Source organism: Saccopteryx bilineata, chromosome 2, assembly GCF_036850765.1.
Source record: "Saccopteryx bilineata isolate mSacBil1 chromosome 2, mSacBil1_pri_phased_curated, whole genome shotgun sequence".
Classification (NCBI taxonomy): domain Eukaryota; kingdom Metazoa; phylum Chordata; class Mammalia; order Chiroptera; family Emballonuridae; genus Saccopteryx; species Saccopteryx bilineata.
The window spans coordinates 313,143,574-313,286,447 of record NC_089491.1 but is presented as its reverse complement, the minus strand read 5'-3'; the positions used below and the strand labels follow the sequence as shown (position 1 = coordinate 313,286,447).

Genomic DNA, 142,874 nt, shown 5'->3' with positions numbered 1-142,874 from the left:
GAGTTTTGCTGTTATTTTATGGTTACATAGGATAATATTCTTATTTCTAGAAAAACACTCAGAAATATTTAGGGGTAATGTGGCATCAAATTGACAATTTAGGCCCTGGCCGGTTGGCTCAGTGGTAGAGCGTCGGCCTGGAGTGCAGAAGTCCCGGGTTCGATTCCCGGCCAGGGCACACAGGAGAAGCGCCCATCTGCTTCTCCACCCCTCCCCCTCTCCTTCCTCTCTGTCTCTCTCTTCCCCTCCCACAGCCAAGGCTCCATTGGAGCAAAGATGGCCTGGGCGCTGGGGATGGCTCCTTGGCCTCTACCCCAGGCGCTAGAGTGGCTCTGGTCGCAACAGAGCATCGCCCCCTGGTGGGCAGAGCATCGCCCCTGGTGGGCGTGCCCGGTGGATCCCGGTCGGGCGCATGTGGGAGTCTGTCTGACTGTCTCTCCTCATTTCCAGCTTCAGAAAAATACAAAAAAAAAAGAAAAAAAAAGTGAGTTTAGCCTGACCAGGCGGTGGCGCAGTGCATAGAGCGTTGGACTGGGATGCGGAGGACCCAGGTTAGAGACCCCGAGGTCGCCAGCTTGAGCGCGAGCTCATCTGGTTTGAGTAAAAGCTTACCAGCTTGGACCCAAGGTCGCTGGCTTGAGCAAGGGGTCACTGGCTCAGCTGGAGCCCTACCACCCCCCACTGCCCAGTCAAGGCATGTAATGAGAAAGCAATCAATGAATAACTAAAGTGCTACAACAAATTGATACTTCTCATCTCTCTTCCTTCCTGTCTGTCTGTCCCTATCTGTTCCTATTTCTCTTTGTTTTGATAAAAAAAAAATAATAAAAAAAAATTATTTGACAAAAGAAGCAATACTCTTATACAATGGAGTAAAGTCTCTTTAATAAATGATGTTGGAAAAATTGAACAGGTACATTTATTTTTTTTTGATTTTTTTTTTTCATTTTTCTGAAGCTGGAAACAGGGAGAGACAGTCAGACAGACTCCTGCATGCGCCCGACCGGGATCCACCCGGCACGCCCACCAGGGGCGATGCTCTGCCCACCAGGGGGCGATGCTCTGCCCATCCTGGGCATCGCCATGTTGCGACCAGAGCCACTCTAGCGCCTGAGGCAGAGGCCAAGGAGCCATCCCCAGCGCCCGGGCCATTTTTGCTCCAATGGAGCCTTGGCTGTGGGAGGAGAAGAGAGAGACAGAGAGGAAAGCGCGGCGGAGGGGTGGAGAAGCAAATGGGCGCTTCTCCTGTGTGCCCTGGCCAGGAATCGAACCTGGGTCCTCCGCATGCTAGGCCAACGCTCTACCGCTGAGCCAACCAGCCAGGGCCTGAACAGGTACATTTAAGAAAATGGAACTAGACCACCAACTTATACCAGTTACAAAAATAAACTCAAAATGAATAAAAGACTTAAATGTAAGTGTTGAAACCATAAAAATCCTGGAAGTAAACCTAATAGACTCTCAGACATGTCTTATAGCAATATTTTTACCACTATATCTCTTTGAACAACTGAAATAAAGTTACAGAATAAACAAATGGGACAACAGCAAACTGAAAAGGTTTTGCAAAGCAAAAGACACCATTAACAAAATAAAAAGACAATCCATTCTATAGAAGAACATATTCGCCAATACATCTGCTAAGGAGTTAATAACCAAAATTTATAAAGAACTTATAAAACTCAAAACCAGAGAGATAAACAATCTAATTAAAAAATGGGCAAAGGACCTGAATAGACACTTCTCCAAAGAGGACATACAGGTGGCCAATAGGCATATTAAAAAATTTCAAAATCACTAATCATCAGAGAAATGCAAATTAAAACCACAATGAGATACCACCTCACACCTGTTAGAATGGCGCTTATTAACAAATTAGCAAACAACTAGTGCTAGTGTGGGTGTGGAGAAAAGGGAACCCTCCTGCACTGCTGGTAGGAATGCAGACTGGAGCAGCCACTGTGGAAAACAGTATGGAGATTCCTCAAAAAATTAAAAATAGATCTGCCTTATGACCTAGCTATCTCACTTCTAGGAATATATTCTAAGAATCCCAAAACACTAATTCAAAGGAAAAAATGTACCCCCATGTTCATTGCAGCGTTGTTTGCAATAGCCAAGATCTGGAAACAGCCCAGGTGTCCATCAGTGGACAAGTGGATAAAAAAGCTGTGATCCATTTACACAATGCGACCATAAAAAGAAGGAAGTCTTACTTTTTGTGACAGCATGGATGATTATGCTAAGTGAAATAAGCCAGGCAGAGAAAGACAAATACCATATGACCTCACTTACATATGGAATCTAATGAAACCAATAAACTGAGAAACAAAGTAGAAACAGAGACAAGGTCACAGGAACAGATGGACAGCTGTCAGAGGGAAGGGGGAAGAGAAGGTAAAGGGATAGTCAAAGTCATATATACATAACACATATATACAGACAACAGGGTAGCAATAGCCAGAGGGAAACTAGAGGTGGCATGGGGGTTGGGGGAGGAAGAGTAAAGAGAGGGAAATGGGAATAGAAAGAGACTTTGTATGGGGCATGGGGGGTAGCACAATGCATTGTGTAGAGGGTATCATATTGAATGGGACACTTGAGACCATATCAACACAATAAATTTAAAAAATAAAAATAAAATAAAATAAATACATGGTCTAAAAAATAGCAGTTTTGTTTTTGTTTTTAGGTGGGAGGAGGGGAGATTGTGAGGCAGACTCCTGCATGTGCCCCAACCAGTATCTACCTAGCAACCCCGTCTGGGGCCAATGCTCCAGTACCAAGCTATTTTTAGTGTCTGAGGCTGATGTGCTTGGACCAACAGACATCCAGGGCCACGCTCAAACCAATTGAGCCACTGGCTGTGAAAGGGGAAGAGAGAGAGAAGGGGGAGAGGATGGGGAAGAAAAGCAGATGGTTGCTTTTCCTGTGTACCATGACCAGGAATCAAACCAGGGAAGTCCATACACTGAGCCAACATTCTATCCACTAGACCCCTGGCCAGGGCCTAAAGAATATCAGTTTTTAATATGGCACAAATGTTTCACAGAAAAAAGTAATCTTGTTTTATTTTATTTTGTTTCATTTATTTATTTATTCAGCACGAGGGCATGCATGCATGAGAGAGACAGACAGGAAGGGAGAGAGATTAAAAGCATCTACTGGCCCTGGCCGGTTGGCTCAGCGGTAGAGCGTCGGCCTAGCGTGCGGAGGACCCGGGTTTGATTCCCGGCCAGGGCACACAGGAGAAGCACCCATTTGCTTCTCCACCCCTCCGCCGCGCTTTCCTCTCTGTCTCTCTCTTCCCCTCCCGCAGCCAAGGCTCCATTGGAGCAAAGATGGCCCGGGCGCTGGGGATGGCTCTGTGGCCTCTGCCTCAGGCGCTAGAGTGGCTCTGGTCGCAACATGGCGACGCCCAGGATGGGCAGAGCATCGCCCCCTGGTGGGCAGAGCATCGCCCCTGGTGGGCGTGCCGGGTGGATCCCGGTCGGGCGCATGCGGGAGTCTGACTGTCTCTCCCTGTTTCCAGCTTCAGAAAAATGAAAAAAAAAAAAAAAAAAAAAAAAGCATCTACTGGCAGTTTTGACGCCTTAGTGGCTCATTGATTGCTTCTCATATGGCCAGTGACCTTGCTCCAGCTGAGCCAGTGACCTTGGGCTCAAGCTAGGCATCTTGGGGTTTCAAACTTGGGGTCCTCAGCATCCTAGGCCAGTGCTCTATCCACTGTACCACCACCTGGTCAGGCAAAGTAATCCTGTTTTAAATAATTCTACAGATTTGTTTTAAAAAAGGAAATTAGATTTTAACATTTGAAAAGGAAAGTGATGAAATGAAATAAATGGGGACAGGTCTGACTGGGCCCTTCATTAACAATAACTATGGCGAAGACTCATCTGATCCTGGCTACCGCAAACCAATGTAGAAGTAAAGTTAACTTCAGTAGCACGCTCCTCCCATTTTCTTTTTGTCCCTCTCTGTCTCTCTGGCACTTATCTCCCATCACTTCTCTTCTGCCCTACCTCTGGACTAACTCCCTTTCCCAAATCAGACCCTACCTTTGCGTTGAAAAGTGTAAAATTATTCATAGGGCTGGAAGGCCATCCTTATCATTGGTATTGTTTTCTGACAATCAGAATTGACTGAGCAGTCAGTGTGCCTGAGGCTGTGTCAGTGGCACTGTGGGGATTCATGTTCCATTGGCTAGGATTCTTGGGAAGCAAGTCCCCCTCCTCATTAGCCTGAGTCAGCCCAGTGGAGGGAAAGACCAGCAGTTTGGGCTCAGGTAGGAGTACTGAAATGGGGATTCTGCTCTGCAGTTCACTGTGTGTGAGATCCTGTATCTAAGCCTAACTTTCCTACTGATAAAATAGTTGTAAGAGCAGTTCCAGCTTTGTAAGCATGTTGTGGATATTTTTTATTTTTATTTTATTTATTTATTATTTTTTAATTTTTATTAATTTTAATTTATTGTGTTTACATAGATTCAAGTGTCCCACAGAATATATCCCCCCACACACCCCAGTGTTCCCCTTGACACCCCCTTGGCCCCTCCCTCCAACGCCTTCCCTTCTTCCCTCCAGGATTTGCTGTCCTGCTCTCTATAATGCTGTGTTATGTATCATATATATAACACTGGGGAACAAAATTTTTATTGCATCCACAAAAACACTTGTCCTTACCTAATTCGAGTGTGCTGATCTCAAATCTGACATTAGTTTTTCTCTGTAAGCTACAGTTTTTTTTTCAATTCAAGATTTTAGGTTTTCATCTTAATGTAAATTTTTCAACATTTAGTTTAACATAATGAAGCAGAATGTCTTCTTAGGCATCATCTTTGTGAAAATATAATAATTTATATAATGCAGTAAATACACTAGTACACTAAAAGATATGATTGCATCAGAATTTGTCTACAATTTCAAAATAGAACATATTAAAACACTTATTTTAATCATAAAATTTGTGCAAAACTTATTTAAATTCTATTCAGGCAAAAATTTGCATTTGTAGCTCTTGAGTTTGTGTACTTGTTGAGGACAATCTTGTTTGATGCTCCAGCAGTAACAGCTCCAAGATTTTCAGGAAACTTATCAAGATGACTGTTCAGAAAGTGAATCTTTTTTTTTTTTTTTTTGTATTTTTCTGAAGCTGGAAACGGGGAGAGACAGTCAGACAGACTCCCGCATGCGCCCGACCGGGATCCACCCGGCACGCCCACCAGGGGCGACGCTCTGCCCACCAGGGGGCGATGCTCTGCCCCTCCGGGGCGTCGCTTTGCCGCAACCAGAGCCACTCTAGCGCCTGGGGCAGAGGCCAAGGAGCCATCCCCAGCGCCCGGGCTATCTTTGCTCCAATGGAGTCTCGGCTGCAGGAGGGGAAGAGAGAGACAGAGAGGAAGGAGAGGGGGAGGGGTGGAGAAGCAGATGGGCGCTTCTCCTGTGTGCCCTGGCCCCGAATCGAACCCGGGACTTCTGCACGCCAGGCCGACGCTCTACCACTGAGCCATCCGGCCAGGGCCAGGAAGTGAATCTTAACGCTCATGTTATATCCAATGTCGCAGAAAGCCAACAGCATCCTTTGAACCAGAAGTTCATAGTTTTCTGCTTTTTTTTGCCAAGAAAATTCTTTGTGACTGCCATGCTGCTTTCTCCTCCTATTCATCTTCCTGGAAAATTCTTTGTCATGTATGATGGTTAGAATTTGAGGTCCATCGAATATACCTGCTTTTTTTTTTTTTTTTTAATTTTTTTTTTTTTTTTTAATTTTTATTTATTTATTTATTTTTTACAGAGACAGAGAGTGAGTCAGAGAGAGGGATAGACAGGGACAGACAGGAACAGAGAGAGATGAGAAGCATCAATCATTAGTTTTTCATTGCACATTGCAACACCTTAGTTGTTCATTGATTGCTTTCTCATATGTGCCTTGACCTTGGGCCTTCAGCAGACCGAGTAACCCCTTGCTGGAGCCAGCAATGCAACCCTGGGTTCAAGCTGGTGGGCCCTTCCTCAAACCAGATGAGCCCGCACTCAAGCTGGCAACCTCGGGGTCTTGAACCCGGGTCCTCTGCATCGCAGTCCAATGCTCTATCCACTGCGCCACCGCCTGGTCAGGCCGAATATACCTGCTTTTATCTTCTCGAAAGACAAGGCATGAAAAGCAGAAATAATATGTTGAAAGCATTCACTTTCTCTATTCAAGGCCTGAACAAACTGCTTCATTAAGCCAAGTTTGATGTGAAGTGGGGGGAGGGGCAGGGAAATGATCCTGTCTCGATTAACTACAGGTTCATTCACAATATTTTGCATCCCTACTTCCAGAGCTTCACGTTTTGGCCACTCCTTCTGTGTCCAGTGTTTCTCCCAAGGTTGGCTGTCCCACAAACACAGAAAGCAAGAATACTTTGTGAAACCTCTCTGTTGTCTTAGCAGGAAATTTACCATTTTAAGATCCACACAAATGATCCAGTTATGCTCCTCATACTTCAGAAAGTTGAGGACAATTTTTATGTCATTATAATCTTCTCACAGATGAGTTGAATAACCAATTGGAACCGCTGAAAATAGGCAATATATGCACGTGTCACAAATGATGAAATATTGCGCCTTTGACATTAAAGTGTGTAACAGCCATATATATAACAGAAGGTGTCAGGACTATTCTTACATTTATGCCTACTCGAAGAAGCCATGATTTAATCTTAAAACAAAATAAGAGGGTGTTTTTTATCAGATAACAATTTTTTACATTTAAAAACAACTACAATTATGTAAAAGTGATGTTTGTAAAACATTAATTGCCTTGTGGTTATGTTCAATCCAAGAGTCGTTGCCCTTTAACTCCAATTTAAAAACCAATGCATGCCATTAACTGTAACAAAAAGAAATTAAAATTGCATAAAAACTAGAGCATGCACCAAAAAATGGATTTCAGATTTGGAATCAGCGATGCAGAAATATATAGAAACAGTTCAAAAACCTCATGCAACATAAAATGAAAAAAAAATTGTTCCCCAGTGTATAATTTCACCAATCTCTTCCCTTCTCTGATCTCATCCTCTCATCCCTTTTCCCTCTGACCACTGTCCCTCTGGTCCCTTTGATCCAGTCTCTGCCTCTATTCCGTTCCTCAGTTTACATTGTTCATTAGCTTCCTCAGATGAGTGAGGTCATATAATATTTTTCTTTCCCTGCCTCGCTTATTTCACTTAACATAATGGTCACTAGGTCTATCCATGTTGTTGCAAAAGGTAAGATTTTCTTATTTTTCATGGCTGCATAGTATTCCATTGCATATATGTACCACAGCTTTTTAATCCACTCGTCCACTGATGAACACTTAGGCTGTTTCCAGATCTTAACTATTGCAAACAATGCTGCAATAAACATGGGGGTGCATTTCTTCTTTTGAATCAGTAATTTGGTATTCTTAGGGTATATTCCTAAAAGTGAGATAGCTGAGTCAAAAGGCAGTTCTATTTTTAGTTTTTTGAGGAATCTCCATACTGTTTTCCACAGTGGCTGCACCAGTCTGCATTCCCACCAGCAATGCAGGAGGTTTCCTTTTTCTCCACGTCCTCGCCTGCACCTATTACGTGTTGTTTTGTTAATAAGTGCCACTCTGACAGGTGTGAGGTGGTATCTCATTGTGGTTTTAATTTGCATATGATTAGTGATGTTGAACATTTTTTCATATACCTATTGGCCATTTGTATTCCTCTTTGAAGAAGTGTCTATTCATTTCTTTTGTCCATTTTTTGATTGGATTGTTTACCTTCCTGGTGTGGAGTTTTACAAGTTCTTTATAAATTTTGGTTATTAACCCCTTATTAGACATATTGTCAAATATGTTCTCCCATTGTGTGGTTTGTCTTTTTATTTAGTTCATATTGTCTTTAGCTGTGCAAAAGCTTTTTAGTTTGATATAGTCCCATTTGTTCATCCTGTCTTTTATTTCACTTGCCTGTGAGATAAATCAGCAAATATATTGCTGCGAGAGATGTCAGAGAGCTTACTGCTTATGTTTGTTTTTTCCTTGATTTCTTTTATCAATGTTTCCTAATTTTCTGAGTATAAGTCTTTAACCTCCTTGGTTAAGTTTATTCCTAGATACTGTATTTTTTTGTTGTAATAGTGAAGGGGATTGTTTTCTTAAATTTCTCTTTTATACAGTTTATTGTTGGTGTATAAAAATGCCTCTGATTTCTGAATATTAATTTTATATCCTGCCACCTTGTGAATTCATTTATCAGGTCCAGTAGTTTTTTGACTGAGACTTTAGGGAATTAAAGTAGATTTAAAGAAAAAAATGGCAATAAACAACTACATATCAATAATAACCTTATGTAAATGGATTAAATGCTCCAATCAAAAGACATAGGATAGCTGAATGGATAGGAAAACTGGACCGGTACATTTGCTGGCTACAGGAGACACATCTCAAAACAAAAGATACACATAGATTGAAAGTAAAATGATGAAAAAAATATTTTTGCAAATAGATATGAAAAAAAATCTGGGGTAGCAATACTTATATCTGTCAAAATAGACTTTAAAACAAAGACTGTAGTAAGGGATAAAGAAGGTCACTACATAATGATAAAGGGAGCAATCCAACACGAAGAGATAACCATTATAAATATCTATGCACCTAATATAGGAGCACCTAAATATATAAAGCAGATTTTGATGGATTTAAAGGGAGAGATCAATAGCAATACTATAATAGTAGGGATTTCAATACCCCACTAACGTCACTAGATAGATCCTCAAGAAAGAAAATTAACAAAAAAACAGCAGAATTAAGGACACACTAGATCAACTGAATTTAATAGATATTTTCAGAACCTTTCACTCTAAAGCAGTAGAATATACATTCTTTTCAAGTGCACATGGTACATTTTCTAGGATAGACCACATATTAGGGCATAAAATGAGTCTCAACAAATTTAAGAAGATTGAAACCATATCAAGCATCTTCTCTGACCACAATGGCATAAAACTAAAAATCAAATACAATAAGAAAACTAAAAAATACTCAAATACTTGGAAACTAAACAGCATGTTATTAAATAACAAATGGGTCAACAATGAGATCAAGGAAGAAATAAAAAGTTTCCTTGAAACAAATGAAAATGAGCATACAACAACTCAAAATCTGTGGGACACAGCAATATCAGTCCTGAGAGGGAAGTTCATAGCATTACAGGCATACCTTAAGAAGGTAGAAAAAGCTCAAATAAACAACTTAATCCTGCAACTAAAAGAACTAGAAAACGAACAGCAAGTGAAACCTAGAGGAAGTAGAAGGAAGAAAATAATAAAGATCAGAACAAAAATAAATGACATAGAGACTAAAAAAAACAATACAAAGGATCAATGAAACCAAGAACTGGTTCTTTGAAAAAGTAAACAAGATCAATGAACCCTTAGCCAGGCTCACCAAGAAAAAAAGAGAAAGGACTTAAATAAATAAAACTAAAAATGAGGGTGGAGAAATAACAATGGACACAGCAGAAATACAAAGGATTGTAAGAAAATACTATGAAGAACTGTAGGCCAAAAAATTAGACAACCTAGGTGAAATGGACAGATTCCTTGAAACATATAATCTTTCAAAAATCAATCTGCCCTGGCCGGTTGGCTCAGCGGTAGAGTGTCGGCCTAGCGTGCGGAGGACCCGGGCTCGATTCCCCGCCAGGGCACACAGGAGAAGCGCCCATTTTCTTCTCCACCCCTCCGCCACGCCTTCCTCTCTGTCTCTCTCTTCCCCTCCCGCAGCCAAGGCTCCATTGGAGCAAAGATGGCCCGGGCGCTGGGGATGGCTCTGTGGCCTCTGCCTCAGGCGCTAGAGTGGCTCTGGTCGCAACATGGCGACGCCCAGGATGGGCAGAGCATCACCCCCTGGTGGGCAGAGCGTCGCCCCTGGTGGGCGTGCCGGGTGGATCCCGGTCGGGTGCATGCGGGAGTCTGTCTGACTGTCTCTCCCTGTTTCCAGCTTCAGAAAAATGCAAAAAAAAAAAAATCAATCTGGAAGAATTAGAAAACCTAAATAGATAAATTACAATAAATTAGGTTGAAACAGTTATCAAAAAACTCCCAACAAACAAAAGCCCTGAGCCAGATGGCTTCACAGGAGAATTCTACCAAACATTCAAAGAAGAACTAACTTGTATCCTTCTCAAGCTATTTCAAAAAATTCAAGAGGAGGGAAAACTTCCAAGCTCCTTTGATAAGGTGAGCATAATTTTGATTCCAAACCAGGTAAAGACAACACAAAGAAAGAAAACTATAGGCCACTATCCCTGATGAATTTAGATGCTAAAATTCTCAACAAAACCGGATCCAGCAATACACACACAAAAAATCATACATCATGATCAAGTGGGAGTTATTTTGGGGAGGCAAGGCTGGTACAATATTTGCAAATCAATCAATGTGATTCATCACATAAACAAAAGGAAGGACAAAAACCACATGATAATATCAATAGATGCAGAAAAAGCATTTGATAAAATTCAGTGCCCATTTATGATCAAAACTCTTAGCAAAGTGGGAATATATGGAACTTATCTCAACATGATAAAGGCCATCTTTGACAGGCCCACAGCCAACATCATACTCAATGGACAAAAGTTAAAAGCAATCCCCTTAACATCAGGAACAATACAGGGATGCCCCTTTTCACAACTCTTACTCAATATAATTCTGGAAGTCCTCGCCACAGCAATCAGACAAGAAAAAAAATAAAAGGCATCCAAATTGGAAAAGAAGAAGTAAAACTATCATTATTTGCTGATGATATGATACTGTACGTAGAAAACCCTAATGTCACAGTCAAAAAACTACTGGACCTGATAAATGAATTCAGCAAAGTGGCAAGATATAAAATCAATACTCAGAAATCAGAGGCATTTTTATACACCAACAATGATCTGGCTGAAAGATAAATTAAGAAAACAATCCCCTTCGCTATTGCAACAACAAAAAAAATAATAAAGTACCTAGGAGTAAATTTAACCAAGGAGGTTAAAAACTTGTACTCAGAAAATTATAAAACATTGATAAAAAAATCAAGGAAGATACAAACAAATGGAAGCATATAATGTGTTCATAGTTAGGTAGAATAAACATCATTAAAATGTCCATATTACCCAAAGCAATTTATAAATTCAATGTAATTTCTATTAAAATACCAATGATATACTTCAAAGATATAGAACAAATATTCCAAAAATTCATATGGAACCAAAAAAGAACATGAATAGCCAAAAAAGAACACGAATAGCCTCAACAATCTTGAAAAAGAAGAATAAAGTGGGTGGTATCACACTTTCGGATGTCAAGTTATACTACAAGGCCATTGTACTCAAAACAGCTTGGTACTAGCATAAGAACAGACATATAGATCAATGGAACAGAACAGAGAACTCAGAAATAAACCTACACCTTTATGGACAATTGATATTTGACAAAGGAGGTGAGAGCATACAAAGGAGTAGAGACAGTCTCTTTAACAAATGGTGTTGGGAAAATTGAATAGCTACCTGCAAAAAAATAAAACTAGACCACCATTCACAAAAATTAACTCAAATGGATAAAAGACTTAAATGTAAGTCATGAAACCATAAGCATCCTAGAAGAAAACATAGGCAGTAAGCTCTCCGACATCTCTCGTAGCCATATATTTGCTGATTTATCTCCACAGGCAAGTGAAATAAAAGACAGGATAAACAAATGGGACCGCATCAACCTAAAAAGCTTTTGCACAGCTAAAGACAATATGAATAAAATAAAAAGGCAAACCACACAATGGGAGAACATATTTGAGAATACATCTGATAAGGGGTTAATATCCAAAATGTATAAAGCACTTGCAAAACTCAACATCAGAAAGAGAAATAATCCAATCAAAAAATCGGCAAAAGAAATGAATAGACACTTCTCCAAAGAAGATATACAGATGGCCAATAGGCATATGAAAAAATGCTCAACATCACTAATCATTAGAGAAATGCAAATTAAAACCACAATGAGGTACACCTCACACCAGTCAGAATGGTGCACATTACAAAACAACACAGAATAAGTACTGGCGAGGGTGTGGAGAAAAGGGAATCCTCCTGTGCTGCTGGTGGGAATGCAGACTGGTGCAGCCACTGTGGAAAACAGTATGGAGACTCCTCATACTTTTGACCCAGCCATCCCACTTTTAGGAATATATCCCAAGAACACCACATCAATGATTCAAAAGGAGAAATGCAACCCCATGTTTGTAGCAGCATTGTTTACAATAGCCAAGATCTGGAAACAGCCCAAGTGTCCGTCAGTGGACGAGTGGATTAAAAAGCTGTTGTACATATACACAATGGAATGTTATGGGGCCATGAAAAAGAAGGAAATATTACTTTTTGTGACAATATGGATGGACCTGGAAATTATTATGTTAAGTGAAATAAGCAAGGCAGAGAAAGAAAAATATCTTACGACCTCACTCATTTGAGGAATCTGATGAATGATATGAACTGAGGAGCAGAATAGAGACAAAGGTGGGATTAAAGGATCCAGAGGGAAAGGGGATGATAGGATAACAGGATGGGATGAGAGCAGAAAAGCAAATCTTGGAGGGAAGGGGGGAGGGTGATACTGGAAGGGGGGCGGGGGGGGATGTACTGGGGAACATGCGGGAGGGGAAGATGTATTCGGGGGGATACTAGAATCTATGTAAACACAATAAGTTAAAATAAATTTAATGAAAAAAATATAAGAGAATGACAAGGAAATACAAATCCACAATCATGGTGGGAATTTTTTAACACTTTTATCAGAAACTATTAAACCAAGAAGACAAAAAATTAGAAAAGATATAGACTATTTAGAAAGTAAAACTAACAAGTTTGATCTAATAGGAATGTAGAGATTGCTCAAGTGCAAAAGCACATGAAATAATTATAAAAACTGACAACAAAAAGGTCACAAAGTAAGTCACTAAAATTTCCAAAATATCAGTATCTCGCATATTATATATATTTTTGTATTTGTAGTTTTTTCTTCTTGAAAAAATTATAAAATTCTGGCAAAATATCTGACAAAATTGGATGTAGGTTCATGAATGTTTTCTATATTATTCTCTATATGTTTGTTTATGTTTGCAAAATATGAATATTTTTTAGAAATCAAACCACTAGAAAAGTGTTTCCAACAAATAGAATAACAGATTAATATCACTTTATATAAAGAACCCACGAAAAGATAAGAAAACACTAAAATGTTAATATATAAGTGCACAGGAGACATTGAATGTCATTCAGCATGAAGGAAAAAATAACTTTTTTTTTGAGAGAAAGAGGCAGGGAGAGAGAGAGAGACAGGAACATTGAGCTGCTCCTGTATGTGCCTCGACCAGGGAACCAAATAGGCGACCTCCGTGCTCTGGAACGATGCTCAAACCAACCAAACTATCCAGCCAGGGATTAATTTTTATTAATTTTTAGAGAGACAGAAAGAAGAAAGGAGAGAAAGGAGAGGGGGAAGGGAAGCATTTGTTGTTCCACTCAGTCGTGCATTCCTTTTTTTTTTGCATTTTTCTGAAGCTGGAAACAGGGAGAGACAGTCAAACAGACTCCCGCATGCGCCCGACCGGGATCCACCCGGCACGCCCACCAGGGGGTGAAGCTCTGCCCACCAGGGGGCGATGCTCTGCCCATCCTGGGTGTTGCCATGTTGCGACCAGAGCCACTCTAGCGCCTGAGGCAGAGGCCAAGGAGCCATCCCCAGCGCCCGGGCCATCTTTGCTCCGATGGAGCCTTGGCTGCAGGAGGGGAAGAGAGAGACAGAGAGGAAGGCGCCGCGGAGGAGTGGAGAAGCAAATGGGTGCTTCTCCTGTGTGCCCTGGCGGGGAATCGAGCCCGGGTCCTCCGCACACTAGGTCGACGGTCTACCCCTGAGCCAACTGGCCAGGGCTAGTCGTGCATTCCTTGATTGCTTCCCATGTGTGCTCTGACTGGGATCAAACCTGCAACTTTGTTGTTTTGGGATGACACTCTCAACTAACTGTGCTTAACTGCCTGGTTAAAAAAAAAGTTCTTAAATGAAATATAATCCATTCTGAATAGTCTAGGACAGTGGTCCCCAACCTTTTTTGGGCCACAGACTGGTTTAATGGTCAGGAAATATTTTCACGGACCGGCCCTTAGGGTGGGACGGATAAATGTATCACGTGACTGAGACAAGCGTCAAGAGTGAGTCTTAGATGAGGGAATCTGGTCATTTAAAAAAAATAAAATATCGTTCAGACTTAAATATAAATAAAATGGAAATAATGTAAGTTATTTATTTTTCCTCTGCAGACTGGTACCAAATGGCCCACAGACTGGTACCGGTCTACAGCCCCGGGGGTTGGGGACCACTGGTCTAGGACATATAAATTAAAATTATTAAATACCATGCTAACCAATTTAAGATTTATTATTTTTAATTTTTATTTATTGATATTTAGAGAGAGAAGAAGGGAGAGAGATAGAGACAGAGAGAAAAATGTCAATTTGTTGTTCCACCCATTCATTCCGTCATTGGTTGATTCTTGTATGTGCCCTGACCAGGGACTGAATCCATAACCTTGGCATGTCAGAACAATGCTCTAACTAACTGAACTACCAGGCCAGGGCCAATTTAAGATTAAAAAAACCTGATTATACCCACTCTTGGTAAGGTGGTGACAACACAATAGTCACTGCAGTTTAAATTAATAAAAACATTTTGAGAAACAATAATATCCATGAAGAGTCATAAAAATTTTCATGTTTTATAACTTACTAATTTCAATTCTAAGAATCTGGTATATGAACATGATCCTAAATACAATATATGAAAAACTTTATGTATAATGATGTTCATAGCATGTTATTTATTCTTAAAAAATGAAAGTACAAGTATTAGGGAAATAATTCCATAAATTATGATATATCCTCTTGAAATATTTTTAGCCAATGGTGGGATTCAGCCAGTTTACACGGGTTTGGCAGAACCGATACCTAATTTTTTGTTGAGTTTGGTGAACCGGTTGTTAAAATGGCACTTGTAATCAGGGTTCTCTCTAAGGTGGGCGCAGGGGCACCTGCTCAATGTGAAAATCACAAAGTTCCATTTCTTACTCTTTTTTAATGTTCATCTGTGCAACAGCGCCATAGTAATGTTCATTCCATTCATAGGTGAAAAAAAGAAGTTTGACGGACCTATGCTTGTAATACTTATTTATCCATTTCATAAAACTCATTATTCTTTGATGAAATACTACATTTTAATTCCATCACTTTGTTCCTTCAGTAAACAAACAGATAACATGAAGAGAAAAAGTGCTAAACAAACAGGGGGTGACATACTGTCATCGGAAATATCTCAAATAACAGTCCTATTGTTTTTTGTCAGGTATTATTTCATGTTTTTTAATTAATATTTTAAAACTCTTCCTTATACTTAAAATGGTCATTAGGGCAGAGAACTGGTTGTTAAATTATTTGAATCCCACCACTGTTTTTAGCCATTATAATCTTGTCTGCAAAGGATAGGAAATAACAGGGTGAAATGCTGACAAGAGCACGGCCAGTGGAAAGACCAAAATGCAAAATTATTCACTACGATTATTAATATTTGCAAGAAAAAAGCCTGGCAGAAACTACAACAAAGTGTTAAAAACTTGATTATTTTTTGGATGATGGAACCATAGGTGATTTTTTCCCATTTTTCTTATTTTCTAGCTTTCCTCTGTGTTTATATTAATTTAATAATAACCTTTACTCAAGCTGCTTTAATGGTCCTGCAATTTTCACAAGTGTGACTGATCGGCAGATTGTTAAATGTGATATAAACTGTGGACTTTCTCTTGTTTGGGACCAGGCAAGTGCCCATTAGAACACCAAGGAAAACAAAGCCCCACTCTGGTCCCACAGTGTTCTCATGTCATGAGACAAGGTTGAAACCCTGGCTTGGATGGAAGTTCAGCTCCTCAACTGGCTACATGTGACAGTGGGGGCCTCAATTCTTGACTTGCAAAGGACAAGATTCTCCTCATTTCTGATGTGGAATGGTAGAGGGGAGGCATTTGCAGATGCAGTCACATGGAAGACGGGGCATATTTAAACTCATTATATGCCACTGAAGATAAGAATAACTACAGCCTCCCTTGGGATGTTAAATAGTTCCAATAATTTAGGACAAAGCAGCAAATCAAAAAATACTAAAAAGATTTTAAATTTTGAAAGAGCACAGAATTCCTTCATACTGACACCCTTTCTAAAAAGGCAGCAGTCCGAGTTCTGGGGATAAACTTAATACTGATTTAGACCATACAGAAGGTAAGATTGTAAAGGGGAGCTAAATAATTTAAATAAAAAATTTTCTTTAAAAAGCAACTTTAAAAAAAATAAAATATTTTCAAAATATTTTGGCCTATCCTCATTTTACAAACACATTCATACACATTTTCCTGAAGTTCTTCCTAAAGAGAGACAGCATCTTCCATTCAAAAAGAATAGTTTTGCCTGACCTGTGGTGGCGCAGTGGATAAAGCGTCGACCTGGAAATGCTGAGGTCGCCGGTTCGAAACCCTGGGCTTGCCTGGTCAAGGCACATATGGGAGTTGATGCTTCCAGCTCCTCCCCCCTTCTCTCTCTCTGTCTCTCTCTCTCCCTCTCTCTCTCCTCTCTAAAAATGAATAAAGAAAAAAAGAAAAGAATAGTTTTAACCCCTTGGCCAGATAACTCCATTGGTTAGAGCATTGTTCCAATACACAAAAGTTGTTGGTTTGATCCCTGGTCAGGGCGCATATAGGAACAGATCGATGTTTCTCTCTCTCTTTCCTCTCTCTCTAAAAGCAATAAATAAAGTTAAAAAATAGTTTGCAAACAACTGCATGAGAACAGGTCTCCAAATCAAACATTTGCTGTCTTAATGATTGAAATAGGTTCTTAACCTACAAAGGCAGATTTGCTTCTCCTAAGTAAATAGAACACATTTTGATTATTGATTATTGCTGATGTAATAATAGAAAAAAACATGTGTACTGACTGAATTTATCATCTTTCATCCCTCTTTCTCTTTCTTCCTTCTTTTCTGTCTTCCTTGAGTTACAAATTCAAATATGCACAGGGTCATGCGGGTGATATAAGTGAATGAAGGTGATGGATATAAGTGTAGGGAGTGCTGGGACCATGGTGAGCTAAAGAGCATAGACTCCATCAAAAGTGGAAAGTCATTGGCCTGCAGGAGCCTGTCAGTGCCTTGCAAGAATCCAGGTCCAGTGCTGAGATATCATCTTGGTTTTCAAATAAGCCAGAATTCTAGATATTGTTATGGAATCTCAGATTTAAATGGCTGTAATTTATTCAAATATTTGTTTTAGCTTTTCAGGCCAACAGCAAGTGGGCAGTTTGCAAATTTGCAGTCTCTGGCCTAACCAGGCGGTGGCACAGTGAATAGAACATTGGCCTGGGATGCAGAGGACCCACGTTCTAAATCTGACGTCACCAACTTGAGTGTGGGGTAACTGGCTTGAGTGTGGGATCACTGGTTTGAGCCCAAAGGTCACTGGCTTGAGCATAAGGTCACTGACTGGAGCAAGTAGTCACTGGGTCCACTGGAGCTTTCTACCCCCCTCCCATCAAGGCACATATAAGAAAGTAGTCAGTGAACAACTAAGGTGCCGCAACAAAGATTTGATGCTTCTCATCTCTCTCCCTTCCTGTCTGTCTGTCCCTCTCTCTGTCTCTGTCTGCATTCACTAAAAAAAAAAAAAGTTTGCAGTCTCTGGATAAATGTATTTAAGCTTAACCGTCTCAATGAATAATTTTTAAAGATAATAAAAGCTATATTCATTGAGCTCTTTGTGCTAGACAACTTTTGAAGTGAGAAGAGATGTGAGTTAGAGTGCCTTTCACTTCCCTTCCTTTCTCCTACTTCCTGTGGGTTGAAAGGCAAATGCAATGCTGGTGAATTAGCTTCCACCATTCACAGGAGGACTACACCACAGGAAAGGCAGAGAAACAAAGTGGAAGGAACCTGGGTACCCGGGTGACACATGGAGCAGAGCTGCTCTGTCAACCAGGGAATTTGCTGTGTGATGTGTTGGGTAACTCAGCTAGCCTCTATATTAGTCTACCTCATCAACTTGCTTCCAAAGAGATGGGGGCCATACAAGTGCCATGATGAACCATCGATTGTTGGGCAGTGATAAGAGGTTTTTATTATGAAAATCCTGAAGATGAAGATGTAGCTGCCTGCTGGCTACAGATTCCAGGTGACCAGATCTGGAGGTAGTTCAGCAATGTTTCTCCCAACAGCTGTTTTTTGTTGTTTTTTTTAAATTAACATTCAGTGACATTAAGTTTTTGTTTTGTTTTTTTTCAGAGACAGAGAGAGAATCAGAGAGAGGGACAGATAGGGACAGACAGACAGGAACGGAGAGAGATGAGAAGCATCAATCATTAGTTTTTCGTTGCGACACCTTAGTTGTTCATTGATTGCTTTCCTATATGTGTCTTGACCGTGGGCCTTCAGCAGACTGAGTAACCCCTTGCTCAAGCCAGCGACCTTGGGTCCAGGCTGGTGAGCTTTGCTCAAACCAGATGAGCCCACGCTCAAGCTGGTGACCTCCGGGTCTCGAACCTGGGTCCTCCGTATCCCAGTCCGATGCTCCACCCACTACACTTTCAGTTCTATAAATTTTAACATGTAGATTCTGGTGACCACTACCGTGATCAGAATACAGAACTGCTGGCCCTGGCCAGTTGGCTCAGCGGTGGAGCATCGGCCTGGCATGTACGGGTCCCGGGTTCGATTCCCGGCCAGGGCACACAGGAGAGGCGCCCATCTGCTTCTCCACCCCTCTCCCTCTCCTTCCTCTCTGTCTCTCTCTTCCCCTCCCGCAGCCAAGGCTCCATTGGAGCAAAGATGGCCCGGGCACTGAGGATGGCTCTGTGGCCTCTGCCTCAAGTGCTAGAATGGCTCTGGATGCAACAGAGCGATGCCCTAGAGGGGCAGAGCATCGCCCCCTGGTGGGCATGCCGGGTGGATCCCGGTCAGGCGCATGCGGGAGTCTGTCTGACTACCTCTCTGTTTCCAGCTTCGGAAAAATGAAAAGAAAAAAAAAAAAGAATACAGAACTGCTAACTCCTCTTACCTGTGCAAGGAGACACAGGGGTGGGGGCTGATCAGGGTAATGCAGTTATTAGTAGCAGAGCTGGAGAAGTAGGGCCTTTTGGGCTCAGGCTGAACTGAGGAGAAAGTTTGGGGCAGCCTCCTCTTCTCAGATCAGCTTCCTCAGTGCCCAGTTCTGCCTACTGGCCTCCATGAGGCATATGAGAAACCTACTAGGGCTCCCAATTGTCTTTGGGACCAAATCCCAGTTTCTCATCTGCCATTGAGATTGAGGCCCCTGTGACCCACCCCTGCCCCCACCAGGCGCCTGCCCTCACCCTGCCGTTTTCCTCTGTAGTGCATCTTTCCTCCTCGGCACAGACAGATCCCTCAGCTGAACTCCCATAACACTCTATTTTACCTTGATTTATCTCTGATTTCACCCACATTGCATTATTTGACAATGTATTTTCTCTCCTATAAGGTTTTAAGGTAGGTGAGACTAGTCACCTTGTGTTAATCCTCCTATAGCCCATGAGACCCACTACCTACTATGTGCTCAGGAAAGAGGGGCTCTGGATAGTGTATTAACAGGAGGACACTCTATGGCACAATACTTTTGCTTTTGCTATTACTTCACATTAAATGTTCTTACTTCCTCTCTCTGCATTCTAAATCTGACCTTTATCTTAGAACTAGGTTAAGGCCAGCACCTGCCAGGAAGCCTGCTGCAGTTACTCCAATTTTGAGTTTCCCTAGCCCTGCCTAGTCTACAATAATTCAGGGGATGGTGGAGATATGAGTAGTTTCCTCAATGGACCAGTGTGGCCCAAAGTTAGACAGAATCCCTGAATCAAACACATTGGTGAGAGGAAGGGACAGTTTTTTGAAGGGAATCCCAGGAGACCAAAGAATGGATTCTGGACTCGGTTGGGTGGGAAAGTGGGGACCTATGCTCCAAGAGCAGGGAAGGTAGCAACAGGTGCAAGGTTTGACTATGGTCCCTGGCAGTAGGCATACAGGGACCTCAAGGGAACTTGGAAGGAGTCCAAGGAAGTGTTGGCTACCAGGCTCTGTAGTGAAGGCTCTGAGATCAGCCCAATCTAGGAAGAACCAGAGTCTCCAGGATTTTGAGGATTTGATGGTGGTCAGTGTAATGCTGGTGGTCGAGGCCAGGCAAGTTCACATTGAATTCAGGCAGACAGTGGAGGAACTGCAGAGCTGGAAAGCATTGGGCCATTCCCATTTATTGGAGGCTCACAGAGACAGGCAAGTGAATAAGCAAAGTGTTTGGGAAAACAGTTGTGTTAGGCTTGCTTGCTTGTACTTTGCATGATTAATGCATGAGTACGTGGTAGAGCCACGTGTGTATAGTCTATGTAAGGCTACAGGTGCTTGCCCTCAGGGTAGATTGAGGATTGCAGATTGTGGATTTCCTACCCACTACTGTAAGGGGAAGTTTTGCTGTTCATTTGCCTGCTGCCATGAGAAGCAGTTTTCCCCTGCCAATTTGCTCATCCACCATTGTGAGAATTAAAATGGGAATAGCCCAATGCTTTCCAGGTCCTCAGTTCCTCTACCATCTGCCCAAATCCAGTGTCAACCTGCCTGACCTCAGTTACTGGCATTACATCTGGCATAGTAGGCAGAATTTGGATCAGTTCAGTATGGAGCCACTGACACCCTTGAAGGGTGGAATAAAGGAGTGGCTGTTTCCTGTGGCTCTCCTGTTGGGGGCTGTGAGCTGGGTGTGTTTTACAGATCTGCAAGAAGAAACCAAAAGCTCTGTGCAAGAGGCCGCATGAGGTCAAAAGTCCTGGATGAGATGCAGACTGAGTGCCAACAGTGGCAAGGAATGCAACAGTTGCTGGAGAAGGAGACTGACTGGGTTTGAGAGCTGCAGTTTGCCCTGGAAGCTGAATGCTGGCACCGGCGGTTGTTAGAGAAACAACTGCGGGTTCAAGAGCTCGAGTTTCAGCTTCAGGCTGAGAGCTGGCAGCCACAAGAGTTGAAGCGGTTGCTGAAGAAGCTGCATTGGTGCTGGCGGAGTGGCTCTGAGTCAGTGGTTATAGTCATTTCTGACTCCTCTGAGGAGGTTTGGGATGAAATTGCCATTGGAAGACTCAGAGCCTGGCCAGTGGTCACCCAGATGGTAAAAAACCCAGCAGTCAAGAGTGCTTCAGGGACAGGCACAACTCCCTCCTCAAGTAGTTGAGCACTCTGTAGTCTGGCCTACATGCAGACTGAGTTGATGAAATTGGGGGCAAAGTTCTGGCAGAAATCCACTGAGTCCCTGGCAGCTTGGTTGCTACAGTTGTGGGACATGGGGTGGATGGCATCATGCTCTTCAGAACAGAGATGGAGAAATTAGCCACCATTACAACACACTCCTCCTTGAGGAAGCATCTTCAGAACTGCCATGATAACACAGTAAACCACGCCCTATTAGAATGGGTGATGGCTGCCATTTGTACAGTCTGGTAGAATGCTGGAGATCTGCCAGGGGCAGTGAGTCAGTGGCAGTCATATACTAAGCTGCAGCAGGTCCTCCAGAAACTAGGTATGAAAAATACTGCTTTCAAACTGAGGTCCCAGGGGCCAGATGAGGAAGCGTTTATGGCAGGGATGAGGGACCTTATTCTCTGTAGTACCCCATCAGCCCTTTTTGGATCACTAGTGGCTATCTTGAGCCCCTATGTGGGGCAGCCCATCAACACTATTCCACAGATGGTGGCAGAGTTGGGGGGTGGAGGCTGCATGAAATCATAAGACTGTGCAGGCTGCTGCCCATGCTGCCTCCCCAGCTAAGCATTATAGGCCACGGGCCTGTGAAGGTTCCCTGAACATACATGTGGGTAGATTTGATTGTGGGCAGAGAAAATAGGGAGAAATTGAACGGCAGGTCTAATAGTTCTGTTAGAGCTTCAGCAGCAGCTTAAGCTGCAACAGAGGTTCTAGCCAGTGAAAAAGCAGGGGAAGTGGGTGGCCCTGGCAGCTGCCAAGAAAATGGCTGGCATTCAGGTTGCATGACTGCAGGGTTACTTGTTGGAGACAGCTGAGGGAGAGGCAAATTCCCAAGACCTGTTGTTCCAGTTCGAATAGGGAGAGGGTTGAGGGACCTGTCTAATGGGGACAGGCAGGGACTAGAGACTCCATGTGAAATTGGCAATCTACTGGTCCCCTTCTAATGTGCAGCAGGTGTTGGTGTTAGCAGGCATTAGGTACTTTTGCAGCAGCTAAGAGAACTATCAATGCAGCACAGGCCTTGAATGTGTTTGACCTCGCCAGGCCCTGTGAGCTTGCTGAGGGATTTGGATGGGGCTTGTGGCAATGGACAGAGTGCTTAAGGAAAGGTACTGAAGTCTGTTATCAAAGAGCTGTGTGTCTAGTTGCCTGTAATGGACTTTCACCTTGGGGGATTTGCACAGATAGCTGGTTTGTCTATTGTGGACTGATCATTGAGTATGCAATGGATCCTTGGATTACAACCAGAGAATGCCACTGACTCCCTTGCTGGATGGACATGCTGCTTGTGAACAGTACTATAAGAGACCTTGATGGGAGGAGGGGACAGGGCGGGGCACCTGTGGAGGCCCTTCTTTTTTTTTTTTTTTTTTTTTTTTTTATTTATTCATTTTAGAGAGGAGAGGGAGAGAGAGAGAGAGAGAGAGAGAGAGAAGGGGGGAGAGGAGCTGGAAGCATCAACTCCCATATGTGCCTTGACCAGGCAAGCCCAGGGTTTCGAAACGGCGTGGAGGCCCTTCTGCACCAGGAAGCTGCTCCTATCCAGTTACAGATATGCACCAACAACACTTTATCGTTTCAAAGGACATAGCCCTGGACTATACAGCCCTCCCCCCCCCCCCCACACTGTAAAGGGATGGAAGTAGATCTTCAGTTAACTGCCTGGGCAGAGTGCTCAGGGAGACACTGTGAAGGGCACCTTTGTAATTATTGTCACTTTTGGTATAGTATGTGCCTTTTAATTTGGTTGCTGTATTCTGTATGGTTTCTGTGATATAATGTACTTCACTCCTTGCACAGAGACCATCAAAAGGAAGATACCCGTCATGTAGATTGTGAGGCAAGCAATCCTAAAGGCATGGCTTGTTGGGAAACAGGTGTGTTAAGCTTGCTCACTTCGCTTTGCTTGACCAGTGCATGAGCACCTGGCAGAGCCATGTGTGTATAGTCTATGCAAGGCTACAAGTGCTTGCCCTCAGGGTGGGTTATGGATTGAGATTATGGAATGCCTGCCCGCCACTTGCGAGGGGCTGTTTTGCTGTTCATTTGCCTGCTGTTGTGAGAAGTGGTTTTGCCCTTCCTGTTTGCTCATCCACCATTGCAAGAATCTATTAAATAGGAATGGCCCAACGCTTTCTGGCTTCACAGTTCTTCTATTATCTGCCCGAATCCAATGTGAACCTACCGGACCTTGGTCACCAGCACTACACAAAGGAAAACCGCTTTCAGGAAAACCACCCCTCATGGTGGTGGCTAAGGGAATTGGGTATCTGCACCTCAAGGTGGCAGAAGAGCTTTCTGGGAGAATCGCTACCAAAGGAAAGCACCCATAGCTTTTTATAGAAACACGCATGTAGCTTTCTGCCACATGCTCACGCATTAATCGTGCAAAGTGCTTGCAGCCAGGAAACCAGTGAGCAAGCTTAACACAGCTGTTTTCCTAATAGGCTGATCCTAGAAGCTTGTCTGATAGTAGTTAGGCTGATCCGGGAGGCTGGTATGATGGCGGTCAGGCTGATCCTGGAGGCTGGTCTGATGATGGCCTGGATATGCAGGATGCCCATAGGCTGGGCCAATGACTGAAGCAGAAAATGATGGAGTTGATGAATGGAGGAGCTGCAGAGGCTGGTGCCAAGGGCTCTTTATGCAAGAGCTCATAGCCAGCCAAAGCTTGGTGCAGGGCATGCAGAATGGCTGAGGGGGTCAGACATCTCCTCTGTAAGAGTAATCAGGAAGGGTGGATCAATATGCTCACTCTGAACCACAGAACTACTCTCCCTTCTCCCTGGGGTCCTCCCAGCCCTATACACATATCTCCACATCTTGTCCTTCTCCCACTGAGGACCCTGGGGAAGGTGCTTCTAGAGCACAATTTCTGACCTCCTTCTCAATGCCAGAAATCATTCAGGACCCTGGACTTTCCTGAGCTTACCCAGTGATGCCTGGTAAGGCCAGTGACTCATCACCTGTCGTTTGCCCCATTAGCCTGTGAGGCTCTTTACGGCATGGAGATCAGCCTTGCTCATCTGATTTTACTAAGTACAACGTGGCACTGATGAAATTCTGTTGCCCTGGACTTTGTCTAAACAATGGGGTCATGTAACTTAGTGCTTAAGAGAGATACCCAAGCTTTCTAGTATGGCCAACATTTGACCAATTTGTGCCTTGGTTTCTTCATCTGTGGAATGGGTATAATACCAAAATGTCCTTGTTGGGTTATTGTAAATACTCAGGGGATTAAAAACACTTGAAGTGCCTTTCTAGCTCCTGGCCCATAGTCAGACCAGTGACTGTGGGCAAGTCTGAATTGCTGGCAGGGAACCCACATAGTTCTCTTGGGAGTTTGACCACACTCCCTTGTTTGGTGCTTCATTCTAAGTCTTTTGCTTACCTGCTCTTATCAAATAGCCCTTTTAACTTTCTATGCCCTGTTCCTGACAATACCCTTGTCAGGTAGTCAGGGAGAAATAATGATGACATTTTGCAGACAAGACACCGAGAACAGAGTTGCTGGGTCAGGACATCCTCCAGCCTCTGAAAGATGAGGGAGCTCTCCTACCATATGCAATCCCTGAAAGCATTCACTGTGTTCAGAAATATCTTCCTTAGTTCTCTTTCTGATATGTTCTTAAAAAGAAATGGACACTTGAAACCTGTATGATTTTGTGAACCAATGTCATCCCAATAAATTCAATTAATTTGAAAGAAAGGAAGGGAAGGGAAAGGAAGGGAAGGGAAGGGAAAGGAAGGGAAGGGAAGGGAAGGGAAGGGAAGGGAAGGGAAGGGAAGGGAAGGGAAGGGAAGGGAAGGGAAGGGAAGGGAAGGGAAAGGAAGGAAAGGAAGTGAGAGAGAGTTGGACCAGACCATGACTGCTGTGCTCTCATTCAGCAGGTAGGATTCAGTGGCCCCTACAGGCTTCTATGCAGCTCTCTGGGGACAAATTGAGTCCCCCACCCCCAGTTCCCTTCCTGACTGACTACCCCTAGGCTGGCCATACTTAATGGGCTTCTCAGAGACTCTTGATGCATGGATGGAATAATGTTCAGGATCTAGTCTATCAAAGATCATGTATTTATGGATTACCATCTATGTACCAAAGTAGATACTTGGGGAAATGAGCATTAGTAACAGAGCATTTTTATGCATTAGCACATTTAAGTTTTGCTATGACATATTTTATTGTGCTCATTTTAACCAGTAAAAGAGCAATGCTGAGAAAGAATGAGAAATTTCCCTAAAGCCATCCAGGTGAGATGTGGAAGAAACAGCATTCTTTCACTGCTCTGAGGAGTTAGGCTGCTACTTGGCCACTCTCCCAGGCTGTATCACATTGGGCCAGTCTTCAAAGGCCCTGTTTCCTGAGCAGCCTAATGCACAGGCAATGGCCCACTTGAAGCCCTGAAGACCTGAGTTCAAGTTCAAATCTTACTTCCACTTTAGAGTGGCTGTACAATCCTGGCTAAGTTAACTATCACTTAAGAAAAAAATTTGCCTGACCTGTGGTGGTGCAATGGGTAAAGCGTCAACCTGGAACACTGAGATCACTGGTTCAAAACCCTGGGCCTGCCCAGGGCACATATGGGAGTTGAAGCTTCCTGCTCCTTCCCTCCTTTCTCCCCCCTCTCTAAAATGAATAAATAATGTCTTTAAAAAAAATTTTTTATTCAATTTTTTTTTTTTTTAGAAAGGAGAGACAGTGACAGAGAGAGAGAGAGAGAAAGGGGGGAGGAGCAGGAAGCATCAACTCCCATATGTTCCTTGACAAGACAAGTGCAGGGTTTTGAACTGGCGACCTCAGTGTTCCAGGTCGACGCTTTATCTACTGCGCCACTACAGGTGAGGCTAAAATTTTTTTTTTAAAGAGAAAATGGCCTGACCTGTGGTGGCGCAATGGGTAATGCATTGACCTGGAACACTGAGGTCGCCAGTTCAAAACCCTGGGCTTGCCTAGTCAAGGTACATATGGGAGTTGATGCTTTCTGCTCCTCCCTCCTTCTCTCTCTCTCTCTCTCTCTTTCTCTCCCTGTATCCTCTCTCTAAAATGAATAAACAAAATCTAAAAATAATAATAATAATAACTTTAAAAAATTAAAAATAAATAAATAAAAAGAAAATTTTTTTTATTGATGCTATTTAGGAATACAATTAATTTCTGTGTCCTTATTTTTTATCAGCCACCTTGCCAAGGAATTATAATAATTTGCATCTGGTTTCTCTTGGGTATTCTATATGGATGAATATAATAAACAATTACTAATAGCTTTGTTCCTTTTTTTTCTAATCCTTAGACCCACTCTTTCTTGTCTTACTGAAGGACCAATAGCAGTACCTCTGAAAAGCTTAGAATCCAGTCCATTCTAGAACCATGAACTGAAGTGTCACATTTTTTTGACGGGGGGAAGCAGAGAATTGTCCTAACTTGTGAGGGCTTTCAAAGCAGGAAGTCTGTGTGGTAACTATGGCAGAGAAAAGGAGCTCCCAGTTACCCCCAGATATTTTATAGATGCTGAAAGAAGAGCTCCACAAGGGCAGGGTTGCCAGGACATTCCAAGTATCTCAGAGGCATTTGGATAGAAAATGCCAAATGCAGAAGTGAAGGGGCGGTGGCATCCAACAGAGTTTAACGCCTGGGAGAGACCACACCATCAGAGAAGAGACAGACCCAACAGAAGGTGGCCTGAAGTTTCCAGCAACCAATTTATCGTGTCCCCCAAAGCTCACCCCAATGTAAACACGCAGGAAAACACATACACTCACTCACAGGGCAACACCAAAAGAAAAAAACAATTGCTGACAGCACACAGTAGAGACACTCAATCTGGCCAAGGTTGCTTTTCTTTTAGAGTCCGTGGTAAGCCTTAGAAGGTGGGCAGAAGAGAACCTTACTCAGCAGAAGAGTTAAAGTGGCAAATTTGAGAGGAAGGGAAGGTTAGGAGAACCAAAGATCAGGAAAACTGTGCTAGCAGTTCAGGTTTAAGACAGCTCTCATTAAATTCCAAACAGGATAAAGCCCATACACCATAACTCACTATCACATATTACACAGTCAATTCTGCATAGAAACTTCTGCATAGGAAAATAGCAGTGGCAAGAAAATATAAAGTACAACTGAGCAATCTTATCCTGAAGAAGTACGTCCATTTTGGGGATATATGCTGTACCACAGGCGGAAAATTGTCTCCTGCCACCCAGCATAGTCTATATTTCTTATATTGTACAATCGCAGTCTCTAGGACAACCACTCCACCCCTTCTCCCCTCTCCCCCTCCAGATCCTCCACACAGAACTTATGCTCAAAGTCAGGCAACAGCCCTGGATTGGGCCCCTGTCACACTAGACGTCAACATAGTCTATGAGCAACAGATGTCAGAACAGCAGCCTCATCTACAGAAGACAGGTCCCTTGCTTGGCTTTATTACTGTTACTTATTCCAAGCCATGCCCCGCCCCTTGCCCCTCCCACCCCACCCTTCCAGCCAAGGGCCTGTAGACCAGCAGGAAGTGAGGTCCCTGTACTCCAGGTGGACTCCTTGGCCTCCCTCCTCAGGGTGACATTCCCTCAGCCAGAGACTGACTTAGAAAAAGAGATCTTGAAAATGAATACCATATCAGTAGGAATAAGAAGAAGAACAACAAAAAGATTTGTAGAATTATGCTAAGGATGTATTCTAGAAATCAGAACAAAAAAATCCAAGGGAGCCTGACCTGTGGTGGCACAGTGGTTAAAGCGTTGACCTGGAATGCTGAGGTTGCTGGTTTGAAATCCAGGGTTGCTGGATCAAGGCACAAACATAAAGCAACTGCTAGAGTTGATGCTTCCCGCTCCCTTCCCCCATCCCTATTTCTTTCTCTCCTCTCTGTCCCTAAAATCAACAAATAAAATCTTATTTTAAAAGTTTTAAGGGAATAAAAGAAAGATAAACTCAAAAGGTGTGTCTGGTAAGTCCAGCTATACGAAACAGTATTTCCAGAAAATGAAGAGCTGTTGTGACAGTCACACACTCACCAGGGTGAAGAGGTTGGGAGCAGTTTCATGCAAAGAGAGTGAACTTAGGAAGGGGCCCAGACACCAGGCAGCAAAACTGGGTAGAACAGCATTTGCCACATGATACAGAGAAATACATTCCACAACATCATACATTTAACTTTGGTAGGTAATAATATTATCTTTATTTTGACCAATCTCCTTTTTTGTGTGTGTTACAGAGACAGAGAGAGGGACAGAGAGAGGGACAGATAGGGACAGACAGGAAGGGAGAGAGATGAGAAGAATCTATTCTTCATTATGGCACCTTAGTTGTTCATTGATTGCTTTCTCATATGTGCCTTGACCGGGGGCTCCAGCAGAGCCAGTGACCCGTTGCTCAAGCCAGTGACCTTGGGCTCAAGCCAGTAACCTTGGACTTCAAGCCAGTGACCCTTGGGCTCAAGCCAGCAACCGTGGGGTCATGTCTATGATCCCATGCTCAAGCTGGGGACCCGTGCTCAAGCTAGTGATGCCACGATCAAGCTGGATGATATTTTGATCAGTCTCTTAAAGAACTGTAGCATTTCCTTCTGAATGTGGGCATATAAGACGTATTTCACCAACAGAAATGTCCTATTCTTATGATATGACATGATGGTAGCTGTAGTTCTCTCAGCACAATTCCTGAGCTCAATATCTTTGGAGTTAGTGAAGTTAGACAAGATAGGAGAGCCCAGAGTATTGCAGCTTGGGGCTGAGAAGATCTTGCTTGAAAAACCAGTGCTTACATTTTCTTGGGTCATTGATGAGTTCATCTGTTTACCGAAGCATTGGTGGTTCAAGCCCAGCTAGGATACTGGCATTTGACAGATCCTAAGCTAGGTTTGTGCTACACATTTTCTCTTAATTAGCTTCTTTCTTAACCTTAATTCTCTTAATTAGCTTCTTTCTTAACCTTATCTTCAAACTCCACTTTAAACCAAATGTGAGGAAATCCTTTCTGAACTCCAACATTCAAATTAATTACTAAAGGGATTGGTAGAAAGAAAGCTGGTGTTAATTCACTTAAGCCAAATCACCAGGAACACACCTCTCATTAAACAAGTTGTTTTTCTTTTTATTTGCAAGCAGACCCCATGGTCTAAGTATCAGTGTCTTAGTTCTTTCTAACATCTCTCTAACCTATTATAGGATCTGGGTTTTGGTTGGGTGATATAATGGAGGATGGAAGGAAACAGGATTTGTTCTATAATGAATACCACTACTCAGCATGAGCAGTTCTATCATTGGAATAAAGAAGTTAACAGTTTTTTTCTTATGAAAAGAGCAGGAAGTGGCCCTAGCCAGTTAGTTCAATTGGGGAGTGTCCTGTGGAAACACCAGCGTTGCAGATTGGATCCCTGGTCAGGGCACATATGGGAAGTGACCAATGAATGCACAGTGGAAAAACAAATGAGTGCTTCTTTCTCTGTCTCTTTCTTTCTCTCCCTGCCTCTCTAAAAAAAAAAAAAATCAATGAATAAATTAATTTTTTCTTAAAGAGCAGGAGGTTTGGGATTTTGTAGGTTCCACAGTGACCTTTTTTCTGTGCCTGGACAAAATTATGAGGTACTCTTGTTTGGTCTCATTTTATCTAGTTCTCATAATAATCTTATCTGAGGTTGATATTCTATAGCTGAGATTATTTCTAACATGAGAACAAAATGGCCAGACTGTGAGTGTCAAATAGTTCAGGCATCAGAGGCTGGTGTTTTTTCCTTCTCACAGGAAGAGAGTACCCTAGTATCACAAGTGCAGTCCTGCAGGGTAACAGTGTGTCTTTGACTAGTTTTCTTGAGTTTTCTGTGGCTCAATTCCTCCTTTAAATATGGGTCAAATTGGAGTTCTTACATGGGTTGTCCCAGATTTTAAATGATATGTGCAGGTAAAGTATTGAGCCCAGTGCCTGGCATACAGTAAGTACTCAGTACATATATTAACTCTTATCAGCAGCCCATCACCTGTTCTTTTAAATAATTGCAGACTCCTTCAGGGTCTGGATGAGACCTTATAAATAAATATTCTCCAATTGATAGGCATGAAATTGGTTCCATTGGTTATTTTTACAAACAGTGCTACAGGGGACATCTATAAATATATTCATATATCCCCATCATTGCTGTGTAAGTATTTCTCTAATATATATTCCTGTAAAGGGAATTGCTCAGTTTAGAAATACATTTATATTCCTGACTTGTGGTGGTGCAGTGGATAAAGTGTCGACCTGGAACGCTTGAGGTTGCTGGTTCAAATCCCTGGGCTTGCCTGGTCAAGGCACATGGGAATTGATGCTTCCTGCTTCTCTCCCCCTTCTCGCTTTCTCTCTATCTCTCTTCTCTCTCTAAGAATGAATAAATAAAATCTAAAAAAAAAAAGAAGTACATTTGTATATATATAATTTTGCTGATCATTGCCCTATTGCTTTGCAAAGAAGCTATACCAATTTGTATTCCCAATCACTTATTGGAAGAAATTGTTCCAATATTCTTTTCTTCAACCTCTTGCCAATACTGGATAGCATCTGTAACTACCATTTATTTTTGCCAACAATTAACCCCTATTGAGAGATTTCATCAAATGTACATTTACTGGCCTGATTTAAAATTATGAGGTTACTTCATAATTTTGACATCCTGAAAAAGCTGAAATCAATACCTTTTTTTTTCTGTTCTATTCTTTGTTCTATTCTCTTAGATAATCTGAGCTAAAAGCAGTGCAAACATATCACCCTTGTATGGTGGACGTTACTGCATTGTTCTGGAATTTGAGAGTGGGAGACTGGTGCATAGAAGAGATCTAAGTTTGGGTTTGAGTGACTTTCATTGACAGAAAGCCCAGGCTGCAGCAAATTGGGAACATATTCTGAATAGTGAGATTCTGTCACTGGGCTTGAACAGAATGAACACCAGAAAACAGAGACATTTAATTTTAATTTATTTTTAAGTGATAGGAGGAAAGATTGTGAGACAGACTCCCTCATGCACCCCAACCAGGATCTACCCGGCAACCCCTGTCTGGGGCAGATGCTCAAATCAACCGAGCTGTCCTCAGCTCCTGGAGCCAACACTTGAACCAATCGATCCACTGGCTGAGGGAGAAGAAAAAAGAGAGAAGGGGGGGAGAGGGAAGGAAGATAAGCAGATGGTTGCTTCTCTTGTGTGCCCTGACAGGAAATCAAATCCAGGATGTTGATATGCTGGGCCGACACTCTATTCACTGAGCCAGCTGGCTTGGGTCCAGAGACATTTAATCTTACACTTTCATTAGACTGAGACTAAAAATAAGATGTTTTCTTTATTTCTAGTAAAAATAAGAGGAGAGATTGCATTCAAAGAATTTTTTTGGGAGAAATTTAATATTAAATGGCTGTTCTATTGCTTTTCTTGAATTGGTTTCACTATGATGGTAATTGGTATTTGCTATAAAACCTTGCCTGGTCTGACCAGGCAGTGGTGCAGTGGATAGAGCGTCGGACTGGGATGCGGAGGACCCAGGTTCGAGACCCTGAGGTCACCAGTTTGAGCGCGGGCTCATCTGGCTTGAGCAAAAAGCTCGCCAGCTTGGACCCAAGGTCACTGGCTCGAGCAAAGGGTTACTCGGTCTGCTGAAGGCCCGCGGTCAAGGCACATATGAGAAAGCAATCAATGAACAACTAAGGTGTCGCAATGAAGAACTGATGATTGATGCTTCTCATCTCTCTCCGTTCCTGTCTGTCTGTCCCTATCTATCCCTCTCTCTGACTCTCTCTCTCTGTCCCTGTAAAAAATAAATAAATAAATAAAACCTTGTCAGGTGAATGCAGGAGAGAAATGAACTAAAGATAATCTGCCATACGAAATAGTGAAAAATAGTGAATTCACAGATAATGTTTCATGGAGTTGAGTATTGTACCCTCTTTAAATGGAGACATTCCTCCAGTACCTGAAACGCCCATCATCATGTCCTTCATGTGACTGTTCCCAAGCCCTTGTCACATGAAGGAGAGGGCAAGATTTTTATTGTGGTTCTTTATTATTTATTTATGCTCTTACAGGGATTAGCATGCATGTTTTTGAAAATTAAAATTGGGAGAGTAGAGACAAGCATATGAACTAGTAGTTCTCTATTGCTGCATATTAACAGACAGCAAAAACAGTGGTTTAAAACAACCTATATTTGGTGCCTGACCTGTGGTGGTGCAGTGGGTAAAAGCATCAACCTGGAATGCTGAGGTTGCTGGTTCGAAACCCCAGGCTTGCCTGGTCAAGGCACATATGGGAGTTGATGCTTCCTGCTCCTCCCTCTGTTCTTTCTATCTCTTTACTCTCTCTGTCTCTTTCTCTCTCTGTGTCTCCCCTCTCTAAAATAAATAAATAAATAAATAAATAAATAAATAAATAAATAAAACAACCTATATTTGTCATCTTACAGTCCTGTAGCTCAGAAGTCCGGAATGACGAGACTGGGTTCTCTGGTCACAAAATTGGTCATTATGTTTTCCCACCTGAGTAGGTCTTACATGGACCATGTCATGGTCCTCACTATCCCCCATAAGTACCTGCCCTCATGATCTCATGTTCCTCTGGGATCCTCTTTAGTGACCTGGTTTCTACTGGTAATGACCTCTTTCAGCTCACCTAGGTGACTTAGCAGAAAGCCTAGACCTGTGGAGCCCCAGAGCTGACCTTGGCCATCTCTTCCTCCAAGAGGAGAATAAAATATCAGAAGCTTTTACAAAGAAATGACCCATATGAGGGCTGAGATTCCCCAGCATTTAGAGCAGAGAAAATCTAAAGGACAGTGGAGGTCCTAAAAGCCCTGACTGGGGAAGCTGGGTCCTCTTTGTCCCTTGAAAAGGAGGCATTTCCCACTGAAAGACCACAATAGAGAAGGAACTCACTTTGCTCCCACTGACTCATTTATTTATTTATTTATTTATTTTTAGCAAGACAGAGAGAAACAGAGGGACAGACAGGGATAGACAGACAGGAAGAGAGAGAGTTGAGAAGCATCAACTCATTGTGGAGGCACTTTTTTTAGTTGTTCATTGATTGCTTTCTCATATGTGCCGTGACTGAGGGGACTCCAGCCAAGTCTGTTGTGACCCCTTGCTCAAGCCAGCAACCTTGAGCTCAAGCCAGCGACCTTGAGCTTCAAGCCAGCGACCTTTGGGCTCAAGCCAGTGACCATGGGATCATGTCTATGACCCCATGCTCAAGCCAGCGACCCCACCTTAAGCTGGTGAGCCCATCCTCAATCTGGTGGCCTCCGGGTTTCAAACCAGGGTCCTCAGCATCCCATGATGACACTCTATCCACTGTGCCACTGCCTGATCAGGCCAGCTGACTCATTCTTATTGTCGCTAGGGCTTTTGGGGTCTCCATCCTAGGTTGTTTACGTTGAGACCTTTACCTTGCATGTGAATCTCCTTGGATTTTTTTTTCTGAAAAGCAGCTCCTTGGGCCTTTTCCCCGGAGGTTGTGAAGATGCACCACAGTGGCTCTGCTGTAGGCACTGTGTAGCTGTGCGGCTAGTGCCCAGGGAGTAGGGCCTTTCTGCTGCACGATGTTGCATTTATCATCCAATACTTTAGTGGTTAATGCTGCCTTTTCTTTTACATTACATGTTTTTCTCTATTACACATGAGAGAAATGCACTTAAAGAGGGTAATGAAATCATCTACTAGAGCATACTTGGTACATGGTGGAATTGGTTTTTGAATCTTGGACTGCTTTTATTGCTTCAGCATAGAGCAAGGATAAGATTTAGTTGAAAATATGGTTGATACTAGAAGACATTGGTAAAAGTTAGTTATTCCTGGTAACTGCTATTTATTTACTTAACAAGTATTTTCTAAATATTTTATCTGACAGGCTCTCGTGGAGGCTCTGGGGAGATGGGGTGAATAAGTCAGATTGTGTCTGCTTCAGAAAGATGAGCTTCTAGCACAGATGCCAGACATTTTACAGATAGATGTTCACAGAAATATACTTTAATTATGGCTGCAATCAATTTTATTTATGTAATACTTACATGTTATTTGGTTCCATTATGTCAGCCAAGATTAAAAACTGAGTATAAATAATAGAATTATGAAAAAGATGTGATAAAAGAATTGTCCCAGAAAAGGACCTCCAAATATTTTTGTTTTAATGGTGGAAATAGCGGTTTGATTTATTATCCCCTGGAATTCAGATGTGGGTTCATGGAGGGTATTTTAGGTGCTTTGTACAGAGAACCTTTAGGCCAAGTGTGGTAGCTGTGTCATCATCAAGGATTGGAGGAGCTTGGGAAAGTCTCCTGATCTCACTGGGCCTCGGTTACATCATTAGTAACACAAGGTTGTTATTCGAATTCTTCAAAATTCTTTCCGCTCAGTCTCCTCCGAGAGCGTGAAGGACTGGGTAGTGTTAAACATGCCCTGGGACTGCAGCCTAAAGCTGAGCTTGGTCCCTTTTTAGTGTGTCTCCTGCAGGAGCCTGAGCTGAGGCCAGACCCTGAAAACACAGAACTGAGAAAGGACATGGAAGAGAGGAGGTCAGTAGGTTGGATGGAATGAAAATAACCCAAAAAGGGCGAGGTAATAGTGGAGCATGTGGTTGCTAAAGGTGGTGAGAATATGGACAAACTAGATTTCCAAGTCATCAGAGGAAACTGGGGAGTGCATACAGCAGCATCCCCCAGGAGCAGCCTGAGCTGAGCAGTGAGGACTGGAAGTGACTCACTCCACAGGGAACCTGTGTACACGTGCTAGGGAGATCCACAGGATGGATCAGGGTTGGTTTACACTGCAGGGAAGCACCAATCCCAGGAGGAGGAGGATATGACCGTGAGACCCCTCCCACTAGCCTCGACCTTGCACGTGCTCTCACAGTGGGTGCCCTCCAAGTAAGTGTGGCTTGGAGAAATCAATGATGTTTGGAAAAGGGTTGGAGATTCCATTCTTAAACAGTTCTGCTCTTAGAGCAGAAAAGGTCAGGGTAAAGGGACCCTTCCATCTGAAACAGTGATAATAATAATATGTTTCTGCATTTACAGTTAAGAAAGGCTTTATACACAATATCTCACAAATATTTGTTGAGTGCTTATTTCCCTTATGCTGTGTTAAGAATTTGGAGTTCAGATATCTATATAGTTGCCCTAAGGAAATAAAAACAGAGTTCTCCTAAACTGGGTGTTGTGGCAGCCCAGAGGTTGGGATGCTACCAACCATTACTAAAGACCTCTCTTTCTAATGACATCGTTAACTATTAAGAGGAATCCCTGAGGATAAGCCTGTCTTCCTCACCATTCATTGGTGAATGACATAAGGCATGGATAATGTAGGGCAGAAGGGATTGTCTATATCCTGGGAGAAAGCACAACCTCCCTGACAGGGGACTTGGGACAGTAATGTATTTGAGATGACAGATTTGCAACCACTTTTATTCAATCAGTGAATGAGCCTCCTCAGTGTTTGGCTCAGTGCTAGAAACTGCGGACAGAGAGATAAATAAAATATCCCAACCTTCATGGAGCTCTCAGTCTAGTAACCAGGAAATCATGAGTTGCGTAGTGGTGGTGGATTCATTGCAGAAACTGGCCAATGTTGTCTAGGGATGACCACAGTGGGTATCATGGCCCCTCTTCTGTTTTAGATGACCTGTTCTGACCTAGTGACCCTGCATCTCAGCCAGATTTCAGCCTGTCAGGATTAACCAACACTTAGGTTCCCTGTTGGGTCAAAGCAGCCAATACTGCCAAGGTTTCCAGAGAAAACTGCTGATATCAGTTGCTATTTCTATGTCCTGAGCACTTGGGGAAATAAAGAGGCAAGTTAATGCCTCATAGGCTCATCCTTGCCATAATGATCAGTGATGATTTCCTCTCTTTGATAAGTTAAATGCTTCCCAGACTTCACAATTCTCTCCCATCAAAAATAATTTAAGCCTGACCAAGTGGCGGCACAATGGATAGAACGTCCGACTGAGATGCAGAGGAGCCAGGTTCGAAATCCCGAGGTCGCTGGCTTGAGTCCAAGGTTGCTGGCCTGAGCAAGGGGTCACTCGCTCTGCTGTAGCTCCCAGGTCAAGGCACATATTAGAAAGCAACTGATGAACTAAGGTGCTGCAACGAAGAATTTATGCTTCTCATCTCTCTCCTTTCCTGCCTGTCCCTATTTGTCCTTCTCTCTCTCTGTCACAGAAGAAAGAAAGAAAGAAAGAAAGAAAGAAAGAAAGAAAGAAAGAAAGAAAGAAAGAAAGAAAGAAAGAGGAAAGAAAGAACTTAAATATGCTGGCCCTGGCCGTTTGGCTCAGTGGTAGAGCGTCGGCCTGGCGTGCAGAAGTCCTGGGTTCGATTCCTGGCCAGGGCACACAGGAGAAGCGCCCATCTGCTTCTCCACCCCTCCCCCTCTCCTTCCTCTCTGTCTCTCTTACCCTCCTGCAGCCGAGGCTCCACTGGAGCAAAGATGGCCCGGGCACTGGGGATGGCTCCTTGGCCTCTGCCCCAGGCGCTAGAGCGGCTCTGGTCGCAACAGAGCGGCGCCCCGGAGGGGCAGAGCATCCCCCCTGGTGGCCATGCCGGGTGGATCCCGGTCGGGCGCATGCGGGATTCTGTCTGACTGTCTCTCCCTGTTTCCAGCTGCAGGAAAAAAAAAATGCTATATACACCAATCATGACATAATTTAAACTGAAGTTCATTCGCACTCTCTTGGGGAAATGAAGCTGCCACAAAAGGACTAAGATTCTTTTTTTTTTTTTTTAAGTGAGAGGAGGGGGAATAGACAGACTCCCACATGCACCTTGACTGGGATGAGCTGTTCTCACCATCCAGGCTGACACTTGAACCATTCGAACCACCGGCTGCAGGAGGGGAAGAGAAAGAGGAGGGTGAGAAGGGGAGGAGAAGGGGGAGAGAAGCTGATGGTCTTATGTGCCCTGACCGGAAATCGAACCTAGGATGTCCTCATGCCAGGCCGACGCTCTGTCCACTGAGCCAACCAGAGGCTGGTTCCTATATCTTGTAACTGGTATTGCAGCTAAACACAAGGATAAATTGGCAGCTTCACCAATTGAATGGTTAGTCTTAAAGAAACCTTACTGATGAATATACACAACATTTTACATTCACTGGTCCACAAAAGACCTCCTACAAACATTGCCTAACCACAGGACTTCAACGTGGATTTTGATCTTCTTTGGAATGATTGTAAAGTCTCAATTGAATTGGGGAAGAGTCTTCTCATATGGCAAGTACACAAGTCTGCAAAACTATGGTCACCATATCTAGTTTGAATTTGAAAAGCATTTGTTTCTTGCACAATACAAAGTCAATATACAGAAATCTATTTTATGTCTATATCATTTCAATGCACAATTAAAATGTGGAAAATAATAGCATCAACAAAATGAAAATATAAAATATTGCTGAAATAAATTAATGAAGAGACTATTTTTGAGATGTCAATTTTCTAATTTTATCTATAGATTCAATGCAACTCAACTCAAAATTTCAGCATCTTTGGTAAAAAGGGATCAAGTGATTCTAAAAAAGATCTAGCATCGTCAAAACACCTATAAGATGGCCTGACCTATGGTGGCGCAGTGGATAAAGTGTCAACCTGGAAATGCTGAGGTCACCGGTTTGAAACCCTGGGCTTGCCTGGTCTAGGCACATATGGGAGTTGATGCTTCCTGCTCCTCCCCCTTCTCTCTCTCTGTTTCTCTCTCTCTCCTTTCTAAAATGAATAAATAAAATAAAAAAAATAAAAAAGAGATCTTTAAAAAAAAAAAATACCTATAAGATGAAGAACAAAGCTGGAGGGCTAACTTACCTGATTTCAAGAACTATCATATAATTATAATAATCAAACTAGTGTGGTATAAGTCAATAGATAATGGAACAGAAGAAAGAATCTAAAAATAAACTAACACTATAAAAGACTGGTTTTTTACAAGATAATCTATGAACTATTTGAAAAATAACCATTTCAGCAAATGGTAAAGAATAATCTTTTTCAACCTTTTCAACTAATGGGTATATTGGCCCATATAAAATATAGTTAAATAAATAACAAAATCCATATTGCACACCAAATACAGAAATAAACTCAAAATAGATCAATAGATCATAGATTTAAATGTAAACCTTAAAAACTGTAAAAATTCTAGAAAAAAAATAGAGGAAAATATTTGTGACTTTAGGTTAGACAAAGACTTCTTAGATCAATACCAAAAACATAATCAATACAAGAATATTTTAATAAGTTGGAGTACTATGCCTTCTTCAGTGAATTGTCTTTGCCTTTTCATTAAGAGTCCATTGACTGTAAATGTGCAGGCCTACCTTAAGGCTCTCAATTCCATTGATTCATGACTATCCTTTTGCTAATACCACACTGTTTTGACTACTGCAGTTTTATAATAAATCTTGAAATTGAGTGCCTGACCTGTGGTGGCGCAGTGGATAAAAGCATTGACCTGAAATGCTGAAGATGCCGGTTTGAAACCCCGGGCTTGCCTGGTTGATGCTCCCTGTTTCCCCCACCCTTCTCTCTCTCCTCTCTAAAAAAAGAATAAATAAAATCCTTTTTTAAGAAGCATTTAAAAAAAAGAAATTGGGGAGCACAAAATACTCCAACTTCATTATCTTTTTACAAAATTGTGTGGTTATTTGCATTTCCATCTAAATTTCAGAATCAGCTTGTCAATTTCTATTAAAAAACAAGGCTGCTAGAATTTTGATTAGGATTGCATTGAATGTACAGACCCATTATGAGAAAAACTGACATGCTGTTGAGTCTTCCAACCCATGAGCTCCTTATGCCTCTCTATTTATCTAGGTCTTCTTTAATTTCAGGAATGCTTTGTAGTTTTCAGTGTGCCGGTAATGCACACCTTTTGTCAGATTTATCCCTAAGATTTTTTTTATTTTTTATGCTTTGCCAGTTTGGATGTGGAGAATAAGAGAGATGGATTACTCTCATTGCCTTTGCAATTTTTCTGTAAATCTAAAACTATTTCAAAATATTAAGTTGAGCAAGGGGGAAGAGGGAAGGAGGGAGGGAGGGTTGGAGAGAGAAAAGGAGGGTGAGAGACGGAGACAGAGAGTGACTCAGAGCATTGGCGCTGTACTTCCCCTTTACAAGGACTGGAGGATTTTCTTCAATAGATCTCATCAGACCTGTGAAGGAGTATGAAATGGTGGCTGAGTGGGTTAGGGACAGGTCTCCCACTCTTGATACTTGTATTTCCCGAAGCAGCTAGTCTCTGTCTCCTCTGCCACAAATGCAGAATTTCCCCCCTTTTTTTGCTCTGTGAAAAGATAACTTAGACCCTATTGCCTTCTCAACCTCATTCTCTTTGCCTAGGCTCTGGACTCCAGCGACAGAGATGTGGGGTGGAGAGACTTGTAGACTGAGGGAGGGGTAGTCAGTAATGAGGGAAGACCCCTTCATTAGAAGTCTTTTTTATGTTAGGCAAGCACCATAATCTACCACAACAGGTTCCTGCATTCTATTGAGATAGAAAATGGAGCTGGTAAAATATATGAATGTGAGGGATGGCAAAGTCATTTTTGTTTACTCCAGTTCCTTCTCATCTCCCAACAGCTGCAAATGAAGACCATCTACAGAAGAGTTGTCACTGTCCTCTGTTCATATCCTGTTTCCCTCTGCAGCCTAGAAGCTTCCCAAGAACAGGGGCCGGTGCATCTGACTTTTAAGGAGAAGAGATTGTAGCTAGAAAGAAATACCTCAAGGGTTTTGTGATGTAATGAAAAGAGCAAGATTCTAAAGTCAAGAGACTTTGATCTCAAATCCTGACTCTGCCACCACTTCCCTGGTGGCCTTGGATAAGTCATTTTCACTCCCTATATAATGATAACTTGAACTAGATGATCTTAAAGATCCCATTCACTCAAAAGGTTTATTTCATGAGATGAAAGACCTTATTTTATTAATTTTTATCTCCCAGCATCTAGTAGAGTGCTTAGCACATAGTAAGAATTTGGGAAATTCTGTGATTAGTGCATGAATGAAGGAATAATGCAAAGAAAGAAAGGAAGAAAGAATCAATGAATGAACCAACAAAATTCTAGAAAAATGAAAGGGCCCAACGTAAAGATCTTAGACTTGTCCAGCTAGTGATGTTATTTTGCTACATAACCACAAGGGGGTGTTGATAAAGCAAGGGAAATGATTTAGATGAGAAATGAATAAAGGTTAAAAAAAAATGCTCTGGCCCTGGCCAGTGGCTCAGTAGATACAATAGGCCCAGCATATGGATGTCCTGGGTTTGATTCCCAGTCAGGACACACAGAAGTGACCATATGCTTCTCATCCTCTTCCTCTCCCTCTTCTCTCCCTCTTCCCTTCCCACAGCCAGTGGCTTGATTGGTCCAAGCATGTCAGCTTCAGGTGCTAAAAATAGCTCAGTACTCAAGCATCAGCCCCAGATAGAGTTGCTGGGTGGATCCTGGTCAGATATGACAAATGGATAGCAAAACCCTGGAATTCTGACCCAGCTTCTTCTCTCCAAGCCAAGGGAAAATAAATCTAATGCATTAAGCAGACACCTTCACTACTAGATTGGCAAAGTGAAGCCTGGATGGGTCAAAGGGTAAACACGGTCAATCGATGAGGCTAGGAGGTAGCCGGTGGGACTTACCTGAACTTGGGCTGCGCGCTCCTCTTCTGCCACCCCCTTCACGTTTATTCCTTGCTGAAAAGCCGAAACATTCAGGCACACAGTCTGGATCTCTTTACCTCTGGGTCTCTTCTATAAGGTCCATCAAACCCACTGCTGAGGCCCTGGCCAGTTGGCTCAGCAGTAGAGTGTCAGTCTGGTATGCAGGGGACCCGGGTTCGATTCCCGGCCAAGGCACATAGGAGAAGCGCCCATTTGCTTCTCCACCCCTCCCCTCCTTCCTCTCTGTCTCTCTCTTCCCCTCCCGCAGCCAAGGCTCCATCTGAGCAAAGATGGCCCGGGCGCTGGGGATGGCTCCTTGGCCTCTGCCCCAGGCGCTAGAGTGGCTCTGGTTGCGGCAGAGTGACGCCCCGGAGGGGCAGAGCATCGCCCCCTGGTGGGCAGAGCGTCGCCCCTGGTGGGCGTGCCGGGTGGATCCCGGTCGGGTGCATGCGGGAGTCTGTCTGACTGTGTCTCCCCGTTTCCAGCTTCAGAAAAATACAAACAAACAAACAAAAAAACACCCCCTGCTGATTTGTTGTATTGAAGGGCCCCTCTCCTCCCCTAGCATTCCAAGCAAATTGAACATCAAACATCATAATTAGTCGGCAGAGGGCGGGAAGGGGTTGAATATTCTGGAATTCTGAAAAAGCCTCATTCTTCTATCTACCCACCCCCAATGTCTTTTTCCCCATCACAGCAAATTCTACAAAGGGTAAGGATATGGGCACAAAAGAGAGGACCTAATAAAGCATTTTTCCCACTTAGGACTGAGATCATGGGAGACAGGATAAGGTGTGGTGAGAGTGTATCTCAGGATTCATAGCTCTGAAATAGGGTTTGGGGATTGGAGACAACAGTAGGTGGTGCTATTGACCTCTAACTCCACAGACCAGAGCAGAAAAGGTGCAAAGGCAGTGCAGTGATGGAGGTTAGCAGGACAACTTAACACTCAGGAGCAGGAAGGCATACCAGGCCCACTCAGGTCCCCCTAGGCCATGTTCCTAGTAGGGAGGGAATAGGAAGTTGTGACTTCCTCTCCCTTTCCCTCCCTGCCCTTAGCTCCAAGGTAACTTGGTGCTGCAATGAATTCCAACCTGTGTTTTAGTTGGCACTATTCCCTGGGTTTGGTGATAACTGCCTAGTACCCTGCTCCCTTCCACCACAACACACCAAACTTTCCCTTTGAAATAATAATCATTCATGCAAATAGCAACATACAAGTTTATTTTTTACATGTATTATCTAATTTCATCACATCAATCTTGTGAGCAGACTTTTATGTGAACATTTTAAGCAAGGAAACTGAGGCTCTGGGGAGTCAAGTACCCCGCCCACAGTTAACACAGGGAGTGAGTAGCAGATCTGGACCTCCAGAACCTCTGCTCTTTCTCTCTCAGATACCAAATCTGCTTCTCTGCCATACGCGCCCACAGGTCCCTTCCCTCAGGCCCTAGGGAGCACTTTCTGCAGAGAAAGGGGCTCCTGCACACTGTTAAGATGAGGGGCTGTAGTTTGGTTCCTGTTGTCCCTAAGACAAGGTATCTCTCTCTGGTTCTCTCCCTGAGGTGGAGGCTTGGGGCTGCTCTTCAGAGTGGCGTCATTCACCCTCTCTCCTCCTCTGGCTCTACCACATAGAACCTTTCACGCGTTCCAATAGTCCTCTCTCACCCTGCCCCACCCACCATCAATCAGGGACTAGGTGGGTTGTCCCAATCACACCCAGCCTTCAGAGGTCTGGAGCCTCCTGCTGAGAGTCAGGTGTCCCCTGACAGTACTCAGCTGGCCCTGCTGCCTGTGACCACGACCTCTGATGCCCTGAGGTGCCCACACCCTATACCTTTGCCCCCCTGCCCACTTTCTGGGCCAATACCTCTGCAGACAGTGTGCTGAGTATGGATGATGCTGCCCTGCCTGTCAAATTCCTAGCCCTGAGAGTTGTGGCTGCCCTGGCCTAGGGGCTTGTAGGGGTCACTGGATTACGGGGAAATTTGGCTGTGCTGTGGGTGCTGGGTTACGGTGCTCAGCGAGTCCCTTGCCCATTGTCTGATACTTTAGTCTTCAACCTGGCTCTGGCAGACCTGAAGCTGGCACTCTCTCTTCTCTTCTGGGCAGCTGAATTAGCACTGAACTTCCACTGGCCCTTTGGAGGTGCCCTCTGCAAGATGGTCCTGAAGGCCACTGTCTTCAACATCTGTGCCAGCACTTTCTTCTTTTTTTTTTTAATATTTATTTTTATTTTATATATTCATTTTAGAAAGGAGAGAGAGAGGGAGAGAGAGAGAGAGAAACAGAGAGAGAAGGGGGAGGAACAGGAAGCATCAACTCCCATATGTGCCTTGACCAGGCAAGCCCAGGGTTTCAAACCAGCGACCTCAGCATTTCCAGGTCGGCGGTTTATCCACTGCACCACCACAGGTCAGGCCCAGCACTTTCTTCATTGTGGCACTGAGTGCTGCTGGATACTCGGTGGTGGCCATGGCTGCAAGAACAGGCATCCCCCCTCCCTCTCTTGGCCCCCATTACCACTCTTGGCAGTGTGGGTGGCAGCTGCCCTGTTGACCCTGCCCACAGTAGTCTTTGGGGCGAAGGTGGAGGTATGGGGCATGCACCTATGCATGCTGTGCTTTCCCCGCAGGTATTGGCTGCAGGCCTGTCAGCTGCTGGCCTTCATGGTGCCCCTGGGCATCATCACCATCAACTACCTGCTGTTGCTGGCCTTCCTGCAGCGGCAGGATAGCAGGGTCACGGCCTGTTCCATCTGCATCCTGGTGGCCTTTCTTCTCCTGCTGGTTCCCCAACCACATAGTCACTCTCTGGGGTGTCCTGGTCAAGTCTGACCTGGTGCTCTGGGACAGCACTTTCTATACCACCCATACCTATGTCTGCCCTATCACTACCCACCTGGCACACAGCAACAGCTGCCTCAACCCTGTGTTGTACTGTCTCCTGTGGCGGGGGGGGGGGGGGGGAGCTCTGGTAGGCCTCAGCAGACAGCTTCAGGGATTTTCCCATTCAAGTACTAACCAGGCCCGACCCTGCTTAGCTTCCGAGATCAGATGAGATTGGGCGCATTCAGGGTGGTATGGCCGTAGACACCTTCAGGGATTTTCAGCACAGCTGTGGCCCCAGAGCTGGAGCTGGATGAAGCAGGTGGCTCGAAAGAAGGTAGGCAGGCGGTGAGTGGAGCACCCCCCCCCCAGGAGAGTGGCCCTTCCACTGCGCTCAACAAGTTAGACAAAGGAATACGGGGAGGCCCGGGCCCCCAATTAGAGATGGGAAAAATGATCTAAAAATACACCTCTGATCACCCACAAGTTGTCTTGACCTTTTACCTCAATTCCACCTCCCGTTCAGTGTGGACAAAAGCATTCTTTGCCCTACTTTTGCCTCCTTTGAGAATTTCCAGGAAAATTTCCTTATGGGCTCTAGACTCATGGATCAGAGGGTAGTGACTCTCTCTCTCTGCAAGTCCTCCCTGCCCCCATCTCAAAGGAGTTGTGTCCTTGTCCTTCTGGTGCCGTGTCCACCTTTTTACTCTCTCAGTGGTACCCACTGAAACTTGGTGCCTGCAGATACCTCAGCAGCAAAAGCTGTAGGTACCTTGCAGGGAGATGCCACAGCAGCATCTCCACAATGCGGAATTGTGGATCCCTAGCACCAGCCAAACCTAGAGTGTAAAACCCTGGTGCTGGCTGGAGTCCCTATATCTCTCCTTAAGTCAGGATTTAGAGGGAGAAGTGAGGATAATGACAAGTCAGGGATATGGGTGAGGCATAGTGAGGCGAGAGACGCAGAAAGGGGGTAGGGGAAGAGGAGGCTGAAGGTGGGGTTGGAGAAGTGGAAAGCATGGGAAGTGATGTTACTCCTTCCTCCCCGAGGGGCTTCGCTCAGTCAAAGCACCTAGATCGGTAAGTTCATTTCTCTGTACCTGTTTTCTCACCTGTAAAATAGGCTGCTGCCTAAAATAGAAAGTTAGCCATTATTCTTACACTCCATGTAAAATGGAGATAGGAAAGGAAAAAAGAGGCGGGTAGCTGGAGATGGGGCTGGAGGGCCATAGAGATCTCATCTGGAATGACTTCTACATGCTCTGGGATGAATGAAAGTTTTATGTAAGAACTGAGAATTTGGCTTTTCTAGTCTCTCTTGAAGGTGTGTTCTTTGGGGTGGGGGTTTGCCTCTGGTTTCCAGATCCACAGAAATTGAGACCCAGCAATGACAAAGGTTGGCCATCACAAGGAACTTTCTGGTGGGCAATCCCTGGAAGAGGGAGGTAGCAGAAAGGAGATGGGATGGAGCTTCCACTTCCATTGCTCCCCACCACCACCACCACCACCGCCGCCACCAAGTTCTGGCTTGTGTTGTAACCTGGAACAACTTGAGTCACTCAAGATCCCACAGCAACAGCTGGGAGCAGCACCTGTGTGTGGAGCAGCTCTGGAGAGGGCAGCCATGGGGCCTGTAGGCACCCCTGCATGGGCTCCATCCAGTTGCTCAGAAGAGCTACAAACAGCCACCCAACTCACCACATGTTAAGCAATACTAAAGAGCAATAATATTGAATTAGCCTCTTGATGTTAAATTTCCCTTTTTTGATAATGTTTAAACTGGTTCTAAAACTCCAGGTCTGTTTCAAGCCCATTCAGGATGGGAAATTTTTACCCGTCCGAGGTCCCTTTTTTTTATTTTATTTTATTTTATTTATTCATTTCTAGAGAGGAGAGAGAGAGGAGAGAGAGACAGAGAGAGAGAAGGGGGGAGGAGCCGGAAGCATCAACTCCCATATGTGCCTTGACCAGGAAAGCCCAGGGTTTCGAACCGGCAACCTCAGCATTTCCAGGTCGACGCTTTATCCACTGCGCCACCACAGGTCAGGCCCGAGGTCCCTTTTTGCCATCCCACTCCTCAGCTCTTCCAATGGCCCTGCCTCTGCTGGGCTCCGGATGTTGGCTCTTCTAGGTGCCTCTCTGCTCCATGAGACTCAAAAGTTAACACCAACAGTTTAAACAAGTCCGACCCAAAGATGAATGCAGATAGAAGGGGTGGGGGAGGCAGAGGGGTATGCAGCAATGGAGGATGGCTGGGCAGCTTCTCTCCAAAAGGAAGGCATTGTTATGGCAAAAAACTGGGCCCTGGCTCCCTGGAGCACAAAGCTGGAGAGCTTTGAAATAGAATGAGGGGCACATTTGAGTTTTCACCTGACCTGTGGTGGCGCAGTGGATAGAGCATTGACCTGGAATACTGAGGTTGCTGGTTTGAAACCCTGGGCTTGCCCAGTCAGGGCACATACGAGAAGCAACTGAGTTCCTACTCCTCTCCTCTGCCTCTCTCTCTCTCTCTCCTCTATAAAATCAATAAATAAGATCTTTTTAAAAAAAGTTTTAAGGCCCTGGCCGGTTGGCTCAGCGGTAGAGAATTGGCCTGGCGTGCGGGGGACCCGGGTTCGATTCCCGGCCAGGGCCCATAGGAGAGGCGCCCATTTGCTTCTCCACCCCCCCCCCTCCTTCCTCTCTGTCTCTCTCTTCCCCTCCCGCAGCCAAGGCTCCATTGGAGCGGAGATGGCCTGAGCGCTGGGGATGGCTCCTTGGCCTCTGCCCCAGGCGCTAGAGTGGCTCTGGTCTCGGCAGAGCGATGCCCCAGAGGGGCAGAGCGTCGCCCCTGGTGGGCGTGCCAGGTGGATCCCGGCCGGGCGCATGCGGGAGTCTGTCTGTCTCTTCCCGTTTCCAGCTTCAGGAAAAAAAAAAAAAGTTTAAAAAAATGGGATTAGGGAGAGGGCAATGTGACATCACGTTTCCAAGGATTAAGAGGGGATTTTGTTCAAGAGGCCTCCAGGAATAGAGCTGTGATCTTCTCCATACTCCAGCATCCTTCACTGGGTCCTGAGAGCATTGGGAGGAGCCTGTGTTCCCCGCAGTGGTCTTTGGATACTAATACCCTCCTCTCACACAGCCCTGGTCTTCTTCTCTCCTACTTTTTAAAAAATTTTTATTGACTTTTGAGAGACAGGGAGAGGGGGGAGAGGGATGAGAGCATCAACTCGTAGGTGCTTCACTTTAGTTGTTCATTGCTTCTCATATGTGCCTTGTGTGCTGGCGGGTCCTCAAGCCAGCCACCTTGGGATATGTTGCTGATCCCGTGCTCAAGCTGGCAACCTCGGGGTTCTGACCTGGGCACCTCAGCATTCCAGGTCAACTCTCTATCCACTGAGCTACCAGTCAAGTCCTCCCCTCTGCTTTTACATACTTGGGTCCCAGCTGATGTAGCAGAGGGCTGCCAAGCCACGTGCCAGTGTGTTTGAAACCTGGAGCTCTGGTATTTTGAGGCAGAGTTGTGAAGGGGGGAAATGGAAGGACTGCAACTAGGAGGGCTGATCCCTTCTTTGCTCAGCTATCTGGGCCTGGCAACCATTCTGCAACTATATATCCATATCTGTAAAATGACAGCAATTCCTACCTCACATTCCGTAATGGATGGGAAACCACCTTGTAAAGACCTGATACTGATGGATGAAAAAATCACAGTAGTGGAAGGTGCTGGCTGCTCCCCCAAGTCAGCGCCCCACCATGGCATACCAATTATTTCTGAGTTCTTGAGCCCCATTCTTATCTCATCCCATCAGCTCCCATGGAAATATGTGTACACATGCCAGCATTTCTACAATGCTCACCTCCCCTCACAGCCCCAGAGTAGAATATTAACCAGAAACAGGAAGTGAAATTAATCAAAACAAGAACTGAAATGAACCTAATCTCTCACTGCCTCTCAAAAGAGCCAAAAGAGCAAAGGAGCAGCTCCCCTCAGGAGAACCATCTTGAAGAGGTTAGCCCAGGACTCTGACAGGGTGAAGCAGCAGTGCAGAGTGAGAACTGAATCTGAAAACATGACAGGGGGGAGAGGCTCAGGAACTGTGCCAAAAGGGAGGGAAGGAGGCAAGAGGCTAAGGCAGCTTCTATGCACAGCATGCAAATGAGATGAAAACAAGTTTTCTAATATCAGAATCCGCAACAGCCACTGGAACCCAGGTACCCCTTCCTTGTGTTTGTGAATATCAACATTAACAAAAAAACCTGCTAGCAGTTTCTTTCATTCGGGCCTGGTGTCTTCAGTGAGGCCATCTGCACTTCCTGTGAGAGGAAAAGGCCCCTTCGGAGCACAGGTCACTCACTGCTCCCTGCAGCAGCTCTATCAGAACCTGCAGACATTCAGACACCACTTCATGGTATTCCAGGTCTTTAATTTTTTCCTGCTTTACCTTTTCTTTTTTTTTTTAACAATCAAATTGGCAGAAAAATGTCTGGGGCTGGTGTACACTGGGGTCTACTGAAAATCCCCCAAGTTCAGACTGAGGTTTCAAGTCATGGTTGGTGAGGTGGGAGGTAAGCTCAGGGTTCATCAAGATTTCCCAACTCACCCTAGAACTTAGTTTCCAAATTTCTGGGGAAGAGGTCAGACTAGGTCCCCCATTACTACAGATGAGGGGAGAAGTCCTTGTTTTTCCCACCCCACAAATTCTTCAGAGATGTGGAGATAGAAGGCTGTAATTTCTAATTGCCTACATTCTTCTCTTAAAAATATAAAACACGTGCAGTTGGCTTTGGTACAAAAAACAAACAAACAAAAAAAACAAAAACAAAAAGACATTCTGGTTCCTGTGGGGTTTTCTTCACCCACAAAAGACCATTATGGCCACCTCAACCTCTGTTCCATCAACTCTAGGAAGCCAAGTTATCTCCCTGGGATTCCATGGAAGATGGAGAGATGAGAGAACAGTAAGAGGCTGAAGAGAAAGGGACATGGCCTTGCCCACAACCCTTCTTGAAGGGGCAGGAGGATCCTATGGCTGTAGCCTCTCCTCAATGACGGTGTTGCTGGGAGGCTGTCAGGGCTAGAACCCAACAGCAGCATGGTTAAATCTGAATAAACCCCAGTAGTGTTACAGGACAAGGCCCCCTTATCCCTATGGCTTGGTTCCCATGTCCCTGGTCCTCTAAATCTCACCTCTCCCTCCATAACTAATAAACAATAAATAAATAAATTTTCCTAAAGTAGAGGGAAGAAGGCATTAAAAATTGGCATCTGTGGTATAGCTTCTGGATGCCACCAGAGGGCACTGTGGCCTAATTCCCCCAGCTTCCTAAATGGCCGCAGGTATATTCCCAAGGATCCCAAGAGCTGGCAAGGACGATCAGCAGTTCAAATGTTCTCTGGTCATCGGCAGGTTGGAGTCCCCAATGTTTGCCTCCCTCAGTAATGTTCTTCAGGGGACACAGGAAGGAGGGAGGGGCCGGCTTAGCTCTCTGAAGCTACAGGCTCCCCATCGCGGCTCTCAGTCTCCTCTGGGATGTCCTGCATTCGGGTGAAATCTGAAGGATACAGGGCAAAGTTAGTGAGTAAGCAGAGGCTCCATAAGCAGCCCTACAGCAAGGCTTTGCCATCTACTGGCTGAGGAGCTCTGAGAGCTGTGAGGGATTACCAATATCTGAATTCTTCGATGACTGGGGAAAATCCTCTGTCAACAAAGTAATGTGCCCACACCTAGGTACTTTATACACTTTGTAAGTATATAAAGATACAATTTGATTAACAAAATATTGTAAGATTACTACATGAAGTTACAGTAGCTTTTGGTTATTTTGTATTTCCTGAACCAACTATAAGGACTTGGAGATCTTTAATATTTTTTTTACTTTAAGAACTCTGCCTGGGCCCTGGCCCGTTGGCTCAGCGGTAGAGCGTCGGCCTGGCGTGCGGGAGACCCGGGTTCGATTCCCGGCCAGGGCACACAGGAGAAGCGCCCATTCGCTTCTCTACCCCGCCCCCTCCTTCCTCTCTGTCTCTCTCTTCCCCTCCTGCAGCCAAGGCTCCATTGGAGCAAAGATGGCCCGGGCGCTGGGGATGGCTCCTTGGCCTCTGCCCCAGGCGCTGGAGTGGCTCTGGTCGCCCCGGAGGGGCAGAGCGTCGCCCCCTGGTGGGCAGAGCATCGCTCCTGGTGGGCATGCCGGGTGGATCCTGGTAGGGCGCATGCGGGAGTCTGTCTGACTGTCTCTCCCCGTTTCCAGCTTCAGAAAAATACAAAAAAAAAAAAAAAAAAAAGAACTCTGCCTGACCTGTGGTGGCCCAGTGGATAAAGCATTGACCTGGAATGCTGAGGTTACCAGTTCAGAACCCCAGGCTTGCCGGGTCAAGGCTCATATGAGAAGCAACTATTACAAATTGATGCTTCTTGCTCCTCCCCCACCCTCTCTCTCTCTCTCCTCTATTTAAAATCAGTAAATAAAATATTTTAAAAGTCTATTTTGACTTTAAAAAGTTGGGAATCACTGACTTATTGGAAAAGAAGTAGCCCCTACAGTCTTTGCTTCCTAGAGTTCTACCACTCATTCACCATCAGACAAAAGAAGAAATCATTGTGTGCTTCCCAAGAGTTACCATAACCTCAGTGGTTAGTTGGGAACCTTCCTAAATGTCCCTGTGCTCCTGCACACAGATCCCATTTGGAAAGCACAGCCCAAGTGTCTGAACCCAGGTTGCACCCTACTTCTATTCCATGTCTCTGCCAGGATCTCACCTCGTGGACTATGGGGTGGAGACAGATGGCTGCTACCTTCTTCCTCGCTGCCAGTGTCTGGGTCACTGCTATCTTGTAGCCGCTCCTCAGGGCTGCCCAGCTCCTGCCTCTCTTGATCTTCAAAGGGTCGATGGACAGAGCGAATAGTCACAGGCAAATCCAGGTGGTCATGGCCTCGGCTGGGCTGTGGACCGGCAAGCAGGGAAAGAGCAGTGTGAGACTGCAGGCCCTGTCAGCCCGGGACCCCTGGACCTTGCTGGGCCCCGACACTCAATTCTCTCAGTGAATCTACCACTGACTGATTTCTTTCTCCACCCTACCTAATTTTTTTAGTTCTCTAACTAGTATCCTAATATCCTTCAAGTCTGTTGCCCAATGTCATTTGAGCTCAAATCCCCAATTCCTTTCAGGCTCTCCCATGCACCCTGATACCCACCCCAGGTCAGTTCACTACTCCAAGCTTCCTTACCTGTGGTGGGGTGAAACTCAAGTACAGGGCATCGCCTGCAGGGAGGCTGCGGCGCCGAGGATCCAGAGGCCTGCGGGCCCAGGGGGCCTCCGCGGGGAGGGGGTCGGCCTGGCCCAGGGCGGCCAGCTGCCTGCGAGCCTCCTCGGCCTCCTGCTCTAGCAGAGCCCGGGCCTGCTCGCTGTCCCGGAGTCGGGCTTCCAGGCTGCTAGCCTCAGCTGCCCGCTCTTCGCCCAGGCGCCGGCAGCGCCGCAGCTCCTCCTGCAGCAGCGCATGTTGCCGTTGCAGTAACGCCAGTTCCGTAGCCTGCTTTTCAGGAGCCACAGGGGTAGCCGCGGCTCTGCCAGCTTCCCCGTTCCGAGAGTTGGCTCGGGTCAGCTTCTCCCTTCGCTCAGGACCCTCAGGGTATCGGGCTTCCATCAAAGTATCCTGCTGGGCCACGGCCGCCTGGGGTGAAATGAGGCCAGATCTGTCTCTTCTCCCCCCTACTCCCACCCCCAGGAACCAGGTGAGGATTCCTGGAATGCTTCAACAGGAGGCGGCTTAGAAAGGCCGTTAGAATGCCTCTGCCCACCTGACTGGGCAGCTCTGCTCTGGCTCCTCCCCTTCCCCATTCCCGCCCCTGCCCCCACTGACCTGTAGACCATGTAGAAGTCCATAAAGATTGACCAGTCGCTGTAACGCTTCCTGAGGATAGAGCAGAGGGTGGAAAAAGGGCCCAAGTTTCAGGATGGAGAACTACCCAGAAGTTGAGTAAGTGTGGGTGACACTCCAGATACTTTGAGGGATAGACTCTCCCCCACACCCCTTCAAAGTGGGCTCCAATTTATCAGACTAAGAATATCCTCCCTTCAGTCTCTCATCTCACCTCCCATCAAATTCCCATCTCACCTCCTGGGGAGATCTCAGCTGATTTCCATTTCGATCCTGCTGAAATGGGCAAGGATAGGCAGTCAGCAGGCACACAAATCCTGGTGCCTGTCCCTGATAGTTCTGTGTCAAGGATCTACAGGCCACCAGCCCCTTCCCCATCCTCTCGCTAAGACCTGACATCTCTGAGGACCCACCTTTTGGCTGGGGTCTGAGTCGGCTCTACAGAGCTCAATCGAGCCATTGAAGGTTCTGGCCTCACCATCTGTTGAGGAGAAAAGGATGGGCTGAGCTCACTTCCCCAGGGCCCCGACAACAGCACTTGGACCCTGGTTCCACCCCATTCTCTTTAGTCCCTCCTACCCACTATTTTAGTCCCCTGCCCTGGCACTCACTGGCAGTGATTCCAGGACTCCTGTTACCACCACTTTCTGCCTCCATGGACACAGCTGGTTCTTGGTGCGTCAAGGGCAGCTCCACTCCAGGCCTTACCAGCAGGTCCTTCAGGCCCTCGACTGAAGGGAAAGAGGAGGAGGTAAGGACAGAGGTAATACAGAACCCAGCGGGCTGCCTGATACACTTGTACTATGCAAGCATTTATCTAGGGGAATGCCTCTGCACAGGTGGGTTCTCACTCACACCACCACGTATGTGGCCAAGTTCATTAAAGGTGCCCAAGGATAGCACAAGAGTATGCAGGATGAGAAGTGTCCAACAGTAATAAGAACCACATCTCTTCCCCTGCCTTTCCTAGCACCTGACCCTGCAGGCACTGGAGGGCATTTACGGACTATGGAGCTGACCTCCCCTTTATCTGTATGCATCCAGCTCTAGCCATGTGTCCACACTCTGTCACAGTGAGCAGATGAGCCTGGACTGTCCCCTAGGTGCTCCCTCACCCTCACGGATGGCGTCCTGCAGCAACCGTTCACCACGAGGGGACTCAAGGGACTCAGAGCGGAACAGGCCCCTGAGCAGGGTGGGCATGGGCATCCCACTGCTGCCATCCTCATCCACCTGGAAATGGGTCATCTCAGCAAATAGCCCAACCTTCTCTTGCAGCAGCTCCACCAGTGCCCGGTCTTTCTGTTGCAGCTCCACTGTGGATAAGGAACAAGTGAGCACCAGGGAGAGCCCAGTGGGCACCCAGAAGAGCCAGTAGTGGAGGGGCAGCCCCACCAGAGGCAGCCCCAGGGATTAGGGGCCAGGGCTGGGCAGAAGAGCAGGAATTAATTTTTATCTTTGGCACTTATAAAAAAGAAAAAATGTTTTGGGAAAAATAACATATGCACTTTTGTTTTAAAGACAAAAGTAAAAAGGATTGTGGCAGGAACTATGGGCTGTCTATCAATTTTCATTCTCCCTGTATTCCTTTAGTTAGAAAACGTGTACAGATTTCATCTGGGCAGATGGCTGTCTAGTTAGACTACATTTACCAGCCCGATTTGCAGTTAGACATTGCCACATGACTAAATTCTGGCTGACAGGTATATCTTCCAGATCTGCTCTTAAAAGAAATAGGTATAAACTCTCCTTGTTCCTTTACTCCTCCCTGTTAACTGGAATGCATATCATACCCTAACTAATATGAGGCCCTATACTAAAAAGTAAGTTATTGCCTCAATCCTGGTCTTCCTAGTGCCCCTTCTCACAGACAGTCATAGTAATATCTTATCTTTCTAGATATGACACACACACACACAAAATACACATGACATATATTTATCCCCATTATTTTTACAATGATAGCATACACTTTACATTGTTTTAAACCTTGTTCTTTTCATTTAAAAATATATTTTAGTTAATGATCTATATCGGCCCTCACAGAAGCCATCTCATTTTAAAAAATAGGTCCATAGTATTTCACTGTGTGATTGTATCATATATTTTTATTTTTTAGATTTTTATTTCTTGATTTTTTAGAGAGAAGAGAAAGAGGGAGAGAGACAAAGAGGAGGAAGAAGCTGGAAGCGTCAACTCATAGTCATTGCTTCCTGTATGTGCCTTGACCAGGTAAACCCAGGGTTTTGAACCATCAACCTCATCATTCCAGGTCAATGCTTTATCCACAGCGCCACCACAGGTCAGGCCAAATAACTCTACGAATACTGTGGGTGAACTTACTCTTGATTCGCCTCAGGTAAGCCTCATCTTCTGTCTCAATTAGGGGGAAGTCCTCCCTGGATGGGCATCTGGAAGAATAACAGGTTGGGTGGGAGCAGGGGACAGAAGCTATGTTACAGACCAGGAATCAGCCTCCCTCCTTCCCAAACATATTCTTCGCTTCCCTGGTAAGACCCACGAACTGCACGCCCTCGCTTCCCTCACTCTGGACCCTCCCCTTCACTTAGCATTGATCATCTGTATTTACTGGTACATAAGGACCTCTCCTAATGTCACCCAGAGAGGTGGCACAGTGCAGAGAGACAACTAGAGGCTCCGACATCAAGCAAACTGGGCTCAAAGCCTGACTCCACTATTTATCAGGTGATCAACTTTCTATTTCCTCATCTGAAAAATGGGGACACTATCTTCCTTATAGTTTTCTTGTTAGGATTAAACACAATGATGTAACAGTGCTTTGACAATGGCAGAAGCTTAATAAAATACAATGAATAATATTAATTATAATTTTTACAATTACAAATATTAATACTATTAATAAAGAGGCCACAGTGGATCTACTTTCAATGGGACAAGTATTTTGCATTGTTTTACCAAAATGGGCAATTTCATAGTTTTGTATGCATTTCTGAAAAATTAGTTCAAAAGTCTAAATTGCAGAAGTTAAAAAAAAATTGGGCCCTGGCCGGTTGGCTCAGTGGTAGAGCATTGGCCTGGCGTGCAGGAGTCCCGGGTTTGATTCCCGGCCAGGGCACACAGGAGAAGCACCCATCTGCTTCTCCACCCCTCCCCCTCTCCTTCTTCTCTGTCTCTCTCTTCCCCTCCCGCAGCCAAGACTCCATTGGAGCAAAGCTGGCTCGGGCACTTAGGATGGCTCCATGGCCTCTGCCTCAGGCGCTAGAATGGCTCTGGTTGCAACAGAGCGACACCCCAGATAGGCAGAGCATCGCCCCCTGGTGGGCATGCCGGGTGGATCCTGGTCAGGCACATGCAGGAGTCTGTCTGACTGCCTCCCCATTTCCAACTTCAGGAAAAAATAAAATAAAATATTGGTTGGTATATTTATTATAAAGTGGAGAAGACTCCATTCTCTGAAAGCTAAAAAAAAGTTATAAACATCCTAATTGAGTACAATCTTCAAAAATGCATTTTTAACACTTTACATGAACTTTGCTAACTTTTTTTGTCACAATAGACACACAGTTGACTGACTCCCTCAAATCTAATGTATGTCCAACAGAGGCTAAAGATTTGTTGCTTTAGCACACTGATTTCCTTTTTTCCTGTATTGTGTGGAGTTTGTTTATAAGACTTGATCCTCTTATCTTTAGTACCAATGCTTTCATTATCTTCTTTTTCTCATTTTTAGAAAATAAAGGGGAAATGCAATACAATCCAAATAATGGTCCACTGCCCACAGGCCACGCAGCTGAAACTGGACTGTCAGGCTGGCAGGTATGCCACCACATGATAGCTCAAAATATTCCTTTGCTTGTCAGTTCATGCTTCATTTGAAACATGGCCTTTCCTGTGTTGGGCCATCGGTCCCCCCCCCAGCCTCTGCCTCCACCTTTGAACCCTGGGGTGCTGTGGCCTGGGGCATGAAGCCGCTGGTACCCTGAGGTCACACACACACTCACTTGCACACACTCTGCTGAATAACTCGGACCCAGGTGCTCCGGTCTTCCCGGGATGCTGTGTAGACCTCATACATCTCAGGGGGTGTTGCACTGATCAGAAACATCCCTTTCTCCTGGTTGGCAATGTCCCGAATAATGAGATTCTGCAGTGACACCACCGAGGGCTTGTCCTGTCAATCAGGGGGAAGAAAGAATTAAGCCTGGGAATCCTGACCCTTGGATATCTGGATGATCTTCAGCCTTTCCGGAATAACCAAATGATAGAAGTCAGTCTGTCTCCAGAGAAGTTAAGAGCCCCGGCCAGAGAGGAACTAGGAACATATGTGACCCTTGACAATATAACTAATTTTAAACTTTACTTTCCTCATTTACAAAAAGAGGATATTAATTGCCCTTCATCAAAAGTGAAAAATGCCTGCACACAGTAGCAACACCTGTTAGTTATTCCTATTTCTTCTTATTTTATTATAGTATTGGTTACAATCACAGCCATTGGACTCCAGAGGATTCCAGGGTTCTTTTAGGCTCAGGTAGCAAAGCAAAAAGGGCCTGAAACAGCCTGACCAGGTGGTGGCACAGTGGATGAGCGTTGGGCTGGGATGCCGAGGACCCAGGTTCAAGACCCCGGGGTCGCCAGCTTGAGCGTGGGCTCATCTGGTTTGAGCAAAAGCTCACCAGCTTGGACCCAAGGTCGCTGGCTCCAGCAAGGGGTTACTCGGTCTGCTGAAGGCCCGTGGTCAAGGCACATATGAGAAAACAATCAATGAACAACTAAGGTGTCGCAACGCGCAATGAAAAACTAATGATTGATGCTTCTCATCTCTCCGTTCCTGTCTGTCTGTCCCTGTCTATCCCTCTCTCTCTCTGTCTCTGAAAAAAATTTAAAAATAAATAAATAAATAAATAATGGTACTTTCCTTCCTAAAAAAAAAAGGGGGGGGGGGTCTGAAACACTAATCTGTGCTGAGAAAAGAGGAGGAAGGTCTCACCAGGGTAGAAAAGATATACTTCTGGTCCTTCTCTTGGAGAAACACCAGCACATCTGTCATCAGCAGCATCAGCACATCTGGCAGGGAGACAAAGGTGTGAGAGGAGTCAGCATGAGAGGGTCTGAGCAGTGGTTTTCTCTTTCACAGGGACCAGTCTTACCCCATCCAAAGAGAACTCCAGATCCCCCTTTTCCTGGCCTCTCTTCCCTCTGGTTCCTCCCTCCACCTGTGCAGACCTCAAACCTCCCTATTCTTAGTCGGAAAAATATGTGGGGAAATAAAAGATGCACATGCTAACAGGTAAAACTAGAAGAGACCATAAGAGACTATACATGCCTTTAAAGAAAACCCTCTTTACCCAATTGATGCAGGTTTCTTAACCTGGAGTCCACAGACCCCAACAGTGTCCACTGCTGGGCTCCAGAGACTCTGCAAGCGCTCTGAAGTTGCATGAGCAACTTTGCATATTAATACAACACATATATTTTTCTGGGTGAAAGGGCCAAGAAATTTTGTGAGAATAAAAATGATTCCCAGAGCAGATGGGGCCACCTTCTTTCAGCTGTCAGCTCCACCTAATTAACATTAGACCTTTTTGAGATATTGGTCCTAAAGCTCCCATAACCAGCATACTCCCACTTTTCATTTCGTGCTGGACTGGCAGGGAGAAAGTTGGGTTCCTTATCCATCTCTCCCACAATTGAACAATGCCATCTCCTTTGACCCTGGCAGGCCTCCCTTCACTCTTCTCCTCTGCCCCACCCTCCAGGCTCTCAGATCCTGTGAGATACTGCACTTTAAGACTGTGGAGGAAACCAGGATCAAGTCTATAAAACCAGAGGTCATGGTCAAGAAAACACACTCACCCTTTTCCTTGGGAGATCTTACTGAACTGCGGGCACACAGAAGGGGAGAGCTTTGGCTAAATGTTTCAGAAATAAATATCTCCAGTCTAGTTTTGACAGCCTCCTCCCCCCCTCCCCACCCCAGCTTATATTCTTAGCTGCTCTGTGGGAGGAACAGGAAGGAGAGAAAGGGATGAAGGAAAGTGGCTGGTGAAGACTGTAACCCCCAAAGTGCATGAGGATTCCAACATGGGACAGAGGCTCAGCCAGGCTCTAGCCTCAGGCAGCTCAAATTTCTTGCGTACCTCATCCCTTACACAAGCCAAGATCTGCTACTCTCTTTCCCAATTTCTTTCTTCTTTTTTTTTTCTGAAGTTGGAAATGGGGAGGCAGTCAGACTCCCGCATGCGCCTGACCGGGATCCACCCGGCACACCCACCAGGGAGCGATGCTCTGCCCATCTGGGGCGTTGCTCTGCTGCAATCAGAACCATTCTAGCACCTGAGGCAGAGGCCACAGAGCCATCCTTAGCGCCCGGGCCAACTTTGCTCCAATGGAGCCTTGGCTGCGGGAGGGGAAGAGAGAGACAGAGAGGAAGGAGAGGGGGAGGGGTGGAGAAGCAGATGGGCGCTTCTCCTGTGTGCCCTGGCCAGGAATCGAACCCAGGACTCCCGCATGCCAGGCCGATGCTCTACCACTGAGCCAACCGGCCAAGGCCTCTTCTCCAATTTCGGTAGGAAGGACTTGGTTAGTAAAATCTGGAAAGAGAGCCTAGAAAAGTGTGCCTTAACTCTTCTCTGTCTTCTCCAGTCTGCCCATTCTATGTTGGGCTCAGTCCACACCTGTAGGCCTTCCCAGCTGTGTCCCCAAAGCTACTGCCCATTTCCCAGCCCTGGTAGCTGGGACTCTCAGTGGGTAGAGCCAACAGTCCCAAGCTTGTCCTATGGTTCTGGAGTTTTGCTGTCTTCCTCATCGAAACTGATTGCTGTCTGGGCATGCAAGGATGAAAGAAATGAAAAATACTGGTAAGGATATCCCTGTGTGGTCCACAAAGTTAAATCCAAAATGCAGACTTTCACTGCAACAGAGACCATGTTTTTTCCTCCCACCAGGTCTCATGCTGGGTGTAAAGCTACACAGAGAGATCCATGGGCTGGATGCTTCTCCCTCTTAATCTCTGATTGCAAACTCTTGGTTCACCTGCCAAGATAACCACTAACCTTTAAAGCGGCCAGACGCCGTCTTCCAGAGCAGGCAACCGTCATGGATAAGCTTGCGCCGCAGAAGCTCCTCTCGGCCAAAGGGGCCCTTACTGGGAACCGGTGTCTGGGCCCGAGGGTCCATACGGTTGTAGATCTCCTGAAGGCGGGCCCCTTTCTCCAGCTCGTGCACATCCTGGTCCACATTGGACAGCAGCTCCTTCACCAACCCCAGAGCTGTTGTCAGGTCCTGGCGCTCCTCCTCAATCCCTGGCATGGGAGTTGGCATAAGGGATGGCTCAGCCAGTTTCATTCCAGCCCCAATTCCCATAGTCTCAGTCCCCATCTTCAGAGGCACATAATTGAACCCAACCCTTCCCTTGGTCATCCCAAGCCTTTGCTTACCCCAGAGAGCTCTCAGCCCCTCCTCTCTCTGGGCCCTCCCTCTCACCGTGGGAATGCTGCAGGATCCGATTGATGAGCACTGGGTACTTGGTGATGCGCTGGGTCACCAGCAGGATGCACTCCTGCACCCCATGCCGCTTCAGCACAGCCAAGCGGGTCACTTTCTACAAGGGCAGAGGCAGGGCTCAGAGCCAGAGTGGGGCTAGAGGGCAGGCAACATGGGAAACACTGGACTTGGAACCTACGCTCTGGTGCTGGCCCTAACTTGGCCATTGACCTTATGCTGGCTCAGGTGAGTGCCTCTGGAAAATGAGGACACGCCACAGATTCACTGTGAGGACAGTCAGACCAACCAGTGAAAAGCTCTTGCTCTACTGCCATGAGGGGCTCCATGAGCAGACGGTCCACGGGGCTGGTGAACAAACGACCTCCATGTGGGTGCAGGACACACGTGCTGGGGGAGGCTGGGTTTGGGCCACCAGAGGAGGCTGAGTGCGGGGCCTGGAGAGGTTTGCTCACCCGGATGAACTGCTGGAAGCGTTTGTCTCGGGCATATAGCTCCTTATAGAGCTTTAAGGCCTTGGTGTGGCGGCTACAGAACTCTGAGTAGGTTTTCCGCATCTGCTCAGCACTGGGACCTGAGAACTAGAAGTCGGGGAGCAAGGCTAGGTCAGCATATTCCCCAAAGCCACTCCTTATTTCCTGTATACACTCTGGCCTCCTGCCAAACAGGCTGGCTTCCTGCCTCTCCAGCTCTCCCTGGCTCTACCCCCTAGAGCAGGGGTCCCCAAACTACAGCCCATGGGCCACATGCGGCCCCCTGAGGCCACTTATCCGGCCCCCGCCGCACTTCCGGAAGGGGCTCTTTCATTGGTGGTCAGTGAGAGGAGCACATTGACCATCTCATTAGCCAAAAGCAGGCCCATAGTTCCCATTGAAATACTGGTCAGTTTGTTGATTTAAATTTACTTGTTCTTTATTTTAAATATTGTATTTGTTCCCGTTTTGTTTTTTTATTTTAAAATAAGATATGTGCAGTGTGCATAGGGATTTGTTCATAGTTTTTTTTACAGTCCGGCCCTCCAATGGTCTGAGGGACAGTTAACTGGCCCCCTGTGTAAAAAGTTTGGGGACCCCTGCTCTAGAGTTTGGAGGCAAGAAAGACCACTCTAGTCACGCCTCCTTTCATGAATGTAGTCCACAGGTCCTGCTTTTTCTCACCTGGCTGATGAGCAGGTCACCCAAGCGAGGGATGACAAAGTTCCGGGTGCTGCCAGGGCACAGGGCCTGACGTCGGCGTTCTAACAGCTGGCTGAGAAAGCGTGTATGAATGTCACTGAGCTCATCCACACAGGGGAACAGGCCCTGGACCACTCCTGGCTCCAGCTGTAGCTCTTCTAGCATCCCCGTGCGGAAGAGGCGGATCATGATCTTCAATGTCCGTACATGGTGCAGCTCCGTCTGGATTAGCTCTGTGTGGACAACGGGACATCTGGCCTTTAGCCTGGCTTGGCCACAATTGGTGGGATCTAGGCTGGGGACCTCAGGGCTCTATCTGAGGTTTCAAGGTCACTTCCAAGTTAACATTCTACATTATTATGACCTTAGATTATTTTCTAATCATTTTTTATTCTTTTTTTTCTTAGATATTTTGCTTTTTAAATTTACTGATTTTTTTTTTAGAGAGAGAAACATTGATTTGTTGTTACACTTATTTATGCATTCACTGGTGCCTTGAGCAGGGATTGAACCCACAACCTTGGTGTATTAGGACGATAGTCTAACCAACTGAGCTACCCAACCAGGGCCACTTTTTATCTTTATGATTGTCATCTCAAGTTGTAAGCTGTTTTAAGGCAAGAACCTAAACAGTTTCCACAGTCTCTAGCATGGTGCTGGGCATGAAACAGGCATACAGTCAAGACTAAGAATTGACTAGAATGAAGAGAAAGAGATAAATCTTTGGAGACTGCCTGAGTAGGCGGTGGCACAGTGGATAGAGCATCAGACTGGGATGCAGAGGACCCAGGTTCGAGACCCCGAGGTCACCAGCTTGAGCGCGAGCTCAGCTGGCTTGAGCAAGGCTCACCAGCTTGGACCCAAGGTCGCTGGCTCAAGCAAGGGGTTACTCGGTCTGCTGTAGCCCCACGGTCAAGGCACATATGAGAAAGCAATCAATGAACAACTAAGGTGTTGCAACCAAAAAACTAATGATTGATGCTTCTCATCTCTCTCCGTTCCTGTCTGTCTGTTCCTGTCTATCCCTCTCTCTGACTCTCTCTCTGTCTCTTTAAAAAAAAAAAAAAAAAAAAAACACCAACAAAATTTTGGAGACCAACAGCTCCAAAAGGTGAGGGTTTAGTGGTAGCTTCTGGGATGCCAGGCAGGGTCTTAGAGACCAGTGGGGTAGGAGGGATGGGTCTTGAGAGGTGGAGGCTAGCAGAGGAAGGACAACAATGGACAGGACCTGGTAAAGGAAGAGAAGTCTCAGGGTGGTCTTGCTCACCATAGATGACATCCTGCTGCTTCATCACCTCTTTTTTATGCTGCTGCAGGAAGCCACTATCTACAGCAAGGCTCCAGGAATCAGCTTCAAAGTCCTTCTCATCCATCTCAAAGTCGCTCATCAGCTCGTTGTAGATAACCTCTGCGCCTGGACATCAGTAAGGGAAACAACTCAGAGCCTGGGTCCTTCTCCAGGCCCCTTCCCAGGCCTGCCCACCAGCCCCTCGTCCCCAGGTCTGCCCAGGCCCCGCACGGTCACCTTCGTCAATGAGGGACTCCACTGAGAGTGTTCGGTTCCGCATGTTGAGGGAGTCTGTGGACTGGGAGAGGATCCGGCGCAGCCCCAGTGGGGATTCATCATTGAAGTGTCTGAGGGAAGTGGAGGCCAGCTGCATCACCCCAACTCAAGCAGAAAAGCCCTTCCCAGGTGCGGAACCAAGGCCGGGATCAGAGAGGCAATCACCCCACGTTCTCCTTACCTGTCTGTCTATAATTCTTAACCCAGGGATGACAAGGACCTCTTAGCCCCCCTGGTCTCCACTGCCACATTCTCTGCCTGCTGGGCTCTCCCTTCCCCAAGCGGAAGCTCACCCAGCAATGTTGGTAGTGGACACACTCTTGGCTAAAGATAAGGAGGAACGGCCGCGGCGGGAGCCAAGCAGGGACTGCCGGAAGCTGTCAGAGGGGTAGATGGCGGAGCTCGGCCGCTCCCGCGTGCTGGCTGCAGAGGCACACCGAGCAGGCCAAAGTCAAACCTGGTGCCTTCCCAGGTTCCTTGACTAGAAATGAGGCCTCCTCTCCCCCCGCCCCATATAGCCCACTCTAGTCAGAGAAAGATGATAACAGTAACGCCACCTTACGTTTGTACAATACTTTCAATACACAAAGAGCTGTCTTATCTCTTCCCCGCAACATACCTAAGAGCAAACTGAAGCTCAGAAACATTACAAGGTTTGTGCAGGGTGACTCAGCCAGTGTCATTCAGCAGGGACTCAGACCCTGGTCTTTTTGACTAAGCACCATGCTCTTCCTGTTACACCAAAGCTATCTGAACTGACACTTGACAGCCGTCACCAACATCCAAGTACAGTGTAAATAACAACAACAACAATAATAATAATACAGAGTGTGACCAGGCTCAGATGACCAGCCATCCCAAGCCCTAATTCCCCCTTGGAGTCTTCTGTCCTGCCCAGAAGCCCATGAGACTGGACATCTCACCATCTGCTTTCAATTAAGGGGAAGAAGGTGCCGTGCCATTGGACAACCTCAAGGGGGCAGCAGAGCCCATGGGCTGAAAGGTCTGGGGTCCAGGGTCCCATGGGAGCTCCTGCACTCCCTCACTACTCACTCTTACTGCGCAGTGAAACAGACTGCAAGGCAGTGTTGTTCTTCAGCAGTGCAGCTTTCTGTTGCTGTGAGACAGAGAGCAAGAGAGAGATACCAAGAACAGTTGTCACCCAAGAGTCACCCTCACAGGTACAGGCAGGAGTTGGGCAACAGGCCCCTTCACAGGAGAAAGCTGGCATGATGGCTAAGGGCACAAGGGTGCCTGAGCCCAGTGCTGGGGGGATATGTCTATAGCAATCGGCTGACCCACTCAGGGCCTGAGGTCTGGGGTTGAGGGTCTGGACGGCCCCGTGGTGAGGAGAGGGGTTGAGGAACACAGGGTAGGGAATGAATGAAAAAAGGCTCGAGGGTACCACACACTCACTACCCTCTCCCCCAGCCCTCTGCCCTCCCTGCCATCTCACCTTCTGCTTGACCTTGGTACAGTTGGCGAGGGTGTCTTTACAGCGGTTGTGGATAGTCACATTGCAGGCTGGGAGGGTGGGGTAAAGAGGGTGAAGGGAGGGCCGGGTGGTACGGGAGGGGACACACCCATATGCAGACACCCATCTCCCCCTGGTCACACAGTCACGGAGACCGTCCTCCCTTCCCACACTTCTCAGCCATCACCACACCCCAGCGCCTCTCCTCCCACCTCCCCCTTCCTTCCAGCAGGGAATGAAGAGAGAGGGGACAGGTGTTGACTGCAGTTAAGCAGTCAGGGCAGTGGGCAATCCTGAGTCAAAGGTGACCTGAGAGGTAGACTAGAGGGAAGAAGGGGTTCCTGGCTGCCAGAGATGAGCTCAAGAAGCACAAAGGTGGTTAAGAATGACAGATGGAAGAGAGGACGCCCACGGAACAGAAGATGGCACAGGAGCAGCTGGGATGAGGGGCTAGGGGGTGAGGCGGAAATTTAACATTCCCTGAGCATCGAGTAAACAGGCCACATTTACTTGGTCCTAACAATCCTTTGAAGTAGACTGTTATCCTCATCTCACAGATGAGGAACCTGTCCTAGAGAGGTTAGATCCTCTGCCAGGTCATACAACTAGAGGTAGAGCTGGGATTTCAACTCAGGCGTGCCTGAATCCAAAGGCTGCTCTTTCCGTTGAACCACACATCTGTCTGTGAGGCTAATGGACCCTTTGGTAGATTGGAGGCAGGGCTGGGCCTCCCCTCCCCTCCCCTCCCCTCCCCTCCCCTCCCCTCCCCTCCCCTCCCCTCCCCTCCCCTCCCCTCCCCTCCCCTCCCCTCCCCTCCTTGCCCTCTGCACTGCTCAGCTATGCCTGCTCTGTCTCCAGTCAATCTGCCTTCTCAATTCCAGGCCCAGGGAGTTCTGTTCCCCAACTAAGGTGAACCTACAGCTCTCACACTCCATCTGCTTCTCTCCCATCACTCACACCACACACCTTGCCATGAGGTAGGAGAGAAGAAGAAGGGAGAAGCAGTCAGGCCTAGGCACGAGGACCGCTGGCTGTCCCTTTCCCCTGACATGAACTCAGCCCTTGGCCCTCTCCAGCTTTCCACCCCCATTCAACAACACCGGAAATTCTGCTAACTCCTTCAGACAATACCCAGCACCATGATCACTTCCACAAATACAAGGCAAGCAGGGTGGGGCAGAGGGGCAGACAGAAGCGGGGGTGGGGGGCTTTCCCCACACCCCGGGAGCTCTTGTTTCCTACCCCCCAGCACCCAGTGTCTCTGCAGTGAACCTCCGCTTTCCACCTGCCTCAAAATAACTCTTGCTGGCTGCCCGCCTCACTGGTTCCCCTGGCAACAAGCGCTGGATTGGGAATTTTGTCAGATCTCTAGAGGGATGTAGACTGGGGTTCCCTCCTCATCTTCATAACTCTAAGGTGAGCAGCAAGGAAGTAAGGAGGTCTCACTGCTTCTTTCCGGGGCTTCCTTCCCCAGGTCCTTAGGGATTAGAGGCTAGAGCTATTGTCCCACTCCTCGGCAGGATGTCAAATACCTCAGTCCTGCTCTAATCACAAGCAGCTCTTGGCCATAAATTGGGGGTCAGGGATGGAACAGGGCAGGAGCTCTCTGACCCTCTGTATAGACACAGGCATTTTGGGGAAGGAGAATTGTACTTCCTAAATACAGGGCTATCCTCAAATGTGAGTGAAGGTCAGCAATTCTAACCCTCACCTCTCAAAACACACATCCTTGCTGTATGCCCTTTCCACTGTGTAGTCGGTCCGACTACAACGTAAGCCAGAGGGTCCTTCACCCACCTTCTCCTTCAAGTTACAGAGATTTAGAGATTTCAGGCTCCACCCACAGTCAATAGAAAAGGAGGAGCAAGGGGCCTCTGGAGTCCCAAATGTCCAGTTCTGTCCAGTAGACAGGCAGAGCCAGCTGCAAGGTCAGTATCTGGCCACCCAGCTCCCTATCCCCCCCCCCCCTTTGCCCTCACACACATTCCTGCTCCTTCTCCAATCAGTTCCCTGAACCATCAGCAGCTGTTCAGGGAGCCATCCCAGAGGGTGACAGCTGCATAGGGAGCCATCCTAGTCCCCTCACCCCCACAGTTCCAGATAGTCCTACTTATGCCATATTCTGACTGCCACCACCCCTAGACGGGAGGAAAGGGAACAAGAGATCAAGCATCTGGCGCTGGCATTTGGGCCCAGCTGGGGATCTGAGTGGAGAGTAACCCCTATGGATCCAGAGCAGATGGAAAGATTAGGGTCAGTGGGCACCGAGTCAGAATGACATTCAGGGTCCAACTTACTTGGGCAGATGAGGGCCTCCTTGGCTGTGATGCTCTTGTTACAGGCATAGCACATGGTCATGCCCGAAACAGAGATGGTGGTGAAGAGGTGCCCATTAGTATAGCGGGCATCCTTGGCTTCCTTCATCTTCTCCTTTTCCCGGGTCTGTGGAAGGAGAGAAAGACACCGAAGCTGGAAAATGCCAGAGTGTCTGAGGAGCCCAGAGAGATAGGCCAGGGAGGGAGGAACGCCTGCCCGGGGATACTGGAAAGACACCACTGCCTAAGGCAGAGCCTGCTGCAGCTGCCCAGGAACGAGCAGGCAGCCCCGAGGGCCCTGCTGGCCCCCGACCTACCTGGCCTCTGCGGCTGGGCTGCCTCCTGTGGCCACTCATCCCTGCACTAGACCTCGGCGTCCTCACTCCACCTCCTAGCCCTAGCTCTGCTCGCCCCCAAGCCACTGTGTCTCTTCTCTGTGCCAGGGGAATATGCGCAGAGAGGAGGGAAAGCGGGCGAAGCAGAGGGTGCCAGCTCACCAGCGCTTTAGATCTATGGGAGTTAGCTCCTCTTATAACCATGACAACCGGTATTGGAGTTACTGTCTCTGTGGCAGTCAGGGAGGGGGGTAGGGGAGGAAGTCCCCTTATCAGATTGGCTGAAGGGGGCAGAATGCCTCTACTGCCACCTCCAACTCAGAGTCAGAATCCCAAACCTCTGACTCTTCCACACACACTCAGCAAGGTACACAGGGTCTGTACACAGGAGGCAGAAGGCAGCATGTTCTCTGTTAACCCTGAAATAGGAGGAGGAGCCTGGTTTTGGTCTTGGGTCACTCCTCCTCCCTAGCTCTTTAAGGAAGGAAACCCAGCTGGTTAGGTGCCATTCCTGACAGGAAGTCTTTCCTGCAGTCTAACTTTTATCCCTCTCATACAACCCTCCAAAACCTAAGATACCTCCTTCTATTCACCTAATTAGTCTCTCCAGTCCTAGGAAGTCCCTTATGACATTTACCCTCCATCCTCCAGCTGTAACATCAGTTCTTCCAGCTCTGGTCTCCCCTAATATGGGGCATACAATGTGCTCGTCCTCAAAACCTCAGATGCTGGCTGTTCCCATCTCTGCTCTCTTCTCCTGCTCCCCTCTGACATCTGCACCTCTTTTCTGTCCCTCAAGCTCCTGAGCCTCCCTGAAAGCCTGGGATATCCTCCTTCCCACCAACTCCAGGGCCTCCTACAGCAGTCATTTTAGTCTGAATTTTCTCTCCACTCTTAGAGGAAGGGGAGCAAGAATAGGAGCTGACAAGACCACCCTCTTAAGGTTTCCTGGCCTCTCAGAACAAATGAGTGGATCATGTTGCTGAAGCTGAAGGTTTGAGCCCCAAATTGGAGAACACTGGTGGGAGTCCTGGGACAGAGAATTAGAACTCAGGGGAAAGTCTTCAGGCTGGACTCTCAGCTCCAGCCACACTGGTAGTTAAGAGGTGGAGGAGGAGCAGAGAGGCACCGGTCTGGTGCTCTGGCTGGAAAAGGGAAGTGCGGAGGGGCTGAGTCAACACCACAGGGGCCAGAGGGCACTGGGCCACAGTGCTCTAGCCCATCTCCAGACTTCCTGGTGTCCCAGGACCCTTTTCTCTCCTGCCTGCCCTAGGAGGCTTCAGGTCTGTCTGATGATGAGCAGAGACCAGAGGTCTTAAGGTCAATCCCCACCCATATCATCATTTTTCTCTTCTCCTCTCCTCTCACACTCCTTCTCTTCCTATCTCCTGGTCTCCTTCCCATCCCATGCCTTCCCTCCTCTACTCTTCCACCTCTGCCTTCCCTTTCTCACTGGAGCTTCTCCTCCACTGCCCTTAGCCTCTCCCTCCCCCTTTCTTCCACATAGTCCTGACCAGTCTCTAACTCTAGCCTCCAATGTTCCAGGCCTCCTTTTTCTGGTCTGGTACCCACCTATCTGGATCACTAGAAAATCCTCCCTTTGGTCTAATCTCCATCTGTCTTGCTCTTGAGAAGACCAAATCCTGCTCTGAATATTAACTGGACTGGACTGCGGAGACCAAGTCCGAACATCTTTCTCACTGCCATGCGCACTCCTTTCTCAAACCCTCTTTGTCCTCCCAGCCTTCTGTATGACACAAAATGTTTTGAGCATGTTTGATTTAAAAGCAAGCAAACAAATAATATTGAATGTCAATTATAATTGAAATTTTTAAAAATAAAAATAAATTACAGCAAGCAAACAAAAACATGAATATTAATATAATAATCATAGTAAAATCAAGGTTGATTTCTAAATCAGGGGTCCCCAAACTTTTTACACAGGGGGCCAGTTCACTGTCCCTCAGACCGTTGGAGGGCCGGACTATAAAAAAACTATGAACAAATCCCTATGCACACTACACATATCTTATTTTAAAGTAAAAAAACAAAATGGGAACAAATACAATATTTAAAATAGAGAACAAGTAAATTTAAATCAACAAACTGACCAGTATTTCAATGGGAACTATGCTCCTCTCACTGACCACCAATGAAAGAGGTGACCCTTCCAGGTGTGCGGCGGGGGCCGGATAAATGGCCTCAGGGGGCCGCATGCGGCCGTAGTTTGGGGACCCCTGGTCTAAATCAAGGTCAACTCCAGAATGGACAGTGCTACAGATCTGTCCTAATGCTACTTCCACTCTCCCCCCTCTCCAGACCTCACAGATCTACCCTAATGCTGCTTCCACTCTCCCCCCTCTCCAGACCTCACAGATCTGCCCTAATGCTGCTTCTACTCTCCCCCATCTCCAGACCTCACAGATCTGCCCTAATGCTGCTTCCACTCTCCCCCCGTCTCCAGACCTCACAGATCTGTCCTAATGCTGCTTCCACTCTCCCCCCTCTCCAGACCTCACAGATCTGCCCTAATGCTGCTTCCACTCTCCCTCCGTCTCCAGACCTCACAGATCTGTCCTAATGCTGCTTCCACTCTCCCCCCTCTCCAGACCTCACAGATCTGTCCTAATGCTGCTTCTACTCTCCCCCGTCTCCAGACCTCACAGATCTGCCCTAATGCTGCTTCCACTCTCCCCCCCCCCCCCCGTCTCCAGACTTCTACCCCCCCACCCTTGGGCCTCCAGGAGGAGAAGCTGAAAAAGAAGGGAGAGGACTGGGGCTGCCAATAAGGTCTCTGGTGACCCCCTCTGGCATTGATGCCACAGACAACCCAGGTTCTCTGTGTCCAGGCTTCTCAAACTCCCAACACTCACCCTCTCTCCAAGTGACCCCCTATTTAGGTGAGCCAGCAGTGGGCAGCAGCCACAGCAACAGCACATCCCAACAAGGGCAATGCCCAGTAGCAGGGGCCCTGGCACTGCCTAGTGCTATTGTCCTGGAGGCAGACTGTGCCCGCCCCAGGATTCAGGCTGGTGAAGACAGGATTACACAGGGACTGCTCACCATGGGTGCCTGCCCCAGAGAAGAAATGAATAGGCTTGTTTGGTTCTTTGTTTTACTCTTTTCCAGGTATTCTTTTTTTTTTTTTTTTTTTTTGTATTTTTGTATTTTTTCCAAAGTTAGAAGCAGAGAGGCAGTCAGACAGACTCCCGTATGCACCCGACCAGGATACACCTGGCATGCCCACCAGGGGGCAATGCTCTGCCCATCTGGGCGTTGCTCTGCTATAATTGGAGCCATTCTAGCGCCTGAGGCAGAGGCCATGGAGCCATCCCCAGCACCAGGCCAACTTTGCTCCAATGGAGCCTTGGCTGCGGGAGGGGAAGAGAGACACAGAGAGGAAGGAAAGGGGGAGGGGTGGAGAAGCAGATGGGCGCTTCTCCTGTGTGCCTTGATGGGGAGTCAAACCCGGGACTCCCACACGGCAGGCCGACGCTCTACCACTGAGCCAACCGGCCAGGGCCTCCAGGTATTCTTAAGATAATCACATTGCTCTCCCATTTACCCACCCACCCACCAGCAGACAGCCCTTTGCCTCCACGCCCTAATCTGTCCACCAAGAAAAGGGCCCATTACTCCACAATCCATAACACTCACCACCAACACTCACAGGCCCTTCCTGCTTGATTCAGTACTCTGCTGCCCAGTGTCTAGAGTCATTTTTCCTCATAAACCCTAACAGGAAGTCTTTCTTGCTACACAGTCTTCATCTACACCACTGCTACATCAAGTGTAAAGTGAATAAGCACCCAGCACAATGGCTGGTATACAACAAACAGCATGCCCTACACAACACATTTGGAAAGAAGGAAAGAAATGAAAGCAAGGAAGAATAAGTGGACAGATAGATGAATAAGTGGATTCCAAGACAAGGAAGGGGTCCCAGCAGCACCCTCAATCCTTGTCAGAGGTTCAGAGCTTTCAGTCTCCTTTCATTTCTCTTCTTCTCCCTCCTCCTGAGGGGCTCTCAGCCCTTCTCTCCTCTTACACCCTTTGAGCTGAGACCTAGAGGCCAGAAGAAGGCCAACCCAAACCCCCCTTCGTTGTCATCTCAGATCTTGGTTACTTTGGGGGAAGTAAAGATGGGGTAAACAGCAGAGGGCATTGTGGCTAGTGGCCCCAAAACTCAAAGGCAAAGGCAGTCTCCCCACTTCTCTGACTTTGTCACTCAGGCCAAAAGAAAAGGAAAACAGTAATGTAAATGAAGGACAAGGCAATGCCAAAGCCTGGACTCTGGCTTCCTGTGCTCCCAGCAGGCAGCAGGGGTGGCAGAGCCTACCCAGGAGAGTCAGAGCCTCTCCAAGCCAAAGCCTAAGCTCTCAGCTGTCCTTGCTCCTCCATCGGGTATGTCCAAATCAAGAGATCTGGGGGAGTCACCTGGTACTCAGAATTGCCTGTGCTCTAGCTGCAACTGGCAGCACCCTCTGTATGATGGGTGACCAGAAGGCCCTGGAGGGTTCCACTGGGAGCCCTCCAAGTCATCTGTGGCTCATCCCCTGGCCTGCAGGGATACGGAGTCACAGGCCGCGAAGGGCATGAGTCATGGGCGATGAGGTATAGGGCTGGGAAATGAGACAGAGGGCTTCTGACTATGGGACCGAGAAGAGGCCTTGGGATGGTCTCAGCCAGGCTCCGTTTCTTTATGAGCTTCCAGGGACAAGATAAAGGAGGCTGAGGCAAAGGCAGCCAATTGAAACACTAACGGCAAAGCCAGACATAACACAAAAAGATATCACCGAGCACACAAAGGCACTTAATAAATGTTTGCTTGATGAATGAGGATGAGACACTAGACAATGAGGATGGGCACACTGGTGAAGCTGAAGAGGGGTAGTAAGGGCCATCGGGAATAAAATTAGGCTAAAGACCCTGAGACCCAGGCATCCTGGACCCCAGCCTGCCCCCCAGCCAGCCACACCTGTCAGGCCAGGAGAGGGAGACCAGAAGAGGGAGGGGGGAGTGATACAGACAGAAGGGCATTTGTGCAAGTGAACAATAGCTATGCCAGGACTCCCTGCCCTCCTGGCACAGAGCAGGCTGGCAGAGCTGGGAGGGGGGCAGCTGCTGCCTGCAGGCCCCCTCCCCCAAGGAGACATAAACAAACCCAGAAAGGTCCAGGCAGCTCCTCTCAGTCATTTCTCTTATCAGCCACAAGAAACCCTGAGCAATCTCACGCAAGCTCCTGGACGACACTTCAAACCAGAGATAGAAGCTAAGAATGGAACAGCTTCCTTACATCCAAAGTACCAGCCTCCTCCATTCAAATACTAATCCAGAACATCTGGGAATGGACAGAGACATGCATACATATACCCCACTGCAGGTCATGTGCATGCATGGGACTCATACGTTCAGATCTGTCCCCTCCCTGACTCCAAGGTCAGGGATCCAGGGAAGCCAGAGGGACTGAGATCAGACCCCTCTTTAAATCCTTTGGTCAGCCCCAGCAGGTTCTTCTCTAGGCTCATTCAACTCCCCTGCTGTCACTGGGTGACTTCCTTAAGCTTTTGCGCCCTTCCCCCATCCTCGCTTCTCCCCTCCCCCTCAGCTCTTTCCCTAACCTCCATGACCCCTAGAATCTTTTCCTATGCCCCCAAAAGCTTCAGCCTCTTGGGGATCCCCAACTCAACTTTCCCCACAAACTAACACCCCTCTCAACTCTCTTCTAGGCTCACCCAGCCTTGCAGTGTGCTCCACGCCTAGTCCTACACACAAAGCCAGCCACCTCTCCATTATTCAGGACAAAGAAATAGTCTCTCTCCTCTCTCCCCACTCTACCTGCCCACGACACTCCAATGCTGGGGTCCTAGAGATTCCAAGAGGCTGGGGGTATATAGAGGCATACCCCCAGCCTCTACAGCCATCCCTGAATCTGTGGCCCCTGCTGGCTCCTAGGCAGGAAAAGACCCTTTGTTCTGTGAGGCATGAAGGTTAGGCTTTGGGGGAGGAGAAAAAAGCGGAGGTGGGCTAAATAGAGAAGAGACCTCTGGGTTTGGGTCCTGTGGAGGTAGGAAGTAGAGCAGAGAGAGTTGAGGGGGTGGAGGGCTGAAGACAGCCTGAAAGAAAATGGACCGAAAAGGAAAAAGAAGCATGGGGAGGGGGAGCCACAAAGAAAGACTTTATGAGGGTGGGAAGGAAAAAGGGCAGGTTTGACTTAAATTTTTCCTTCTACAAGGAGATCCTGGTGAGTACGGAAAGGAATAGGGGGTCAGGGCTAATCTCTGAGCCATCCCCCCAATAGGTAGCAGAAGAGACCATCTTCCTGAAATTATCTCATTTCCATAGTCCCCCCTCTACTTCCCACCACAGAATAAAAAGAAAAGAGACAGCTGGTGTGCTTGGGGGAGGGGGAAGAGGGGATCCAGGGTTTGTTGGCTAAGAACCAACTCCCCCGCTTCTGTAACCACAGCTTTCCGGAGGTGGCCCTCGAAAGCCCTCCCCTTCCCGACCAGCCCAAACTGACAACTACCCTCCTCTCCTGCCTGGCCTTTTTGCCCTCAAAAACCCACCCCTTCAGCCTCTCAACCCCCACTAGATTCCAATACCCCCTCCCACTATGGCCACCCCAGAATATAAAAAGCCAAGCTTCTAGATTCCGAGTTCCCCACTACCAAAACAAACAAACAAACAAAAACAGGATGAGGACCCAGGCATCCCCCACCCATTCCTGCCAATAATGAAGAACCCCCAGAATCTATTCTCCCAGAATTCCTCTTGATACCCCCTGTCTCCAGGTCTGACCTTCACTGGCTTACACAGGGCTTTCCTTTTTAGGGTGGAACCAAATTTCCGCGGTTTCAAAAAAAACCTCTCCACCTCCCTTGGCTCTACTCCAGGGTCGCAGCTCAAACCGTTGAAAAATAAACAGACTTTCAGAGCCGGGGCCTGGCCTGGCACCGGGTTGAGAAGAGCCTGCCTGCCACCCACTGTTCCTCCACACTTCAGCCACCTCTCCTGGCCCTCAGTTTGTCTTAGGCCATACTCAAACCTCCAGCTGTTTTCCTGTTAGTAGAATCTTATCTCACCCCCTAAGGAAGAGTTCCAGGATGGAACCTCTCTCAAGTTAGCCTCAAGACAGGTAGGCAGGCTAGGTACTAGGAGTGGGTGGGTTTCCACCATCCTTGAGGGCTCCAAAAGGGTAGTTTCCTTGCCTAAAGATGGTGGTAGTGATCAGCACAGGAAGGGAGCCTGGAACAGGGCACTGGGGCCCAGGGGTGGGAGGGGAGCCAGAGATTAAACCAGTCACGGGCTGAATCCTGGCCTTTCTGAGAATGGCTCCCACGTGGGTGCCCTGAGTGGCTGGGTAGTGCTGTCTGCATGTGCCACCTTCCTCCCAGCTCTCACTGCAAGTCAGCTTCATTAATTCCTGGGGTCTGGGTGCGGAAAGACCTTTGGGAGTGGGTCTGGGTACAAAGACAGAGATAAAGGATACTTGGAAAGGAGTGGCCAAGAGGTCATGATGGGGGTGGGGGAAAAGAAATTATACACCCAGACTCTTAAAATGGTATGTGAACAACCCCAGACCAAAAGATAAGTGTGCTGGGGCAGGAGGGACAGACAGGGCACAGTGCCCAGTGGGTCAGCCTAAGGGTTTCAGGTTGTTTCAGGTTGTGAGAACATGGGAGTTTGGAAGCTAGAGGGGCAGATAGGGGTGGGAGACCCTGTGTTGCAGGAACAGGGGGTGCTCAGGACTCCTAAGCATGGAGAGAAGGATCCCAGCTACACAAAGACCTCTGTTACTTTCACCTGAAGGTGCCGGCTGGGGGGGAACTAAGCCTTCCCTGACCCTACTACCTACCCGCCCACCAGAGAGGAGAACTGAATCACAGCTGGAAAGTCCATTTGCGAGGAGGAGCTGACTTTTGTCTTAGGGGGGTGGTGTTGGAGGTGATGGTGGGAGGAAGCCGGGAAACCACCCCTTCCCGCCCCCTACACTGGATGGCGAGGACAAAGGGGGAACAACCAAGCCAGCGACTGCACTGACGGGTGTAGGGACGCAGAGAGCAAGCGGGTGGGAGCCGCAGAGTTCTCGCCACCCCCACCCTGATACACACCCTTCCCTCCCGCTCTGTCCCTTACCCGAGCAACTTTCTTTCGCAGGGCCCCAAACACCCGGTCCCGCCGGATCAGAGGCTATCAATACCAGGTCCGCTCTCCCCCCAGACCCCAGCACTGAGGGAAGTGGCGCTGGAGCGCTAATCGTGTCTACTGCTCCCCCCCCCCCTTTACTCACAGTCCCCACCCACCCCGCCAGCTGCCTGCCCAGTCCACGCTCCAAGGATTTTGGTCCAAGGAGCTATGGACGGAGGGAGGGAGAGAGGGCGCGCGCCTGCGGGCGGGGGTCTAAGGACACCCTGGGGACACGCGCGGAGGAGAGAGGTTGCAAGGCTCACCTTACTCGCCAGCTCTTTGCTCCGGTCGATACGCGCCCGCGTGAGGGATTCGATCCGAGACATAATCCCCCGATGCGGGGGAGCCAGAGGGACACTGTGGGACCCAGGCGTCCAGCTATTGTGGGGGGAGGAGGGGCACGGGCTGCCCCGCACGCGTAGCTCTGGGGACAGGAAGTCGGACTCCCCTCAAGCGGCACCGGCGCCAGTTCCTCAAACCGGAGTCTCCACCCCCGCCCAGGCGCAGGAAGGGGAAGGCGGGGCGGAGCAGGGCGGGTGCCCAGGGGACCAACTGTTTGGTCTGGGCAAGGGCAGTTCGAAGAAGTGAGGGGGGTTCCACGGACAAGTTGAGGGCCCCCTCCAGCGCCTGGGCAGTCCTCTAGCCCCAGAGACCCGCCTCTGAGCTCCAGTCTTCCTAAAAGCCACCCCTGCCCAGCCCTGCAGCCCTCGCCCCATCCTCCCAGTTTGTAGGACTTAAAGACTCCGCAGGCAGAAAGATTACTGCTGCCCCAGCTCTTAAGGAAACCCACAACCAATTCCTTCCCGGCCCTCTGGTCCATCAAAGCAGGCCGGAGATGACAGACTCCTTTTACGATTGGGGGCAGGGGTGGAGAGAGGACGGGAAGTCAAAGAGGAACTGAAGTTTGGGTCTTTAGAAGACATGAAGGAGAGGATTCACTTTCAGAGGACAGACGGGGAGAGGAGAGAATTGTCCCGCAAGCCCCCACCCCTCCAGGGCCTTCCTGACTACACACTGTCAATTGGCCTCCCCTCCTGTGTCTGCCTCTGCCAAATACTTGTGGGAGGGAGGGGAAGAATTTGCCACCTTTAGTGGAAGCTAAGAAGCTGAGGAAGTCCTTGCTTGTGTCTAACTCAAGTTCTCTCTGTTGAAAGTTAGGCCAGAACCAAAAGTCTAGAGACCAGGGTGCAGTTGTTATGGCCAGTCTCTCCACAAGAAGGGTGGTGGGGTATGTTCTTTTTTTTTTTTTTTCCTTCTCTTTCCAAGTGAGAAATGGGGAGGTAGAGAGACAGACACCAGCATGCACCCAGACCAGGTCCACCTGGCAAACCCCATCTGGGGCCAATGCTCTGCACATCTGGGGCCATGCTCACAACTGAACTATTTTTAGTGCCTGAGGTGGAGGCTCCACAGGAGCCATCCTCAGAGCCCAGGCTGATGAGCTCAAACCAATGGAGCCATGGCTGCAGGAGGGGAAGAGAGAGAGGGAAGGGGAAAGGGGAGGGGGAGGAGTAAAGAAGCAGATGATCACTTCTCCTGTGCCCTGACCAGGAATTGAATCCAGGACATCCATACACTGGGCCAATGCTCTAGCACTGAGCCAAGAGTATCTGGACCCTTAGACCCAGTTCTTGAGGCAACCTCCACTTTTGGTGAGCTTCCTGCTACTGGGAAAATTCCTCCTCCACACTAGCTATACCCACTTACTTTGCCACTCATTTCTGCCTTCTAGGGTCTCCCATTTCTCTGGAGACCAGAAGCACAGAACACCCTGAGATAGAGCATCTCATGTTTACAAGAGTCCTACCCAGTTCTGGTCCCAAAAAGTGTGGGGGAAGGAAGGAGGGAGCCCAACCCAGATCTAGTAGCTCCCCAGCCTCGCTGGCTGGGAAACCGGGCCAGGCTGCAGGTTTCAAGCCCAACTCAGCACTCTTGTAGGTGCCAATTTTAGTTTCTGCCACTATTTCTAGCTCCACTGCCTCACCACTGGCTGAGCTGGTTGGGCTCCTCATCCCCAGCAGCACCACCCCCACACTGCTCTCTGGCTTCCCCTCCTGCCTAGCAACTCCTTCACCTCCTTCACCCATTCCCCTGTTAGCATCCTTATATAGCAAAGACCAGAAAAAAGAAAAGAACCATGCCTGTCTAGGAAGGATAGCATGTAGAAAGCAAAAAGGACTTTCCCAGGGCCATGAGAGAGGTTGATTGCTCCAGAAGTACACTTGCAGGGGAGACCTCCTGCAAGGCCCTAGAAACTCCCCAAACCAGCAGTTCAGAGGCTCCCTTACTCAGAACCTCTTACACTTACCTACCCCCACTTCAGTGGGTAGCCAATGCCAAAAATGTACTAAATTTAAAACCAATCAGAAGCCAGAATCCTGGCTGCATGGGTCTGCCCACTAGGAGCCCAGAAATAAGAGGTGAGCTAGGACCTCAGCTTTTCTCCCAGACCTGGGGGTGGGAAGATTCTGTGAGCTAAGGATGGACTCTTAAGGGCCAAACTCCAGTCTGAGTACTCAATAAACCTTAGACCTGAATCCCAAAAGTTTTTGAGGGCTTTCTCAGTCCCCAAACTTAAAAGCTCTCTATGAGCCAGACCTGCGGTGATGCAATGGAAAAAGCATTGACCTGGAACGCTGAGGTCGCTGGTTTGAAACCCTGGGTTTGCCTGGTCAAGGCACATATGGGAGTTGATGCTTCCTGCTCCTCCCCCCTTCTCTCTTCTCTCTTCTCTCTCTCTCTCCTCTCTAAAAAAAATAAATAAATAAAAACTTTTTTAAAAAAGCTCTCTATTTCTCTATGAAAGAAGAAGAGGATCTAACCCTTCAACCCTTGTCTGTTCCCACCCCAGTCTTTTTTTCTTTCTATACTTATTGATTTATTTTTAGAGAGAGAGAGGAAGGGAGAGAAAAGATTAGAGAAAGGGAAACATTGGCTTGTAATTCCACTTATTTATGCATTCATTGGTTGATTCTTATATGTCACCTGACCAGGTAGGTACTGAACTGGCAACCTTGGTATAAGGGACGATGCTCTAACCAACCGAGCCACCCAGCCAGGACTCCCAATCTTGTCTTCAGTTTATTTTCTATCCCACACTACAACACACTATGCCTCACTCACACTATGCTCTTCTTCTTAGATGTGTAGTAAGAAACCATTCCACCTTTAAAAATATCAGGGCTTTGCCCTGGCCGGTTGGCTCAGCGGTAGAGCGTCGGCCTAGCGTGCGGAGGACCCGGGTTCGATTCCCGGCCAGGGCACACAGGAGAAGCGCCCATTTGCTTCTCCACCCCTCCGCCGCGCTTTCCTCTCTGTCTCTCTCTTCCCCTCCTGCAGCCAAGGCTCCATTGGAGCAAAGATGGCCCGGGCGCTGGGGATGGCTCCTTGGCCTCTGCCCCAGGCGCTAGAGTGGCTCTGGTCGCAACATGGCGACGCCCAGGATGGGCAGAGCATCGCCCCCTGGTGGGCGTGCCGGGTGGATCCCGGTCGGGCGCATGCGGGAGTCTGTCTGACTGTCTCTCCCCGTTTCCAGCTTCAGAAAAATGAAAAAAAAAAAAAAAATCAGGGCTTTGCCTGACCAGGCAGTGGCGCAGTGAATAGAGCATTGGACTGGGATGCGGAAGGACCCAGGTTTGAGACCCCGGGGTTGCCAGCTTGAGTGCGGACTCATCTGGCTTGAGCAAAAAGCTCACTAGAGCCTGACCTGTGGTGGCGCAGTGGATAAAGCGTCAACCTGGAAACACTGAGGTTGCCAGTTCAAAACCCTGGCTTGCTTGGTCAAGGCACATATGGGAGTTGATGCTTCCTGTTCCTCCCCCTTCTCTCTCTCTCTCTCTCTCTATCTCTCTCTATCTCTCTCTCACTATCTCCCCCCTCCTCTCTAAAATAAAGAAAGAAAGAAAGCTCACTAGCATGGACCCAAGGTCGCTGGCTCGAGCGGGGGGTTACTCAGTCTGCTGAAGGCCTGCAGTCATGGCACATATGAGAAAGCAATCAATGAACAACTATGGTGTCGCAACGAAAAACTGATGATTGATGCTTCTCATCTCTCTCCATTCCTGTCTGTCTGTCCCTATCTATCCCTCTATCTGATTCTCTCTCTGTCCCTGTAAAAAAATTAAAAATAAAAAAAAATTTAAAAATACCAGGGCTTTTAGTGAGCTAGGCCGGCAGCTTGGCTTAATTTTCCTTTTCTGTATCCTCTGGAACAGTGAGCCCTTTTCCTTTGTCCTTGGCATCCCCTACCTTTCTTCCAAACCACTTTCATTCCAACCCCTCTACTCCTATCTAGTGATACCTCCCAGATATTCAGAAATTATCTTTTCAGACAGACAAAAATAAAAGGCAACCCTAATTTCTGCCAGAATCTAAAGTAGCCACCACCTTCTTTAGCTCATTTAAACTTAATGGTGAGAGTGTCTCCCACACTTCAGAGGTGGAGAGGCCATCCCAGGGAAAAACCTGGTTGTTAGAGGCAGAGTCTTGGCCAATAAGTGAACAAATAGAGCCACAGGGATACCTGGGCCCAAATACTCCAGTGCCCAGGAGGAAGCTTGCTTTTCTTCTTATTACTCTGGACCTTGTGCATTCTGGGAGGGGATGATTAAGACATAATTGACTCCAGTGCACATCCAATAGAAGATGGTGGAAGAAGGGAAGAGAGAAGATAAACTGTTACTGACAGGCAGAGGCAACATTATATAGTTAAAGTTCCAGGTTTGCAATACAACTCCACCTCTTACTAAGTAATCTTAGGCAAGTAGCTTAGCCTCTTAAGTCAGGGGTCGGGAACCTATGGCTCGCGAGCCAGATGTGGCTCTTTTGATGGCTGCATCTGGCTTGCAGACAAATCTTTAATAAAAAATAATAATAATGTTAAAAATATAAAACATTCTCATGTATTACAATCCATTCATTTCCTACCGCTAATGGAGATTAAAATATTTGCCTGATGAGGTGTGGCACAGTGGACAGAGCATCAGCCTGGGATGCTGAGGGGTAGGTTCAAGACCCCAAGGTTACTGGCTTGAATGCAGGCTCACCAGCTTGAGCTTGGGGTTGCCAGCTTGAGCCTAAAGGTCATTGGCTTGAGTCCAAGGTCGCTGGCTTGAGCAAGGGGTCACTGGCTCATTTGGAGCCCTCTGGTCAAGGCACATATAAACAATCAATGAACAACTAAGGTGCTGCAATGAAGAATTGATGCTTCTTATCTCTCTCCCTTCCTGTCTGTCTGTCCCTCTCTCACTCTCACTAAAAAAAAAAAAAAAAAAAAAAAGATTATCACGCTGGCCAGGTAGCAGTTGGTTAGAGCATCATCCCAACACCAAGGTTGCAGTTCAATCATCCCTGGTCAGGACACATATAAGAATCAACCAATGAATGCATAAATAAGTAAAACAACAAACCAATGTTTTTCTTTCTCTTTCTCTTTCTATTTCTCTCCTTTTCTTTCTCTCTAAAATCAATCAATAAAAATTTTTTTAATAACTTTATCTTTCCCAGAGTGTTATAACAATTAAATAAGATTACCTCTGGAAAGTGTTTATCAGCTCTAAAACACTAGTCAAATAGGAAGGAGTAAGCCACTTCCTTCTCTCACTGCTTGATTGAGCTTCTCTCCAGCCCCACCCCTAATGATTACCTGCTTACAGCCCCTATCCTGAGCTGGGAGGAAGAGGAAGAGATTTGATGAAGCAAGCACACACATTCCTGAGGGTGGAAGGAAAAAGGACCTGGAGATGACAAAGAGGGAAACAGGAGGACAGGACCAGAGACCCTGGTGAGGAAAGGTTGAGTGAGATAATGTCTTTGACTTACTCTGGCTCTTTCCTGCTACCTGTCTGACCCCCAAAGTCTCTCTGCCGTTAGGCCAGGGGTAGGCAAGTGCAGACCAACTGGGACCTGGATGGCCCTGGGAAGTACTGACTCCACCACCATTCCCACTTCAGGAAAAGAGGGTGACTCTCCTAGCAGATTCTCCCACCAGAGAGCCCATGGGGAGATGGGACTCAGACCAAAGGACTGTGTTTGCTTTGTTCTTTAAAGAACTCTGTTCCCCCATGGGAGAGGACAGGCCTCCCTGCCCCACCTGCCCTCCCCCACCCCTGGGTTTAGGATGGTTTAGGATTCTCCAGCTGCTCCTCCTCTTCTCAGACTACATGGTCTCAAGTCTCAACTCCCCACTGCTTGGACAGTGCTTATGACCTGGTTTTATCTCTGCCTTCCTTGTCCACCCAGAGGAAGGGTAATCTTGGCTAAGAGGCTGGCAGAGAAGAGAGCCCTGGCATTGTGGGTAGGCGAGGAGGAGCCTGGATATCCTCCTGGGTGAGACTCCCATGATTCTTCCAGGTGAATAGGACAATGCCTTCTCTGGGATGTCTCTCGATGCTTGGGAGCCACTCAGCCACCCGGAGATGGAAAATACATGCATAACTGGGGAGGCCACTGGAGGAAAAGGGGGGTGGCTTATTCTGCCAGTAAATAAAGATTAAAGTGGAACTGAATTTGAACAGCAGACAGAGCTCCCAGTTTGACCAAAACCCAGGGGTTGGCAATAAGGAAGAGAACAATGTGCCTTTACCTGCCCAGGGATAGAACTGCACATGGACTTACACAGACGGCGTATATATGCTTCCATAATCATCTACTTTACTGGCTGCCTTTCTGCCTACAGTCTAATTTCAACTCCTGTGGTTGCCATATCCACCCATAAAATTATTATGAGTGTAAAAGCACTTTGCAAATCCTAATAGTCTATGAAGAAATAAAAAGTATTGCTATAATTATTATTATTATGCCCAATGATTATGATTTCTGCTCATCTCTTAGCTATGTGAGGCCTAAAGAAAGGGAAGGCTAGGCTGCTCTACAGCTGCTGAGGCTCCTGGCTGTCTCTTCCATTTGTCTACAGCTGGCTAAGCTGCAGGCATGGGAAAAACAGAGGAAAGGTGATTTACTGGAATATAGGAAGAAAGGCTAGGAGAGGCAGCATGTGTTCCCTTAAAATGTGAACATTGCCTGCCTGACCTGTGGTGGCACAGTGGATAAAGCGTCGACCTGGAATGCTGAGGTTGCCGGTTCAAAACCCTGGGCCTGCCTGGTCAAGGCACATATGGGAGTTGATGCTTCCTGCTCCCCCCCCCTTTCTTTCTCTCTCTCTCTCTTCTCTAAAATGAATAAATAAAAATTAAAAAACAAAAAACAAAAAACGTGAACATTGCCCTGAGTCTCTGTCTACTAGGAGAAGCTGGGGAGGGAGCTGACGGTGGGGTGAGGAGCAAGGGAACAGGAGAGGAAGTGGGTCCCAGGCCTCCTACTTCCCCAGCTGACTCCTACCTTGGCCTTTCCGGTCATGCCCAAGAGGAAGCTGAAGGTCCGTCGCAGGGCAGAGCCTGTCCAGGTCCCTGAGTCCTGTTCCAGGTGGCTACAGCTGCAGAGAGAAGGAAGAGGTGAAGAGATTGCTACCAGAGAGATGGTGGATGAAAATGCCAGATAAGGAGAAAGAGTGGAGGTATGAGGGAAAGGACTCTGAGAAAGGGTGAGGAAGGGAGAGAAAGAACTTAAACTGCCAGAGAAAGATATCACACCCCTTCTCCTAGACTTCCTGGATGTGAACACTACAGTTTCTCAGGCCTCCTATTTATCAGGCTCCTCCCAGATAAATGCAGACCCACCTCCCACCCCACCCCCATACTTAATCCAGGCCCAATCTCCTCTCTTTTGCTATTCCCAGTGGAAGGATACGGGGCGGGAGCTCTCTGGGGTAGCAATTTCCCCTCATTAAAACAAGAGCCCTGTGTACGACCCTCTCTTCTGTTTGGAAAGGGCCTCTGGGCCTAAAGCCAATAAAGACTGAATTTCCTGGGATTTCATCAGCCCCATCCCATGAGCTAATCCCAAACCCAGAGCCAGGAGGATGCGTCAGCTAGAGATTTTCAGGACCACAAATCAGAGCCTGATATCTTAAAGGGCCCATTTCTAGCTCACACACCCACACTGTCTGAGAGGGCTGACCCGCTCTAAACAGGCTTCAAATGTAGAAGCCAAATAAACAGGTGCTGATTGTGCATGCTTACTGACATTGTTATTGAAATCTCCCAGCCTCCACCCAGATTTCTGAATTATGCCTTCAGACCCTGCCTTCTTTCTTTTGGGCTCTCCAGAGCCACTCTCCATTGGTCAATTACCTGAGCCATTTAGCCAAAGCTGATCCATGTTCCACGGTTACTGTCTCTCCCTAAGACCGTTCATTAGCCCATATTCCTGCTCACCTTTCTGGCACTGATGGTGTAGCAAGCAACTCTCACTCTCTTTTATTTAACTGACACTAGGAGGTCTGTATACTCCTTTTCTTTCCTTAATTTCTTCCCCATCCCATGGGCTACAAGGAAACTTCCAGAACCTTCCCAGGCCAATGAGAAGATGGCCAATTCTATGCAGCTCAGAGAGAAGGATATTTAGAGGTCTTTGATCAAATGTTAAGGGGAGCTATGTTTTAGGAGGCATTGCCCCAACCCCATCTAGGCCTTTGAAGGGCTCCAAGTCTTCTCAAACTCACCTTTGGCTGAGGTCAGCGGCAGAGGACTGGGATAAATTTCCTGCCAACACAAAAGGAGACGAGAAGTATCCAGCTGAAACCAGACAAAGGCGTCCATGGCTGCCTCCTCCACCCCCTCCACCTGGATCAGGTTCCCAAGCTGCAGGTGCATGTGACGCCATTTCTGAGGGGGAGCTCTGGGGAGTAGGGAGGGAGGGCGGGGTCTGAGCGGAGCTAAATAACTCGGGAACCAGGGAAACAGCACCAGGGTTAAGTGGAGAAGGCGGCTCAGGACCCAAAGTCTCGATCCTGTTTCTGGTGAATGGGGAGGGCAGAGGTTTCACATTGAGCTCCCAGGGCCTCATCTTGAGGAAAAGGTACACTGCAGTTAACTGTCCTCTATCTCCGCTGATAAGGGAAGCTGGAGAGCCTCAGGCTGTCCCGTGTTCTCCTTCATTGGAACGAGAGTGTCAGGATGCCAGAGTCCTAAATTCAGATCTTTCATCTAAATAAAGGCATTTTGGTGGTTCCAAAATGTTTTCAAAATTGTAGTTAGACTTAACCCAGGGTAGCTGAACCCTAAACAGCTGGCCTTGAGGAGTGGTGGCGACAGACAGGGAAGGGACTACCACTGCTCTGCTCCCCACTTGCACTCACCAGCTGAATCTGAGCCGCCCAAGAAGCAATTGATGCCACTCATGGACACAGACTTGGAAAGCATGCCAGTGGCTGAGTGGTCCAAAGGGCCAAGAGATGGATGACAGGAACCCTGGCCCTAGAATCACATAAGAATTCTCACACAAAGGTTAGGCTTCATTCATCCTCTCCCCTTTCCCTGCTTTTCACTTTCCTACACAGCGTGGCCCTTCTTCAGGGCCTCAGGCCCTTCACCCCTCTCCACCACCCATATCTGGGATGTTACACTTGAAATAGTTGGGAAGTTCTTCCTGCTAGTTACCAGTCACTACTCTGTACAATTCAAGCCCTGGATTTTTTTTTTTTTCTTTTAGATAGAGGAGAGACAGAGAAAAAAGGGGTGGGGGGAGTAGTGGGAAGCATCAACTTGTAGTAGTTGCTTCCTATATGTGCCTTGACTAAGCAAGCCCAGTGTTTTGAACCAGCAACCTCAGCATTCCAGGTCAACACTTTATCCACTGTGCCACCATAGGTCAGGCTGGATTTCTTAATATATATAAAAAACATCTTAGAAAAGATTTATGCTGAATGGTTTCCAGAGATGACAAATTCAACCTATGGACGCCAGACAGGTAATGAAAAACACTGAGGCCATCTGGGTTTAAGGCAATAGGGAATAAAAATATTTGTAAATCATACACCAAACCATTAGAAAATGCTTTTTCTTCCAAGCCAACACAGAGCATTACAAAACTGGCCACATATCAGGCCTTAAGAGAGATTTTAATAATTTCAAATAACCCAGTCCCTTTCCAGTAGACTAGCTAAGTAATCTGTGATATATTTAAACATCAAAATGCTATTCAGTAATAAAAATAAACCAACCACAGCTTATCCAACAATAGAGATAAATCTCACAAACATAATGTTGAGTGAAAGAATCAAGACACAAAAGATTTATATGCTGTATGATAACTTCATATAAAGTTTAAAACAGGCAAGACTAATTGATATTGTTGAAAGATACATATAAAGGTGGTAAATCAATAAGAAAAATCCACCTCAAAAGTCAAGAAAGTGGTCATCTCTGCCAGGAGAGAGTGGATTTTAAAGGAGTTAGGGACATCTGGCTTTTGGTGATAATTTTTTTTTTAACCTTGGGTAGTTACATGGATGTTTGCTTCCTAATTATTCATTATATGCCTTTCTGTATGTACCATTTAAAAAAAAATAAGTTTGAAAATATCTCCATGGTTTAGAAATTTTAAGACACCGTTTTAGGCCCTGGCTGGTTGGCTCAGTGGTAGAGCGTCGGCCTGGCGTGCGGGAGTCCCAGGTTCGATTCCTGGCCAGGGCACACAGGAGAAGCGTCCATCTGCTTCTCCACCCCTCCCCCTCTCCTTCCTCTCTGTCTCTCTTCCCCTCCCACAGCCAAGGCTCCATTGGAGCAAAGTTTGCCCAGGCGCTGAGGATGGCTCTGTAGCCTCTGTCTCAGGCGCTAGAATGGCTCTGATTGCTGCAGAGCGACACCCCAGATGGGCAGAGCATCGCCCCCTGGTGGGCGTGCCGGGTGGATCCCGGTGGGGCACATGCGGGAGTCTGTCTACTGCCTCCCCATTTCCAGCTTCAGAAAAATACAAAACAAAAATAAAAAAAAGACACCGTTTTAAATAAACTTACTGGTCAAAGAAATCATAATGCAAATTTAAAGATACTTTATAGGCCTGACCTGTGGTGGCGCAGTGAATAAAGTGTCGACCTGGAAATGCTAAGGTTGCCGGTTCGAAACCCTGGGCTTGCCTGGTCAAGGCACATATGGGAGTTGATACTTCCAGCTCCTCCCCCCTTCTCTATCTCTGTCACTCTCTCTCTTCTCTCTCTCTCTCTCTTCCCCTCTCCTTTCTAAAATGAATAAATAAAATTTTGTTTAAAAAGATACTTTATAACAACAATAATGAAAATATATACTATAGAACAAAACATGTGGGCCTGACCAGGCAGTGGTGCAGTGGATAGAGTATCGGCCTGGGACATTGAGGACCCAGAGGTTGTTCAAAACACAGAGGTTGCGGGCTTATCCAGCTGGAGCACAGGCTTACCAACTTGAGTGTAGGGTTACCAGCTTGAGTGTGGGATCATAGACAGGACCCCATGGTTGCTATCTTGAGCCCAAAGGTTGCTGGTCACTGGCTCAACTGGAGTCCCCCCATCAAGGCACATATAAGAAAGTAATCAATGAACAACTAAGGTGCTGCAATGAAGAATTGGTGTTTCTCATCTCTCTCCCTTCCTCTCTGTTCCCATTTGTCCCTCTCTCTGGCCATGGCTAAAAGTTTTCTCAATATAAGCATTTTAAGGCCACAAATGACTTTTTTATGTCTCTGTCACACACATAAAAAAGTCATTTGTGGCCTTAAAATGCTTATATTGAGAAAACTTTTAGCCATGGCCAGATAGCTCAGTTGGTTAGAGCAGTGGTCCCTAACCTTTTTTGGGCCACAGACCGGTTTAATGTCAGAAAATATTTTCACAGACCGGCCTTTAGGGTGGGGCGGATAAATGTATCACGTGACCGAGATAAGCGTCAAGAGTGAGTCTTAGACGATGTAACAGAGGGAATCTGGTCATTTTTTAAAAATAAAACATCGTTCAGACTTAAATATAAATAAAACAGAAATAATGGGGACCACTAGGTTAGAGCATTGTCCAATTTGATTACCGGTCAGAGCACATGAGTAAATCAATGTTCCTGTCTCACTCTCTCTCTCAGTCTCTCCCTTCCTCTCTAAAATCTATACAATAAATGTTATTTAATCTAAATAAATATTAAGCTGCAAATTAATGAGCTATGCCAACTTAAAAGGTTAGAAAAACAACAACAAAACAATCCCTCCCCCCAAAAAACCCAGAAGGAAGGATATGATAAAGATGAAAGCAGAAATCAGTAAAGTAGTCAACAGATGAAATAGAATCAGTAAAGCCAACTTGTTTTTTTAGGCAAGTAAAATAGATAAATCTCTGATAAGAATGACAAAGAGAAAGAAAGCACAAATAAAAATAGAATAGAGCCCTTGCCAGGTAGCTCTGTTGTTAAGAACCTCGTCCCAATACACAAAGGTTACACAGAGGTCTTGGGTACAGGTTCAATCCCTGGTCAGGACACATACAAGAACAGATTGATATTTCTCTCTCTTTCTCAAATCAATCAATAAATTTTTTAAAAGTAGAATGAAAAGTGTAGCTAATTACAGAAAGAGCAGTGATTACAATGATAAGAGAATATTACCTTAATATTACAACTTAATGTCAGTAATTTTGGAAATGCACCACAAGACAAATTTTTTAAGAATACTCTTATTAGGCCATGGCTGGTTGGCTTAATAAGAGCATTGGCCAATGTGTAGATGTTCCAGGTTTGATTCCCAGTCAAGGCACATAGGAGAAGCGACCATCTGTTTTTCTCAACCCCTCCTCCCCTTCTTTCTCTCTCTCTCTCCCTCTCAAAACAAAAACAAAAACAAAATAACAACACACACACACACACTCGAAAGAATAAAGAAAAAATCTTCAAAAACTCCTATAGAAAAATAAGCCAGGCCCTGGCCGGTTGGCTCAGTGGTAGAGTGCCGGCCTGGCGTGCAGGAGTCCCAGGTTTGATTCCTGGCCAGGGCACACAGGAGAAGCGCCCATGTGCTTCTCCACCCCTCCCCCTCTCCTTCCTCTCTCTCTCTCTTCCCCTTCCGCAGCCAAGGCTCCATTGGAGCAAAGTTGGCCCAGGCACTGAGGATGGCTCCATGGCCTCTGCCTCAGGCACTGGAATGGCTCTGGTTGCAACGGAGCAATGCCCCAGATGGGCGGAGCATCGCCCCCTGGTGGGCATGCCGGGTAGATCCCAATCAGGCGCATGTGGGAGTCTGACTGCCTCCCCGTTTCCAACTTCAGAAAATACGAAAAAAGGGGGGAAAAAAAATAAGCCAAAGACAAATAGGAATTTCATAGAAGAGGAAACAAAATGACCAATACAAATATGAAATGATGCTCAATTGCATTTGAAATGAGGATATTCAAATAAAGACCACAATGAGATTTATAACCACTAGATTGGTAACATTAAGAAATCTGATAACACCTGACCTGTGGTGGCGCAGTGGGATAAAGCGTCGACCTGGAACACTGAGGTCGCCTGTTCGATACCCTGGGCTTGCCTGGTCAAGGCACATATGGGAGTTGATGCTTCCTGCTCCTCCCCTTTCTCTCTCTCTCTCTCTCTCTCTCTCTCTCTCTCTCTCTCTCCTCTCTGAAAATTGAATAAATAAAATCTTTAAAAAAAAAAATTAAAAAAAAAAAAAGAAGTCTGATGACTCAGCATGCTGTAAAGGATACAGATCAATGACAACTCTTAGATATTGCTGGTGGGAGTGGAAACAATTTGTCATCTTGTTAAAGTGAACATCTATGCATTCTATGACCCAAGAATTCCACTCCTAGGTATATAGCATGGAGAAATTCTTGCAAATGTGTACTAAGAGATGGATACAATAATACTCATAGTGACACACTTCATAATGGCAAAGAATGGAAATTAACCACCTGACCTGAGGTGGCGCAGTGGATAAAGAGTCAACCTGGAATGCTGAGGTCGCTGGTTCAAAACCCTGAGCTTGCCCGGTCAATGAAGCAACTACTATGAGTTGATGCTTTCCGTTTCTACCCCCTCCCCTGTATCTAAAAAATCAATTAAAATAAAAAAGAATGGAGGCCCTGGCCGGTTGGCTCAGTGGTAGAGCGTCGGCCTGGCGTGCAGAGGTCCCGGGTTCGATTCCCGGCCAGGGCACACAGGAGAAGCGCCCATTTGCTTCTCCACCCCTCCCCCTCTCCTTCCTCTCTGTCTCTCTCTTCCCCTCCCGCAGCCGAGGCTCCATTGGAGCAAAGATGGCCCAGGCGCTGGGGATGGCTCCTTGGCCTCTGCCCCAGGCGCTAGAGTGGCTCTGGTCGCGGCAGAGCGACGCCCCAGAGGGGCAGAGCATCACCCCCTGGTGGGCAGAGCGTCGCCCCCTGGTGGGCGTGCCAGGTGGATCCTGGTAGGTCGGGCGCATGCGGGAGTCTGTCTGACTGTCTCTCCCCGTTTCTAGCTTCAGAAAAATACAAAAAAAAAAAAAAAAAAAAAGAATGGAAATTATCCAAATGTCCATCAACAGAAGAATGGGATGGAAATGAATGAACAAATAACTATTTGCAACACAAAGATAAAAATCAGAAACAGAATATTAAATGAAAATGCAAATTATAGAAGATTTTGTACACTATAACATCATTGTTTTTAAATTCAGAAACAAGAAAAAGCATAATATTAGATAATGCATATATTTGTGTTAAAACTATTTTTATTTTTTAAATTTAAAAAAATTATTGATTTTAGAGAGAAAAGGGGAAAGAGAAAAAGAGACAGGAACATTGGTCTGTTGCTGTATGTACTCTGACCAGGGATCGAACAGGCAACCTCTGTGCTTCGGGATGATGCTCTCACCAACAGAGCAATCCAGCCAGGGCAAAACTAGTTTTAAAAGTAAATAAATGATAAAGAAAATTCAAGATAGTGATTAAGTCTGATGGGGAGCCAAGAGAGGAAGATATAAATTGAGATAACTGTATTGTTGATGTTGTAGTTCTTGAGATGAGTGGTTGAGTTATTAAGCATTTGTTTTAAAATACTGCGTTACATTTAAAAGACAAATGAAAAAATACAACAGAGAATATCAACAGCTCTGGCAAACTGGAGCGCACAGGTTCCATTTAAGGACATCTGAATTTTAAAAGTGTATAGGCATCATGCTGGCCAAACAGAATAAAGTTTGGAGCTAGACTTGGTTCATGGACCCTCAGTCTGCAAGCTGCAGTCAAGCTTACTGAGTTTCAGACTTTTGGTCTGTGGACTTTGGTGGAGAATTTATATGCAGCTGCAATTGCAGGAAGAAACAAAAAACCCAAAACATATAGACAAAGGAAAATCAAAGAAGAGACTGTTTAATGAGTAGATGGAGAGAGGAGGGAAATCAGAGCAGGACGGCAGAGAAAAATACTAGGGAAAAGGGGGAAAGAAGAAAACATACAGAACTAAGAAGGGGAAGTGGGCAAGAGAAGAGAGGGGCAGAAGAGAGGGAAAGCAGTAATGAAGGAATGGAGGAAAGAAGAGGAAAAAGAAACTTATTTCTCATGCTGGTTCTGTGTGCTAGTCTCTGTACTGGGCACTTTGACAACTATTTTTCATCTAACAATCACTTTTTTTATTTTTTACAGAGACAGAGAGAGAGAGTCAGAGAGGGATAGACAGGGACAGACAGACAGGAACAGAGAGATGAGAAGCATTAATCATTAGTTTTTCGTTGTGCATTGCGACACCTTAGTTCAGGGGTCCCCAAACTATGGCCCGCGGGCCACATGCAGCCCCATGAGGCCATTTATCCGGCCCCACCGCACTTCCGGAAGGGGCACCTCTTTCATTGGTGGTCAGTGAAAGGAGCATAGTTCCCATTGAAATACTGGTCAGTTTGTTGATTTAAATTTACTTATTCTTTATTTTAAATATTGTATTTGTTCCTTTTTTTTTACAGAGACAGAGAGTCAGAGAGAGGGATAGACAGACGGAAACGAAGAGATGAGAGGCATCAATCATTAGTTTTTCGTTGCGCATTGTGACACCTTAATTGTTCATTGATTGCTCTCTCATACGTGCCTTGACCGTGGGCCTTCAGCAGACCGAGTGACCCCTTGCTAGGACCAGCGACCTTGGGTCTAAGCTGGTGAGCTTTGCTCAAACCAGATGAGCCCGTGCTCAAGCTGGCGACCTCGGGGTCTCAAACCTGGGTCCTTGGCATCCCAGTCCGATGCTCTATCCACTGCGCCACCGCCCAGTCAGGCCCGTTTTGTTTTTTTACTTTAAAATAAGATATGTGCAGTATGCATAGGGATTTGTTCATAATTTTTTTATAGTCTGGCCCTCCAACAGTCTGAGAGACAGTGAACTGTCCCCCCCTGTGTAAAAAGTTTGGGGACCCCTGCCTTAGTTGTTCATTGATTGCTTTCTCATATGTGCCTTGACCATGGGCCTTTAGCAAACCAAGTAACCCCTTGCTCAAGCCAGCGACCTTGGCTTTAAGCTGGTGAGCTTTTGCTCAAACCAGATGATCCCATGCTCAAGCTGGAGACCTCGGGGTCTCGAACCTGGGTCCTCAGCATCCCAGTCCAACACTCTATCCACTGTGCCACCGCCTGGTCAGGCTAACAATCACTTCTTTTTTTTTAATTTATTCATTTTAGAGAGGGAGAGAGAGACAGAGAGAGAGAGAGAGAGAGAGAGAGAGAGAGAGAAGGGGGAGGAGCTGGAAGCATCAACTCCCATATGTGCCTTGACCAGGCAAGCCCAGGGTTTCAAACCGGTGACCTCAGCATTTCCAGGTTGACGCTTTATCCACTGCGCCACCACAGGTCAGGCCTAACAATCACTTTTTAAGATCATTTTTATTATCCTGATTTTTAGAAAGTTGAAATAACTTGTTCAGCTGGTAAATGAAGGATCTAGGAGTCAGTTTGATTCTGAAATCCTGTTCTTTCTACCATACCACATTGAAATGAGGGTAAGAGAGACATGCAGAGATGCTGATGGGAAAAATAGGTGAGGGGATAAGATGGGTCCTGCTGCTCCCCTAATAGGCTGTAACAGCCCCTTTTAATCGGCCTCTCTCCCATACTGCAGGTACCTGAGCAATAAGGCTGGAGTTGGTTTCCCTGGCCATCTAGAGGAAGAGCTGGAAGGGAGGCAGTCTTTTAGTCACTGAGCGTGAGACATTTCTGCGTACTCAGAGACTGTTAGCTTGCTAACCAAGTGGTGTCTCTGAGCCCTCGTGTACCCTCAGCGGCCCATGGGTCCTGGTTTGAGATCCTCCAGTTACCATCCCTTAAGCCAGAAGGCTGAGCAATCTCTGTATTTCTCATCCAATAACCCTCTGATTATCTTTCTAGAGAACTATTGTCTTTAGAGTAACAGATGCCTAGTTTCATTCCCACAAATAATAAGTTCAGCTTCAAATCTGAGAAGTGGTTGTAACAACAAGGGGAACAGGGGCCTTTTAATGAAAGGAGAACAGAGATTCCCACATCAGCACAGAGACACAGACCCATAAAGGGAGAAACAGAGAGTTTTAGAGAAAAGAGACAGAGGCAGAAGACCAAGGGTGGGAGGCTGAGTGTGCAGGCCCAGGGAGCAGACAGAGGGGTATAGGCAATAGATTCAGATTCGGTCAGATAGAGTCAGAGTGATGCCTGGGCAAAGAGACCCAGAAGCTGGCAGAACAGAAGAGGCAAAGAGTGGTGGCTGGACAGGCAAGGGGGCAGGAGGAAGGGGAGGGGGCAAGGGGTTCCCTGGGGATTTGTCCATCCATACCATACTAGAAGGTTGGCCACCTTGGTGCTGCAGTTCCAGAAATGTGTCCAGGTCCTCTTGGCTTTGCAGTAAGGGGGCTTCCTGGGGGCCTGTGCATCCCAATGCCTGCAGTTTGCTCCTGAAACACACATTGCCACCACGGCCCTCTGTATTCAGTGGCCAGTGACAGGCACCAGGGAGGAACACCGCCTCAGCCCAGCTCCGTTGCTTTGCCCCCAGCCCAGCCCTTCCTGTTGGCATAGGTGCAGCCCAGACCCACACTGGCTTCCCTCCCTTTGGGGCTGTGCTTTGGCAGAGCTGCAGAACAGGCTGCAGGCAAGTGTGGCCTCTTGTGGTCAAAAGACAGTACTGCCTTCCAGAAGAAAGCCAACTTTTGTCTCTACTCATCTAAATGGTGTACCCAGGGAATCCCTTCTCTCTTTACCGAGGGGGCAGAATTAATGCCTGATCATAAAAGATGACACCTGGAAGACCTGAAGTACAGTTGGCACCACGTAAAGGGTACTCATGGCATCTCTGCCTTCAGCCAGCTATTAGGAAGGTGCCATGAGTCTTGCAGGCAAGGCTTTTCACTAGAGTTCTGGCCCAAGCCATTTCTTGGACAAGGCACAGGGTCCTCTCCCCTCACCCTACCCAAGAGCTAGAAGAAGTTGGCCTATTCACCAGAGCTAAAGTAATTTGTGCAACAAGACCACTGCCAAAGCAGAGAGACAGGGCTCTCCCATCACAAGCAGGCCCTCACAGTGACCACTCACACTGAATTTTTCATGCTGACCCCTGGGTCTTTGCTTTCTGACTTCCTTTGTCTTTGGGAAAGTGGTCAGGGATTTTCCAAGAGAGGGAAAAGAGATGGGTCCCTGACTTCCGGTCTGCCAAGCATATGCAGACCTCTGAGCAAGAGTCGCTCTTGCCTGTTGCAGGGCTGCACTATGATATCCAAGACATCTTGGGTCTGCCTCAGCCTGGAACCAGCAAGTAGGCAGCAATTTGGAAGAAGCCGGTTCAATGCCCCAGCCCTGGGATCACTTCTCTCAAAAAAACTCCCAGAGTTTCCTCATATGTAAAATAAGGAGATTGGGTCATATGATCCCTGAGTCCCTTCCAGCATTGAACCTTCGTGTGGTTCTTTGAAACCCAAGTAGGAAATGGAGGCAACAAGACCCAAGTGTCCTGATACCCCACCTCCATACCTCCCCTTCTCTATTCCCACCCACCTGCCCTTGAGGCCAGGTAGAAACAAGGAGCTAAAAACACTAGGGAGAGTGGCCCTGGCCGGTTGGCTCAGCGGTAGAGCGTCGGCCTGGCGTGCGGGGGACCCGGGTTTGATTCCCGGCCAGGGCACATAGGAGAAGCGCCCATTTGCTTCTCCACCCCCCCCTCCTTCCTCTCTGTCTCTCTCTTCCCCTCCCGCAGCCAAGGCTCCATTGGAGCAAAGATGGCCCGGGCGCTGGGGATGGCTCCTTGGCCTCTGCCCCAGGCGCTGGAGTGGCTCTGGTCGAGGCAGAGCAACACCCCGGAGGGGCAGAGCATCGCTCCCTGGTGGGCAGAGCGTTGCCCTTGGTGGGCGTGCCGGGTGGATCCCGGTCGGGCGCATGCGGGAGTCTGTCTGACTGTCTCTCCCCGTTTCCAGCTTCAGAAAAATACAAAAAAAAAACAACAACAACACTAGGGAGAGCCGTGTTTTGAAAGGTGGGTCTATCTTCCCCCAGGTCCATCTTCCCCAAGGACTCGCCGAGGTTCTACACCTCTAGGGAAGGAACCAGGGACCCAGGTATCTTTAATTCAAGTGGTTCCTTTCCAACCAGGTCTAAGAATTAAGGGAAATAGGGACCGGAAAGCCCCTGGGGATTTACCTGCTCAGTGGATCCTGGTGCTCCCTGTCTGGTCCCCAACTATGTCTTTTGAAGGGGTCATAGCTGTGGGTATGGGCACGGAAAGCCCCCGATCTTCGAAGGGGTACAGCATGGAAGGCATCTCTCCCCTTCTTTTTCTCTTCCGCCTTCTCCTCTTCCTCCAGCTGCTCTCTGGATTCACCCGCAGACAGGCAGCAGTGAATACGGTCTTGGGGCACCAGGTCTCCACCTGTGAGGGACACCTCTGGGACGTCTCTGTTCATGAGAGGCACATACAGGCCAGTCTGAGTCAAGAAGACAGAGAAGGGTGAGCCAAGTTCTAGAACTCTGGAACCTTGGAACTAGAAAGGTGTCACAATTAGTCAGGCCTAGAGCGTGGAGTCACCATCCCTTTACTGAGCCACAGAGTCGGAGAGTGGCTGACTCAGGGTCCCATCAGGAGTTAACTGAGGAGCCAGGTCCAGGAGTTGGGTTTTCTGACACCCAGTCTAGTGTTATTATTCCATTTAGTGAGCACCCATGTGGCAGAAAACCAAGCCAAGCAAAGAGAAATAGACATTGTTCCTGTCCTCAAGGAATTTAGTCTAGTGAGTGACACGTGTGCGGTATGCGTGTGTGCATGGGTGTACGTGTACACGTGCACACAGACAGAAATACAAGTCACAAATGACTAACTTGCCAGAGTATGCCAAATGCCACTAGAGATGTTTTAACAAAAGTCTTTGTGCTATCAAAGGAATGAGTGTATATAACCAGTTGCAGGATTCAAAAAAGGGAAAACAGGAAATAGCCTTTGAGATGGGCCTGGAGGGGTGGAGTGGTTAGGATTTGGCCCAGTTGGAGAGGGAGGAGTCTAAGCAGATAAAGCAGTCTGAGAAAAGGTTCATGAGTGAGAAAGTATTATGATTTCTTCTCAGACTGATCACATGGGGAGGAAGAGCACTATTACGACCCCTCCCATAGAGCAGAGAGAAGGGCTCTAACATCAATCACGGGACAGTTCCCTCTCTCTCCCAAGTGGGCATTGTTCTCACAGCCCAACACTTCTGGCTGCCACCAGGGCTCGCCTCAGTGTATCTCAAAGATAAGAACTCTCAAGTGCCCTTAAAGTTGAAAATGATAAGCCCATTCCAGGAAGAAGTACCAAATTCCAGAGCACCAAGGTGTTGAAGGGGTGGGGAGGGAACTTACAATTACTGCATACCTCTGAACAACTCACTTCCAGATCCAGTCTCTCTGGACCTTCTGCTAGAATGAGTCTCCCAGGCACCCCTTTTCTCAGGACCACTCCTGGCTACTGCGTGCGATGTTGGGAGTACCCAGGAGGACCAGGAAGCAGTGAGCCAGAAAACTGCCTCCTCCCAAGCTTTCCATGAGGGTGTCAGACCTACTCCAAGTTATCTGGTTAACCCACTCCACCCAGGAGAGTCCAAGTTGTTGGAAAATTGTTCCTTCATTCTCCTTTTTTTTTTTTTTTTTTTTTTTTAAATTTAGAGGAGAGAGAGAGAGAGAGATTGAGAGAGAGACAGAAGGTGGGGAGGAGCAGAAAACTTCAACTCCCATATGTGCCTTGACCGTGCAAGCCCAAGGTTTTGAACCGGCACCTCAGCATTCCAGGTCAACGCTTTATCCACTGCGCCACCACAGGTCTGGCCTTTCATTCTACTTTTGCCTCTGTCATTTCTATCTATATAGATATAGATATTTTTTAAGATTTCATTTATTCATTTTAGAGAGGGGGGAGTGAGAAAGAGATAGAGAGAGAGAGAGAGAGAAGGAGGAAGGAGCAAGAAGCATTAACTCCCATATGTGCCTTGACCAGGCAAGCCTAGGGTTTTGAACCGGCAACCTCAGCATTCCAGGTCGATGCTGTATCCATTGCGCCACCACAGGTCAGGCTGCCTCTGTCATTTCAACCTGTGCACTGCCCCCACGTCCCTTAGGACTGCTGAGAAGATGCTTTTGCCTATCAGAGGGAAGGAAGGAGACAGTGCTCAGGCCTCTGCTGTGCCATTTTGCCCTGATGAGTAGGTCTAAGGATAAATAAGAGGCCTGGCCCTGGCCAGTTGGCTCAGTGGTAGAGCGTTGGCCTGGCGTGCAGAAGTCCCAGGTTCAATTCCCGGCCAGGGCACACAGGAGAAGCGCCCATCTGCTTCTCCACCCCTCCCCCTCTCCTTCCTCTCTGTCTCTCTCTTCCCCTCCCACAGCCAAGGCTCCATTGGAGCAAAGATGGCCCGGGCGCTGGGGATGGCTCCTTGGCCTCTGCCCCAGGCGCTGGAGTGGCTCTGGTTGCAACAGTGCGACACCCCGGAGGGGCAGAGCATCGCCCCCTGGTGGGCGTGCCGGGTGGATCCCGGTCGGGCGCATGCGGGAGTCTGTCTGTCTCTCCCCGTTTCTAGCTTCAGAAAAATACCAAAAAAAAAAAAAAAAGAAGAAGAAGAAGAGGCCCAGGAAACCCCTGTGCCCATCCATAATCATGACATCTGGAAGCAATGTAGAGGGCACCCCTCAGCAGCCATTGGGAAAGATCCTCTCTCTCCTTGTCAACAGACCTGGGCTTCCTGCCATCTGATGTGCTGTTGTAAATAGGATGGGTAGATCTGCAGGGAGAAGGGCAGAGCCTGAGGGCCAGGGCACTGTCCCTGCCAACCAGTGGTTTCCAAAACTAAGTTCTGGGGGTGTGGAGGGTTCACAAAAAGTAAAAGTGAGGCAGTAGTGGAGGGAAGAGTAGGACGTGGAGGTGCTGATCAGGAAGAGAGGAATGGGGACTTGGAACAAGACATAAATTGAGGGGCACTGAGGGAACACTGTGAGAATCCTGGGTCTGGCATGTAGTGACCACACAGAAGAGAAAACACTGCTTGAGCTACACCGCCTGTACCCAGCCTCCATCCTCTATCCTTGCCCCAGTTCTGCCCACAAAGCCGGATTTGGCAAGTTTGTAAGGATGTTGACAGACTTGAATGATAATGTATGTAATGTGACTAACATTGTGCTTGAACCATATTATTTACTTAATAAATGCTACTATTATTGTTTTTATTATCTTGAGGCAGAGAAACAAGATAGTGCCATAGAGAAATGGAGAGCTGGACAGAGAAAGGCCCAATACAGAAGCAGAATAGGTATCATATGATGGCTACTCCACCATCTTCTCTTTTTTTATATACAGTGTGTCTGTAAAGTCACGGTGCACTTTTGACCAGCAACAAAAGACGATAGAAATGTGAAATCTGCACCAAATAAAAGATAAACCCTCCCAGTTTCTGTAGGATGATGTGGCAGCATGTGCACATATGCAAATGATGACGTAACACCGTGTATACAGCAGAGCAGCCCACGGCCATGCCAGTCGAGATGTGGATGGTACAGAGGAAAGTTCAGTGTTTTCTGTGGATCGCTAAATTCGAATCTGTGACCAAAGTGCAACATGAATATCGGCGCGTTTATAACGAAGCGCCACCACACAGGAATAACATTACTCGGTGGGATAAGCAGTTGAAGGAAACCGGCAGTTTGGTGGAGAAACCCAGTTCTGGTAGGCCATCAGTCAGTGACAAGTCTGTAGAGGCTATACAGGATAGCTACCTAAGGAGCCCTAAAAAATCTGTGCATGAGCCCACATTGAACTGCACTGAATAGGTATGAAACTGGGAGAGTTTTCTTTTTATTTGATGCAGATTTCACATTTCTATCATCTTTTGTTGCTTCCTGTGACCAGTCAAAAGTGCACCATGACTTTACAGACACATTGTATATGTGTATTTTAACCCTATTTTTTTTCTACAGGGATAGAGAGAGAGTCAGAGAGAGGGATAGATAGGGACAGACAGACAGGAATGCAGAGAGATGAGAAGCATCAATCATCATTTTTTCGTTGCGACACCTTAGTTGTTCATTGATTGCTTTCTCATATGTGCCTTGACCACGGGCCTTCAGCAGACCGAGTAACCCCTAGCTCGAGCCAGCAAGGTCCAAGCTGGTGAGCTTTTTGCTCAAGCCAGATGAGCCCGCGCTCAAGCTGGCAACCTCGGGGTCTCGAACCTGAGTCCTTCCGTATCCCAGTCCAATGCTCTATCCACTGTGCTACCGCCTGGTCAGGCTATTTTAACCCTATTTTAATGATAGGAAAACTGAGGTTCAGAAACATTGTTACTAAGCCCAGATCATTTTGTTCATAGAATGGAGAACACAGATTCACATCCAGGCTTTTTTCCTTCAGAATTCTTTCTTTCTCATAAAGTAACTCTAATTTCCATTTTCTGAGTTCTAATTCGTATATGAGCAGTGGGTTGGAGGGAAGAGTGGAAGGACCAACTCTAGGAACAGGCAACAAGGGATGCATTAGCATAAAGCAGTGATGAACTGAGAGCTATTAATTTCCCTGGAAGTGGCTCCTGTAGGGTTGCAGAAATCCTTGCCGATGGGGAAAAACTTGAGCTTACTTCAGTTTGTTTCTTTACTCTGCCCTTTAAATCTTTATTTGTATTTCTCAAGGACCTCAATATTATTAGAGATACTGAGAGAACTTTGTAGTATTTATCTTTACTACAAGTAATTTTCTTTTCTGCTTCAATAGTGATAGATTCACTTAAAATGTCAACCTAAAAATAAGACCAAAGAAATCAAAAACTGTATTTGAAGTACATGTACCTGTTTGGGTATTTGGATTACATTTCAATAATCCTCTACCTAATGAGAGAACGTAACATGTGATTTGCAAAATAGAGTGAAGGCTGTTTGCCTGAATGTGGTTATTTATTTGTTATCATATAATTAAATTTAATTATAGAATTAAATTTTATTATTTGCTCATTTGTGTTCTTACTTCAAAACTATTGTTAATATTTGGTATGTGGAGCAAAGATGTGTGCTTAAACACACACACATATATAGACAGTAAATATATAAAGTGCTTAGTTTGATTCCTGGCCTATAGAAAGGCCTCAATAAATTGTGGCAGCAATTTTTTTAAAATTATTTTTATTTATTTATTCATTTTAGAGATGAGAGGCAGAGAGAGAGAGAGAGAAGGGGGGAGGAGCAGGAAGCATCAACTCCCATATGTGCTTTAACCAGGCAAGCCCAGGGTTTTGAACTGGCGACCTCAGTGTTCCAGGTCAATGCTTGATCCACTGCACCACCACAGATCAGGCATGTGGCAGCAATTTTTATAATTCTCACTAATATTCTCTCTCACAAAGTTTTGTATAGTGCCTTGCTTTACAACCACTTGAGTTTAGAATACTGGGTCCTCTCTCCTCCCTTCTCTGTCTTTATTATACATTTGGCTGAATCTTTTTATTTTTTCTTTGTGACAAGAGACAAAAAGAGTCAGAGAGAGGGACAGACAGACAGGAAGGGAGAGAGATGAGAAGCACCAATTCCTCGCCGCGGCACCCTAGTTGTTCATCAATTGCTTTCTCATACTTGCCTTGACCAGGGGGCCACCGCAAATCATGTGACCCACCACTCGAGCCAGTGACCCCAGGCTCAAGCTGGTGAGCAGCACTCAAACCAGACGAGCCAGCACCCAAGCTGGCAACCTTGGGGTCTTGAACCTGGGTCCTTCCGCATCCCAGTCCGATGCCCCATCCACTTAGCCACCGCCTGGTCAGGCTACACTTGGCTGAATCTTATTCCTACACAACTGACCACAGATAGTTGTTGGACACCTATTATATTCCCACTGTTCAAACTGGTTTTTGAAAACCCTAACATAACAAACAACAGCAAATGTATAACAAGTAAAGCCCTGCCCCCATTTTTCCTGTTCCAATCCTCACTACCAGATATGCATTAGACTTCATACCTAACCACAAAATCATTTTTTAAATATATATATATATATATATATTTTTTTTTTTTTTGGTATTTTTCTGAAGCTGGAAACGGGGAGAGACAGTCAGACAGACTCCCACATGCGCCCGACCGGGATCCACCCGGCACGCCCACCAGGGGCGATGCTCTGCCCACCAGGGGGCGATGCTCTGCCCCTCTGGGGCGTTGCTCTGCCACGACCAGAGCCACTCTAGCGCCTGGGGCAGAGGCCAAGGAGCCATCCCCAGCGCCCGGGCCATCTTTGCTCCAATGGAGCCTTGGCTGCGGGAGGGGAAGAGAGAGACAGAGAGGAAGGGGGGGGGTGGAGAAGCAAATGAGCGCTTCTCCTATGTGCCCTGGCTGGGAATTGAACCCAGGACTTCTGCACGCCAGGCCGACGCTCTACCACTGAGCCAACCGGCCAGGGCCTTTAAATATATTTTTAAAATTTTTATTTATTCATTTTTAGAGAGAGAGGAGAGAGCAAAAGAGAAGGGGGAGGTGCAGGAAGCATCAGCTCCCACATGTGCCCTGACTAGGCAAGCCCGGGGTTTCAAACCAGCGACCTCAGCATTCCAGGTTGACGCTCCATCCACTGCGCCACCACAGGTGGGGCCATACATTCTTATGAACCTAGAAATCTTGATATTCTACAAAGAAAACTCCAGGGTATGAGAAGAGGGAAATTCCCGTTGTCTACATGTCCCAAGGCATGTAGATGACTTCCCACAGATTTCTTCTCTACAGGGCAGATTTATTACACACATATTTGGAACTGTGTCTCTTTGAAGGATCAAAGGTCTAGAAAACCCTTACCTGAAAGGTGAGCCTACCAAAATGAGAATATACTATACTCAAAACCCTCATACTGGACTGCGAACTTCTGGTCTCTCCTGCTGCTGAGCATGCACCACAAATGCCAGGCTTCTTACATGCGTCTTTAGTTCTCTATCTCTTTAAAAAGAGAGAGAATCAATAACCCGAGAGTCTAGAGGTCATGGCTGTAATGGGGACTAGTTATCACAAATAACTTCTGATAGAATACAGTGCACACAACCAGAACAAGAAGGAGCAACAAGAAATAGTTTTTCTGTCCTTTGGGCCTCTGGTGTACCATGACGGAGCTGTCCTCTTCCAAGAGAAGGGAGGGACAAAGTCACCCCTGGTACTTTTAAAGCAGAATGGTTGGCAAACTGTAGTCTGTGGGCCAAATCTGTCCTATCTTTTCTGAATGGTTGAAAAAGAAATCAAAAGACAAATACTACTTTGTGATACATAAAAATTATATAAAATTCAAATTTCAGTGCTCATAACATTTTTTTTAGAACACAGCCATACTCATTCATTTACATATGATCTGTGGCTGTCTTTGCATTACAACAGCAAAAAATGGTAGTTGCAACAGAGATCATGTGGCCCACAAGCCTAAAATATTTGTTATCTGGGTTTTTACAGATAAAGTTTGCCAATTCCTTACAGCAACTGGGTCTCAAAATCTTAGGAAGGAGGAAAAAGAGATCAAAGAAAGACATTAAAGCTCACTGCACACCAACTAGTCTTTCTGCCACAAGCTGGGGTGAGGAGGAGCACTGAAAACCCCAACATACCCATTTCCTAAACAGCCTCTGGAGCCTACAGGGGGAAGAACGTTAACCTATGAGCGCCTACATAACCTTGTAGGACCCTCACCATTTCTTAGAATACATCAGTAGCCCTATTTTCCATTTGAAGAAACAGGCAGCACAGAAGGGTAAAATAACTAGAAGGTCACAGGGCTGTAGGAAGTGGAGCTGAGTTTTCAAAGCAAATCCATCACACTATAGGGCCTGATTCTTTACTGAAACCAGAAGAGAAGCAACCAAAGAGAGCAAGTAGCTAGCTTTGAAAGAAACCTGGCAATGTTGTTATTATTCATCACCCCACATTCCACCCACCTTGACCCCAGCCAAGAAAAGAAGAAACTTCTAAAGAAATTAGATGGAGGCTCCAAAAAAGTTAAATTTGTCCTTTCTACTCCCTCTGTTATCTTAGAAATCTGAATGAGGCCACAGGGCAGGCAGGGCTCTGCCTGTGCCAGCAAACACTGGAGATAGTGACTGCTGCTGGCAACCACACAGCCCTTCTGCAGCCTGCGGGGCTCCCTGGGTCTGGTATTGGGATCCTAAATCTTCTGGAGGGGGCAACAACGTGCAAGACCCAGAGAACCAGATAGTGAAGAAAGGGAGCGAGAGGCCTACTGGCTCTCCTCCTGGTTTCCCAGGTTGGGGAGGGCAGTGGCAGATCATAGAAAACCCTTTGATGGTTCAAAATTTAACCTACCTGTTTCTTCTGTAGAAAGTAAACCATGAATCCAACAGTGTCGGCAAAGTGGGCTAAAGGAGCGCTTCTCTTAGCCTTAGCCTCAGGTGAAGAAGGCCCCAGTAACCACAGTTCCTTCCCACTCTGCTCCCGGACACCCCACTCTATGGCAGGTCATAGCAACTGAGTCTCTGTCTCCCCTCCTCACCCTGATGGCCACGTCACTACTCTATTTCTCAGTGTAAGACATATGAGATTTTGACATGTGTTACACAATGGTGTTCTAAAATTTACTCTCCTTCTCTGACTTCCCTGTCAACGGCCAAAAAATCAAATAAAAGGCAAAGAGGATTTGTTCATTCAGGTGTCAGGCACAAAGAAGAGACCCCAGTAGGATCTATGCATAAATACAATGGTGGGACATGTATACCATCCCTTAGTTGGACAGGGCTAAATACAGGCAAAAGTCATCTGCCCATATCAGCTTCCAGGTTGACTTCCAAGACGCACCAACCTGCTTCCAGGGCTCACAGGGCAGAGTTATTGATTCCAAAGTTCAAAGTTGGAGAGTCAGGCATTCCCAGTCCCTGAGCTAACCACACCTCCTTCTTCTCAGTCAGCAATCAGGCATCTCAAACAACCACCCTAAATAACCCCCACCTCTTTGATAAACTAGGCTCACAAATTAGTCAGGAATTTTGCTGCTCTATTCTTCCAAGTGTGAGCACTTTTTTAAAAAAATTGTTTTGCAAACCAAGCCTACGTTTGCAAAATCCCCTTCTTTCTTTCTGCTGGGCCTTTTTTTTTTTTAATTTAAAGATTTTATTTATTTATTTTAGAGAAGAGAGAGAGAGAGAGAGAGAGAAAGAGAGAGAAGGGAGGAGGAGCAGGAAGGACCAACTTCCATATGTGCCTTGACCAGGCAAGCCCAGGGTTTTGAACCAGCGACCTCAGCATTCCAGGTCGATCCTTTATCCACTGCGCCACCACAAGTCAGGCTTTTTTTTTTTTTTTTTTTAGAGAGAGAGAGAGAGAAAGGGACAGACAGACAGAAAGGGAGAGAGATGAGAAGTGGTGAGAAGCATCAAGTCATAGTTGCAGCACCTTAGTTGTTCATTGATTGCTTTCTCATATGTGCCTTGGCCGGGGGACTCCAGCTGAGTCAGTGACCCCTTGCTAAGCCAGAGACCTTGGGCTTCAAGCCAGAGACCAATAGGGTCATATCTATGATCCCATGCTCAAGCCGGCGACCTTGGGGTTTCGAACCTGGGTCCTCAGCATTCCAGGCTGACGCTCTGTCCACTGCGACACTGCCTGGTCAGGTTCTGCTGGCCTTAATGCTTACTGGGACCCAGAGTAGCCCGTGATGTGTGGGGGATATGAAAGAGAGGGAGAAACCAACCGTCCTCTCCTACCTGCCCCTGCCAGTTTCTTGGCATGTTTTATGGGTACTGTGCCAGAGAGGCAAGAGAGGGTCTGAGGTTCAGAGGGACACACCTGAGAAGACTTTGGCCACTGTGTCCCAGGGAATTAACCCATTAGATCCCAGGGGACAGCTAAAAGTAGTGGGAAGAATAGGAAACCCCTAATCTGATAGGTACAATAATCTAAAATCAGAACATCCCTGGCTGCAGGTATGAGTTGGTGGCCTTTTAAATTTCACAACTAACCCCCAGAGATAAAGGAACAATGTTAGGCCCTAGAGGAAGAGGACTGTAAATGAATTGGATATCAAGGTTCTGAAATCTCAGAGCCATCCTTCCTGTCCATACCTCCTGAGTAAGAAAAGAGACTAGAAGACAATATAATGGACTTTGGTGTCAGAGGAACTTGAGTCTGAACCCCAGTCCTACAATTTATCTCAATTTACAAGCGTTAGTTGTTTAACTTCTCTAAACCTCATCTTTATTTACTTTATTGATTGATTTTAGAGAAAGGAAGGGAGAAAGAGAGAGTATGGGGGGGGAGATCAATCTGTTATTCCACTTATTTACACATTCATTGATTTCCTGTATGTGCACTAACCAGGGATGGAACCCGCAGCCTTTTGGAGATGAGGCTCTAACTGAGCTACACGGCCAGGGGCTAAACCTCATCCTTAATATAGGGATTATGGTATGTCAACCCCATGGATGGTGAAGACTGTGACTGTATATGAAGGATTTGATACCACTTGCCATACAAGTAGTTAAGTGTTAACTGTTGTCCATAATTGTGATTCCCTATTTGCAAGCGTACACACACACACACACACACACACACACACACAGCCCCCTAATTTAAAATGGGAGCTGAATGCAAAGGGCTGGTAGAGAAGCTACAAACAGCTCTGGACGTTTCTTCCTGGGGTACAGGGAGTGCTTGAAGACCTCTGCTTCTGGGGGAATGCCCGTATATAGGGTAAGGACCCAGGGGAAAGTAAAGAGGGAAACTCACCAGACCTGGGAGATATCCCAAAGACGGGGCACCTGTCTCTGCCCTCAGCCGGTGATTTCAATATAGGTAAAAATCTTGCTTCAGGTAGCCCCTCTAAGAATCCAGTCCAGCACCTTAATAGGTGTGCCTCTCTCTTGGTCCTTTTAAGGGAAGGACTCATGATCCAGAAGTTTGCATAGGAGACAGGGGGCACTCATTCCAATCCAGACTAGCTGCCTCTTCAATTACTCTAGCACTTCCCTTCCCCGCCCAACTTTAAACACCCTACAGTGCTGCGAGCAGGCCTTTAACTCCTTGGGTGCCACTGCTGGTGCTGAGGATTCCTTGGTCCCCTCTCTTTAGAATTCCTTGGACAAAGGGTGGCCACCAGATTTCAGGCTCTTGTGGAAATAGGTAGAGGAAGTCAAGCTGAGGTCACCCTGAGGGGACAGCTATGTGGGAACATGACATCCTAGGGAACCTTCACCCTCCCTCCAGCAGGGACAGGGTGAAGCTAAGGGGAGAAAAAGATTATCTCAGGGAAAGACCCACAGCTGGAAACTTACTTAACAACAAGGTCCTAACTAACCGGGTCAGGGAGGCCCTTTGCCCTCTCTCAAATTTGGCTTCAAAATTGCTTGTTGTTCCCTTTAAGAGGCAGGTTCAGCAGGGGTAGAAGAATAATTGGATTTTTTTTTTTTTTGATTGAGAAGTGGGGAGGCGGGGAGGCAGGGCAGCAGAGAGGCAGAGAGACATACTCCAGCATGTGCCCAGACCTGGGGCAAGCCCCCTACAGGGCAATGTTCTGCCCATTTGGGAACGCTGCTCCATTGCTCTGCAACTGAGCTATTTCAGCAAAGGAGGGAAGGCCATGGAGCCCTCTTCAGTGCCTGGGGCCAAATTGCTGGAACCATTTAAGCCAGGGGTCCCCAAACTTTTTACACAGGGGGCCAGTTCACTGTCCCTCAGACCGTTAGAGGGCCAGACTATAAAAAAAACTATGAACAAATCCCTATGCACACTGCACATATCTTATTTTAAAGTAAAAAAACCCAAAACAGGAACAAATACAATATTTAAAATAAAGAACAAGTAAATTTAAATCAACAAACTGACCAGTATTTCAATGGGAACTATGCTCCTCTCACTGACCACCAATGAAAGAGGTGCCCCTTCCAGAAGTGCAGCGGGGGCTGGATAAATGGCCTCAGGGGGCCGCATGCGGCCCGCGGGTTGTAGTTTGGGGACCCCTGATTTAAGCTATGGCTGTGGGAGGGGAGGAGAGAGAGAGATAGAGAGAGAGAAGGAGGAATGGGAGTGGGAGTTGGGGGGGGTGGAGAAGCAGATGGTCACTTTTCCTGTGTGCCCTGGCTAGGAACCGAACCTGAGAATTCCACACCCCTGGCCAACACTCTACTGCTAGGCAACTGGCCAGGGCCAAGATTGGATTTTCTGTGATGTTGGGAGGAGCCTTTACAGTGAGTGGCAGCTACATCTGAGGCAGGCCTTCCCTTCAGCGCACAGGAACATGGTAACCAAGCAGCTCAGCATATACACGGCTCTGGCTTGCTCCACCATTGTTGTGGATACCAGGTGCAGGATATCTGACCAGCTCCCCCACCCCCTTCCCTGATAACAGCTTAGGGGAACTGACTCACCCTCACTTCTTCCCTGGGGCAGAGGACAGCATGGGCAGACATTGGACTTCCTGAGGTAATGAGGAGCCCTTCTGCTGACAGCCCTGTTGGAGTTGGAAGGCCTTGCCTGGCTCTGCCAACTCACTAGTTATGAGGCCTTGGAGAAGTCACTTATTAGCCTTGTTTCTTCATCTGTAAAATGGGGGTGTTAAATGAGATGTGTGCAAATAGTGACACACAAATGCTGGGCCCATCCTAGTTATTCAATAAATAAGCTAGCTGCCACTTGCTGTGACCTTGGATAAGCCACTTCACTGTCTGTGCCTTTCCTGATCCATTAAATAAGAGGGTTAAATGAGGTGATCCATGGTCTATGCTTGCTCAAAAATTCTTACTCTGGGTGAAAGGAATAGGGCAGCTACTTCCAGAATTAGAAACTGCGCACCTTTTCCTACCTGGCTGGGCCTCAAACCACATGATGGGCAACAGGGTTAGCTTCTCATTTCACAACACGGCAAAACACCTGCCTCATTTTACTGGTGGTGGTGGGGGTCTTCAAAATCCTCTAATTAGCCCTGGCCGGTTGGCTCAGTGGTAGAGCGTCGGCCTGGCGTGCGGGGGACCTGGGTTCGATTCCTGGCCAGGGCACATAGGAGAAGCACCCATTTGCTTCTCCACCCCCCTCTCCTTCCTCTCTGTCTCTCTCTTCCCCTCCTGCAGCTAAAGCTCCATTGGAGCAAAGATGGCCCAGGCACTGGGGATGGCTCCTTGGCCTCTGCCCCAGGCGCTAGCGTGGCTCTGGTCGCGGCAGAGCGATGCCCCAGAGGGGCAGAGCGTCGCCCCCTGGTGGGCAGAGCGTAGCCCCTGGTGGGCGTGCCGGGTGGATCCCGGTCGGGCACATGCGGGAGTCTGTCTGACTGTCTCTCCCCGTTTCCAGCTTCAGAAAAATACAAACAAACAAAAAATCCTCTAATTAAACAATCTCGTGATTGTTCAAATGAGGACACAGGCTCCAGGAGGGGACTGATTTACCTTAGGTCAGACAGCCAGTGAGTGGTAGATGGGGATGGGGGGACACCCAACATTGCTCCCCATTTGTGGTCATCGCTGCTTCCACCACCCCAAGCCGCTGCATTACTTCCAGTTTCTTAGAAATTCTTACACCTGTTTCCCATTGACTTTCTTCAAGTAGAGTCCCACAGCATAGTATGTGAAGAAGGTGGAAATCCAGGCACCTGGTTCCTCCTGGTACCAGGACTGGGTGTATGTATGGGTGAGCAGATGGCAGCTGAAAGTTTGGATGACGTGGGAGGAGCAGACGGCTGGTTTTCAGGGTGAGATCTGGAACATGTTGGCAGCTGGGTTACTCTCTCTATTGCCTTTTAGAGAGAAGCCCCTCAGTGTTGGTACCCAACCTCCAGGAAGGATGTGGGACCAGGGCTTACATTCCCTTTCCCATGCAGACCTGCAGGCAACCTGGAGATCAGGGTTCCCCACCTTCCTAGGGTGCTTTCCATTACAGCGAAGGACTGCTGTCTGCCACTGCTCCTCCCACTCAGTTACCTCAAGTTACCAGGCTTCAATCACAAAGCCAACTAGTATTCCAGCTAAGGCTGCCTATAGATTTTAGAGGCTCTTATATTCTCCAAGCCCACTACTTATGGGAGGCTCAAATTCCATCCCGACTCCAGTGAAAATGGATCTCTTCAGAGAGGAAGTATCTGGTTTAGGCCCCTTTTCAAGGTGCCTGTGACTCTAACCGCCTTCACAATGCTTCTCTTGTTATCCGTCAGACCTTCTCCCCACCCACCCCACCCCACCTGTCTCCTTCATTCTAACAAGGACCAGGACACAAAGTGCCGAGTTCTGTGAGGAAAGGTAAAGATTGCACCAGCTTTTGGGAAAGGAGCGCTTCTCAGTTCAGACTGAGGAGGGAGGAAAGCTCTTCTGTCACCTTCCAGTTAGGAAGCTTATCCTGTCCTCTAAAGAATACCTCCTCCTACATACAGGTTAACTCATTCTGTTTTCAGTGAGGACCACACAGATGGAAAAGTGTGCTCCCTCCTCCCAACACTAATACTTCATAGTCCTAGAGAATAAGATGATACCTATCAAACCAGCTCCTTTTTCCTTTCCTTGGGGTTCTCAATCCCAAGCTTCTGACCCATTGCTTTCTCCCCCATTCAGTCCCAGGTCTCCACCAGGAACACAATGACAACAGCAAATATATCCTCCTCGCCCTCTCACCTGGCCAGTCCTGGGGTGTCCAAGCCACAGCCCATGAAGGAGGGATGTGAGCTGGTGAAGGGCTACTCCACTTGGAGCCTCCCGTTGTCTCCATGTCCTTTTCATCCTTCCTGGGGCCCAGACTCCACTACTGGGCAAAGGAAAGGTTAAACTGGTTGGGCAGCACCCCCCCCCCATCCCCAGCAGAATCTAAACTGAGAAACTTGGTGGCAGGAACAAAGCGGGTGTTTGTTGGCCTTCTCCCCTGCCTGGGAGGCTGTTCTCGGACCACGGCATTCTTGGGTTGGACAGAGTCAGCTCAGAGTGGCTTCTCCCCACTGCTGCTGCAGCAAAAACCACTGTCTCTCCATAGGCCATGCTCAGGGAACAACTCAGGGTATCCCGGTGCTTCTGCCAGGCCAGAGCTCAAAACAGAGACATTAAAAATAAATTCAAGTTCAAGAAAAACTAGTTCTTAAATAGAGGGAGGACTAGAAGCCCTGGCCAGACAGCTCGGTTGGTTAGAGCAGTGGTCCCCAACCCCCGGGGGCCACGGACAGGTACCAGTCCGTGGGCCATTTTGTAGCAGTCCGCAGAGAAATAAATAACTTACATTATTTCCGTTTTATTTATATTTAAGTCTGAACGATGTTTTATTTTTTAGTCTTTTTTTTTTTTTTTTTTTATTTCTATGAAGCTGGAAACAGGGAGAGACAGACAGACTCCCGCATGTGCCCGACCAGGATCCACCCGGCACACGCCCACCAGGGGCGATGCTCTGCCCACCAGGGGGCGATGCTCTGCCCCTCTGGGGCATCGCTCTGCCGCCTGGGGCAGAGGCCAAGAAGCCATCCCCAGCGCCCCCGGCCGGCCGTCTTTGCTCCAATGGAGCCTTGGCTGCGGGAGGGGAAGAGAGAGACAGAGAGGAAGGAGGGGGAAGGAGAAGCAAATGCGCGCTTCTCCTATGTGCCCTGGCCGGGAATCGAACCGGGGTCCCCTGCACACCAGGCCGACCGGCCAGGGCCAATGTTTTATTTTTTTAAAATGACCGGATTCCCTATTACATCCGTCTAAGACTCACTCTTAATGCTTGTCTCGGTCACGTGATACGTTTATCTGTCCTACCCTAAAGGCCAGTCCGTAAAAATATTTTGACATTAAACCAGTACGTGGCCCGCCTGACCAGGCGGTGGCGCAGTGGATGGAGCGTCGGACTGGGATGCAGAGGACCCAGGTTCGAGACCTCGAGGTCGCCAGCTTGAGCGTGGGCTCATCTGGTTTGAGCGGGGGTCTACCAGCTTGAACCCAAGGTCGCTGGGTCCAACAAGGGGTTACTCAGTCTGCTGAAGACCCGCGGTCAAGGCACATATGAGAAAGCAATTAATGAACAACTAAGGTGTTGCAAGCGCAATGAAAAACTAATGATTGATGCTTCTCATCTCTCTCCGTTCCTGTCTGTCTGTCCCTGTCTATCCCTCGCTCTGACTCACTTTCTGTCTCTGAAATAAATAAATAAATAAATAAATAAAAAATAAAGACTTAAACTAGTCCGTGGCCCAAAAAAAGTTGGGGACTACTGGGTTAGAGCATCATCCTGATACACAAAAGTTGTGGGTTTGATCTCTGGTCAGGATACACAGGAACAAATCAATGTTTCTGTCTCTCTGTTCCTTGTCTTGCTCTAAAAACATCAATAAAGTAAAAAACATTTTTTAAAGAGACCTGATTTGGCCTGACCAGGCAGTGGCGCAGTGGATGGAGCATCGGACTGGGATGTGGAAGGACCCAGGTTCGAGACCCCGGGGTCGCCGGCTTGAGCGCAGGCTCATCTGGCTTAAAATAAAAGGCTCACTGGCTTGGATCCAGGGTCATTGGCTTGAGCGAGGGATTGCTCGGTCTGCTGATGGCCCGTGGTCAAGGCACATATGAGAAAGCAATCAGTGAATAACTAAGGTCTCCCAACGAAAAATTGATGATTGATGCTTTTTTTTTTTTATAAATTTTATTTTTATTTTATTTATTCATTTTTAGAGAGGAGAGAGACAGAAATGGAGAGAGAGGAGAGAGAGAAGGGGGGAGGAGCTGGAAGCATCAACTCCCATATGTGCCTTGACCAGGCAAGCCCAGGGTTTCGAACCGGCGACCTCAGCATTTCCAGGTCAACGCTTTATCCACTGCACCACCACAGGTCAGGCTGATGCTTTTTAATATATATAAAAAAAAAATAAAAAAAAAAGAGAGAGACCTGATTTGTGGTGGCCCAGTGGTAAAGCATCGACTTGAATGCTGAGATCATGGGTTCAAAACCCTGGGTTTGCCCGGTCAAAGCACATATGACAAGCAATCAATGAAAGTTAAAGTGAAGCAACTATGAGTTGATACTTCCCACTACCCCCTCCTCTATAAAATCATAAATAAAATCTTTTTTTTCCTTATCTTCCAAATGAGAGGAGGGGAGACAGACTCCCACATGCACCCCAACCAGGATCCACCTGGCAACCCATCTGGGGTCAATGCTTTGCCCATCTGGGGCCATGCTCGCAACCGAGCTATTTTTAGCACCTGACACTGAGGCTCCATGGAGCAGTCCTCAGCCCCCGGGGCAGATGCACTCAAAGCAATCAAGCCATGGCTGAGAGAGAAGTGAGAGAGAAGGCAGAGGGGCAGGGTTGAAAAGTTGATAGTCCCTTCTGTGTGCCCTGACCAGGAATCAAAACCAGGACATCCACATGTTAGGCTAATGTTCTATCACTGAGCCAATCAGCCAGGACCAATAAAGAAAACTCTTTAAAATTTAAAAAAAACAACAACAGAGGACTAGAATCAGGTATAAAAGATAGCTTTTCAAGACATCAGTAAATAGGCCCTGGCCGGTTGGCTCAGCGGTAGAGCGTCGGCCTGGCGTGCAGGGGACCCGGGTTCAATTCCTGGCCAGGGCACATAGGAGAAGCACCCATTTGCTTCTCCACCCACCCCCTTCCTCTCTGTCTCTCTCTTCCCCTCCTTCAGCCAAGGCTCCATTGGAGCAAAGATGGCCCGGGCGCTGGGGATGGCTCCTTGGCCTCTGCCCCAGGCGCTAGAGTGGCTCTGGTCGCGGCAGAGCGACGCCCCGGAGGGGCAGAGCATCGCCCTCTGGTGGGCAGAGCGTCACCCCTGGTGGGCGTGCCGGGTGGATCCCAGTCGGGCGCATGCGGGAGTCTGTCTGACTGTGTCTCCCCGTTTCCAGCTTCAGAAAAATGCAAAAAAAAAAAAAAAAAGACATCAGTAAATAAATCAGACCAGAATGTTTCCGCTGCACAAAAACAGCTTCCCCAACCTATCTCCTTGAGCTGTGGAGAGGAGCTAACAGTCAAGAAAGGTTTAGGGGAGTATGTAGTGATTGGTGAGAACAGAAAGGAAAGTAAGAGGTGGAAGCAAGGTGCTCAAAAGGGGCAGATACGTCCATGAGAACAGGACCCGCAAACCCCACAGCAATGAGGCAGGGGTTTAGCTCACCTTCCCAGGAGCCTCTGCTCTTGGGCCTGAGCTCCAACACCCTGTACTCACCCACCTGATGAGAAAATGGACAAGCCAGTGTAGCATTTGTTTTTATTAGAAAACCCATTTGGTAAGCACTCCCCTACCCCAGAACAGAGACTAAGTAGCCTCCAAGAGTCCCACAGCTTCCATTTTATCTTCTACCCTCTTCTGAGAAGGAAGAGCAGGAGATGGGGGTAGTGTCATGCAGTCTCCGAATGCTGCCTTCTGTACCCGAGAGGTCACACTGCCAGTAATATAACCCATGGCACCTCAGTGGCACACCAGAGGGCCCACAGGGCTCAAGGCATTCTTTGTACGGCTCATAGACGCCTAGTCCTTTCCTCTGGTTGACAGCAGGGCAGGATCCAGGAGAAGGTGGCTAAGGAAGGAGACAGCATGTGAGATACCCTTTTGGAGTCTGGAAAGCACCTGGATTCCTTGGGAAGGGAGGGCTCTGAAAACTCCACTCAGTTCTTCTTGGTTTTGGGAGTGTCATATTTCCTCTTGCTGGAGTACCACAACAGCAGGGGGATCCCGATGGAGGGGAGGGTCATGACCCCAAAGGCTGCCCAGTCCAGCTGTGGAAGACAACAAAGGCACTGCTCAGAAATCTGGAGTAGGACATGGAAAAGGACCAGGAAGGAGGGGTCCAACGAGAAAGGGAGCAGCCCAACCCAAATTTTAAGCAGAACCGTGACAGGAATTTCCTCTTTGACCCCTCCTGATAGACCATGGCTCTCTGAAGATTAATCTATCTTCCAGGATGTGAAGTCGAAGCCTCGCCTGACCCAACCCAGACTGGAAGAGAAGTTTTTCTTTTCCAGACAATCTCTGAGGAGGGAAATGGCCAGGTCTTGCCCTGTCTAACGCCACTTTCGCCTCCAGCTCCTCTCCCCCACTCCTCCGCCTCAGTCTGCCCTCTGGCCTCAGTGGACTACTTGCCATTCCCGGATTGCACCATGCTCTTTCTCACTCTGAACTGCTCCCTCTTCCCAGGATGCCCATCCTTCCTAACCTCCTATTTGACTGGTTAAACGCCGCCTCCTCCAGAAACCCCCCCCTGACTCTCAAAGACCAGCTTTGATGTTCCTGCTGCATGCTCCTCCACTCCTGGCATATGATCTCTAGCATAACGCTTTTCCCCACTGACTTGTTCTGAGTCCCCCAAGGGCCCCTAAGATCTTCAATGGAAGGGACTGTATCTTGGTCACCATTGTTTCCCAAAGCAAAGCACTGAATTGAGCACATAATTAGAAACTTCATAATTATTCACTGAATGAATGAGTATATAAATGAATTTCTTCATTCAGTACTTCATGCGAATCCTCAAAAAATTCTCTCCTAGACTAAACCACAGAAAGTTCCCACTGTACCTTCCCAATGTTCAACAACTCTTTGAATATAAGTATATATTATTTTTAAATCTCAGAACAGACTCTGGGGCTCTCTCTACTCAAGGTTGAGTAGAGAAAAAGGAGAGTATTTTGGTTCTGGAAATTATAATCTCATACCAAAAATCTCTAATCATGGTTAAATCAGAATATTTAATTTCTGTATCAGATACCAAAAAATAGATAAACAAATCTTCTAAGGAAGCTAAGAGGTCCCAGAACAACACTGTACAGCTTACAAAGTGAGGTGAGAATCTCCTATCAAACTCCCGTTGAGCCAGGATTCCTCCCTGTCCAGGTGCACTGGTAAAGCCAACCTGAAAAGAATAAAAGAAGGGCATTTCAAGGCAAGTCCCACATTTTCTCATCTGAGAAAGGGCAGTCCTTAACCAACCTTGTTCTAAGCATTAGATTCTTAGAGCTTCAAGAGGAGGAAAAGCTTTGAACTAGATGGCTGGATGAGTCTGTGCTGTAAAGAGGAGTGTAGAGGCTGGACCAGGTGGTGGCGCAGTGGACAGAGCGCCGGACTGGGACGCAGAGGACCCAGGTTTGAGACCCCGAGGTTGCCAGCTTGAGTGCAGGCTCATCTGGTTTGAGCAAGGCTCACCAGCTTGAACCCAAGGTCACTGGCTTGAGCAAGGGGTCACTCAGTCTGCTATAGCGTCTTGGTCAAGGCACATATGAGAAAGTAATCAATGAACAACTAAGGTGCCACAATGAAAAATTGGTGCTTCTCATCTTTCTCTTCCTGTCTGTTTGTCCCCATCTGTCCTTCTCTCTGATTCTCTCTCTCTGTCACAAAAAAAAGAAAAAAGAAAAAAAAAAAAAAAGAGGAGTATATGAGCCAGGAGACCTGAGGAACAGAGGAGGAGTATTTACTAAACAAGAAGCCAGGTACACAGCTGAAATTCAAACCAAATCCTTCTATCTTCATCTCAGACTCTGGAAAGGCTGATAGAATGACTTGCCCTTGGCAATCATTTCCTTACTCCTCCAGTGAAAATCTCTTCTATCTCAGAGTACCATGAAGCTCAAATGAAACAAGAAGGATTCTGAAAAGTATGAAGCCCTGCCCAAATGTACATTTCTAGAGGGGCTGAGTCTGCCCACATTCCTCAGTCTCAGAGAGGAGGCCAAGGCTTTGGAGCACCCTGCAAACAACTTCGTTCTAAAGTGGCAGCTAAGCCTTTGGTTTTATCTTTTAACCCATCAAATACCAGGTAGAACCAAAGAATCCTAAACATGTTTTATTTATTTATTTACTTATCAATCACAGGTCATGTTCAATATTATTTTGTATTAGTTTCAAGTGTACAGCACAGTGGCCTGACAATCATATACTTTACAAAGTGTTTCCTCTGGTATTTCCAGGACCCAGCTGGCACCATACCAGTTATTACAGTATTATTGACTATATTCCCTATGCTGTACTTTACATCCCCATGACTATTTCTAAAGTTGGTTCTGAAAGCAGAAATGACACAAGATGTGAAAATGTAATTAGGGTTACAAAAATATGCTTCCACATGGTTTATAAAAAAGAAAATTCAAAAAGTTCATTTAATGTTAGAGAATCTTGGACTTCTTTTAGTTCTATGGCTGACTCGGCTCAAAGTTCCTTCCCTACTGTGCACTTACTGAGTAGCTTATAGCCCATCTGTATGGTCCCATCAGAGGCCTTTATAAATTCATGACCAAAGATTGTTGAGGGCTGGAGCAGTGTCTTAATTGTCTTGGTATTCCCTAAAGTCACATTGTAGGGGCTCAATAAATGTCTCTTGACCTTTACATCAATCAAAAGATTGTTTACTGCCCTGGCCGGTTGGCTCAGCGGTAGAGCGTCGGCCTGGCGTGCGGGGGACCCGGGTTCGATTCCCAGCCAGGGCACACAGGAGAAGCGCCCATTTGCTTCTCCACCCCCCACTCTTTCCTCTCTGTCTCTCTCTTCCCCTCCCACAGCCAAGGCTCCATTGGAGCAAAGATGGCCCGGGCGCTGGGGATGGCTCCTTGGCCTCTGCCCCAGGCGCTAGAGTGGCTCTGGTCGCAACAGAGTGATGCCCCAGAGGGGCAGAGCAGCGCCCCCTGGTGGGCGTGCCAGGTGGATCCCGGTCGGGCACATGCGGGAGTCTGTCTGTCTCTCCTCGTTTCCAGCTTCAGAAAAATACCAAAAAAAAAAAAAAGATTGTTTACTACTGTGTTTCTATTACATATGGGAAACACACAGAATCTAAGACAAAGTCCCTGGCTTCAAGGAGTTTTTATTACATTGGGAGGTGGGGATGGCGGAAAGACCTATACATAAGAGCACTACTGAAGACAGTAAATAATTCAATGTTTAAGTGGCATACGATATAAGAGCTACAGAAGTCTGGCTGCAGTCGATGAGTACTGAAAGAATGAGTGGGAAGAAACAATGTGAACTGTAAAAGCAAAAGATATAAACAAGGACTTGCAGCTCAGAGCTGGATCTTGAGAAGGTTTTGGATAATGAAGTGGAGGAGAGAGAGTACTTCAAACAGAGAACAAAGGCAAAGTGAGAAGAACAGCCCTGAGAGGAGAAGGAAGCGCAGGAAGGAGTCTGGCCTAAGGAGGACGGAGCTGTGCATCGCGTGGGAGAGAAAGCTGGCAAGGCAGAGAACAGCCGGCCTGTTGGAGGGGACGCAATGACAGGCAGTGAAGCTTGGCTTTGATGCGGTAAGCAGGAGTGTTCTAATCAAGGGAAAGAGAAACAGCGAAGGTGGGGAATAATCTGACAACAGCATAGAAGACGAATTGAAAGGGCAAAGATGGCAAAAAACAGGGCAGTTAAGTGGCACATTCGAAATGAAAAGCTAAGCAGAAGGAATGAAGAGGAAGGGAATGCTCTACAGTACTCCCCTCCCATCCATTTCAATTACTTTATTCTAGAACTTTACAATTTGAAACATACTCCTAAAGACAATACCCCAAGTTTCTGGTTCTTCTTTCTTTTTAAGAATTTAGTGGATGCTTTGAAAATTCTCTGCAAGAATTTGAGCCCCACCCAGCTAAAGGTTTGGGCAACTCACCACAACGGGGCCATCCTCCTGGGCCAGGTAAGTAATAGTGGCTGAGGTGAAGTTGAAATAACCAGCCTTGAGAGGGCGCAGAACCACCGTATGTGAGACATTGCTAGCACTGGCCCAAGAGTTAAGGAAGGGAAAGTGATGAAGCTTAAGTTGTAACCACCTTTCAGCTTGTGGACTAAATGTACCATTCACAAAATAAGTTGCCAACACATGTGGTGATTTCATTCTTACAATACTCTGCAAGAATAGTAAACATACACTTTTTTGTAAGCCTAACATGCATGTCGTAATATGATGCATTTTTCATCAAGTTTTAAGTCTATGATGTACTCAGTATCAAGGTTTTTGAAGTAAACTTTCAAAGCAATCTATGTTATAGATGAAAAATTAGTCACGGCCCTGGCCGGTTGGCTCAGTGGTAGAGCGTCGGCCTGGCATGTAGAAGTCCCGGGTTCAATTCCCGGCAAGGGCACACAGGAGAAGCGCCCATCTGCTTCTCCACTCCTCCCCCTCTCCTTCCTCTCTGTCTCTCTCTTCCCCTCCCGCAGCCAAGGCTCCATTGGAGCAAAGATGGCCCGGGCGCTGGGGATGGCTCCTTGGCCTCTGCCCCAGGCACTAGAGTGGCTCTGGTCGCAACAGAGTGACGCCCCGGAGGGGCAGAGCATCGCCCCCTGGTGGGCGTGCCGGTCGGGCGCATGCGGGAGTCTGTCTGACTGTCTCTCCCCGTTTCCAGCTTCGGAAAAATGCGGGGGGAAAAAAAATTAGTCACTTAAGCTCAAAGAAAATCTTTCAATGACTATAACTGAAGGAAGTTCTTGAAAATACAAATTAAACCAAACTAAAAAAAAAGAACACCACAAAGAGTACACCTTCATCAGAAAATCTAGCCTACCCTGTGGTGGCACAGTGGATACAGCACCGACCTGGAGCGCTGAGGCTGCCGGTTCCAAACCCTAGGCTTGCCCCATCACGGCACATTCGACAAGCAACCAATGAACAACTAGAGTGAAGCAACTACTTCTCATCCCCCATCCCCTCCTCTCTCTCTAAGAGAAATACATAAAATCTTAAAAAGGAAGAAAGAAAGAAAATCTAAACATACTTTAATTCACAAGGGAAAAAAAATCTAATTCAAACACTCAGGAGATAACTGGTAGATCAGAATAAAAGACTCATTGACTATTAACAGTCTTTAAAAGACACCCAGGTCCTCCACATTAGCACCCAACTGAATTTCTTTCTTTCTTTTTTTTTTTTTAATAAGTTTTGAAAGTATTTATTTTAGAGAGAGGAGAAAGAGGGTGAAAGAAGGGGGTAGGAGCAGAAAGCATCAACTTGTAGTAGTTGCCTCTCACACGTGCCTCGACCAGGCAAGCCTGGGGTTTCGAGCCAGTGACCTCGGTATTTCAGGTTGACACTTTATCCACTGTGCCACCACAAAGTGGCTTTAAATTTCTTTTAAAGCCACCTTACTCATCTTTGCTGGGCCACAAACATCTAAGTGTCTACATCTCCCAACAGAGTATGTTTTAGGGCCTTGTAACCTGAACTTCAGAACCTTAGGTCTACCCTCAATAACACTCACACAACTGTCACCAGTATCTCTTGCCCCATCTCATCCGCAGAGACAGAACAATGGCCATGCACACCTGAACTGTTTGAAGTGACCCTGCTGCTTTGCTGGCAATGTTCCCTCCCCCATCACCAGCCTTCATCATCCAATGTCAAGAGGATACGGGGCAATCCGGTCCCATTTGACGTTAAGCATTCCAGAGACAATGCCAAAGTCTTCTGGAGGGAAGGAATCATCAGATAATTCCACATCTAATGCAGCACTAGAAACAAAGGTAACAAAAAAAATTTAGAAAGTCATGGACATTAAATTAAAGCAATCGGCAATCAAATCTGCCTGTTTGTCCTTAAAATTCAGAACTACAAAAGACAGATATGAGTCACATAGATAGTGACTTGGGTTTACTGCATTGAAGAATCGAAGTCAAGGACTGGATTCTATGGCTCAGAAGGACTAGAATAAGTATCTAAGAAGAAATGGGCCCAAACCCATTCTTCCCTCAATTTCTCCACGTATTGGGGTTTGGAGGAGGGAGAGGAGCAAGACACATATGGATCAAATTAAAGGGAACAAAATTTAAAAAGGCAACAAAAGTGCATGTAGGTTAATGAAAAAAGAAAGCTGAAAATTTGAACCCCTAAGGCAGGGGTCCTCAAACTACGGCCCGCAGGCCGCATGCAGCCCCCTGAGGCCATTTATCTGCCCCACCGCACTTCTGGAAGGGGCACCTCTTTCATTGGTGGTCAGTGAGAGGCCCATAGTTCCCACTGAAATACTGTTCAGTTTGTTGATTTAAATTTACTTGTTCTTTATTTGTTCCCGTTTTGTTTTTTTACATTAAAATAAGATATGTGCAGTGTGCATAGGGATTTGTTCATAGTTTTTTTATAGTCCGGCCCTCCAACAGTCTGAGGGGCAGTGAACTGGCCCCCTGTGTAAAAAGTTTGGGGACCCCTGCCCTAAGGCAACAAAAGATCATACACTTTATGCCTTCTCATCCTCCTCTCCTTGTTTCACAATTCTTGTCTTCCCCACTCTTTTTTTTTTTTAAAGCTTTAGAGAGAGGAAGAAAGAGAGCAAGAGAGAGATAAGAACATTGATCTGTTCCTGTATGTGCCCTGACTGGGAACGAACCCGCAACCTCTGCACTTGGGGACGATGTTCTAACCCAGGGGTTGGGAACCTTTTTGGCTGAGAAAGCCATGAATGCCACATATTTTAAAAGGTAATTCCGTGAGAGCCATACAACAACCTATGTACATTACGCATTATCCAATAAAAATTTGGTGTTGTCCCAGAGGACAACTGTGATTGGCTCCAAACACCTGCCACCATGAACATGAGCAGTGGAAAATGAATGGATTGTAACACATGAGAATGTTTTATATTTTTAACATTTTTTTTTTATTATTATTAAAGATTTGTCTGCGAGCCCTGGCCGGTTGGCTCAGCGGTAGAGCGTCGGCCTAGCGTGCGGAGGACCCGGGTTCGATTCCCGGCCAGGGCACACAGGAGAAGTGCCCATTTGCTTCTCCACCCCTCCGCCGCGCTTTCCCTTCTGTCTCTCTCTTCCCCTCCCGCAGCCAAGGCTCCATTGGAGCAAAGATGGCCCGGGCGCTGGGGATGGCTCTGTGGCCTCTGCCTCAGGCGCTAGAGTGGCTCTGGTCGCAACATGGCGACACCCAGGATGGGCAGAGCATCGCCCCCTGGTGGGCAGAGCGTCGCCCCTGATGGCGTGCCGGGTGGATCCCGGTCGGGCGCATGCGGGAGTCTGTCTGACTGTCTCTCCCTGTTTCCAGCTTCAGAAAAAAAAAAAAAAAAAAAAAAAGATTTGTCTGCGAGCCAGATGCAGCCATCAAAAGCCACATCTGGCCCTGGCCGGTTGGCTCAGCGGTAGAGCGTCGGCCTGGCGTGCGGGTGACCCGGGTTCGATTCCCGGCCAGGGCACATAGGAGAAGCGCCCATTTGCTTCTCCACCCCCCCTCCTTCCTCTCTGTCTCTCTCTTCCCCTCCCGCAGCCAAGGCTCCATTGGAGCAAAGATGGCCCGGGCGCTGGGGATGGCTCCTTGGCCTCTGCCCCAGGCGCAAGAGTGGCTCTGGTCGCGGCAAAGCAACGCCCCGGAGGGGCAGAGCATCGCCCCCTGGTGGGCAGAGCTTCACCCGTGGTGGGCGTGCCGGGTGGATCCCAGTCGGGCGCATGCGGGAGTCTGTCTGACTGTCTCTCCCCGTTTCCAGCTTCAGAAAAATACAAAAAAAAAAGATTAAAAAAAAAAAAAAAGCCACATCTGGCTCGCAAGCCATAGGTTCCTGACCCCTGTTCTAACCTATTGAACTACCCAGCCAAGGTCACTTCTTCCCCACTCTAAAATTTTTCCAACTCAAAAAAGTGGAAAATGATTTCCTGTAGCTTAGGTAAGAATGCCTTCCTCTTCCAAAATCAGGTCCAGCAGTGTATTCGTTCACTCATGCTATCTATTCCTGGAGATTACCGGATAAATGCAGCTGGTCCCTGTTCCCAGCTGGGATATCTAAGAAGCCTGAAAAGGGCCTAACCTAGAGCTCCAGAGCCTCCTTACCTTGAGCCAACATTGTAGATGTTGTACTGTAAGGTCAGGTCTCTTCCCTCCACGGCATATCTGTTCAGCAGTGATTTGGAAGCCAAAAGTCTGGCTCCCTCCTCTGCTTGACTGACAGTAAATAGAGCCAATACCACAAATGCCAGCAGCTTCATCTGTGGAAAAAGAAGCAAAGTGAGCAGTCAACCCAAGTATGTAAATCACCAAAATTTTCCTGATGGTCTTCCCTGACAAAGTCTATCAAAGCTCTTTCATCTTATCAAAGCAGCTGCCCCTTCCACAGAGCAGTCTCTAAGCCACTGGAGCTAATCTATTCGAGTGACTCTCCTACCATTTCTGCCCTGCAAGCCCTCAGAAAATCTGTCTACGCACCAGCATATCCGCTACCCTCCGTCTGCCAGGGGCTCACGGTGCTCCCCAACGGAGTAGGTCTCTGAGATGACACCATCTGGCTAGAATAGGGCTTTCCTTGGGGCGCCCGATTTCGACCCATCTCAAACCTGCAGCAGCTTCCAGCTTTCCTTTGCAAAGCAGTCCCCCTCCGCTCCTGCCTTCCTTCCACCGCCCAGCTCCACTGAGACAGCACCGCGCGCTCGCCGGGTCCTCCCCCACATCCCTGTATCTCACCCTCCATCCTTCTCCTGGGATCCCATTCTCCTCGCCCCGACATCCCTTTGTGGGTCCCTCCCGGAGTTCAGTCCCCTCTGCCCTTTCCCCTAGCCCGTCCCTCCGCCAAGATTACATGTCCTCCGGCGGTGCACCCCTTCCCTTGTCCTCGCCCCCTCTCCCACGAGCTAACCCTCAGCCGCTGGGTGCTATGTGCATATGAGCCTCTCGCCCTTCTTGCTTGCGGTCTTGAACCCTCTAGACTTACCGTGCACATCCCGAAAGATTTTCGGATGCGGTACGGGATGGAGGGGAGGGGGGGAAAAAAAAAGCACAAAAACCGGAAAAGAGCGTCAGCACCCGAAAGACCGGAAATAAGCTTTGGCAGGAAACCCTGTTGCTCCGGCCCGATGCCTTCTGGGAGTTGTAGTTTCTGGGTAAGCCCCGCCTTTCCTTTTGTAGTTCTAGTGGGCCTCGAAGATGCGAGGCACCTAGGACAGGTTTGCGTTTATTATTCTGCCCTCTTTAGTGACTTTTCAGGCTGGCTTGCCCTTACCGTATGTGACCAGCACCTGATCAGGTGGTTTGCGGTATTGGCACACCTAGAGATTTGGTCATATATGGAGAATCTCGAATGTACTGTCAAACCATGATTTAGAGAAAAGCTATTTCTCTCATGGTTGCCAGCATTTTTTCTATTTACAGGCAAGACACTTAGCCATCTCCTACATCCAGTAAGTCATCAAGATCTGAGCTTTATTTAGAAGACCTTTGAGGTGCCAAAGAAGTAAGTCCTTTCTTCTCCATTCCCACTAGAACCACTTTTGTCCATAATCATTACTGTAGACTGTTTTTACTGCAGTAATCTCCCTTAGGTCTTTCCTTGCACTTTTATTTTCTTTCTTTCTTTCTTTTTTGTTTTACTTATTTTAGTGAGAGTAGAGAGAGAGAGAGGGAGAGGGAGAAGGGGGGGAGGAGCAGGAAGCATCAACTCCCATATGTGCCATGACCAGGCAAGCCTGTGGTTTCAAACTGACAACCTCAGCATTCTAGGTCGACACTTTATCCACTGCGCCACCACAGGTCAGGTTCCTTGCACTTTTCAATAAGCTCTCAGACAAACTTCCCCAAACAGCATTTGAACAATAGACTCCAGGTGCAGAAGTTGGACTGTAAAGTTTATAAGTTATGAATTCAAGTTTCAGTTCTGTCACTTGCTGATTAGATTACCTTGAGGCAAGCATTAACTTCTATAAAGCCTTGGTTCCCAAATATTTAAAATGAGATAATTATAATACACTTGAAATGTTGGAAGATCAGATAAGATAGTGTATGTAAAACTCTTAGCATATTGTCTGGCATATGTATGTGCTTAATAAATGATAACTTAATATTACTATCATTTTATATCTCCTTGTAGCATTTCTTCATTCAGTCTGCATTTATTGAGCACCTAATTTGTGCCTGGCACTGTTATAGGTACTGAGGATACAGTGATGAGCAGGACAGATAAGGTTTCTACTATCTGAGGACTTACATTTTTGTACAATAATACCTATCACCTATAAAGCTCCCTAAGGACAGGTTGTCTGTTTTCCATTGTTTAGTGCAGGAGTCAGGAACCCATGGCTCGTGAGCCAGATGTGACTCTTTTGATGGCTGCATCTGGCTCGCAGACAAATCTTTAATAAAAAAAATAATAACGTTAAAAATATAAAACATTCTCATGTATTACAATCCATTCATTTCCTACTGCTCATGTTCATGGTTGCAGGTGGCTGGAGCCAATCACAGCTGTCCTCTGAGACAACACCAAATTTTTATTAGATAATGCGTAAGGTACATGGGTTGTTGTATGGCTCTCATGGAATTACATTTTAAAATATGTGGCGTTCATGGCTCTCTCAGCCAAAAAAGGTTCCTGACCCCTGGCTTAGTGTCACACCTAAGCAAGCACACAGGAGGCACTCCAGTATGAATAATAACAACTTCTCTACACACAACCACCAATCTGCTCTTTCTTCAGGCCTCTGTATATGGCTTCCCTGAAATGCCTCTTTCCTATGCAAATCCCACCAATCCCCATCCCCTCTGGGTAGCCTTCCTTGGCTGTGCCAGACTATATTGCTTTTTTACAACACAACAGTTCAGTATATTCTTTTCTAATTGTTTCTGGCTCGAAAAAATCTACCTTAATGATTGGATGCTACTTTTCTATTGTACACTTACTCAGAGGCCCTATGGCAGATGCTGAGCACACAAGAGGTGTTCAGAAACCACCTGATGGCAGAAATTTTCATTCATTTCCAAAGCATTGTTTTCTAAGCAGTTTCTCCAGGTTTGAAAAGATGCAAGTGTGGCTGTTCTTGTCTCTCAGACACAACTGCACCTAAAAGGAATATATCTTCAGCGCACACAGTCTAGACACCAGACAAGATAGCCATTCTGGATTTAGAAGAGAAATACCTTCATCCTTATCATGCCCATTTATATGTTGACCCTCTCCTACTTCTTCCCCATTCATTTGAGTAACTTGTTCATTTATTGATACATTTAGCATTCATTTTTGAGTCTCTGTTATGTGTCAAGCTCTGTGAGAATCACTGCGGGAGATACAAAGATAGAGAGGATGTGATGTCTGTCCTCCAGCAGGTTAGGGCCTAGTGATGGGGATGAGATATACTCAGCAATACAATAAAAAGGCAAATGGTATGGCAAGCACTCCTCAGAAAGAAAAAAATTCAGGCCCTGGCTGGTTGGCTAAGTGGTAGAGTGTTGGCCCAGTGTGTGGATGTCCTGGGTTCAATTACTACTAGTTAGGGCACACAAGAGAAATACCCATCTGCTTCCCTCCCTCTCCCTCTTACCCCCCCCCCATCTCTCTTTCTTCCCCTCCTACAGCCATGGGTTGATTGGAACAAGTTGGCCCCAGGTGCTTCGGATGGCTCCATGGCCTCCACCTCAGGCACTAAGAAGAGGTTGGTTGCTGAACAATGGAGCAACGCCCCAGATGGGCAGAGCATTGCCCTCAAGTGGGCTTGCCATCCAGGTTGGGGTGCATACGGGAGTCTGTGTCTCTGCCTCCCCTCCTCACTGAATTAAAAAAAAAAATTCAGTGTTTCCTATTGTCAATGGAATTAAATGCAATTCTTTTGTCTGATAACAAATCCCTTCACTGTTGTCCCTTCTCCCTACTGCTTTAGCCAAATAGACCACTTCCTTTTGCCCACTTTCTCACTTTCAGACTTTCTTTTTTTCTTTTTTGCATTTTTCCGAAGCTGGAAACGGGGAGGCAGGCAGACAGACTCCCGCATGTGCCCGACCGGGGTCCACCTGGCATGCCCACTAGGGGGCGATGCTCTGCCCATCTGGGGCATCACTCTGTTGCGACCAGAGCCATTCTAGCGCCTGAGGCAGAGGCCACAGAGCCATCCTCAGTGCCCAGGCCATCTTTGCTCCAATGGAGCCTTGGCTGCGGGAGGGGAAGAGAGAGACAGAGAGGAAGGAGAGGGGGAGGGGTGGAGAAGCAGATGGGTGCTTCTCCTGTGTGCCCTGGCCGGGAATTAAACCCGGGATTCCTGCACGCCAGGCCGACACTCTACCACTGAGCCAACCGGCCAGGGCCACTTTCAGACTTTTGATCAGTGCAAGTTATTGAAGTTCAAAATATGTTTATTCACTACATACTATCACCAGGCCTATGCTAGTTTCTGGGAATAAATATATATAAGACACAACACTTGACTTGAAAGAGTTTATAATCTTCCGGGATTGGGGTTGGGAGGAGACACAATAAACAGATTATTTTGACTTTGTCCTAAGTGATCTGAAAGAAGTAGCATGTGGTTTCCAAGTCTGTGGTTTGTCTTTTAATTATCTTATGTTTTTTTTAATAAATAAGAGTTCTTCACTTTAATTGTAATATTTTCTTAAAAAGCAGCTAATACTGCCTCAGAAATTCTGCCTCTAGCCTGACTGGTAGTGGCACAATGGATAGAGCATCGACCTGGGATGCTGAGAGCCCAGGTTCGAAACCCCAAAGTTGCCGTCTTGAGCATGGGATCATCAGCATGATCCCGAGGTCGCTGGCTTGAGTCCAAGGTTGCTGATTGGGCAAGGGGTCACTGGCTGGGCTTGCCCTCCCCCCAACAAGATACATACGAGAAGCAATCAATGAACAACTAAAATGACGCAACTACGAGTTAATGTTTCCCATCTCTCTCCCTTTCTGTCTGTTTGTCTGTCTCTGTTTCAAAAAAAAGAAAAAAGAAATACTGCTTCTTGGTATTTTGGGTAGCACATGTAGCCTTTGGACATTTGAGCAGGAAATAGACAACAGACAAAACATGACACCAAAGTGTAAGCATTGTTCACCAAAATGACCTATATCCAAGTGAATCTGCCTAGAAAACCCCTGGGGATTAGTATGGATTGCTCTTTTCTTTCTTTTTCTAGAATCAGAGAACCCAAGAGAATGAACATTTCACCCCTTCCAACATCCTTCACTGCTTCCTTGCTACCCAAAGGCATTCCTCAATTCTGCAAATCAGACTGGGACTGAGTAAGCCAAAATCTTGAAGGGTGTCTCAGACTCTGTCCCCTAACATATCCCACTGTGTGTCAGGATGTCTCAGACAAGGCATGAGTTGGTGAAGACACATCTCTATTTACAGTCCCTCTGCTGGAATCTATTTTAACTAAAAGAGAGATATTGAGAGTCAATGGCTAAGAAAAATGTTTCTGTTAAAGGCTTCCAAAAGGGTACAACTGCTTTCTGCCATCTTCAAGGGGACCTCAAACGAAGAGATCAAGCAGAACTTTAAGTGTGCAAGAAACTTTAATGTGTGCCAGGGCCAGAGGCGTGCAGAGCCAGGGTAACGCTACCCAGGGTGCCCACTGTGTGTCATTGGTTTCATGCCCTTTCTTCCTTTCTTTCTTCCTGTCTTTCTTTCTTCCTGTCTTTCTTTCTTCCTGTCTTTCTTTCTTTCTTTCTTTTTTCTTTCTTTCTTTTTTCTTTCTTTCTTTTTTCTTTCTTTCTTTCTTCTTTCTTTTTCTTTCTTTCTTTCTCTCTCTCTCTCCTCCTCCCTCCCTTCTTTCTTTCTTTCTTTTGTTTATTTTATTGATTTTAAGAAGAGAAGAAGGGAGAGAGAGAGAGAGATACAAGCAGACAGGAACACTGATCTCTTCCTGTATGTGCCCTGACCAGGGATCAAACCCGTAACCTCTGTGTCTTGGGATGATGCTCTAACCAACTGAGCCACTCAGCCAAGGCACCCTGATTCTTAAGACAAAGCACAAGCTGTCCACTGCAAGAAAAGGACAACCAAGGTAGTGTGTGGCTAAGCTGAGAAGGAAGCGGCAAGCTGTTTTTTGGCTTGTGGCTACGCAGAAACCCAGAAATAGAGACTTGCTGCCAAACCTATGGGCCCCGATGGGCATAAGTAAGCTGGAGGTGCACTCTGTAAGTGGTAATGGATTGAATATGAACCATGCCAGTTTTCAAGAAGCACCTAGAATCAGAACTATTACAGTAATTTTTGCAATAATCATTTTTCTCTTTTCTTTTACATTCATTTTTATTGTGATAAACAATATGAAATTTACCATTTTAACCATTTAAAATGGACATTCACATTGTTGTACAACCATCGTTACTGTTGAACTCTAGAATTTTTTCATCTTTCCAAACTGAAATGCCGTACTCGTTCTACAATAACTCCCCTTGCTCCCATCCCCCAGCCCCTGGCAATCAGCATTCTACTTTCTGTCTCTATGAACTTGACTACTCTAGTACCTCAATAAGTGGAATCATACAACAAATTCATTTTCAATTTACACAAATAATATGATATATTCTTATATTCTCATTGAAAAAATCATATACTGAAATAGTGGATATAATGTCAGGATGCAAACTTAGATGTCCAAGAAATATTAACTTCCTTATGTTTCTATAATCAAACCCCATTTCTGTTTTCAGCCCTTCTTCCATCAAGTAACAAGAACTTAATCTCTAGGAATGCAGGGACTCCCCAGCCATTTTCTCCAGAGGTGCCGCTAATTTTCTCGAGGGTTCCTGATGTGCCAGAGGCATTGAGGGGAGGGGATCAGGGACTTCTGGTTCTTGATCATCAGTACTTTTTCTCTTTGGCATTCATAAGACACCCCAATCAGTCTGTGAGTTCATACAGAGCACAGCTGCCTCCCCCTCAGCCTTATACTGAGGCCTCTCAGCTCTTCTCTCTCCCTCTCCCTTCTCCCCTTCTACTTTTTCATGCCTCTCTGGAGCCAGAATAAACTTGGCTGGGCTCTCCAACATCCTTCACTGCTTCCTTGCTACCCAAAATCATTCCTCAATTCTGCAAATCAGACTAGGACTGGGTAAGCCAAAATCTTGAAGGGTGTTTCAGATGCTGTACTTGGGCACACCACTGTGTTCGCTACTCTTGGCCCCAGCACCCATGCTGGGGTGTGGATAAATTCCGGTGTAGTCCATTGTATTCTTTGGGAGCAGATGTAAGACTCTTCTTGCTTTTGGATTCACAAACCTATTTGGGTTTTTCCCCATCCCCACCCCCAAATCCAAAACTATGTCAAGTCAGAGGGCAGGGTGGGTGACCTGGAGAGCCTCAGAGCTCTTCTCAGGGATTTGTCCATGGATGACTAAGATCTCCTCTGTCTCATTCCACCTCTTTCTTTTCTTCCTCCCCAATTTGGACAAACTCTATCTAGCTGAGATCAGTTGGGTGAAAGGATAAGTATGATGGAAAACTGGTCTCTAACTTCTCCAGTATTCCTTCAAAAGTAAGTTTACTGATCATTCTCCTATGTGCTAGGCATTGTTCTAGTCCCTAGGGCAATGGCAGTGGACAAAACAGACAGAAATCCCTGTCTTTATTTTCTTTTTAAATTTTTTTATTTATTGATTTACAGATTGCCCAGTCTGGTTAGCTCAGTTGGTTAGAGCGATTTTAGAGAAAGGCAGGAAGGGAGAGAGAGAAAGAAATATCAATATGCTGTTCTACCCATTCATACATTCATTGGTTGATTCTTGTATGTGCCCTGACCAGGGATCAAACCCACAACCTTGGCATATGAGGATGATGCTCTAACCAACTGAGCTACCTGGCCAGGACCCCTGCCTTTCTTTCTAATGCAGCACTGTCCAATAGAACTTTCAGTGATAATGAAAATGTTCTAAATAGCTCCACTGTCCAGTATGGTAGTAACCAGCCACATGTAGCTACCAAGCATTTGAAATGTGACTGATTAGACTGGAGAACTGAATTTTTTTAAATTTCATTTTAACTAATTTCAGCTTAAGTTTGAATACCTGTTTGTAGCTACCGTATTGGACAGCACAGTTCTTGTATATTCAGATACACCTCTAGCCTTTAGCTTTAAAATCCAAAAGTCCAGGGTTTTGATACTCAGGAAGCCTTTTCTGTACTTTTCTTCTGAAACAACACTTCTTCTCATCATTGGGAGAACTCAGTGTCCGATGCACCGGGTGTGAAATAGCTCCCAGTAAGTCCCCAGGAAATGCCCAGATCTTGGCTGACTTCACTGAATGCCTGAACCCAAGAAAAATACCTTCCTTATAGTAGGTGCTGCTGGGTTTACAAAGTACAGGGTACTCCCCTTTTGTCCCTCAAGTTTCCAAACTCATTAATGGGGAAGGAAGCTGAAATCCTCTTTTTAGGGCTCAAAGAAATCCAACAGTAAGAGAATGTAGTATTAGGGGCTCTGTGTCCCCCGCAGCCCCTTCACCTTTCTGTCCCTCCCCACCTTTATCTCTAGCAATGAGGAACTATTTTAGCATAAGAACGCATCATCCTGGTGCTTGGAGAGACTGTCTTTGTGAGCAAGAGAGAGGCTTATGAGTTGGTTGATTGGTAGATGTCACACTGAAGAAGGCATGGCTATGAGGACCCCAGGAAGAAGTCAGAAATAGTTATCTGCATCACCTCACCATAAGGGACAACCCAGTGTTCTTTCTATTTGATTTGGTGGGGTTTGGGGGGAGAGGGTTAAGTATAACCAGCCCCCTTGTGCTAAAAAATGAAGATAGAGTTGTGTGCAGCTGCATACAGGCATGGGTGTGCATGTGTGTGTGTGTGAATACAACCTCACTGGAAGGAAGGAAGGAAGGAAGGAAGGAAGGAAGGAAGGAAGGAAGGAAGGAAGGAAGGAAGGAAGGAAGGAAGGAAGGAAGGAAGGAAAGTGGATGAGGAAAAGACAAGAGGGCTTTGTGAGAATGGACTTTAAAGTGTCTGCTCTAGGCTGACTCTAGTAGACAAACTTTGGGAGAAAGTAAATATATACTCAACCCATCTCCCAGGCCAGGAGTTTGTGTGTGTTAATGAGCAGCTACTCAGGGGGCTTTCTTTCAGATAATGAACTGAGTTTACCCACTCATTCTTTCAAACACTAGGGTGTAACTGGCAGTGTTGGCGAGCTCCTGCTCTGTGCTGCCTCTCGGCCACCACCTTCACCATACTGTAGGAAGATGAGCTATCGCCATGTCTGTCCCCTCCCTGGATTAGGAGCATCTAGAGGGCAGCGACACAGCTCAAGTTTGTTGAGCGACTACCCTATAAACACTCATTGAACTGAACTGAGGCACGCTGGGACAAGAAAAGCACTGCTGCTGACCAAGCAGTTGTCAGGTTCGGCTGGAAATAGAGGAAAGCTGCAAAAGAAAAACAGATTACAGAGCTGAGAACATTGCTTAATAACTGTCCCCACACACAATTTTTTATTTTTATTTTGGAAAACTTAAAACCTATAGAAACTTGGCCAGACCAGGCAGTGGCGCAGTGGATAGAGCGTTGGACTAGGATGCACAAGACCCAGGTTCAAGACCCCCAAGGTCGCCAGCTTGAGCGCGGACTCATCTGGTTTGAGCAAAGCTCACCAACTTGGACCCAAGGTTGCTGGCTTGAGCAAGGGGTTACTCGGTCTGCTGAAGGCCCACGGTCAAGGCACATATGAGAAAGCAATCAATGAACAACTAAGGTGTTGCAGTGAAAAACTGATGATTGATGCTTCTCATCTCTTTCCATTCCTGTCTGTCTGTCCCTATCTATCCTTCTCTCTGACTCTCTGTCTCTGTAAAAAGAAACCCAAAAAACCTATAGAAACTTGAAAGAATGGTTCAATTAATACCTGTATACAAAGGGAAAAGAAGGCTCAGATATAGCTAAGGTTTTTGAAATAGACACTGACGAGTCCCCTCTAAGTCATTGGATCCCTTGAAAATCTCAGACAGACCTGACCATGCAAAGTTGATGGCAAACTATTTTCTGCTTCTTGCTAAATTTTTCTCAAGCACATGTGGATTCCAATGTGGATTCTGGAACTGCATCTGCCATGTTTTCATGCCTTTTGACCCATTTTCCCCATTTACACCCATTTCAGAATTTCACCCATTTTCAGAATTTAACCACATTCTCTCCTTTTAAACCCGGTGTTCTTTCTATTTGACCTGGTGGGGTTTGGGGGAAGAGGGTTAAGTATAACCAGCCCCCTTGTGCTGAAAAATGAAGATAGAGTTGTGTGCACCTGCATACAGGCATGGTTGTGCATGTGAGTGTGTGTGTGTGTGTGAATACAAACACCCTCTCACATCCCTCACAGGAGCTCTTCTTGAACCCCATGCCTGGGATCTGACCCTCCTATTGCTATGACAACCACTTCTGTGAGGACATTGGGACTACAGGATTGTGAGTGTGTGGTGAGGAAGCATGGGGATATGCTAGAGTCTCGTCGCATTAGTGATCACAGAACTTTATGATAATGATGAAGAAAGAGAATTTATCTTCAATTCTCAAAGTAAAAGGGCAGGATAGGACACAGGCAGGAACAAGGGCACGGTGATTCCTGAAGCTCTGTTTGGTGTGAACTGTTCTGATCCTAACAGACCTCTTCTGCTCCCCTTAGGATATCAAAGAAGCTTGAAAAACCTTAGATGCAGAATGTCCCTGTTACAACTTTGATGTATCCTTGACATCCATCTATAGCAGGGGTCGGGAACCTTTTTGGCTGAGAGAGCCATAAACACCACATATTTTAAAATGTAATTCCATGAGAGCCATACAACGACCCGTGTACGTTACGCATTATCCAAGAAAAATTTGGTGTTGTCCCGGAGGACAGCTGTGATTGGCTCCAGCCACCCACAACCATGAACATGAGCAGTAGGAAATGAATGGATTGTAATACATGAGAATGTTTTATATTTTTAACGTTATTATTTTTATTATTAAAGATTTGTCTGTGAGCCAGATGCAGCTATCAAAAGAGCCGCATCTGGCTCACGAGCCATAGGTTCCCAACCCCTAATCTATAGCTTCACCAATCAGCTAGGCCAGTGGTTCTCAAAGTGTGTGCCAGGGTGCACTGGTGTGCCTGAGAAGATTTCCAAATGTGCCCTATGGTATTCCAGAGAAATATGTGCCTGTTGGGAACCAAAAAACCAAAAGGGTTTTTGGAGCTTACATATTTAGGGGACAGAAGTGTGAGGAGTTGGCTGTAAGCTGACAGTCTACCCAACCCCCGCACCTCACTTGCCTGATTAGGTTGCAAAAGGCTGTTAGGCTGTGGTGCTGGATTGTTTACACTACCCCCCATGTTCCCCGGAAAGATTGGATGCAAGTTTCTTCTATCCTTTGTTTGGTATAAAGTTAAGATGATATGTATGGTGGGGGTTTTCTGCACTCAACACAATTAAGAGTAAAAAGAGGGGAATTTTTCAATGTATTGACTAGGAAATGAGAGTTTGCCTTTCAAATATATGCCCAAACATTGAAGAAATCACTAGGACACATCAGGCTCATGTTTCTCATAAACACAAGAATGAAAAAACCTAACACATTCGCGCCGAGACCTGCCAAATTTACTAAATCTTACTATCATCTATATATATATATATCATCTATATATATATAGATGATAGATAGATACATTCTAAGAATGTATATATATATAACTTTTTGTCGTTTTTTCATTTTTTAACCCCTCTGTTTTTTAAATTTTTTTTTATTTATTCATTTTAGAGGAGAGAGAGAGAGGGACAGAGAGAGAGAGGGACAGAGAGAGAGAGAGAGAGAAGGGGGGATGAGCAGGAAGCATCAACTCCCATATATGCCTTGACCAGGCAAGACCAGGGTTTCGTACCGGCGACCTCAGCATTTCCAGGTCGATGCTTTATCCACTGCGCCACCACAGGTCAGGCAACCCCTCCTTTTTACAAATTATAAAAAGCATAACTCAAAAATGTAACATAAAAATGTTTTTTAATGTCAGAATAAATTTAATTTTGTCATATTTATTTCGTTTAATTGCCATAAAAGAACGCTTGGACTTTATTTTTTTTTCTTTAATATTTGACTTAATTATTTTAACATATTTCTCAGAAATTTGTATATAGTGCGCCTACAATTATTTGTAGGATTTTAAATGTGCCCTGACTTCAAAAAGTTTGAGAACCACTGAGCTAGGCTGTGGAGGGAGCCAGGACCTGAGCAGCATGAGTAGCCCACTCCACATTCCTCCCGCCTCTGGGGTCTTGTTACCATATGGGCATTTTAGCTCACTAACCTCCCCGCAGTTGTTCTGTGTCAATCTCTCGTATCTTCTCTACAGCCTTCCAATTCATATCTTTACTAAACATGGCTCATACTGCTTCCAGAAGAAAATACCAACAATAATAGTAACCACAGCTTGCATTTATTGAGTACTTACTACATGCCACTTTATAAGAATTTATATCTTGCCTGACCAGGTGGTGGCGCAGTGGATAGAGCGTCGGACTGGGATGCCGAGGACCCAGGTTCGAGACCCCGAGGTCGCCAGCTTGAGCGCAGGCTCATCTGGTTTGAGCAAGAGCTCACCAGCTTGAACCCAAGGTCACTGGCTCTAGCAAGGGGTTACTCAGTCTGCTGGAGGCCTGCGGTCAAGGCACATATGAGAAAGCAATCAATGAACAACTAAGGTGTTGCAACGCACAATGAAAAACTAATGATTGATGCTTCTCATCTCTCTCTGTTCCTGTCTGTCTGTCCCTGTCTATCCCTCTCTCTGACTCACTCTCTGTCTCTGTAAAAAATTAATTAATTAATTAATTTAAAAAAAAGAATTTATATCTCATTTATACTTCATAACAATCCTATAAAGTAGATATTGTTGTTATCCCATTTTTTCAGATGAAGAATCTGAGGCACAGGCAAGATAAATAACTCTCCCAAGATCATCCAAGTGGGAAGCAGACATGCTAGAGTTTGAACACAGTGTGTCTGACTCCAGACCTCACACAAAGAGATAGCCATCCCAGTTAGCTACCTCATTTTTATCAGTCCTCCATGGTATCCCTTCAACATTTATATGGTGGTAAGCACTCTTGATATATAAAACTTACATTTGTTTTCATTGGGGGAGGGTTCAAGTGCTAGCTTTGTTTTTGTTTTTGAGTCATAAATGACGTAGAATAAAACACACATATTTAAAGTGTACAATTTGATATTTTGACATGTTTATACTTATGAAACCATTACCACAATCAAGATAATAAACATGTCCATTACCCCCAAATATATTGAACAATAAACAACTAAAATTTCTAGAACAGATAAATTAGAGGGAGGGTTATCTGCCTTCTAAAATAAGTATTTAATCGAAGCATTTGCATTAGGATCCTTTCAAAATAATGAGCTCTCTTCTAATGCATTAAAGTATGCTTGTATACCCTTTGCAGACACTGCTTTGTAACTTCCCTTTAGTAATTTTAAATGAATGTCTACTTCAACGGGGCAGTCTTTCATTTTCTGTGCTGCCTACTCTACTCACATGGAGGTCTGTGCTTGGCTTAACCTTTCCCTCTGAGTTCAGTCTCTCTCGGCTTCATTCTGCTGAAGGCCCGCGGTCAAGGCACATATGAGAAAGCAATCAATGAACAGCTAAGGTGTCGCAATGAAAAACTGATGACTGATGCTTCTCCTCTCTCTCCATTCCTGTCTGTCTTTCCCTATCTATCCCTCTCTCTGAATCTCTCTCCATCTCTGTAAAAAATAAATTAAAAAAATAAAATGTTTATGTTATTGATATTAGAGAGAGGAATGGAGAGAGAGAGAGAGAGAGAGAGAGAGAGAGAGAGGAACACTGATCAGTTCCTGTGTGTGCCCTAACTGGGGATCAAATCGACAACCTCTGTGCTTCAGGACGATTCTCTAACAACCGAGCCATCCGGCCAGGGCTTTTGATTTTTTAAATTTTTGTTAGATGTATCCACCTTCTTCCTCACCTTCTCCCTCTTTATCTCTCTGAATATCTTCTCATTCTTTCTAACTCTATATGAATTTCTGTCTCTTAATACACTGGGCTAGCATGTAATTATGTGAGACCTTGAGAGGCATGAAAGGCTTGAATTCTTGAGGCCTGGAACTCCAAGCAGATGAGAAACACCCTAAAGAGGAAGAGTCTTGAGGTAAATAATGGGGTGAGGCTTCAGGCCAAAGATTTTGAACGCCAGAGTTGTCTCATTTTCTTTGTAGTAACTCTCAGCTCCATAGCAAAACATTTGAGCTTCTAATTTTAGTAAACAAGATAGGAACAAAAACGTTTTTTCTCAGAATGAACTTAGTAACTTTTAAGATTGTGATTGCCCTAACAACAAGTACAGGGAAAGGGGGCCCTTACCCTTCAGAGCCCCCCCCATCTTCCCAGGAGGAATCTTAGAGATCAGGAATTAAAGCTGGCTTAAGTCAGCTTCCTGAGAAGCTGAGCTACTTTACTGAGAGACGCTCTCAAGGTGGGGAAGACAGTGGAGGCAGCAAGACAGGACAGGATGTAGTCGCGGAGTCGGTGCTGCCTCATCCCAGGGAGTAATGCAGCATGAGTTACCCCCCCCCCAAACTGGTCACACTTTTGAGACTAGAGGTTGGCCTTTGATAAGCCCTTATTAGTCAGTCACTGTGGGCTGCCTAGCCTTGGGGACAGCATAAATTCTCCAGCAAGGTGGCCCTCTTGTTGACTGAGGGCAGTTCTCTGGTGAAGGATCTGTGAGCTGTTAGCAATCAAACCTATGGCATCAGGGAATGGGTGAATGGCCCAGTAAGGAATCTGGACCTGGCATGGTGACCTACCACAAGTCATTGAGATTTTCTGTATTTCACAGTGTGTGTTTGTAAATGTCCTGTGTGTGCTTCAAAAGTGTATCATAGGAAAATGAATAAAAATAAACATACAGGCCCTGGCCGGTTGGCTCAGTGGTAGAGCATTGGCCTGGCGTGCAGGAGTCCCGGGTTTGATTCCCAGCCAGGGCACACAGAAGAAGCGCCCATCTGCTTCTCCACCCCTCCCCTCTCCTTCCTCTCTGTCTCTCTCTTCCTCTCCCGCAGCCAAGACTCCATTGGAGCAAAGTTCACCCGGGCACTGAGGATGGCTCCATGGCCTCTGCCTCAGGCACTAGAATGGCCCTGGTCGCAACAGAGCAACGCCCCAGATGGGCAGAGCATCGCCCCCTGGTGGGCATGCTGGGTGGATCCCAGTCGGGCGCATGCAGGAGTCTGTCTGACTGCCTCCCCATTTCCAACTTCAGAAAAAAAAATACAAAAAAAAGCCTGACCTGTGGTGGCGCAGTGGATAAAGTGTCAACCTGGAAACACTGAGGTTGCCGGTTCAAAACCCTGGGCTTCCCTGGTCAAGGCACATATGGGAGTTGATGCTTCCTGCTCCTCCCCCTTCTCTCTCTCTCTTTCTCTCTCTCTCCCCCCCTAAAATGAATAAATAAATAAATAAAAATTTAAAAAAATACAAAAAAAATAAACCTACAAATGGGAGAGAAAGGACAGCTCTTCCATATAGAACTGCAACTAACAGATATATTGATAAAAGAAATGAGGGAAATAGGAACTCCTATTAAAACACCAGAGTTGCCTGACCTGTGATGGCGCAGTGGATAAAGTGTTGACCTGGGAACACTGAGGTCACCAGTTCAAAACCCTGGGCTTGCCTGGCCAAGACACATATGAGAGTTGATACTTTCTGCTCCTCTCCCTTCTCTCTCTTTTCTCTCTCTCTCTCTGTGTGTGTCTCTCTAAAAAAAATTGAATAAAGTTAAAAATAAAATATTTAAAACACCAGAGTCATAATTGTCACAGCAAGACCCAAAAATGCACAGTGAAATAGTGGTTGAAAAATTTGAAGAGAAATAGGATATTTGCATAGTTTCGAAGTACCTCCCTCAAGATATTTTTTAATTACATAGGTAAAAATAATAACTTTCCAAAGGGAAACCCAGCAGACACCACACCATTTTAACTAAGTGAGCAAGGTGAACATTACTAATAATAAGACGTATTGACATTTGTATCCTGATATGATGGGCTGAGAAGATACATCACTTTTGTGGCATGCTTATCAAAATGCATAACCTCCATCTAAGCATGAGAAAACATTAGACAAACACTCATTGAGGAACATTGTACAATATGATTGGCCTGTACTCTTCAAAAGGTCAAGGTACTAGAAGACTGGAAAGACTGAGGAACTGTCACATAGAGACTAAGGAGACAGGACAATTAGATGCAATGTGGTATTCTGCATTTGACTCCTGGAACAGAAAAAGTGAACAAAGTGGAAAAATTCAAATAAAGTCTGTGTTTAGCTAATCCTGTCATACCATATCAATTAGTTTTGATAGTTGTTCTATGGTTATGCAATATATTAACAATAGGAGAAGCTGGGTGAGTAGTATATGGGAACTGTCTGTGCTATTTCTGCAACTTTTCTGTAAGTAAAATATTATTTGTTCCTCTCTCTGTCTTTGTCACACACACACACAATAAATTATAGTGACCACTGAAACATTAGGCCTTGGTCAGTGGCTCAGTGGATAGGGTGTTGGCCTGGTGTATGGATGTCCCAGGTTCAATTCCTAGTCAGGGCACACAGAACAAGAGACCATCTGCTTCCCTCTCCCTTCCTCTCCCCCTTCTCTCCCTCTTCCTCTTGCACAGCCAGTGGCTCAATTGATTGTGGCCCAGGGCACTGAGAATAGCTGGGTTGGTCTGAGCCTATCAGCTTCAGGCACTAAAAATAGCTTGGTACTCTAGCATGGCCCCAGATGGGGTTGCTAGGTAGATTCTGGTCAGGGCACATGCAGGAATCTGTCTCCCTATCTCCCCTCCTCTCACTTAAAAAAAAAATTTATCAACATCCCTGAAGTAACCAACTTGAATTTCTTCCTAATCACAACTTCTTACATCCTTCACACAGAGGTAATCACTGGTAATTTTTCTGGTAATCATTTCCTTGCTTTACATTATGGATTTATTTCTAGACAACCATCCTTAAAAAGTAATGTTTAATTTTGCCTGTTTTTGAATCCTATACATGTGAAATCATACAGTATATATTATTTTGTCTCTCCCTGTTTTTTGTGTGTGTTTATTTCACTAAATAAAATTTTTTATTGTGGTAAAATACACAATAAAAAAATTTACCTTCTTGGCCCTGGCCAGTTGGCTCAGTGGTAGAGCGTCGGCCTGGCGTGCAGAAGTTCTGGGTTCAATTCCCGGCATGGGCACACAGAAGAAGCGCCCATCTGCTTCTCCACCCCTCCCCCTCTCCTTCCTCTCTGTCTCTCTCTTCCCCTCCCGCAGCCAAGGCTCCATTGGAGCAAAGTTGGCCCAGGCGCTGAGGATGGCTCTGTGGCTTCTGCCCCAGGCGCTAGAGTGGCTCTGGTCGCAACAGAGCGACGCCCCGGATGGGCAAAGCATTGCCCCCTGGTGGGCATGCCGGGTGATCCCGGTCGGGCGCATGCGGGAGTCTGTCTGACTGCCTCCCCGTTTCCAGCTTCAGAAAAATACCAAAAAAAATAAAAATTACCTTCTTAACCTTTTTTAAAAAATTGATTTAGAGAGAGAGGAAGGGACGGAGAGAGAAACATTAATTTCTTATTCCACTTATTTATGTATTCATTGGTTGATCCTTTTTTTTTTTTTTTTGTCTTGAAGCTGGAAACGGGGAGGCAGTCAGACAGACTCCCGCATGCGCCTGACCGGAATCCACCCGGCACGCCACCAGGGGGCGTCGCTCTGTCGCGACCAGAGCCACTCTAGTGCCTGGGGCAGAGGCCAAGGAGCCATCCCCAGCGCCCGGGCCATCTTTTGCTCCAGTGGAGCCTCGGCTGCGGGAGGGGAAGAGAGAGACAGAGAGGAAGGAGAGGGGGAGGGGTGGAGAAGCAGATGGGCGCCTCTCCTGTGTGCCCTGGCTGGGAATTGAACCTGGGACTTCCGCACGCCAGGCCAACGCTCTACCACCGAGCCAACCGGCCAGGGCCCATTGGTTGATTCTTATATGTGCCCTGACCAGGTATCAAACCTGCAACCTTGATGTATGCGGTTAATGTTCTAAACGACTGAGCTACCTGGCCAGGGCCACCTTCTTAATTGTTTTTAAGTTCACAGTTCAGTGGTATTAAATATATTCACATTGTCATACAACCATCACTGCCCAGAAGTCTTTTCATCTTGTAAAATTGAAACTCTATACCCATTAAATGATAACTCTCCATTTTCCCTTCCTGCCAGCTCCTGGCATCCACCCTATACTTCCATCTTCATGATTTTGACTACTCTACGTACCTTATATTAATCATTTAGTATTTGTCTTATTGATTGATTGATTGATTTTAGAGAGAAAAGAAGTGGCAGGGAAAGAGAGAGAGAGAGAGAGATCTGTTTCTGCATGTGCCCTGACCAGGGATCAAACCCACAACCTCTGTGCGTTGGGACAATGCTCTAACCAACTGAGCTATGTGGCCAGGGCCAGTATTTGGTATTTGTGTTTTTTTGTAACTGGCTTATTTCACTTAGAATAATGTTTTCAAAGTTAATCCATGTCATGGCATAATCAGAATTTCTTTCTTAAAATTTTTTTTCATTGATTTGAGAGACAGTGAGAGAGAAGCATCAACTTGTTGTTCCACTTAGTTGTACTCATTGATTGCCTCTTGTATGTGCCCTGACTGGGGATCAAACCTGCATCCTCAGGGTGCTAGGACAATACTTCATCCACTGAGCCACCTGGCCAGGACAGAATTTCATTTCTTTTTAAGGTTGAATACTATGTATATACCACATTTTGTTTATCATTCATCTATCAGTGGACACTTGGGTTGTTTCCACATTTTAGCCATTATCAGTAATGCTGCTATGAATGTGGGTGTACAAATAAGTCTTTAAGATCCTGCTTTCAATACTTTGAGGTATATACCTGGAAGTGGAATTGCTGGATCATATGGTAATTGTATTTTTAATTTTTTAAAAATTTATTTAAGTGAATGGAGGGGAGATAGAGAGACAGACTCCTGCATGTGCCTGGACTGGGATCCACCCAGCAACCTCCATCTGAGGCCATGCTCACAACCAAGCCATTTTTAGTGCCTGAGGCAGAGGCTCCATGGAGCTATCCTCAGCGCCCAGGGCCAATATGCATGAATCAATCAAATCAATAGAGCCATGGCTGCAAGAGGAAAAGAGAGAGAGAAAGAGAGAGAGAAGAGGTGGGGAGTGGAGAAGCAGATGGTCACTTCTCCTGTGTGCCCTAACTGGAATCAAACCTGGGACTTCCACATGCCGGGATGATGCTCTACCACTGAGCCAACCAGCCAGGGCCTTTTTTATTTTTATTTTTGACAGATACAGAAGGAGAGTCAGAGAGAGGGACAGATAGGGACAGACAGACAGGAAGGGAGAGAGATGAGAAGCATCAATTCTTTTTTTTTTTTTGTATTTTTCTGAAGTTGGAAACGGGGAGGCAGTCAGATAGACTCCTGCATGCGCCCGACTGGGATCCACCCGGCATGCCCACCAGGAGGCGATGCTCTGCTCATCTGGGGCGTTGCTCTGTTGCAACGAGGGCCATTCTAGCGCCTGAGGCAGAGGCCACAGAGCCATCCTCAGCACCTGGGTCAACTTTGCTCCAATGGAGCTTTGGCTGCGGGAGGGGAAGAGAGAGACAGAGAGGAAGGAGAGGGGGAGGGGTGGAGAAGCAGATGGGCGCTTCTCCTGTGTGCCCTGGCTGGGAATCGAACCTGGGACTCCTGCATGCCAGGCCGACGCTCTACCACTGAGCCAACTGGCCAGGACCAAGAAGCATCAATTCTTCATTGCAGCAACTTAATTGTTCACTGATTGCTTTCTCATATGTGCCTTGACCAGAGGGCTCCAGCAGAGTGAGTCACCCCTTGCTCAAGCCAGCCACCTTGAGCTTCAAGCCAGAAACTTTTGGGCTCAAGCTATCAACCATGGGGTCATGTCTACAATCCCATGCTCAAGCCAGCAACCTTGTGCTCAAGCTGGTGAGCCTTGCTCAAGTTGGATGAGCCCGCACTCAAGCCGGTGACCTTGGGGTTTTGAACCTGGGTCCACCATGTCCTAGTCGGATGCTCTATCCACTGCACCATCACCTGCTCAGGCCCTATTTTTAATTTCTTTTTTTCTACCACTCAGACTGCACCTTCTCTCCCTCTTACTCTCCCAAAGGAAGAGAAGAACGATCATCAATGGCAAAAGGCAGTTGAACAAGCAACACCAAGAGCCGGCTTCACGCTCAGGAGAGAACACTGCAACTCCTCCTTGTGGTTTCAGGTGCTCTACATGATCAGAGAAACTTCTCTAGTAACGAACTATAGAAATGATCCCTGAAAGTATAGTCTTTCTATTTTTAATTTTTAAAAGAACTGCCGCCATACTGTTTCCCTCAGCAGCTATAGCATTTTACATTCTCACCAATATGCAAAGTGTTCCAATTTCTTCACATCTTTGCCAACACTTGTACTTCTGGGTGTTTTTTTATAGTAGCCAACCTAATGCGTATGAGATGGTATCTCATTGTAGCTTTGATTTGCAATTCCCTAATGATTAGTTATCTTTTCATGTGCTTTTTGGCCATTTGTACATCTTCTTTGGAACAATGTCTATTCAAGTTCCTAGCCCATTTTTGAATTAGTTTGTATGTTTTACTGTTGAGTTTTAAGAGTTTTCTATATATTCTGGATATTAACCTTTTATCAGGTATATGATTTGTTGTGTTATTTCATTCCTTTTTGATCTTCTATTTTTCTATCTTCTCTATTCCTTTTTTTAAACCTCTTGAGACAGTTGCTTAATTCATTGATTTCTAACCTTTCTTCTTTTCTAATATATGAATTTTAAGGCTACAGATTTTTCTCTACATACTGCTTTAACTGTATTCCACCAGTTCTGAATTTTTGTTATTGTTTAGTTTTAAAATATATATATGTTTTATTTAGTGAGAGGGGAGGCAAAGACAGACTCCCGCACGTGCCCGACCGGATTCACCTGGCAAGCCCACTAGGAGGCAAAGTTCTGCCCATCTAGGGCATTGCTCCATTGTAACTGAAGCCATTTTTTAGCGCCTGAGGTAGAGGCCATGGAGCTATCCTTAGCGCCCAGGGCAATCAAACCATGGCTGCAGGAGGGGAGGAGGGGAGGAGGGGAGAGAGAGAGAGAGAGAGAGAGAGAGAGAGAGAGAGAGAGAGAGAGAAAGTGAGAGGAGGAGGGATGGAGAAGCAGATGGGCACTTATCCTATGTTCCCTGACTGGGAATTGAACCCAGGACATCCACACACCAGGCTGATGCTCTACCACTAAGCCAACCAGCCAGGGCCAGTTTTAAAATATCTTATAGCTTACATTATTATTTACTTTTTGACACATGATAAACTTACTAGTACATCTTATTTCCAGAAATCTTTTTGAGTTCTAAAAAACCGCATTATGATTAGAGGTCATACTTGGTATTATTTCTGTCCTTTAAAAATCAGTAAAGCGGCCCTGGCCGGTTGGCTCAGTGGTAGAGCATTGGCCTGGTGTGCAGAAGTCCCGGGTTCGATTCCCAGCCAGGGCACACAGGAGAAGCGCCCATTTGCTTCTCCACCCCTCCCCCTCTCCTTCCTCTCTGTCTCTCTCTTCCCCTCCTGCAGCCAAAGCTCCATTGGAGCAAAGATGGCCCGGGCACTGGGGATGGCTCCTTGGCCTCTGCCCCAGGCGCTGGAGTGGCTCTGGTCGCAACAGAGCGAAGCCCTGGAGGGGCAGAGCATAGCCCCCTGGTGGGCAGAGCGTCGCCCCTGGTGGGCATGCTGGGTGGATCCTGATCGGGCGCATGCGGGAGTCTGTCTGTCTCTCCCCGTTTCCAGCTTCAGAAAAATACAAAAATACAAAAAAAAAAAATCAGTAAAGCCTGACCTGTGGTGGCGCAGTGGATAAAGCGTCAACCTGGAACACTGAGGTTGCTGATTCAAAACCCTGGGCTTGCCTGGTCAAGGCAAATATGGGAGTTGATGTTTCCTGTTCTTCCCCCCTTTCTCTCTCTCTCTCTCTCTCTCTCTCTCTCTCTCTTCTCTAAAATAAATAAATAAACAAACAAACAAATAATGTTTTTTAAAAATCAGTAAAAATTATTGTATTTCCCAGTATATATATTTAATTTTTGTAAATGTTTCATGCATACTTAAAAATATCTACTTTATTGGATGCAACATTATATATATTGTATTTCACTGGACCTAAGATGCTCCTGTATTTGTTTCCTAAGGCTATCTTAACAAAGTACCACTAAGCCAGGTGTCTTAAACAATAGAAATTTGTTGTCTCACAATTCTGAAGATTAGAAGTCAAACCCCAAAGTGTTGGTGACGTTGGTACTTTCTGAGGGCTGAAGAAAGAATCGTTTTCATGCCTCTCCCCTAGCATCTGACAGTTTGCTAGTACTCTTTGGTGTTCTTTGGTTTGTGCAAGCATCACCCCAATGTCGGCCTTCATCTTCAGATGAGGTTCTCCTTGTGAGCCTGTCTTTGTCCAGGTACTCCCTTTTTATAAGGGCACCAGTCTAATCAAGTTAAGAGCCCACCTTATTCCAGTATGACCTCATCTTAATAAATTACATTTACAAAAACCATCTTTCCAAATAAGGTCACATTCTGAGGTATGGGTGTTTGAACTTCAATATATGAATG

The 142,874-nt window shown here is 46.5% G+C and overlaps 3 protein-coding genes and 2 non-coding genes across 11 annotated transcripts; 2 read left to right on the top strand and 3 right to left on the bottom strand.

Moving 5' to 3' along the window:
* Positions 1–102: 102 nt before the first annotated feature.
* Positions 103–178, top strand: TRNAS-GGA (transfer RNA serine (anticodon GGA)). The gene has a single exon. It is a non-coding gene; the product is annotated as a tRNA-Ser (tRNA).
* A 41,774-nt stretch (positions 179–41,952) lies between these two features.
* Positions 41,953–45,705, top strand: RXFP4 (relaxin family peptide/INSL5 receptor 4). Its single transcript, XM_066254513.1, is given in 4 exon segments — positions 41,953–41,958; positions 43,446–43,527; positions 43,530–43,803; positions 43,805–45,705. Coding segments are annotated over 4 exon segments (648 nt in total). The 3' UTR covers positions 44,091–45,705.
* Positions 45,706–48,391: 2,686 nt separating this feature from the next.
* ARHGEF2 (Rho/Rac guanine nucleotide exchange factor 2) lies at positions 48,392–104,497 on the bottom strand. 7 transcript variants are annotated; one of them, XM_066261857.1, is made up of 27 exons: positions 104,284–104,497; positions 93,725–93,979; positions 91,872–91,989; positions 83,453–83,570; positions 82,817–82,856; positions 81,595–81,688; positions 65,714–65,858; positions 63,399–63,466; positions 62,996–63,059; positions 62,236–62,365; positions 61,904–62,013; positions 61,646–61,792; positions 60,361–60,611; positions 59,659–59,784; positions 59,186–59,303; positions 58,756–59,004; positions 56,691–56,767; positions 55,702–55,871; positions 54,062–54,129; positions 52,834–53,034; positions 52,330–52,449; positions 52,132–52,199; positions 51,956–51,994; positions 51,701–51,751; positions 51,068–51,511; positions 50,599–50,782; positions 48,392–49,393 (listed from the first exon to the last, which is right to left on the bottom strand). In XM_066261857.1, the coding sequence occupies exons 1-27, from the start codon at positions 104,436–104,438 to the stop codon at positions 49,320–49,322; spliced, it is 3,684 nt and encodes a 1,227-aa protein (XP_066117954.1). In that variant the 5' UTR covers positions 104,439–104,497; the 3' UTR covers positions 48,392–49,319. The 7 variants fall into 7 exon arrangements, with proteins under 7 accessions (XP_066117954.1, XP_066117955.1, XP_066117960.1 ...); XM_066261858.1 differs by having other exon boundaries at positions 51,956–51,991; XM_066261863.1 differs by having other exon boundaries at positions 51,956–51,991; positions 93,725–94,008; positions 104,279–104,414.
* A 7,197-nt stretch (positions 104,498–111,694) lies between these two features.
* SSR2 (signal sequence receptor subunit 2) lies at positions 111,695–121,212 on the bottom strand. Its single transcript, XM_066255198.1, has 6 exons — positions 121,101–121,212; positions 120,227–120,381; positions 117,814–117,912; positions 116,078–116,186; positions 113,270–113,347; positions 111,695–112,217 (listed from the first exon to the last, which is right to left on the bottom strand). Exons 1-6 carry the CDS (start codon positions 121,107–121,109, stop codon positions 112,107–112,109), a joined length of 561 nt encoding a protein of 186 aa, XP_066111295.1. The 5' UTR covers positions 121,110–121,212; the 3' UTR covers positions 111,695–112,106.
* A 19,125-nt stretch (positions 121,213–140,337) lies between these two features.
* LOC136327750 (small nucleolar RNA U3) lies at positions 140,338–140,553 on the bottom strand. Its single transcript, XR_010729872.1, has one exon. It is a non-coding gene; the product is annotated as a small nucleolar RNA U3 (small nucleolar RNA).
* Positions 140,554–142,874: the final 2,321 nt, after the last annotated feature.

Excerpts from the sequence above, each read along its gene's own strand:
- ARHGEF2 (XM_066261857.1), bottom strand. The coding sequence starts at position 104,438 with ATGAGTCCTTCCCTTAAAAGGACCAAGAGAGAGGCACACCTATTAAGG. Across the intron at positions 81,689-82,816 it reads GCCGCTGACCTCAGCCAAAG|CTGTAGCCACCTGGAACAGG; the intron begins GTGAGTTTGAGA and ends TTCTCTCTGCAG. Across the intron at positions 63,060-63,398 it reads GTACCAAGGTCAAGCAGAAG|CAACAGAAAGCTGCACTGCT; the intron begins GTGAGATGGCAG and ends TCTGTCTCACAG.
- SSR2 (XM_066255198.1), bottom strand. Across the intron at positions 113,348-116,077 it reads AGGAGGATGGCCCCGTTGTG|GTTGGCTTTACCAGTGCACC; the intron begins GTGAGTTGCCCA and ends TATTCTTTTCAG. Across the intron at positions 112,218-113,269 it reads GGAGATTCTCACCTCACTTT|CTGGACTGGGCAGCCTTTGG; the intron begins GTAAGCTGTACA and ends TGTCTTCCACAG.